The sequence below is a fragment of the Phyllostomus hastatus genome, unplaced genomic scaffold (genome assembly GCF_019186645.2).
Source record: "Phyllostomus hastatus isolate PE091 unplaced genomic scaffold, TTU_PhHast_1.1 phas_scaffold_385, whole genome shotgun sequence".
In the NCBI taxonomy this organism is placed as follows: Eukaryota; Metazoa; Chordata; class Mammalia; order Chiroptera; family Phyllostomidae; genus Phyllostomus; species Phyllostomus hastatus.
The window spans coordinates 11,943,405-12,087,583 of record NW_025334026.1 but is presented as its reverse complement, the minus strand read 5'-3'; the positions used below and the strand labels follow the sequence as shown (position 1 = coordinate 12,087,583).

The following is a 144,179-nucleotide window of genomic DNA, read 5'->3' as shown; positions in this document are numbered from 1 at the left end:
ATGTTTTTAAAATATATTTTATTGATTATGTTATTACAGTTGTCCCATTTCCCCCCTTCACTCCCCTCCACCCTGCATACCCTCTCCCACTCACATTCTGCCCATTTAATTCATGTCCATATATCATACTTATAAGTTTTTAGCTTCTACATTTCCCATACTATTCTTACCTGTCTATTTTCTACCTACCATCTATGCTACTTATTCTCTGTACCTTTTCCCCCTCTCTGCTCCTCCCACTCCCCTGTTGCTAACCCTCCATGTGATCTCCATTTCTGTGGTTCTGTTCCTGTTCTAGTTGTTTACTTAGTTTGTTTTTGTTTTAGGTGTGGTGGTTAATAATTGTGTGCTGGCTGTCATTTACTCTACTTGTTTTTTACCTTCTTTTTCTTAGAAGTCACTTTAGCATTTCATATAATAAGGGCTTGGCCCTGATGAACTGTTTGATCTTGACCTTATCTGGGAAGCACTTTATCTGCCCTTCCATTCTAAACCAAAGCTTTGCTGGGTAGAGCAATCTTGGATGTAGGTCCTTGCCTTTCATGACTTGGAATATTTCTTTCCAGCCCCTTCTTACCTACAAGGTCTCTTTTGAGAAATCAGCTGACAGTCTGATGGGAACTCCTTTGTAGGTAACTGTCTCCTTATCTAAATCTCTTGCTGCTTTTAAGATTCTCTTCTTATCTTTCATCTTGAGTAATGTAATTATGCTGTGCCTTGGTGTGTTCCTTCTTGGGTCCAACCTCTTTGGAACTCTCTGAGCTTCCTGGACTTCCTGGAAGTCTATTTCCTTTGTCAGATTGGGGAAGCTCTCCTTTATTATTTGTTCAAATAACTTTTCCACTTGTTCCTCTTCCACCTCTCTTTCTGGTACCCCTATAATTCAGATGCTGGGATGTTTAAAGATGTCCTGGAGGTTCCTAAGCCTCTCCTCATTGTTTTGAATTCTTGTTTCTTCCTTCTTTTCTGATTGGATATTTCTTTCTTCCTTCTGGTCCACTCCATTGATTTGAGTCCCAGTTTCCTTCCCATCACTCTTGGTTCTCTGTACATTTTCCTTTATTTCACTTAGCATAGCCTTCATTTTTTCATCTTATTTGCAGCCAAATTCCACCAATTCTGTGAGCATCCTGCTTACCAGTGTTTTGAACTGTGCATCTGATAGGTTGGCCATCTCTTTATTGCTTAGTTGTATTTTTTCTGGAGCTTTGATCTGTTCTTTTGTTTGGGCAATTTTTTTTTTGTCTTGACATGCCTGTTATGTAGTGAGAGGCAGAGCCTTAGGTGTTCACCAAGGGTGTCAACCCAGTTGCTGGGTTGTGATGCTGTGTCTGGGGGAGGAGTCGGAAAGGGAACAATGGTGCTTGCTTCGCTCTCTGCCAGATTTCAGTCACTTCTGCCACTTCCTCCAAGCAAACTGGCCCCTTCTGGTGCTGATTCCATGTGGGTGTGTTTGTGCAGGTTCTAGGACCCTGTGGGTCTCTCCAATGAACTCTCTCATGAGGCTGGGAGCCTCTCCTAGAACCTCAACCTCCACAGGTGTTTTCCATTGGTGTTTTGAGGCTTTATTTCCCCGCGCTGGGACCCTGGGTTGTGCAGTCTGTCTCACTCCCCAGTTTTGCCTGGTTTATCTGCGCGCAAAAGTGGGACCGCCTGGGGTCTACTAGCTGCCTTGAGCACTGCACCTCTCCACAATCCACCGCCTCACTGGGTCTGCCCATTGCTGCCTTGTGCACCCCGGGGTCCACCAGCTGCCACTTTGCCATCACCCCTCTCTGCTGGCCTCCCGACTCTGCCCTTCCTACTGGTCCGGATGAATGTGTCTACTTTAACTACTTTAAGTCTGACAACTCCTTGGTTGTCAGATTTCAGTACAGTTCAACATGCTGTCAGTACTGGTTGGTTTTTGTTTCTCAATATTTGTTGTCCTTATTTTGGTTGTAGGAGGAGGCACAGTGTGTCTACCTAATCCTCCATCTTGGCCGGAAGTCTCTGGGTTTTAATATTTTTTAAAAGATTTTATGTATTTATTTTTACAGAGAGGGGGAGGGAGGGAGGGAGAAAGAGAGGGAGAGAAGCATTGATCTATTGGCTGCCTCTCAAACACGCCCCAACCAGGGACAAGGCCTGCAACCCGGGCATGTGCCCTGAGGTAGTCAAACCGGCAACCTTTGTCTTTGTGGGGATGATGCTTAACCAGCTGAGCCACCATGTCAGTGCTAAAGTGCATGCATGTATGGTGTTTTAGTGTATTCACAGAATTGTGCAACTATCATCACAATCAACTTTAGAACATTTTTATCACCTCAGAAGGAAACCCCATACCCACTAGCAATGATTTCCTCCCAATCTCCACAACCCTAGGCAGCTGTGAATCCACTTTATGTCTCTATGGATTTACCTGTTCTGAACATTTCACATAAATGGCACCACACAATATGTGGTCCTTTGTGGCTGGCTTCTTTCACCTAGCATGTTTTCAAGCTTCATCCTTGTTGTGGCAGGTATCAGTATTTTTTTTCTTTTCATTGCTGAATAATATTTCATTGTGTGGATATACTACATTTTAAAAATCTATCTGTGAGGCCCTGACAAGTGTGACTCGGTTGGTGGGGCACAGTGCGACAAAACAGTAGGTCGCCGATTCAATTCCTAGTCAGGGCACATGCAGGGAACATGCCTGGGTTGTGAGTTAGGTCCCTGATTGGAAACATGTGAGAGACAACCAATTGATGTTTCTCTTTCACATGGATGTTTCTCTCCCTTTCTTTACCCTTCCTTTCCCTCTTCTAAAAATAAATAAATACAATCTAATTTAAAGGCCTATTTGTTAGCAGATGGACATTTGTGTTGTTTCATTTTTTTTGACTGCTATGAATATTGTCTTAGTCCATTTGGGCTGCTATAACAAAATGCTAGGTAGCACATAAACAGCAGAAGCTTATTTCACACAGTTCTGGGGGCTGGGAAGTCCAAGATCAAGGTGCTAGCAGGTTCTGTGTCTGGCGAGACCCACTTTCTCACTGAGGGCCATCTTTTCACTGAAACCTCCCATAACGGAAGTAGAGAGGGAGCATCGTAAGTGTCTTTGAAAAGGGCACTAATTCCATTTTGGAAGCTTCCACCTTCATGACCTGCTAACGGCCCCACCCATATTTCATGTTGGGGAATAGGTTTCGACATATGAATTTTGGAGGAGGATAAACATTCAGTTTTTTGCAAATATTTAACTATGAACATTCATATACAAATTATTGGATGGACATATGTTTTCATTTGTCTTGGGTACATAATTGCTGCATTATATGGTAATTCTATGTTTAACCGTTTGAGCAACTGTCAGATTACTTTCCAAAGTGGCTGCACCAGTGTACGTTCCTACTTTCAGTGTAAGAGGGCAGCAGTTTCTCCAAATCATTGTCAGTACATGTTATTGTCTATCTTTCTTATTTTAGCTACCCTCCTGGGTGTGAAATTATATTTCATTGTGAGTTTCTTGTGTGTGTGTGTGTGTGTGTGTGTATTTTAATTGTTGTTCAAGTACAGTTTTCTGCCTTTTACTCCCATCCCAGCCCACCCCCATCATTGTGGTTTTGATTTGCATTTCCCTGATAACTAATGATCATGACCATCTTTTCATGTGCTTATTGACCATTTATATCTTCTTTGGATCAATGACTATTTAAGTCCTTTGCTTATATTTTAATTGAGTTATCTATTTATTATTGAATTATAAGAGTTATTTATATATTCTAGGTACAAGTTTCTTATCAGATACATAGTTTGTAAAATTTTTCCTCCACTCTGTGGGTTGTCTTTTCATTTTCTTGATGATGTTTAAAAATATTTTAAAATATTTTTAGTGATGTCAAATTTATCTATTTTAACTATTGTTGCTTATGCTTTAGTTGTCATATCTAAGGAACCACTGACCATTCTGTTTTCTTCTAAGATTATTATGATTTTGCACTGGCTGGTGTGCCTCAATGTATTGGGTGCCAGCCTGCGAACCAAAGGGTCACCGGTTCGATTCCCAGTCAGGTCACAAGGCCACCAGTTGCAGGCTGGGTCCCTAGTGAAGGGCATGTGGGAGGCAACCACACATCGATGTTTTTCTCCTTCTCCCTTCCTCCCTTCCCCTCTCTCTAAAAATAAATAAATAAAATCTTTAAAAATAAGTAAAAAGATTATTATGATTTTATCTCTCACATTTAGGCTTTTCTCCCATTTTGAGTTAATTTTTGGATATGGTATAAAATATGGGTCTAATTTTATTCTTTTGCATGTATATATACAATTGTACCAGCTCCATTTGTTGAAAAGACTAACTTCTTTTCCCCACTGAAGGGTCTTGGCACCTTTGTTGAAGATTAACTGATCATAAAAGTGAGAGTTTATTTCTGGGCTCTCAAGACATACATATACATACACACTCATACATATACAAATATAAGACTTGTATATATGTCTATTCCCATGCCAGTACTGCACTCTCTTTATTACATAACTTTGTAGTAGTCTTGAAATCAGAAAATAGTAAGTTCTCCAACTTTGTTCTTTCATTAGGCTGTTATAGGTCCCTTACATTTCCGTATAAATTTAGGATCAGCTTTTCAATTTCTGTAAAAAACTAGTTTGGATTTTGATAGTAATTGCTTTGCCTCTATAAGTCAGCCTGAGGAGTATTGTCATCTTAACAAAATTAAGACTTCTGATCCAGGAACATGTGCTAACTTTATATTAGTTAAGGTTTTCCTTAGTTTACTTTTTTCTTTATTGTTCTTGAGAGAAAATTCTTGGACAGAGTTTTTTTTGGACAGACTTTTTTAATGCCACTTGTGGGGGGTTTTTTTTAAATTTCATTTATTTACTTTTAGAGAGAGAGGAAGGGAGGGAGAAAGGGAGAGAAATATCGATGTGTGATTGCCTCTCACATGGTTCCCACTGGGGACCTGGTCTGCAACCCAGGCATGTGCCCTGATTGGGGATTGAACCAAAGACCCTTTGGTTTGCTAATGCCACTTGTTTCTTAAATCTGAATTTTTGTTTTCTTCATAGATGTATACATATATATATATAAAATATAAAAAGAGTATAAAATGATATTTTATTTTGAAACTCCTCTTTATTTTATATTTGGCCTTAGTAGATTCTGAGAACATCCTCATGTTTAGTTATGGCTCTCTAGAGAGCTTGCTTTGCAATAATATTGCTACTGTAAATAACAATAGAACAGAATCGCTTGTGTCTGTGTGTGCATGTCTACTCTGACATCTTGCCAGGAAGAACTCCTTAACTTCTTTAAAGGATGTGTAATAGTCCTCAGTGTAAAATCTTACATTTAAAAAAAAATTTATTCCTAAATATTTTGTTCTTGCCCTGGCCAGTGTGGCTCACCTGGTTAGATCATTGTCCCTTAGATGGAAAGGTCTCCAGTTCCATTCCAGTTGGGGCATCTACAAGAAGGCAACCAATCAGTGTTTCCCTCTCACATTGATGTCTCTCTCTCATTCTCTCTCTGTCTTACCCTGTTCCCCTCTAAAATGCAATGAAAAAAAGTCCTCAGGTGGAGAATAAATAAATAAATATGTTATTCTTTTTGATGCTATAATATGTAGAATTGTTTTCTTAACTTCACTTTTGGAGTGAAATACAATTGATTTTTTTGTATATTGGTCTTGTATCCTGCAACGCTACTAAGCTCATTTATTAGCTCGTGTGTGTGTGTGTGTGTGTGTGTGTGTTTATGAGCTCCTTCGGATTTATACATACTCGATCATGTCAGTTGCAAGTAGAAGTAATTTAGTTCTTTCTTTCCAACCTGGATGACTTTCATTTCTTCTTCTTCCCTAATTGCCCTGGCTAGAATGTTTATTAACAGGTTAAACAGCAATAGCAAGAATGGATATCCTTGTCTTATTCCTGACTTTAGGGGAAAGATTTTAGTCTCTCACCATTAAGTATAATTTTAGACATAGGAGTTTTTGTAGATGCCTTTTATCAGGATGAAGTCATTGACACAGTTTTGGCACAGAGTAAGCTAAGCCATGAAGAATATTTGTGATCATCATCATCATCATTATCATCATCCACTTAATCATCTTCCTACATTTAGATATTTCTTGTATTTGACCATTATAAATAACTCAGCAATGAATATCTGTGCTGATTCCTACACCCTTTTAAAACCAAATAGTAGCCATGGCTGGTATAGCTTAGTGGATTGAGTGCGGGCCTGCAAACCAAAGGGTTGACAGTTTGATTCCCAGTCAAGGTACAAGCCTGGGTTGCAGGCCAGGTCCCAGTTGGGGGCACGTGAGGAGCAACCATACATTGATATTTCTCTCCCTCTCTTTCTCCTTTCCTTCCCCTCTTTCTAAAAAATAAATAAAATCTTTAAAAAAAAACAAATAGTATCTCACAATATATGTAAGTCAAGTCATTATGCTATACACCTTAAATATATATAGTGTCATATGTTAATTACACCTCAATAAAACTGGAAAAATAGTAGCCCCAAATCTGAAATACTATATCACATCAACTTCACTCATGAAATTTAAGAATGTGACAATTCTGCCAATCCCCAGCAGTAGTATCTCCAAATCGTCTCCATAACTGTGATAAGTTGAATTGTCTTGTCCCAAGAAAGCACTGAAGACCTAATCTCCAGTTCCTCAGATTGTGACCTTATTTGGAAATAGGGTCTTCACAGAGGTAATTAAGTTGAAATGATGTCATGAGGTGGGCCCTAATCCAATATGACTGATGCTTTTATAAAAGGAGGATATTTGGACAGAGACAGACACGCAGAGCTGTAAGACCATGTGCAGAGACATAGGACAATGCCACGAGAAAGCGAAGGAATGCCGAAGAGTGCTGGGAAACCACCAGAAGCTGGGGGAGAGGCCTGAGCAGATTCTCTTGCACCATGCTTGGGAAGAAGCAGCCCTGCTGACGTGCTGATCTTGGACTTCCAGCCTCTAAAACTGCAAGACAATAAATTTCTGACAATTTTAAGTCACCTAGTTCATGGTCCTTCATTATGCAGCCCTAGGAAATGAACACAATAACTAAAACAGGGAAAATGGAGAAATTAGGAGGTTCTTGGCAGTGTCTGTGGCTTGGGGTCTGTAAAGGAAACCTTACTTCCCGAGTTGGACTTCTGACACAGATGCATTCCTATCATGTGCACATCACCAGTTCTGCTCTGGGTTACAGATTAGCTGTTGTCAACTTTGCAGCCAGAGGCTGCCCGGAGCCTGGCATCTCCTCAGCCTCATATAATGTGCACATGTTGGGGCTGGACTTGGCTTGTGGAGCTAGAACATGTTAGGGCAGTTGTGAGAGAGCTATAGCTCTGGCACATACACACTCACTCTGAGCTCATTATTGTGATCATATTTGTGTGGAAAGAGAGATTTTAAATGCCTCATTTGTGCACACCTGCACCCATCAAACACAACAGTGCATGCACACTGTGTTCAGCACGGGGTGCGGGGCATCAAAGATGAACAAAGCCCATGCTTCTCTGCAGGAGCCAGTCTGGGGGTGGGGAGAGGCAAAGTGCTCAAGGGCAATCACAGTGTGGACAGGAGCAGTGAGAGTTCACACCTCCATAGTGCTCCCTCTGCCAGGCCCTGCTCTAAGCAAGTGAATATTAATTCATTTAAGGCACACCACAGAAAAGCCTTTGAGATGATACTACTACCTCCCTCTTGTAGCAAAGAAAAGTTGCCCAAGGTTATACAGCTAGTAATAGAAGAGTCAGGATTTGAACCTGGAGTGGGAACTCTTGGCTCTCACATCATTCATTCCCTCTAGAAAACTATCACAATAAAACGTATATGGTGCTCTGGCAGGAGATACAGTGACAATAAATATTACCCTGGCAAGAGGCAGAAAATTTTGCAGAAACAAAGAGGGGAATGAGAAACCAGAATGAACTGGGGACGTTTCCACAGGGGAGCCATTCCTGAGCTGACCCTTGAAAAGAGAATTCACTGGAATCCAACAGCACGAAGGTCATGTCAGGTTGTGTGCAAGCAGGCAGGCAGGAAGGGGCTCACTGTGTTCAGCTAGCACAGGCCTGACTGGTACAGCAGTGCTCTCCTAAAGTAGCAGGGGTGAAGAAAGATGGGGAACAGTTTTCTTAATCATTCTGTCCTCTCTGCTCATTTCAACTATAACTGAAATGATATTTCTTTCTTTAAGAAAATAAATTTTTAAAATTTAAATTTCAAGGAAAAGTGCTCACATTTAACACATTTAAAAGAAATATTATTTCGTGATTTCTAATCACATTGTTTCTCTGCTATTCCAACAACTTTTGAACTGACCCACAATGACATAAAAACTGCCATTTGCAGGCCAGACACTCCCAGGCTTGGGGCGGAGGGAACATGACAGGTGGCAGTGACTGGAGGAAGACTGTGGAAGACAGCAAGCATGGATTCTTGGCTAAACTGGAAGTTTCTAAAAATTTTCCATGAGGTGGCAGCAGTTCTTCAAGTAGTTGTGGAAAACATGATCTTGCTTGAAATTTTCCTTTCCTTTCCTTTTTTTTTTTTTTGCCACTAAAGAGATTACTTTCATACAGTTGAACTTTGCTCATTTTTAAAGAAAATCTATGCTTTAAAACAATCCCTCGATTTAGAAACAAAACTGTTTTCAAATGTCACTATTTTCTTGATGTTATTTGCTACCAAATAACACAACTGAGGTTCCTCTATCTGTCAAGGTCATTTCCACACAGCCTTATGAAGATGCAAAATTCAATTCCCACCACAGTGGCTGGAGAGCAGTATTTAATTTTAGCCCTGCCAAACAAAGTGAAGCAAGTGGTAAGTGATTTTGGCATCTGGAAGTGTTTCATGCTTCAAGGCCGATTGAGTATGTCCCTGACTTTCTACTCTCAGGCTGGCTGCCCTGTTAATTTCTATTTTCTCAGAAATTACACTGATCTCAATTTACACGGTGAGTAAAAAAAGAGTAAGAAAAGAATCAAGCTAGCTGAATGGCAGCAGAGAACAAAAAACTGAAATGGATGGGCCCTTACAGAAGAGAATTGTTTCAGGCTCTGAACAAAGGGGCAGATGGATTAGGCTGATCTGAGCCCTGGCTCCACCTCTTACCAGCTGGGCCCCTCACCTGATCTCTCGAAACCAGTTTTTTCAACCCTACGCATAATGACAATATCTATTTGCAGGACTGTAGAGTGCAAAGGGGAGAAGGTCCTTGAAAACACTTTTAAAACTCTTAAGTTTGGCTGGAGTTACAGCAAATACTTATCAGGGCACAAAAATGTTTTTACCCACAGGCTTTTCTTTTTTTCCTTTGCCTGTCTCCCCTACAAGAAAGACTTGTATGGAAGTGAAATCAAAGTTTGCATAGTCTTGTCAACCAATTTGTGGTTCTTTCTCAAGCCCAGCTGCACATCAGAGTCAGCAGGGAGCCCTCACCCCAGCAGAGGACAAGTGACACAGTCCCCCTGGGGTGGGGCGGATCTTGAAGCTGCCACATGGTAATCCCCTGACTGTCCTTAAAGGGACTCAGCCTTACTCTCAGTGGTCACGTGGTTTCCTTGCTGAGGACTCTGCCAGCTAAGAAGCTGAAGCTTTTGCTTAAATGAATCTGTTATCCAGCTTCTTCAAATTCCACCTAACAGATCCTCTGGGGTAGAAAGCTGGCCTGATCTCGCCAAGTTAAATGGGCATATTCTTATTCTGAGATTCGAGCAGCATAACTAGCCTCTTTGTAGAATTATTCAACACTGAAAGTAGGTATTTGTGGCCTTTAATTTGAGAGATCTCTAATATAATTATAAGGACACTTCTGGAATTAATGTCCAAATAGCCAAAGGCATTAGATGGCTACTCCAACATGTGATTTTAGCACCTTCCTTCTTTTCCTCTTCTATGTCTGTTCCGGATCTTCCCCCAAATAATGCTTAACTTCAGAGTTTTTTAGTAATACAAGCCTTTCTAATGAAAATGTTAGCAATTTTTGGCTAGTTTTAAGCCAAAGGCATTCATTATAAGGAATCTTTAAATGTGAATGTTCCAGAAATTTCCTTCATGCCATGTTATCAAGAATAATTCGGCGTAATATTACCTTTCTCTGGAAGATATCTGCCTATGTTTGAAATGAACTCATAATTTTTCAAAATAAGCCTGACATTAAAAAAACTATTCTGATCCTGGCTGGTATGGCTCAATTAATTGAATACTGGCCTATGAACGGAAAGACTGATGGTTGGATTCCCAGTCAGGGCACATATCCTGAGTTGTGGGCCAGATTCCCAGTTGGGGGCATGCAGGAGGCAACCAATTGATGTTTCTCTTTCTTTCTTTCTTTGTCCTTCCCTTCCCCTCTGTCTAAAAACAAATAAATAAAATATATTTTTTTAAATTATATTCACCTGGCTGGTGTAGCTCAGTGGATTGAGCACAGGCTTCGAACCAAAGTGTCGCAGGTTCGATTCCCAGTCAGGGCACATGCCTGGGTTGCAGGCCATGGCCCCCAGCAACTGCACATTTATGTTTCTCTCTCTCTCGCTCTCTCTCTCTTTCTCCCTTCCTTCCCTCTCTAAAATAAATAAATAAATAAATCTTTTTTTTAAATCTTAAAAAAAGTATTAAACAAATTATATTCAGTATTAATCCCAAAACAATTTTTAAAAGATTTTATTTATTTATTCAGAGAGAGGAGAAGGGAGGGAGAAACAGGGAGAGAAAAACCTATGTGAGAGAGAAATATTGCACATGCCCCGACCAGACACCAGGCCCACAACCCAGGCATGTGCCCTAACTGGGAATTGAACAAGCAACCTTTCAGTTTTCAGTACAACTCCCAACCACCTGAGCCACACCAGCCAGGACCGAAAACAATATTCATACATCTTTTCTTCCCAGGAGAAATAGCAGATGAAACAAGGCCTTGTTGTAAAATGTGGTCCTGACGTGTCTTGGTAGAAAACAAATGTGCATTGAATGTTCCCTCTTCAAAACAGAGACACTCTCTGTTCTGAAGCCTTAGAAACCAAGAAGAAGGGCAGCCCATGGTAGCAGCTTCTGGCCAAAAGCAAAACTCAGGCTGCTGGGGTATGTCTCTAGGGTATGTCTCTACTAGGGACACACATCCCCTGGGATGTGCCACACTGCATATCTGTGACACCTTTGTCGTATCACCCTAACCACATCGATGGCACATCCTAACTTCTGATCATATTCCATGCCTGCAAAGAGCTTGTGTTTGATGTTTGTCCTTACGCACAAAGCCATCTGCTGCTAGGTCTTACAAAGCCACAAAACATTCACCATCTTCTATAGACCAAGCACATTGTATTTTAACTGTGGTAAAATACACTTAACATAAAATGTCCCATTTTATCCATTTTTAAGTGTACAGTTCAGTAGTGTTATGTACATTCATATTGCTCTACAACCCACCTCCAGAATTCCTTTCATCTTGCAAACCTGAAACTCTATGTTCTTTAAACAACACCACCCCATTCCCTCAGCCCCTCAGCCTCTGGCAACCACTGTTCTATTTTCTGTCTCAGTGAATTTGACTGCTCTAAGTACTGCATATAAGGAGAACCATAACATTTGTCTTTTTGTGCAAACAAACATTTTTCACCAAAGTTGTATCATATCAAGTCCACAGAAAGCAGAAGGTCTGAAAACCTGAACCTTGTGAATAAGTATATAAAATGCACTCATCCACCCTCTCACACATACACACTTTGTACAGAACTGAGCTTGGGACAAAGTCCATCTGTGGGGGCCACTGAAAGCCTGTTTTGTGAAAATTCTGCTCCAGGTGTTCCACCTGGGTGAGCAGAAAACAAAAGTGTGTATGTGGCAACTGGGAAAGGTCAAGGGCTTTCAAACTGTACAAGAATGGACCTGCAGAGAGGGTTCTCAGGACGCAACCTGGAGCTGAAACCTGACATGAAAGCAGTTGCAAAAGAGAACAGCAACTACCTCAGAGATCAAACCAGGGCCAGGTGCACAGAGAGGCCTGGGGGCTCAGAGCTCTGGCCTGGGAATTTCACAAAAGACTCCGTCTGGTTCTGCAGGTTTGCCTTTGAGGATTTGTTCCTAAGCCTCCCAATGTTATCTGCACCTCCTGTGCCAAGTTGGCCCAGGGTCAAGGTAGGCTGGATCCAGGAGGAACTTGCAGCAAGCAGGTGCCCTGAGGACTGCGACAGGAAGCCCATTAGGAACAGCTTATTAATGCCTCCACACTGAAAACCACTGTGTTCTTATTTTACAAAGTGTTCTGGAAACTTTGCTCCCGGGTGGAAGGCAATAATGGCAGAGTGGAGCCCAGCATAGGCCTAAGGCCTGAATGTGCGGCACCGCCAGGAGGCATGGGGCCTCCACGCCAGCCTGCTGCTTCTCCCACGTTTCTTAAGTGCGGCAAGAGGAATGTGGGTGGGGGAGGGCCCTCACTGCAGCCTCAGGACTGCGTTTCTTCCCCTTCCCCTTTGCTTTTGTTACTATGCAATTTATTCAGAGAGTTCCATCTTCCCTTTTACACCTCCAAGGTTTGCAAGGAACTGGCTGTCAGTGCAGGGGCTGAGCACCCTGGGCGTGCACCAACAGGCCTCTCTGGGGCCTGGCAGGGATGCTCACCAGGGAGGTGCCTCCATTCTGAGCCCAGGGTCCTGAGAGCTCTCCTAAAGGCCTGCTGGGTGCTGCCTTTCCATAAGTCCTGAGCTCCTACCCTGTCCCACCTCCTGCCTTTCCTACACCTTGTTCCTTGAGGCCTCAGACTGCCTGTTCTCAGGCCTCAGAGGACTCCTGGCCCCACATCTCCTGGCATTTTCATAAGGGCTCCTGGGATCCCATGTAGTATTCTGAATGGCTCACGTGTTTGGAGAGACGACACTCTCAGGACATGAGTGGTGGCCATGGTGGCCTGGACTGGAACGGATATGTGGGTGTGTGGATGAGTGACGCCAAGATGCCCCATATCTCCTCCCCTCGCCTAGATAATCTGGCTGCTTTTTGCCACCATAATTCTCCCCACTGGCCCTAGGGAAGCTGAATGTTGGCTGGTACATGCTCCCTTCTCCTCTTCCCCTTCTCTCCTCTCCTCTCTCTCTTCTTTCCTCCTCCTCTCCTTCTCTCTCTCTCTCTCTCCCTCCCCTCTCTCTTTTCCTCTCTCTCTTTTTGGCAGTTATTAAAAAGTTAAATTTACCCTAAGACCCCACAATTCCACTGCCAGCTGTTTACCCAAAGAAGTGAAAACACGTGCACACAAAGACTTATACAAGAACACTCACAGCTGCTCCACACATAAACGCACCCCCCCAGCTGGCACAATCCGATATTTACCATGCTGAACAAACTGTGACAGCTCCATACAAAGGACTACCACTCAGGGGTAAAAGGGATATAAACAATAACAAGAATTAATCTCTAAAACATTAGGCTGAGGGGGTGAAATAAGCCTGACACAAAAGCTGCATACTGGATGATCCATTTGAGTGAAATTCTAGAGCAGGACAGGAAGCAGATGAGGAATTGCCAGGGCCCAGAGTCCAGGGGAGAGGCTCATGGGATGTGAAAGGGTGAGAGGAAACTTTCTAGAGTGATGGAATTGTTTTATATCTTGATTGTGGTGGGGGTAAATACTTGTCAAAACTCATTTAAACTAAACACTTACAAATAAATCATTTTATCCTGTGTAAAATAAAATACTTGAATAAAAGTTTTGTTATTGTTTTGAAGAGTAGTTTATACCAGCTTCCCTGAGTGGGTGGCACAATTTCACCTAGACAAAGAGGCTGGAATGACAGGCGTCCTGGCTCCTGCGCCCAGCACAGACTGCTTAGGTGGCACAGCAGGCCCATTGCGATCAGACCCAAGTCTCTTTCCAGCCCTGAGTTCTGACCTGCTCCTGGCCCTGAGCCCTGGCCCTCACAAACTCTTTGCCGTTCCCTCTGTGACTTGTGCATTGTGACACTTCTGTCTCTTTGACACACTCTTCTCTTTGACTTCAACACCCCCTACCCCACCTCCTTTGCTAGGAAAGTTCCATGCATCCTTCAAAACCTGACTCAAGTGTTCCTGACCGGGTTCTCCTTGTAATTGCCCTGGTCCTACCGTATGATAACCTATTTGCTGTCTTCCCACAAGTCTATAATCTCCTTGAGGCCAAGGACAGTGCCATATTTCTCTCTGCCTCCCCCACAGAACCTAGCACATCCCTAAACAAAGCAACAAAATGTTCCTTGAATGCCTGCTAAGCAATATGGTAGGTCAAAATAAATTTGCTAAAGAATCTCTCACTAAGAGATAGTCTCCCTAAGAAATAGATGTTTTCCTTCCCAACTTGCAGATGAGAAAAAATGTGATTCAGAGAGTTTGGGCAATGATGCTGAAGTTTTGTGCTTTTGTGTGTGTGTGTGTGTGTGTGTGTGTTTGGTAAGATTTTTATTTATTTATTTTTAGAGAGACAGGAAAGGAGGGAGAAAGAGAGGGAGAGACACATTGACACATTGTTGTGCCCTGACTGGGAATCAATTACCAGCAACCTTTTGGTTCAGGGACCAGCGCTCAACCCACTGAGCCGCATCAGCCAGGGCTGATTCTGAGGATCTTAAAGGAAGGACGTGGCTGACTTAGATCTAAGGTTTCAAAGCCTGTGTTCTACCTTCATTCACTCAGACAGCAAACACCAAATGTATGCTGTGAGCTAGGCACTGTCCTAGGCTCAGAGGGTGGGACAATGAATGAAGCTTAGTTGCTGTCTTCAGGGAGCTTATATAGGAGAAAAGCTCACAAGCAGTGGAAAATATATACTGGATGGAAACACGAATGAATGAAAAATGAATGAATGAATACAAGCTGCATTTCTTCTCCTCTGCTGTCTGCACCAGCATGCACTAGTATGTGCAGCGGGTACCTACCCTCTCTTTGCCTTCATACCCCTCCCCCCATGTCCTTTGCTAGGCAAGTTCCATGCATCCTTCATGCATCCTTCAAAGCCTCCCTCAAGTATCCCTCTTTTGGCTCTCATTTAAAAAGTTTCCCCCTTCACCCCAGAGGGACCAAATCCGCAGAACCTTAGTACACCCCATCTCAAAGGAGACAGCCAGCTATGGATCGAAGGGAATGGTTTAACAGTAGGCTTTCAGTCACAGCTGTGTTTGTATGTTATTTTATTTTCTAAAAGATTTTATCTATTTTTAGAGAGAGGGTAAAGGAGGGAGAAAGAGAAGGAGAGAAACATCTGACATGTGAGAGATACATTGGTCGGTTGCCTCTCACTCGCCCCCAACTGAGGGCATGGCCTGCAACCCAGGCATGTGCCCTGACTGGGAATCGAACCCGTGACCTTTCGGTTTGCAGGCCAGCACTCAATCCACTGAGCCACACCAGCCAAGGCTGTGTTCTGTATTTTAAAATACAAAAACCTGGTTGATTTGATTAACTAGGTTTAGGCAAGCACTGCTTGCATTTTTGCTAGAACTTGAGTTGGACTATGTGGCCACCATACATTTAAGGAGCCAAAATAATGTTCCATGTCAGTGTTTAAACTTAACGTCTCTGTTGGTGCCTAAAACACAGCTGGAATGTGGCAAATATCCAGATATTTGTTGTAAATAAATATTTACATACTTATTTACATACATAATGGACAAATAAATATTTGTCCATTTTGTTTTATTATTATTATTTTTAAATTTTATCACAAGTTGCCAACAGCCCTTTATTTTTTCTTTTCCACATCCTGTTCTGCAGTTCCTTGGCTCTTTGCGCCTGGATGCCGGAGAGCCAGGCATTGACGCCGGTCATGGGAAGACTGGCGAAGGCCTTGACGTTCTTCTCTTCTCCGATGACTCCGGCTTTCTCCTTCCACTGTGTCCAACCTGCCGTCCGCGGGCGCATGCGGCTCAGGGTGGCTGTGATGCGGCCCAACGCAAAATCTCACATTTCCTTAAAACATGATGAGATTTTTTTGTGATTATGTGTCACAATGTATTTAACGTGTGGCCCAGAGACGCCAAAAGGTCGGATGCCCCTGGAGGGGAATGACTGGTCCTGTCAGCTGGGCGGTTCACTGCAGTTGTGCCGCAGAACCGTCTCCCTATCCCCGGCGGAGGGCTTCCTGGGGAAGAGGGGACTTGGAGCGGGACCCCTTCAGTCAGCCAGCAGGGACTCGGCGGCTGGGCTTGCTCCACCTGCTCAGGTCCACAGAGAGCCCGAAGGTCCGGGCCACCTTTTTGCCGACGCCGGCCACCCTCAACTCCTCCCAGCTGGGCCCGGACACCTGGGGCTCACTGCCCAGTGGTGCCCCTCCGCGGGGCGGGGCGCGTCCCTGCGGGCCACACGGGTGCACACGCAGGGCAGGGTGAGGGGCGATGCCGCCGCTGTGCCTCCCAGACCGCGCGTCTGCCGCCCCGCCCAGCCCCCCTCAAACCATGCGGCAACGCCCCTGCCAGGCCTTGTGGAAGTGGGGCTTGGGGGTCGCGCCATTTTGGCTGGGCCCCGTGGCCGCTGCTCACTGGCCTTCTCTGAAGGAGAAGGGCCGCCAGAGAGTCGCTCTGTTTTCTGAAACTGCGAGAGAATGAAATTTCCTAGTCAGATTTTTAATAAAATCTTTAGTTTTCTATGTTTGTCTTCAATATGTCATGAAATAGATCAGAGATCATTTCACTTCACTTGAAAACAAAGTAAACCTTTTATTTGGGGACAAGTGTTACTTGTTTTCTGCTCCTCTTTTAAGACATTGGTAAAACAGTGCGCCAGCCCTGACTGGTGCGGCTCGGCGGCCTGGGCGTCCTCCCCACAGACCCAGGGCCATCGGGTCAGGAGTCAGGGGTCAGGGGTCAGGGCCTGTGCCTGGGGTGCAGGTTCAGTCCCCGGTTGGGGCTTGTGAGAGGCCACCGGTCAAGGTCTGTCTCACATCTTTTCTCTCTCTCTCTCTCCCTCCTTTCCCCCCTCTCTAAAAGTACATAAATAAAATCTCTTAAAAATTGTGCTCTGTGTTTTACTTCATGGTACTACCCAGAACAATGCAATTTAGAAATTAGCACCTATACTTTATTTTATGTTTTAATGAGAATCAAACCTATCATCAAAACATGATGAAACCAATTATTGCTACTTAAAACCACATGGATGAATCCCGTAACATAATATCGAATGAGAAAAAAGGATACAAAGAGTACATACACGCCATGATTTCATTGATATAAAGTTCAGAACAGGCAAATTGAATTTGTAGGAAAGGAATTTGGGGCAGTAGGATCAGCGGTGGAGGCAGTGACCTCGATGGGTGGGGGGTGGTTTCTGAGACGTCACTGTTCTTCATCTGGGTTCTGGGCCCAAGATGTGCTCGCTTTGAAAATTTATAAAACTGCTCAAAATTTGTGCTCTTGTCCGATTGCATTAACAGAATTAAAACTACATAAAACAAAAAATACTCCAACAAAAATAAAAAATGTGATGGAACCAAATTTCAACACATTTTCCACATTAAATAGTGGATTTTCATTCATTTGTGCTTTATCTTTTGTAAACCAACAAGTGGAGACAATAAAATAAAATTTATTTTCAGCTTTTAATTCTCCTTTATTAAATGAATGGTTTTCTATAACTTAGTCAACATTTTGGACCTGTTGTCTTTTAGGGTAATCTATAAGATTAACTGTATCTATTTTAATTGATCAATGTCTTGGAATTTTGCCCTATATAATTGTTTAAAATTGTTCTTACATTTTTATTTAATAAAAAAGCAAATACATCAAACTACCTAAGGGACAATATCTTAATTATTCACACCCCCAAAAAGATGTTGATACTTATGTGATGTAATAGAGGTACTAATGCTACAGTGCCACTCACATTATAATATGTAAATGTATAATGTTGTACATTTTAAACTTACACAATGTTGTATGTCAAATATATTTCAATAAAGTGAACAAATACCTTTTTAAAGAGATTTTATTTATTTATTTTTAGAGAGAGGGGAAGGGAAGGAGAAAGAGAGGGAGAAAAACATCAATGTGCTAGAGAAATATCGATTGGTTAATTGCCACTCACACACCCCCAGACAGGGACCTGGCCTGCAACCCAGGCATGTGCTCTGATTGGGAATCAAACCAGTTGCCCTTCAGTTTGCAAGTCGGCACTCAATCCAATGAGCCACACCTGCCAGGGCAACAAATACTTTTTTAAAATGAACAACTGCATAGACAGAGACAAAATTTCCCCATAGATCATTTTCTAGTTAGCAACTTCAGATTTATTATTTTGTTTGTTTTCTAAACAATGTCGGGGTGCTAAGTGTGACTAGGTGAACACACAGAATATTACTTTTGGAAAATGAGGTCCAGGGATGTTTTCAGAAATCCCAAATCAGTCAGTTCTGCAAGGGAAGAAGTTAGCACTATTCCAATATGTTCATTTGTAAACTCCTTCCTCTCATTTATTTTACTGTTTTTTTTTAATCTTTCTATTCTGAATATTGATATGATTAAAAATTAGGAGAGTTCTACCAAAATTCAAATTTCTGGCTTCTCTCAGTCAGAAAACCTGGTGACAAGGGACCTATGCTCCTGATTGGCAACAACTGGCCAATACTTACTCTGTTACACATCTGCCAGGAGACAGGCACTTGCACTGTCCCAGGGCTGAGGGTCAAAAAATGTGTGAGATGAGCCCTGGCTGGTGTGTTTCTCTCTTTATTTTTCTTCCTCTTTCTCCCTCCCTTTCCCTCTCTCTAAAAGTAAATAAATAAATAATCTTTAAAAAAATGTATGAGGTGAGATCTCTGTTATCAAGAAATTAAAATTGAAAAAGTCAAATAAGCCCTGGCTGGTGTGGTTCAGTTAATTGGGCATCATCATCGTGCAAAGTGAAAGGTCACTGGTATGATTCCCGGTGAATCTAAAATCTTTAAAAAAAAAAATTTAAAAAACCCCTCCTAAGTAATAGAAGACAGTCTCCTGAATACAGAAGACTATTGAATGACTCTATTTTCTGTGAAACTTTAAGAGAGATAGAGACTGTATTCTTTTTTAAAAAATATTTTATTTGCCTTGGCTGGCATAGCTCAGTGGATTGAGCGTGGGCTGCGAACCAAAGCATCGCAGGTTCGATTCCCAGTCAGGGCACATGCCTGGGTTGCAGGCCATGGCCTCCAGCAACCGCACATCAGTGTTTCTCTCTCTTTCTCCCTCCCTTCCCCCTCTAAAAATAAATACATAAAATATTTTATGTATTTATTTTTAGAGAGAGGGGAAGGGAAGAGGAAAGAGAGAGAGAAATATCAATGTGTGGTTGCCTCTTGTGCACCCCACTACTAGAGACCTGGCCCACAACCCAGGCATATGCCCTGACTGGGAATCAAACTGGCCACCCTTTGGTTCACAGGCCCATGCTCAATCCACTTACCTACACCAGCCAGGGCTAGAACTGTATTCTTAAAATGAGTGCACTTAAGTTCATTTTTAAAAATCCACTCCGTTGTCACAAACACAAAAAAAATTATTGTGTAAGGTGATGGATGTGTTAACTGACCTTACTGTGGTAATCGTTTTGTAATATATACATATGTCAAATCATTATGGTGTACACCTTAATCTTGCACAATGTTATATATCAAATATATCTCAATAAAGCTGAGAAAAAAATCCTATGACCAAAAAGATCCATTCTGTGTCATACAAAATAGTGAAGGAGGAAGCTCTAGGAGTTAGCTCTTCCTCCACTGAAGTAAACTTTAAACAGGTAAGAACAATTATAATCAACAATTTCAAAACTGTGGAAACTAACCAAACATGTATAACCACCAAGAGAGTGCTTGGGAGGGAGAGCCTGCTGATTTTTCATAACCAGTGTACACTAACCAGCTGTACTGCCCATTCCTCAGCCCCCACTGGGACTGTGAGGAGAGCAGCCTGTGCTCCAGGAGCGGCTGGGTTGGTGCCAGAGTGGTCAGTGGCAATCTTGTCTTTCAATATCTGGGCTTGTGAGAAGTTGTGGGTTGAGCATTTGGGTTGGTCTGGTGGTTTTCTAAGGGACTAGGGCAGACCATTGCCTTGGTTTTGCCCTCCTTAGGCAACAGCAGCTTCCCTGGAGGTATCTGTTGGAAAATGTATGGGACTAGAACCTTCTATTTTGGTGGAAAAGGTGGGAATTGTTCCAGGTTGCTGGCTGACTGCAGAGATAATAACATAGAAACCACATGTAATGAGGAATACATGCCTTAGGAAAATAGTTTGGAAAAGACACAAACTCTTTACAAGCAAAATCAGCAACCTCTAAGGAGTGACAGAATCAGATTTTCCACATTGTAATACTCAGAGCTTCTACATTATGATACTCAGAATGTCCCATTCTTTGTAAGAAATTACCAGGCATGCAAAGAAACAGGAAAGCATGGCTCATTCACAGGAAAAAAAGAATAATCATCCTTGAGGAAGCCAAGATATTGTAAATACTCATAAAAGATATTAAATCAACTATTTTAAATATGTACAATGAGCTAAAGGAAAATGTGGACAGAAAAAAACTAAAAGAAATCAGGAAAACAATGTAAACAAAATGAGAATATTAATACAGAGATAGAAATTATCAAAAGGAGCCAAATAGAAATACAATAACTGGAACGAAACATTTATTAGACGCATTTAATAGTAGCTTTGAACAGGAGGAAATGATCATTAAATTTGAAGATAAAGCAATTGGAAAAAATCAGCATGAGAAAAAAAAGAAAAAAGAATTAAAAAAAATGAGCAAAGCCTGAGGGACTGTGGGGCACTATCAAGAATAACAACAAAAACACAGGAATTTAGAAAGAAAAAAGAGATAAAGGGTCAGAAAAATATTTGAAGAAATAATGTCTGAAAACTTCCCGTATTTGAAAGAAGACAAAAATAAACACATCCAAGAAACTGAATGAATTCCAAGAAGGAAAAACTCAGTGAGGTCCCTACAAAGATGAATGATGGTAAAATTGCCAAACCCAAAGACAAACAGGGAATCTTGAAAGCAACAAGAGAAAAGCCTCTTACCAGTGGCCAGAGGCAGTAGGATGACATATCTAAAATCTTGAAAGAAAAAAATCTATCAACCAACAATTCTACATCCAGTAAAACTATCCTTCAAAAATAATGGAGAAACAAAGACATTTCCAGATAAACAAAAGTTGAGGGAGTTCATTACTAGTAAATCCACCCCACAAGAAATGCTAAAGGGAGCCCAGGCTAGTGCGGCTCAGTGGGCTGGGTGTCCTCCTGCCAAGTGAAAGTTGCTGGTTGGATTCCCAGTCAGAGCACATTCCTGGGTTTCAGGCCATGGATGTTTCTCTCTCACTCTCTCTCTCTTTCCCTTCCCCTCCCTCGAAAAATAAATAAATAAAACCTTAAAAGAGGATTGAAATCATACAAAATATCTTTACCGATCACAATGGAATTAAGCTAGAAATCAACTGCAGAACGAAACCTAGAAAATTCACAAATATATGAATATTAAACAACTATTTTTTTAAATCCTTTAGAATCACTGACATTTTCTCTTCAGTGAAAGGGTGTGTTTTCCCATCCCTGGTCAGAGCACATACAAGAACTGACCAATTAATGCATAAATAAGTGGAACAACAAATCAGTGATTTCTCTCTTCCTGAAATCAATTTTTTAAAAAACAGCATGTTTTCACTATTTAGGTCAATGATGCTGTCTGGCTTAGACAGCCTCCTCCTGGAGGAGGATTGGGGAGGCTAACTCCTGAGCAAGTCATGAACACTGAACTATAAAATCAGAATATCTGTTCACAATTTTTACTAAGAATCAGAATTGTCAGAGGTCCAACCCAAGTCGGCTTTTGTTCAAAGCTGTTCGACCAGGTGACTGAGACTGAAGCAGGATTCAGGAAGATCATGGGTCCTTTTTCCCACCTCCCTCACCCAATACCTAAGTACCCTCAGAAATACTCCTCCGGCCACTGTGATTCTGGGATTTCCTGGGACGCCCAGAACCATTGAGATCCCAGGCACCAAAGAAACAGATAAAAGGCAATAAGGAGGTGTTGGGAGCCTGCAGGGAAAGGCAAGGCTCCAGGAGCAGGGTGGAGAAAGACTTCAGCTCTGGGTGGAAAACAATGGCCTGGGGCTACCAAACAAGTGAAAAGCCTGAAGCTTAGGGAGTCCCAGAAGCCCTCTCAGCGTTGAAAGGGGCAACAGAAAATGATGCCCCACCCCCCACCACTACCTCCACCCTACCGCCCTGGGCTGGAGTGTGTAGACTACCTTGAAATAGAGCCTTAATGGGCCGCTGAAATGGAAAGCCCCAGACAGCCCTAGCATACCGAGGACTATGCTAGAGAAAAGTAAAGAAATCTTGCTATGGGAAGAATGTATGTGTACACATATGTCTCTCTTTATCTATCTCGGTGTGGAGGAGGCTTTTCTCACCACCAATTTTGTAACACCGAAGACATAAAGAAAAAATTGAGCCCTGACTGGTGTGACTCAGTGGACTGAATGCCAGCCTGCAAACCAAATATCTCCCAGTCAGGGCACGTGCCTCGGTTATTGGCCAGGTCCCCGAATGGGGGCTCCAGAGAGGCAACTGCATATTTCCCACATCCATGTTTCTCTCCCTCTCTTTCCCTTTCCTTTCTCCTCTCTCTAAAAATAAATAAATAAAATCTTTAGAAAAAAATTGATAACTTTGACCATGTGAAAACAAAACCAGTGTAACAATTACATAAAAAGATGTCACAGTCAAAAGGCAAAACAGGGACATATTTGTAACACACATAACAAAAGTTGTTTTTCTTTAATTTATAAAGCACTCATACAAGAGGATAAGGGAAAAACGCGTAGGATGTAATTGTGAAAATGCAAATGATATTGTTTGCAGAAACATAAATGCAAATGGCTAATAAAAATGTGAAAAGGCACCCAACTTTGTTCATAATTAATATGCATATAAAAACAGCGTAAAAATGCTACTTTCCACCAAAATTAACAGTGGTACAATTATTTTGGAGGGTAAATTGGCAATATGCATAAAAATTTTAGGTGCACAGATGTTTTGTGATAATTCTACTAAGAATCTGCTTTGAAAATATACTCATAAAAACATGCCAAGCAACAAACATAGCAAAAATAGAATAACGTGAATGTCCATCATTAGGGGACTGATGAGAATAACATGCATAGTATGAGCTCATTTCTATACATTTTTAAAGAATGAATGTATGCTCACTAAATGCATAATTTGTTTTTTTCTAAAAGGATGTCTTTGATCAGCAGTATTAGAAGGCTAAGAGAGTTCCTCTCATGTTACTTTATTTTTTAAATTCCATCCATTCTTTAATATTAATTGCAAATCTACCTCCTCCACGAAAAGTTCTTGCCTCATCTTCAACCTTCTCATACTATCCATTGCCGTTATACCTGAGTGTACTTTGTATTTCATTCATTTACTGTATCTGCCTGTAGTCTAAAAATAGACAAAGAATTCAGGAGAGGACACAGACAGACTTAGATTAGAATATGGATTTTGTCCTCTCTGTATCCTTGGCTAAGTTATTTAACCTTTTTGAACTTTTTTAGTATATGGGGGCCCTCTAAGCTACTTACCACAGGGCATTGTCAGTATGCAGTGAGGTGATCTAGTGTGTTGGGCACAGCATTTGGTACCGAAGGAATGTTCAATAAATGTTAGCCATTATTATACATTTCTGGAGGGCAGAGACTGTTTCTCAGCCTTTTCTGAATTTAATAGGTGCTCAGATTCTCTCCTGTTGCTCCTTACTTATTCATTACCCAGAGACTAGACTGAGTTCATTTGGGGTTGGAGAGCACAATTTGCTGGAATGGATGAAGTCAGTCAAAGGCCCCGGGTACAATGTACAACCTGGCCAGTCTGCTCCCTAGGTTCAGGGGGAAAGGGTGAGGATTATTGAACACTTTCCCACTGCTGGAAAAACAATTAAAGTACTTGGCACACTGATGGTGGGCTTATTTCACATTTGAACACCATCATTATTGACTTCTGTTTTCTCCTCTAATTCATTATTAAAACATTCCCTTTATTCTTAGATAAAAACTTTCCCAAGTGTATCTACCTTAATTATAATATACTCAAGGTCTTGAAGGGGGTTAAAAGGATTGCTATACTTCACCAGAAAAAGAGGGAAGGCTTGGTAATTAAGCAAAGGTTAAGAATTAATAAACCTATTGGAAATATCAAGGAGTACCCTTTGTAAAGTATATGATTGTCTAACCACTAATACAAAATAATGTTGAATGTAAACTGTAATAGAAAAACTTCAAAAATTAAAAAAAGAATCAAGAAACAGAACATTGGCTTGATACTAGAAATAAAAAGAGAACAATTTTTAAAGAAAAATTTTAAAATGAGCAAGATATTTATTTAGAAATGAAACAGGCATTTTGTTCATAAGATGTTTGTAAATAATGTTTTGAATGCTAACTTGTTATATATAATTAGTATATAATATTTAATTAAAAGTTTGTAAAAAATTTTTATTTGTATATCCTCTGATCCCCCATATCACTGAGTGAGTCAGAGAAAATACTATAGAAATTTTACTTTTTAAAAATTAAGCCCTGGCTGGTGTGGCTCAGCGGGTTGAATGCCTGCCTGCAACCTGAAAGGTCGAAGGTTCAATTCCCAATCAGGGCACACGCCTGGGTTGCTGGCCAGGTCCCCAGTTGCGGGCATGCAAGAGGCAACCAATTGATGTTTCTCTCTCACATCAATGTTTCTCTCCCTTGCTTTCTCCCTTCCTTTCCCTCTGTCTAAAAAATAAATAAAATCTTAAAAACAAACAAAAATATTAAGTTACACAACAATCACAGCAATACAAACGTAATAATAAATAGAATATAATGTTTGTCTAAATCTGGTTAACTCAACAAATAAAACTGTTTATTTCAACTGGTATTACATGAATATTAGGCTTACTGCAGATGGCAGATGTTTGCACCAGAGGCATAATAAGAGTTGGAAGGTCTATTTAGAACCTCTACATTATTAATTATTATAAATAAATTATAACTTGGATTTATTTTTCTTCACCTTTGGAAGAGGTTATTTATACAGGATTCTAAATATTATTTGATTATTAAGTTATCCAAACAAAAAACTATTTAAAAACAATGTTGTGTGATCAGTTAAAAAAGCATCCTCATAATAATCACCAAGGTGTTAACTCCTAGAGGACAGACACCATTTAGCAGCTAAAGATGTTACTGTGGCCCTACCCATACGATGGGAACTGGGCATGCAAGTCCTGAGTGGGGACACTGATCTCATAGATCAAACTGCTATATGTATTTTACATCCTATTCTCTATATATACTGTACTATGTATACTGTAAAGAAAAAACAAGAAATGGAACACAGAAGATACTGTGTCTGCATTAAGCAGTTATGTGGAAACTAAAAAGATCTCTGTTTAGTATTCATCAAAACACTGGATATGTTAAAAAATAATTGTGTCAAGAGTATCTCAACTTTTACTTACAATAGTCAAGTGTTGGAAACAGCCTAAATGCCCATCAGTAAGTGAGTGGATCAAAAAACTGTGGTACATTTACACAATGGAATACTACACAGCAGAGAGAAAGAAGGAACTCTTACCTTTCGTGACAGCATGGATGGAACTGGAGAGCATTATGTTAAGTGAAATAAGCCAGGCAGTGAAAGACAAATACCATATGATCTCACATGTAAGTGGAACCAAATCAACAAAACAAACAAATGAGCCAAAAAAAACAGAGACATGGAAATAAAGAACAAACTGACAGTGACCAGAGGGGAGGGGTTAGGGGGATAACAAGGAAAAGGAAAGGAAGAGTCAAATCAAGGAACACATACAAGGGATCCGTGGACAAGGACAATGCAGGGATTGTCTTTGGGAGCAGGGACTGGATGGGGCAAGGGAGAACAACGGGGTGGGGGGGTGGAGAATGGGGACAACTGTGACTGAATAACACCACCACCAACAAAAAGAGTATCTCAGCTTTTTCTAGGAATATGGTTTGGGGCAATTTAAAGTATGTGACAGTGACAAAAATATTATTCAGTTTAGATCTGAAAGGGCACCTTTGTTTTAAAATAAAGCTTTTATGTATTTTTAGAGATAGGGGAAAGGAGGAAGAAAAAGAGGGAGAGAAACATCAATCTGTAAGAGAAACACATCCATTGGTTATCTCTCCTACCCCAACTAGGGACTGGCCCACAATCCTGGCATGTGCCAGGACAACACCCAATCCAGTGAGACATGTTGTTCTGGGCCTGACCAGCATTTAGTCCTTTAAAAGAAGGACTAATTGATCTCAACAATGACCTTGACCAAGTGGTGTAATGTGGGTGGTCAGCATGGGTAGTCAGGGGTTCCTATCCTGGAGTTGGACACATGATAATGTGTCACTCCTGGCACCAACTATTAAAAACCCAAGGCCCTGACTGGTGTAGCCAAGTAGGGTGGGTGTTGTCTCAAAAATGAAAAGGCCACTGGTTCAGTTCCTGGTAAACCAATGGATGTTTCTCTTACACATTCATGTTTCCCTCCATCTCTTTCTCCCTGCCTTCCTCTCTCTCTAAGAAATAAGGAAATAAAATACTAAAAACCCCCATAAAACACCCAAGGAAGGGGTGATTATTCTTTTTGTAAATATTTTATTTTTTTTTATATTTAGAGAAGGGGAAGGAAAGGAGAGGGAGAGAGAAACATCAATGTGTGGTTGCCTCTCATGTACCCCACACTGAGGACCTGGCCTGCAACCCAGACACGTGCTCTGACTGGAAATTGAACCAGCGACTGTTTGATTCACAGGCCCGTGCTCAACCCACTGAGCTACACCAGCCAGGTAGGGGTGATTATTCTTCAGAACTTCTGAAGAGATTCAAATATCACCAGATTCCTTTTATTTAAAAATATATTTTTTTAAGCCCTGGCTGGCATAGCTCAGTGGATTGAGCGCGGGCTGTGAACCAAAGTGACGTAGGTTCGATTCCCAGTCAGGTCACATACCTGGGTTGCAGGCCACGGTCCCCAGAAACCGCACATTGATGTTTCTCTCTCTCTTTCTCCTTCCCTTCCCTCTCTAAAAATAAATAAATAAAATCTTTTAAAAAATATGTTTTTTACTTATTGATTTTAGAGATAGAGAAGAAGAGGGGTGAGAAAGAGAGAGAGAAAGAAAGATCAATTTGTTGTTCCACTTATTTATACATTCATTGGTTGCTTCTTGTATATGCCCAGATTGGAGATCAAATGGTCAGTCTTGGCATATTGAGAGGATGCTGTAATCAACTGAGCTACCCAGCCAGGGCCAGATCCCGTGTGTGTGTGTGTGTGTGTGTGTGTGTGTGTGTGTTTTAAAGAATTTATTTTACATTTTTTAAAGATTTATTTATCTATTTTTAGAGAGATGGGAAAGAAAGGAGAAAGAAAGTGAGGGAAACTTTTTAAATGTGTGGGTGCCTCTCACACGCCCCCTTACTGGGGACCTGGCCTGTAACCCAGGCATGTGCCCTGACTGGGAAATGTGTCCACGCATGTTTGCTTCACAGTATGGTACTCAATCCACTGAGCCACTCCAGCCAGGGCTAAAGATTTTATTTATTTATTCCTAGAAAGAGGGGGAGGAGGGGAGAAAGAGGGAGAGAAACATCAATGTCTGGTAGCCTCTTGCATGTCCCCAATAGGAGATTTGGCCTGCAACCCAGGCATATTGCTTGACTGGGAATTGAACTGGCAACGTTTTATTTTGCAGGCTGGCACTCAACCCATTGAGCCACAGCAGACAGGGCTCCAATGTGTTTTTTAAAAAAATATTACATATTTATTCGTTTTTAAAGAGAGGGGAAGGGAGGGAGAAAGAGAGCCCTGGTTGGTGTGGCCCAGTGGCTTGAGTGCCGGCTTGTGAACCAAGAGGTCCCTGATTTGATTCAAGTCAGGGCACATGCATGGGTTCCTGGCCAGGTCCCCAGTAGGGGACATGGGAGAGACAACCAGTCGATGTTTCTCTCTCCCATCCCCTCTCTCTGAAAATAAAACAAAATTTTAAAAAAGAGAGAGGGAGAGAGAAACATCAGTTGATGAAGAGTATTATGCTAAGTGAAATAAGTACGCTGAGAAAAAGGCTTGGCCTCCAGATGTTGTTGAAACCACATAGCGTTCCATACACTGTTCATTGTCCCAAAGGGCCAGCTTTCTTGTCTAGAGGCAATTCAAAGCCAGCTTAAGTTTTAGAAACTGCTTTAGGATTTAAGAGTTTTAGGAACTGCTTCAACATCAAGAAAGTTGGAGTTGTTCGTGAAAAAGCAGCAAAATTCCACTCTGAAGCATTAAGCAAATTCATAAAAGCAGGGCACTATCTCCCCCCCAAATTTTAAATGATGACAAGGGTAATCTTGCCCAAATAAACTTTTGTCTGACAACTCACTTTCTAACATCTTCCCATGCTTTGTCCAGCGTCTCCACGCTGTAGACGCTCCCTCCCATGAGTCACTTAGTAGCTGTCTCCGTTATCAGATCAACAGTCTGGGTATCGCAGAGCTGGTCTTCAAGTAACCTTTTTTTACTTAATAATGGCCCCAAAGCGCAAGAGTACTGATGCTACCAATTTGGATATGCCAAAAAGAAGCCGAAAAGTGCTTCCTTTAAGTGAAAAGGTGAAAATTCTTGACTTAATAAGGAAAGAAAAAAAATCCTATGCTGAGGTTGCTAAAATCTACAGTAAGAACGAATCTTCTATCCGTGAAATTGTGAAGAAGGAAAAAGAAATTCGTGCTAGTTTTGCTGTTGCACCTCAAACTGCCAAAGTTACTGCCACAGTGCGTGATAAATGCTTAGTTAAGATGGAAAAGGCATTAAGTTTGTGGGTGGAAGACATGAACAGAAAATGTGTTCCGGTTGACAGCACTGTGTTGCGCCAGAAAGCACTGAGCCTATACGAAGACTTCAGCAAGGGATCCTCTGAAAGGAGTGACACCAAGCCTTTTACTGCAAGTAAGGGATGGTTACACAGATTCAGGAGTAGGTTTGGACTGAGAAATGTAAACACTGCAGAGGCTGTGCCTGCTGTTGGAGAAGCTGCTGCCACATTTCCGGCAGAGTCGAAGTTGATTAAGGAGGAAGGTATGTATAGGAAAAAAACAGTGTATGTAGGGCTTGGTGTTATCTGGGGTTTTAGGTATCCACTGGGGGTGTTGAAAGGTATTTTCCCGCGGATAAGGGGGGACTGCTGCACATCAAGAGTGGCTGTTTGCAAAGTTTTCTTGCCAGATGCACAGGCTGGAAAAGGCGCTGCTGTGGTCGCCACCTACCGAGGAGGGGGAGGGGGAGGGGAAGGATGGCCGGCGTTGCTTGAATCCCCAGTGCGGAGAAAAATCACAAAATCAGTCAATCGCGCACTTTATATTAACGTATATAATCTCTGGGTCAAGTTTTTTAAACTTTTGACTTTAACTTAGGTTAACAGTAACGTTTCTGCATTTCCAAAATTCATGAGCTAATGACACTTGAGAAGCCAAAATAACCGGCGGGGGTGCGGTGGGTGGTGAATACTCTTGAGTAAAACTGCTTAGTCTGAGCAAAACCGGCTACAAATCAGGTTATCTGTCACCACTCCATGGCTTTTCCTCAACTTTATTTTTAAATGTCGAGTGCAGACGAGAGCAAAGCCGCAGGGGGTAAATAAAAACAGGAGTCCCACCTCTCCACCGTCCAAAGTCTGGGCAAAATGTTTCTTTTGAGGCAAGCTTACAAAACTAACGGGAGTTCTTTGTGTCCCAGAGGGTGGTGCAGGGCGGAGAAAATCCCCTGGAGGAGCAATGAGGCCGCCAGGCCGCCCTGGGGATCCCCGGCCTTTGCCATGTCCCAGTCTCGCAATTTGCAGGGAATCTCGGGTGCAAGAGTAAGTGCGAGTCTTCGGCGGCCGCTGAAGCTGGCTGGAGCTCCGCAAGGAACAGGCAGGAGCCACCACCGGTCTGGATTTTGGCCCCTGCTCCCCTCCCCCACCCGGGCCGCGGAACAGGCCCCAGGTGCAGCCATGTTCTCGATCCCACCACCCCGCGCCTCCATTGACAGTCCTTGCAGAGAGGGCCGGGCGCCGTGTTCTCGGCGTCCCCCGGCTCGGGGTTCGTCCGCGCGATGCTTTCTGGGAGTTGTAGTCCACCGCCCTCTCCATAGCGTTAGTGGATAGGAATCACGAACTACAACTCCCGCTGGGCGGCGTTGCGGATGCGCAAGCGCCGCGAGCCTTCGAGGGACAAAAGGAGGAGGGTGAGAGAGAGAAGCTCGGAGAGCAGAGAAAAGGGGCCACTGATCGCCCCCCCGCCTCCCCACACGCGCTCTCTAACCGTGGCCGCCCGCCTGCCGCGGTTATCCCGGCCCCTCTCTTGGTCCCTAGCGATTGGATATAGGCGCTAAGCGAGGCCCTGCCGGGGCGGCCATGCGGCGGTGACAGAAGCTCGGCTGAGACGCACGGGCCCTCGCCCTCTCACCTCCTGCCCGCTAGTCAGCTCGCCTCAGCCTGAGGCTGCTCCGTCGCCGCCACAGCTTGCGCACGGCTCACACTCGCTTTCCTTCAGCACCCCTACCCCGGCGCTGCCTGGAGGCGGCTGCACTCGGGTGAGTCCCTGGCTCCTCATCCCCCGTCCCCCGCCCCAGTTGCCATCGCGAGCAGAGTCTTTATTTGAGACTGCCCCTCCGGGGCCTGCACGGAGGGGAGTTTAGGGACTGTCGGCGGCCGAGTTGGGGTACCCCGGTTCCCCCAGCCCGGGCGGCTGGCGTTGGGGGTGGGGCAGGAACAGACGCGGTCGCGGGGGACAACAGTTGCACGCGCGCGCCTCGGTACTCATGGGGGAGGGGCGCGCGCGCCGGCGCCGTGTTGTGGTGGGGGGGGTCTCACGCGTGAGGCGAGCGCGCGAGCGAGCTTGCGGCTGCGCATGCCCGACTGCTGATTGGCCGGCTCGGATGGTGCGGGTGCGCGCCGCGGTGCCAGGCTCGAGCTGTGGGGTCGCGCTTAGCTTGGTGTCTCCGGGGCTAGTGCGCCCGGGCAGCAGACTCTCCGGATTGGCCGCCGGGCGGCGGGGGCGGGGTCCGCGCTTCGGTGCTTGGTAACTTCGGCCGAGGGGCTGGCAGGCTGGCCAGCGTCGCTCCGCCCTGTCCCTGTCTTTCCCTGCGTTCGTCCAGGTGGAAGCCGGAGTGGGCTTTGTCCCCGCCCGGCGGGCGCGCCTGCCCTGCTGGGCCGGTTTTGGTGGGGGAAATAAACACAATGACCGGAAGGAAAACCTCAGCCTTCAGGCCACGAATATAAGCCGTCTGTATTGGGCCAGCACCTAAGCGGGTTTCAGGGCGGGGAGGAAGACAAAAAAAAAAAACTGTCTTTGCCTTTCCTCCCCCATACATATTTGCTTATCCAGATTTTTCCTTTATTAAAGCGAGGTTTGTTTATTTATTTATTTTTTAGTTTTACGGTTTTGCGCTAATTTGCGGCTGAGAGTGTTCAGATGTCTGGTCCAGTTCAAGTAGTGCTCACTTCAGCGAATGTGGGGTCCGGTGCAGACTTCTCACCCTTTCTGCATTCAACTTTGCTGCAGACAATGGATTGATGGATGGGCCACAGTGCCTAAGAGTAGTCTCTGGGTGCTAAAGAGACAAAAGGGGAAGCTAGTTTGCAAATGAGAATGTACAGGAGACTGCCCTGAGGAGGCAGGGCTTGCATTACACTCCTTCCACCTAAAGCCTATCATTTGGGATGACTGACTGTCTACCACAGTAGACATCCCCCGATCCACGGTTTTGCTCCCCGCGGTTCCAGTCGAGGTCAGAAATGGAAAATTCCAGAAATAAACAATTCGTAAGTTTTAGATTTCTTTCGCTGTTCCGGTTAGAGTGATGAGGTCCTGCTCTGTCCCACCGGGATGTGAATCATTCCTTTGTCCAGTCTATATACACTCACACGCCATCAGCCGCTTGTCAACTCTTTTGGTATACAGTGCTGGTGTTCGACTAACACTTACTTTCCTTAATTATGGCCCCGAAGGGCAAGGATAGTGATGCTGGCAATTTGGATATGCCAAAAAGAAGGCGAAAAGTGCTTCCTTTAAGTGAAAAGGTGAAAATTCTTGAGTTAATAAGGAAAGAAAAAAAAACCCTATGCTGAGGTTGCTAAGATCTACAGTAAGAACGAATCTTCTATCCGTGAAATTGTGAAAAAGGAAAAAGAAATTCGTGCTAGTTTTGCTGTTGCACCTCAAACTGCCAACGTTACTGCCACAGTGCGTGATAAATGCTTAGTAAGATGGAAAAGGCATTAAGTTTGTGGGTGGAAGACATGAACAGAAAATGTGTCCCTGTTGACGGCAGCATGTTGCGCCAGAAAGCACTGATTCTGTATGAACATTTCAGCAAGGGATCCTCTGAAAGGAGTGACACCAAGCCATTTACTGCAAGTAAGGGGTGGTTACACAGATTCAGGAGTAGGTTTGGACTGAGAAATGTAAACACTGCAGAGGCTGTGCCTGCTGTTGGAGAAGCTGCTGCCACATTTCCGGCAGAGTCGAAGTTGATCAAGGAGGAAGGTATGTATGTATTAACAAAACATAGTACATACAAGGTTTGCTACTGTCTGCGGTTTCACGTATCCATTGGGGTCTTGGAATGTATACGCTGTGCATAAGGGGGGACTACTGTAAATGTTTTTGCTTTGTCCATTCTTAAGCTAGTGTAGTCTACTGCCTTGTGCTTTCCTTTAGCTTGCTTCTCAGTATCTTCGTTCACACCTGTAGGCTAGAATGACTTTTTCTGTTCTTCAGGCTCTTCTTGCTTATATGTCTTCAGTTTTTTAAAGGCTATATTGTTGGGTCAGAATTGGCTGTTCTTACATTATCCCAGTCAATTTGTCTGCCCCTTCTAGGAGGCCATCTTTTTTTCCTGTGTGCATGTGTTTGGTTCTGCCTTGTTTTCCTGAGTCTGACCTACTCACTAGGTATTAAACTCAAGGCTTTTCTGCCTGTGTCCTCCTCCTAGTCTACACTGTTCAAGTGCTTTAACAACAGCTAACATTTGAATACTTTTTATGTGTCTGGCATTGCTCTGAAGCCCTTACCATATGTTTTCTTATTTAATCTTTAAAGAACAATTTTGTAATTCCATTTTATAAATGAGGAACAAGCCTAGAGAAGCTGGGTAATTTACTCTTGATCACCCTGTCAAGTTAACTTTGACTCTAAGGTTTGAATCTAGGTCACCTGACTCTCAACCTGGAAGCCAGTGGTTCTCAAACTACTTTGAGCATCAGCATCCCCTGGAGGACTTGTTAAAACACAATTGCTAGGTCCCTCCCTGGGTGGGGCCAAGTAATTAGCATTTCTAACGAGTTCCTTGGTGGTGTTGATACTTTAGAACCTTTCACACTGGCAGATTAAGTTTTAAGTGAGGGAAATTTATAGATGGGTGCATTTCATTACTTTAAAAGTAGGTCTTAGCCCTGGCTGGCGTAGTTTAGTGGATTAAGCGCCGACTGTGAACCAAAGGGTCACAGGTTCCATTCCCAGTCAGGGCACATGCCTGGGTAGCAGTCCAGGTCCACAGTGGGGGCCATGGGAGAGGCAACCACACATTGATTTTTCTCTCTCTCTTCCTCCCTCCCTTCCCCTCTCTAAAAATAAATAAATAAAATCTAAAAAACAAAACAAAAAAACTAGATCTTGCCCAGACTGGTGTGTTTCAGTGGGTTGAGCATCAGCCCGCTAACTGAAAAGTTGTGGGTTCAATTTCCAGTGAGGGCACATGTGTGTCTTGAGGGCCAGCTCCCTAGTTGGGGGTGTGCAGGAGGCAGCTGATCCATGGTTCTCACACATCCATGTTTCTTTTCCTGTGTTTCTCCCTCCCTTTCCTTCTCTCTAGAAATGAATAAATAAAATCTTAACAACAACAACAACAACTAGATCTTAAAGAAACAAAAATAAGCTGAGCTGTTTATAACTTATTGAGAATTAAACATTTTTATTGCCAATGGTTACAAAATTAAGAGTTTAAAAAATAAAAAGTCTTCATTTTAAAAAACAGCCCAGGATATTTAAATACAGAATAAAATTAGGAATCTAACAATTCACGCTTACTCACTTAGTTAATTTATTCACAGCACAGGAATTTCTCTCTTTCCAGAGATGCCTAAAGCTCATCCCATCCCCACCTTGGAGTACAAAGCCTGGGCACTGGAACAGGTGGGGTCATAGGGCTAGAGCTTGGGACTGAGATAGCTTGGGCCAGGCTAAGGCTGGCAGAGCAGCTAGAGCTCCTGCCCCTCCTCCTTCAGCTGCTTAGACCTCCAAGGATTTGGCTTAGTTTTAAGAATATGACTATATGGTCTGGCATTAAAATATAGGCTTTGGGTTGTTTTCATTGTGGCACAAGTCTTGTTGAGAAAGATTTTTTTATATAGTGAGTTTCATAATAGGGAAAGCAATGTCAAATTAGGTAGGAGGAATGGGATTAGTTTACAATTAGGGTCTGCATTTTTGATGATTCTTAGCTTGGTGGTGTGTTCCAAAACATAAAATATAGAAGACAAGTTCCCTAACCCAGGCTGTTGTTATTATGTAAAGGAGCAGTAAATAAAACACTGAAAAACTGCTAAACACTTAACTTTTTGTCTGATTACTGGTGAGTAGCTCTTTACATTACATTTCATTTCAGTTCTACCATTGTTTTATTCTTTATTGAAAACGTGAGTTTTTGCCCTGGCTGGTGTAGCTGACTGGATTGAATGCAGGCCTGAGAACCACAGGGTGGCTGGTTTGATTCCCAGTTATGGCAGATTCCTAGGTTGCATGCCGGATCCCCTGCCCCTGGTAGGGGGCACATGAGAGGCAACCTCACATTGATGTTTCTCTGTGTCCCTTTCCCTCTCTCTAAAAATAAATAAATTTAATAACAAAGACAACAGAAGTTTCTAAATACTGCAGTCCTTTTCTTAACAGTTGTGGTTATAATTAATGTGAAATTGTCTTAACCTTTGGGTTCTGCCAATGCTGATCACGTAATTTTTATGTATGTCTAGGGGAAAGCATTGTTTTTGAAGAGTTTTTTGAGAAGTATTCTGAGAATGGTATTTCACTTTTCAAAAATGCGTTAGAGGCAATTTATTTGAAAGATAATTGTCAAGAATTTTATTAATATCAACCTACTAAAGATCATAACATTTTTCTTCAAAAGTTGTATATATTTATTTGGGTTAAGCTTATTCATTGTTACTAACTGAAAGAACATAAGAAATTCAGTTAATCAGTTCATTGTAATTGTGGAGTTGAAATTCATTGTATTCAGTGGGCTTAAAATGGCAGCAAAGCATTTGAAGAATAATATAAATATATCTTTAAAGATTTTATTTATTTATTTATTTTTAGAGAGAAGGGGAGGGAAGTAGAAAGAGGGAGAGAAACATCAATGTCTGAGTACCTCTCTCATGCCTCCTACTGGGGACCTGGCTTGCAACCCAGGCATGTGCCCTGACTGGGAATCCAACCAGTCACCTCTTGGTTCAGAGCCCGTGCTCAATCCACTGAGCTACACCAGCCATGGCTGAAGAATAATATTTGATTATTGGATTAACCAAAGTATAGCTGAGGCTACCTGCCTGGGGTGGTAACATTAACAGTTAGTATTCTAGAGGATGTATGTAGACTGGAAAAATTATGTGGATAAATCAGAAGTGCTGAGGTTATTATCTTGATATTCATTCTCCAGTTTTTCCTGTTTCTGCCTTCCCCATTTTTCTTCTGTTTTGTCCTTTACTGGAACGCTTATCACTGCAGGTGTTTTTTTTTTTATTTTTTCCTTTTTCCTCTCTGTTCCTTGTATTATTCCATGGTTGTTTCTGAAACTACTTACTACTCTGCTATTTCTCATGTTGGCCTAGTGGAAGAGTGAGAGAAAGTTTAATGTAGTCATGGATTGTCAAGAGTTGATGGAGGATTTAGTTGTAAGATTAAAACTATAGAGGACTTTTAAAGAATTGGTTTATTTAAAAAGTGTATAACTTGCGTGGCAAAATGAATTCATAACTGAGAGAGGGAATACCACTTAGTGAATATAGATGTAAGTCCTGAAGTCAGACTACCGGGATTCAAAGCCTGGTTCTTGCCGCTTCCTAGTGACGTTACCTTGGCAGTTCACTTTCCATCTTTGTGTCTTAGTTTCCCTCTTTTAAAGGTGGGGTGATGATAATAGAATCTGTTTCTCTTTCAGGGTTTTGAAGATAGAATGAGTTAAAGTGCTTAGGATGGTGTCTGGCATACAGTAAGCATTCAGTAAATACTAGCCATAAAAATACTGTTTAATACATTTGAGAAATTGAATTTCCTAAGGAAATGAAAATTTTGCAGTTTTGACTACAAAGTTAATCTCCAGAAACTCTGGAGAATATAAAGTCTGGGAGGACCAAGACTTGTTCATCCTGGGATTTTTCTCCTTGTGATTGTTATATTGTTTTTGTTTTTGTAATATGGCAAAGGAAATGATGTTTTTCCCTTAGCAAGTACTGTATATGATTATATTATAGTATAATTATAGAAGCAGAGAGTAGTGAAGAGGTCTTATTTAGGGTGGGTATCTGGTTAAAATGAGCCCTGGTTTGTAGACAGAACCTCTACATTTATTTCTTTTTCTTTATTTTACTTTTTAAAAGATTTTATTTATTTTAGTTTTATAGAGAGAGGAAGGTAGAGGGAGAGAAACATCAATGTGGACACCTCCCACATACCCCACACTGGGGGGACCCAGGTATGTGCCCTGACTGGGAATCGAACCAGTAACCCTTTGGTTTCTCAGGCTGGCACTCAATCCACTGAACTGTACCAGCCAGGGCTTTTTGTTTGTTTGTTTTAAGTTTATTTATTGTCTTTTTTCCCCATTATCATTTATCCCACTTATAGCCCGCTCCCCCCTGTAATTACCACACTGTTGTCCATGTCCATGAATCCTTTTTCCCTCCACCCCACCCTCATAGCTGTTATCTTACTCTCTAGGTATTTTGTTTGTTTGTTCAGTTTGTTCATCAGATTCCACATACAAGTGAATCATGCAGTATTTGTATTTCTCTGACTGGCTTAGTTCACTTAGCGTATGTACTCTAGGTCCATCCATGCTGTCACAAAGGGTAAAACTTTCTTTTTTTACAGCTGAGGAGTATGCCATTTGTAATGTATGTGTATAATGTATTGTAGAGACTAATGTCTACCTTGCAAATAGTGAACTTACAATTGAAATAGCTAGCCTCTGGAACTGGTTACATAGCAGATAGATGGCCCAGACTGGTGTGGCTTGGTTGGGCATTGTTCTGCAAAGTGAAAGGTTCCCATTTCAATTCCTGGTCAGGGCATATGCCTGGGTTGCAGTTTCGGTCCTTAGTGGGGTGCATTCAAGAGGCAACTGATCGATGTTTCTCTCTCTCATTGATGTTTCTCTCCCTCTCTTTCTCCCTCCATTCCCTTCTCTCTAAAAATAAAAAATAAAATCTTAAAAAAAAGGACAAATAGATAAATTCACCTATATTTTGTCTTCAACTCCTGTAAGTTTTGGAGGTAGTGCCTTATTTCCCAGTGGGGATGCTGAAATACAGTATTTGAGGTAGAAACTAGTAAAAGAATTGAAGGTAGTTGCGGTTTCATTGCTTTTACAGGGCAGTTAAAGGAGATAAGAAAAGCACTGTGGCTGGTGTGGTTCAGTGGATTGAGTGCCAGCCTGCAAAGCAAAGGGTCGCTGGTTCGATCCCCAATCAGGGCACATGTGTGGGTTTCAGGCCAGGACCCCAGTACAGGGTGTGTGAGAGGCACCCACACATTGGTGTTTCTCTCCCTCCCTTTCTCCTTCCCTTCCCCTCTCTCTAAAAAGAAATAAATAAAAAAAGCCTTAGCTATCTGATTTGTGGCCAAGACCCACTCACTTAAATGTTTTTACTAGAAATGGACAGTTTGATTGATGAAAGCTGAGAAAGAACTTTGTTTCTGCATTGTAATATTTTGATGAAGCTCTTACTGACTGCAACATAAATGTGAGTAGACTTTTGTGTAGATTGGGTTTGCAGAGCAAAAGTGATTTAAGAAAATGAGGTATTGAAGCCCTGGGTGTTGTAGTTCAGTGGATTGAGTGCCGGTCTGTGAACCAAAGGGTCCTTAGTTTGATTCCCAGTAAGGGCACATACTTAGGTTGTGCGCCAGGTCCCCAGTAGGGGCCTCGTGAGAGGCAGCCAGACATTGATGTTTCTCTTCCTCTCTTTCTCCCTCCCTTCTTCTGTCTCTAAAAATAAATAAATAAAAAATTTAAAAGAAAGAAAATGAAGTATTGAAGCTGAACTATAAAATTAACAAATGGTCTTGGCTCCAGACTTTACAACATTTAGGTTAAATTATTTTAGTTGTGACATGATAATTTGACAGGGGAGGATGACAGCAAGGTTATAGGGATGGGCAAAGTAGGTAAATTACCAGCCATCATTACCTGAAAGAGAAATCATGAGTAAGGATACAAAATAATAATAATAATAAGACAAATAATATAAATGAGTAATAAAATAAATACAGTAGAAGAATAAACTCACATACTCAGAATTATAACTCTATTTTTGCCCACCCCAGTGTATTTATACCCACTTTACACATGAAGAAAGAGCAGAGAAATTGACCGGAGTACTGGAATTTGTTTAAACTTGATTAAAGGGGTAAAAGATTTATTAGCTCCGTTTCTTCAACTTACTCTTTTTCTTCCTTATATTCCATTTTAACCATTTTTTAACATTTTAAATTTAATGGCATTAATTACATTCACATTGATAAAACTGTCATAGCTAGAGTTACCTGGGTGAAGCCCAAGATGGCTTGTCCACTTGGTACCTATATGAGGCCAGCGAGGGTGGTTCCTCTCATCTCCTTGAGGGTCTCCTCTGTGCCAAAATGATGGGCTGTTGAAGGGGAGATAACAGTGGCAGGGTGCCTTGCTGGGTGTTCAGGAAGGTGCCTATAGAGTTGGGTGCCCTAGCATGGAGAAGCTTCTCTCTTGGTGTTTCTGGATTGTTACATGTAAGGCTCACCTACCTGCTGCCCAGAGTGGTTGATCATTGGAATGAGTAGAGGGCCATCCATGTTCAGGGTGTATGATAACATTGGGATCCTGGAAAATTTTGAAAAGCAACCCAAAGAATTAAACAAGGGCCCCAGATAGCTTCAAGGCTGGAAGGGGAATGAATTGCAGCGTTGTATCTAAGAGAAGAAAATGGTTGGAAATCTGATGTTCACTGATAACCTACACAACTTTAACAGACACATCAGCAATCTCTACAAATACCTTAATGATGTGGAAAGTACCTGTAGAAGACAAAGGTGGGGACAGTGGAAGAGGCCTGGCTATCATCTAGGAGAAGGGAAACAGTACTTTTCCCTGTGAGGAAAGGGATTTGTATCCTCCTTGTAATAAAACGGTGCTTCTTTAGAATCTGTTACACACATACTCAATGCACCCAACATCACAGCTACATCTACAATTTTATCGTCCCAAATGGAAACTCTGTACGAATGCAGCAATAAATCTCCATTCCTCCCTCTCCCTCTAGTCCCTGGTAACCTCTTGTCTATTTTCTGTCTTTGTAAATTTGCCTGTTAGAGATGTTTCATGTAAGTGGAATCATACGTTATTTGTCATTTTGTGTCTGGCTTCATTAGTATATTGTTTTCAAGGTTCATTTGTATTGTTGCATATATTGGAACATCATTCCTTTTTATAACTAAATAAGGTTCCTTTGTATGATATACCACATTTTATTTATCCATTCCTCTGTTGATGGGCATTTTGGTTGTTTCTACTTTTTGGCTATTATGAATATTATATCTATGAACATTGGTGTACAAGTATATTTTCAATCCCTATTTTCAGGTTTTTTTGTGTATATATTTTAGGAGTGGAATTGCTAGGTCATTGTGTTTTTCTTAATGCTTTTCTTCAGGTGGAAGAATTTGGATGGATCTGAACAACTCTCAGTAGTATGTAAAATCTTTACATTTATTTCACTTAGCATAATGTTCTCAAGGCTCATCCATGTTGTAGGATTTGTCAGGATTTCCATTTTAATCCTCATTGTGATGTTTGAAGTTTTTCTTTTTATAGTACGACGTAGGAAACAATTTTTAAAAAGCACTCTGTAAAAGATAATGTAATTGTAGAAGCAGGGAGTAGTGAAGAACTGGTTGAAATGAGCCGTTGTTAGATAGCCTATGATTTCTGATTGTATAGGTCCCGTACATCAGAGGATTACTGTGTGTGTTTTGATTGCATTTACATACATGGGCCTTAGTAGTTTTATAGTAAATTAAAGTTTCCTTTATTTTACAAGGTTTTATTTATTTATTTTTTTAGAGAGACAGGAAAGGAGGGAGAGAGGGAGAGAAACACCAGTGTACAAGAGAAACATGGATCGGTTGCCTCTCGAGTGCCCCCTATTGGGGACCTGGCCTGCAGCCCAGGCACGTGCCCTGACTGGGAGTCCAACCAGTGGCCTTTTGGTTTGCAGGTTGACGCTTAATCCAGTGAGCCACAGCAGCCAGGGCTGTTATTAACTATATATAAAATGGAACATCTGAATAAAACACCAGCCTAATTTGTTTCCCTTTGGAAGGGGGACCTATTGAGCCTATGGATATATGCTCTTAGAAATGTGAATTAGCCCTGGCTGGTGTAGCTCCGTGGATTGAGCATGGGCCTGTGAACCAAAGGGTTGCTAATTTGATTCCCAGTCAGGGCACAAGCCTGGGTTGCAGGCCAGGTCCCCAGGGAGGGGCGCACAAGAGACAACCACACATTGATGTTTCTCTCCTTCTCTTTCTCCTCCTTCCCTTCCCCTCTCTCTAAAAAAAATAAGTAAAATCTTTAAAACAAGAAATGTGAATTAAAATGTTTTTCTGTGTAAACAGGAAGAAGGAAATTCTGGGAGTTACAAGTCCTAGTGTAGCTTCTGGTGAACTGATCGTATCCAAAATGTCATGTCCATTTCTGGACATTGTCTGGACAAAATAGGGAATATTTTGAGGCTGTTGCAGCTGTGAAATGTTTTGGAAATAATGTTCCAGGTAAAGCAAGTGGCAAACTGGCCGTGCGTAGTTTGGAGAAGAGGATTGTGAGGGGAGTGCAGTGTAGTACTGAAAGGCCTCTTGTAGAAGTTTCTCCTTATTATAAGGACTGATTTTAAACTAGTCCAATAATTGCAAATTATTACTTTAAAAGTAGCAAGCTCTCTACTGGAGGGCATGTCAAAAGTGGGAGTTGGTGTGAGAATTAAACAGTAATACCAGTAACGACTAGTAACATTTTTTGAGAGCTTACAATTAGTTTACTGTCGTGCTGCCTCCATTACTTCATTTAATGCTCATAGCAATCCTGTGTCCTAAAGTAGGCACTGTTAGGATTACTATTTTAAAGTTGAGGAAAATGAGGTTTTGAGATGCTGACTAATCCCAAAAAACCATAGCAAGGCATAGTTTTAATATAAATATAGGCAGTTGGATTCTGAGCTCTTAACTGCCATGTTATACTGGTTTCCAGTTCTGATATTGTTTATGTATAGATAATGATATTGACTAGATAAATTCAAGGAGCATTGTCTTTATGAATTTTAACTAAAAAAAGATTTTATTTCGTCTTAAGGAGAGGGGAATGAAGGGAGAAAGAGAGGGAGAGAAACATCCACGCGTGAGAAAAACAGATCTGTTGCTTCTTGCACATGCTGCAATCATGGACCAGGCCACAACTTGGGCATGTGACCTGACGGAGAATTGAACCAGCAGCCTTTGCTTTGTGGGATAACGCCCAAGCAACTGAAGCACACCAATGAGGGCTAATTTTAACTCTTAATAAACAAGATAGGTACAAGGTTGAAAATCGGGTAAAATTACCTGGGGTCAAATTATGACTTCTTTTTTCTTTTAACATAAAGATTTTTAAAATTTGTTTCTAGAGAGAGGGGAAGGGAAGGAGAAAGAGGGAGAGAAACATGAATGTGTGGTTGCCTCTCACACGCACCCTGCTAAGGACCTGGCCCACAACTCAGGCATGTGCCCTGACTGGGGATCAAAGTGGCAACCCTTCGATTTGCAGGTCACCACTCAGTCCACTGAGCCTCACCAGCCAGGGCGTGATTTCTGTGTTATAGCCTGTGATCTGATCTATTTTCCGAGATCAGACGAGATCGGGCTCTTTTGGGGTGGTATGACCATAGACAATCTAATCTGTTTGGTGGCACTGGGACTAAATTCTAGTGTTGGCATGGGGAGGATCAACCTGGAGCCTAGAATTTATTCTGGAATTCAGCATTTGTGTCCTGAGTGCTTATTGTGTGCAAGTCTTTGTGTTAGTGGTGGGATGAGAGGGATCTCCCCCCCTGGTTCCCCCCCAACTCGGCTTATAGTCAATAACAAATACTTTCCAAATTGAATGACCTAATTTACTGGTTGATGTATAGTCTGTTGAGTTTTATTTAATATCCTTTAGATCGTTTATACTTTTGGATGTATTTACCTGTATGAATTTCCAATCATTCCCTTCTTAAAATGCAAAACAAAAAAAAAAACCAAGACAAAAAATAGCTCATTTCTAGGGTTTGTTTTTTTTTTTAGCTAGAATTGTAATCAATAGTTTACTTTTTACTGTCCTTAGTTCTTCTCCCAGTTCTGATATTCAGAACACTTGTTGACAGCAGAAGCAGAAAAAGAAATAAGACAAAAGTAGAAGAAATTTTAATTTGCTTTCAAAATTAATGTGAAACACTTATTTTAAAAAGTTACTGATTTTAGAGAGAAAGAGGAAGGGGGAGGAGGGACAGAGAGAAAAAAAAAACAACACATTGCTTTGTTGTTCTACGTCTCTGTGCCTTCCTTGGTTGCTTCTTGTATGTCCCCTGACTGCATGTTGAACCTGCAACCCTGACATATCCTGATGAGGGTCGAACCACCTGAACTACACAGCCAGGGCTAATTTTGACACACTTTTAATCTCACAAAATACAGTTGACCCTTGTGTCACATGGAGGTTAGGGGTGTGTTGATATTGGCAGTTGAAAATCTGCTTATAACTTTCGACTCCCTACCAAAACTTAACTACAGATAGCCTACTGTTGAATGGAAGCGTTACTGATAACATAGTCAATTAACTCACATTTTGTTTGTTATATACTGTATTATTATAAAGTAAGCTAGAGAAAAGGAAATGTTAAGAAGATCATAAAGAAGATAACATACGTTTACAGTATTGTACGAATTTATTGAAAAAAAAATACGGCCCTGGCCAGTGTGGCTCAGTGGGTTGGGTGTTGTCCCACAAAACGAAAGGTCACTAGTTAAATTCCTGGTCAGGGCACATGCCTGGGTTGTAGGCCAGGTACCCGGTTTGGGGCATGTGGAGGCAGCCAACCGATCAGTGTTTCTTCCCTCACTTTTCAAAGTTTCTCTCCCTTTCTCCTTCCATTCCTCTTTCTCTAAAAATCAATAAATCTTTAAAAAGTTTTTTTGTATAAGTGGACTTGTGCACTTCAAACCCCGTGTTGCTAAAGGATCAACTGTAGTTTCAAGAACAAACAAAATTCCCCACACAGAAACCCCATTCAGTTTTGCTAAATGTCACTTTATAGCACAAGGGTCTAATCCAGGATTACATTTTCACCCAGTTGTCTTGTCTGATAATACTTCACTTTATAACAGTTCCTCAGTCTTTGAGTTTCATGCCCTTGACTTACTTGAAGACTATAGGGCAGTCATTTTATAAACTTGGGTTTGTCCAATGCATTTTGGTTAGGAATATCACAGTGTTCTCATTGTGTTCTGTTGGGTTGGACACGATGTTTGTCCTGGGACCGGTGTTAACTTTGATCACCTGGTTAAGATGGTGTGTGCCTTGTTTTCCTTTGTTGGTGAGTATTTTGTGTGGTGATACTTTGGGATAATGAAAATACCTTTTTCTAGAATCAAGGAATCTCTGAGGCTGGGTATTCTTTTTTTTTAATTTTTAGGATAATGTACAGACTTAACAATTCCATTATAGTTGTTGTCTAAGTCCTGAAATGGTGATGGTTTTCTGAGATTTGAATATGAAACTGTTAAGAATTAGATTAAATTTTACAGTGCGTGATGTGGTTTGAAGGAACATGGGGAATTAAGAACAGTCAGATCTGGATTAGATACTATTTAATAATTTTGTAGTCTTGGGCAATTTACACTGTATGTCCAATTTACCAAATGTTTTTGTGTGGGGAAAAAAGGTGTGCTTTGTAAATTGTGTCAGGTAGATGCCACTCTTATAAATAAACACACCAAATAAACACACCAAGATACTAAGTTAATTTCTTTGGTATCATTCAGAAGACAGATTAGTATGGTCAGTGACTTACCTTGAACACATTTTCTGAGGTAGCTACTAATTGGACATAATTAGAACAAATGGTAGTGTGTTGAAAAATTTACGACAATTGTAAATTCTGTGTCAAAATCTGAACCGATTATACTAAATGTATACTGACATTTTAGGGGTAAGTTTCCTCTTCTGAAAAACAGATTAGCTTTTGGTATGCAGTAATTATAGGTTGAACATGGAGTTATTTAAGTATGATTAATTTCAGAGGTAGAAAGACGACTCTTAAAAGATTGCCATAATGTAGTATTGCATGATAATATAGATAATATTAATGCGACTGAGTCTTATTTAGGATGAAGTCAGCTGATGCAAGTGTGAGACCCTTTTCATTTATTTTAGGCATCATCATAGGACAGTTTGTAACAATATAGATGATGAATTGTAACTTATTCTTAGTACTAATTTTGAAGAAATTATTTTATAAGTAGATTTTTTTTAAAAGTTTGAGATTTCACTTCCTTTAGAATTAGATGATACTTGAGGTTACATTATACTTCTCACTGAAGATGTTTCTCTTAGTGTATATACGAGTATTTAAGACTATGCTGGAGCCTGTAGTCATTAATTTTGTTGAAACTTTGTTTTACTAGCTTTTAATAAAATGAATTGGTAAATTTGAGTTTTACTTCATATACACAAAATAACCTGAGACTAGGTCTCAAACAGTGGACACAACTGGAAGACTGAAAAAACAAGGCAGAGATAGCTTGTTTTAAAATCTGGTCTAGAGAAAGACCATCCACAGCAGAGGAAAGTCACACTGCAGTTTTTGGAGTAAAGGTCAAAAACTTAAGTTTGGATGGAAGATTTTCCTGTTAAAAGTATCCTCCTCCCCGCCTTAAGCCTGTCAAATAATTATAGAATTGAATACCATTACTTTTCTTAAACTCTGTAGCCTTTGATGAGTAATATCCTAGTGATAGGTATTTTAGCTTATTTTAAAGATTTTCTCAGTTTTAGTTGATCCAAGTATCTGGAGTTTAGTGCTGATAGCTGTAGTACAAAACATTGAGTTAGGAAAAGTTACAGATTTTTGAAATCTTTGTTTTTTATTTTTACTTTTTAATTAAAAATGTTTTAATTACAGTTTACATTCAGTATTATTTTGTATTAGTTTCAGGTAGTTAAATGTTCATATGCTTTCAAAGTGTTCCAATATTTTCAGTACCCACCTGGTACCATACATAGTGATTTTTGCAATCTTGAAGTTTTTTTCATCATACTTTTGTAAATGTACATACAGGGTAGATTGTAAGGAAAAATAACATAATTTTAGCACTCTGCAAAAAATTGTGAAAATAAGTTTTTCTGAAGAAAATAAAATAATGGTCCTGGTGCCTTGGTCAATTCAGATTCATTTCCTTCTAGCTGAGGGTGAATCTGTAATCTTCAATTTTGTGTTACTAAGTCAAACTGTTATTATTATTATTTTTTTTATTTTTGTTTATTTATTTTTAGAGAGAGAGGAAGGGAGGGAGAAAGAGAGGGAGAGAAAACATCAGCGTGTGGTTGCTTCTCATGTGGCCCTCACTGGGGACCTGGCCTGTAACTCAGGCATGTGATTCCCTGACTGGGAATCAAACCAGCAACCCTTTTGTTCACAGCCTGCTCTCCATCCACTGAGCTACACCATCCAGTGCTCAAACTGTCATTTAAACCCAACTCTCACACTGTTTATCTGTTAAAGGAGAGAAGTTTGTCTGCTTGTGCCTGTCAGCAATGTTTTGTGCTGTAAGTTACATGTTCATTAGACAGTTGTTCTGTAACACATTCACATGTTTATCTTTGAGCCAAATCCTTTATTTTCTTTGTAGAACATGACTGATGTGGATATAAATCAGGTACTCCTCAACTCATCCATGATTTTTGTGTCATGAATAAAAAAGATTTTTTGTTTCAGTTTGTTTGCAATGAGGGACAGTTAATTTACTGCCTAATAAAGATTACCTAGTGTTACAGTCTAAGTACTATATAATTATTTACCTTGGGTTTTTTTTTTAACCTGTCTTTCGTTATTATTGTACGTGAAAGAGTTAATTTGGGATTTGGAGATATGGATTCTAGTCCTTTTTTTATAAAATTAACTGGGTGACCTTAGTAAGATAGCTAATCTTTCTAGGCTGGGCTTATTTATAAAATAATACAACAAAATGGTTGCACTAAAATATCTTACATTTTCTTCTTGATTAGATTATCCATTGTAAGTTTGAAATGGGAACATGTTTGTTGAGAACAACATAATAGCACAAGGAAGAAAAGGTATGAATGTAATAGAAAACCAGATCAGGGTTATGGTACCTTCCTCACTTACCAGTCTGACCTCTAACTTAATTTGAAGCAGATGTGTGTTGAAAATTTAGTAATATTTTAGAGATTGACATAATAAAAAATATTCAGAACAACACCACTTTTTTTTGTTAAGAATGTTTGTGTGAAAATCTTCAAGAGCTCTTTGGCTCACGTTAATTTTTGTTATTCTGCTGTTCAGTATTAACAGCAAGGATCAGTAAATTCAAGGCAGAAATATGGGCAAATGAAAAAATTATGTGCAATTAATGATTGGCATATATTTAGGTAGAACAGATCAGTAAGGACACAGTGAAGCCTAATCCCTGGAATGGATCTCCAACCAGAAACACAAGAAGGTTTTAAAGAGTGGCTGGAGTCTGTTTTGAGAAAGATAAAAGAAGGCCATGCAGGTATCTATGAAACAATAGCTGACAAGGATAAAAGGTAAGGAAATGAAACAGAGACAGGCCAAATAGTTCATTTTTGAAACTCATAAAGGAGGATTAAAATCAAATTAGGGACACAAAAGATAAAAACTCATAATGGAAGGATGAAGGAAATTGAAAGAAGACAACTCAGGTACCTGATGTAGTTTGTGTTCCTGGCGTGCTTTTCTCATGCCTTTCTCCACTGAGGGTCCTGTTTTGCCTTGTGAGTAGCTGCCTGTGTTCCTATTTCATGTGGTTCTTGCTACAGTAGGCTTGGTTATAGTAAGCTTGTGACACAAACTCCTAAAACTTTTGTGCAGAGAGTAGGAGGAAGATACAATAGTCTGTTGTGTCTGGGGTTACAGTACAGGTGTGCGGTCAACTTGAAGATGTTTGTGGCTGTTGCCTCTGTTTTTGGGCAGAAACCCATCTCATCTGCTCAAGTGAGGCAGGCCCTCAGGGAGGGAGTAGGGATAGGGTTAGCTGTGTGTAGTAGAGTCAGTGCAACCTTTAGACTGAATACTTAAAAATAAAAATAAAAATTCCCTTCTTTACCTGAGATGGCTTGAATTGAGAATTTGTAGCCTCATAACCTGGCTAATTCATACCTTGTTCTTGAGAATGAAGGCCATTATAAGGTGTGGTTCCTGGAGTTGGTGGAACTCAGAAGAATGTTATAAAATGATAAAGCCAAATGTTGGTAAAAATACCAAAAAGTTGATAAGGTAGAGAGGAATTTGGAGGGGTAATGTGAAAAGGCTAATATTAAAAAGAAAATGGGAACTCCGATATGAGAATTCAGTATTACCTTTGCCCTGTGGGCGTTTGCTAGTATCACCAAATTGACTTGAGGTTTGCAGACCTTGTGAGGTGAGAGGCTCAGGACAGGAATCAAAGTTCAGCCCTGCCTGGATGGCTCAGTTGGTTAGAGCATCATCCCAATAAGCCAAGGTTGTGGGTTTGATCCCTGGTCAGGGTACATACAAGAATCAACCAATGAATGAGTAAATGGAATAACAAATTGATGTTTCTCTCTCTCTAAAACAAACAAATAAATAAAAATAACATGTTCTGGTTAATGACAAAATAGCACACTATTTAAAAAAAGAAAAAAGAAAGAAATCAAAGTTGAAAACCTGCACAAAATTCAGGGGTTATATTGGAGACTCTTCTCATTAAGCTGGAGGTGCAAAAAAGACACCTGAGAAGTAAACCAGCTTATATCCCTATTTGCGCCGGTCTGGGTTAACATCTTCTTGGTAGTCCAAGGAGCCTGAAGCCTTGAACTGGGATTATGGTGATCCCAGGCAGGTAGTATTTCCAGTACCTGGAGGAAACTACCTTCATGGTGGGCCTCAAATTTAAAATAATTTATTAATGTAAAGTTGTCAGGATATAATCAGAAATACATGGGATCGAGTACCATGAGTATGAGCAAGAACCACCTGAAACAACAGAAATATACCTATAAAACTTGAGATTTTTAAGTTATTAGAGACTATGAAACAATTATCCCTATTATGTTTAAAGAAATTTGTCAAGCTAGAAATTCTTCAAGGAGTAGGAAATGATAAAATGTGACATAGCAACAAATAGAAATTCTAGAAATGGAAGTTATAAACGGAGTAAAAGTTCGGTAGGTGGTTTTAATAACAGAATAAACAGAGGTGAAGAATTAGTGACCTAGAAGATAAGTTAGAAGATAAGGTAGAGTTTAGTTCTGAGAGAAGACTGTACAAGAGGGAAAGAGATTTAAGGACTAACATGGAGGTAATCTGAGTCTCAGTAGGATAGGAGATAGAAAAGGGGGCGAGATAGTACCTGAAGAGTCAATCCTTGAGAATTTGCCACAACTGAATGTTAGTAATACTTAGTCAAGAAGCCCAGAGAATGACAGACATACTGGATAAAAAGAAATTTGTAACTAGACACACAATGAAACTAGAAAACCAAGACAAAGAAAACATCTTTAAAAACAAGGGTGGGGGAGTGGCGATTACCTTCAAAGTATACTATAGATGAGTTCTGAATAGCAACAGTGGAAGCCAAAGATAATGGAATAACCTCCGTGTGCTGAAAGAAACTACTTGTAACCGTGACTGGTGTGGCTCAGTGGCTTGGGCATTGTTTCCGCAGTCCAAAAGATACCCTGTCTGTTTGGTTCCTGATTAGGACACAAGCCTGCATTGTGGGCCAGGTCCCTGGTGGGGGGCTTCGTGTGAGAGGAAACCCGAGGCAACCTATTGATGTCTCTCTCCCTCTCTGCCTCCCTTCCCCTCTCTCTAAACATAATAAATAAAAATTTTTTTTGGTTTGTGAGATTTTTTAAAATTTTATTTTAATCATTGTTCAAGTACAGTTTTCTCCCTTTTACTCCCATTCCAGCCCACCCACCCATCCCTCCCCACCTCTGTCCCATTACCACCCTCCCCCTAGTTTTTGTCCATGTGTCCTTTAAATTTGTTCCTGTAAACCCTTCCCATTCTCCCCTGAAATTCCCTCCTCTCTCCCCTCTGGTCACTGTCAGCCTGTCCTCTATTTCAGTATCTTTGGTTATATTTTGCTTGTTTCTTTGTTTTGTTGTTTAGGTTCCTGTTAAAGGTGAGATCATATGGTATTTGTCTTTCACTGCCTGACTTACTTCGTTTAGCATAATGCTTTCCAGCTCCATCCATGTTGTTGCAAAGGGTATGAGCTCCTTCTTTCTTTTTGCTGCATAGAATTCCATTGTGTAAATGTACCAGTAGTTTTTTGATCCATTCATTTACTGATGGGCATGTAGGTTGCTTCCAGCACTTAGCTATTGTAAATTGTGCTGCTATGAACATTGGGGTGCAAAGGTTCTTTTGTATTGGTGTTTTAGGGTTCTTAGGATATAGTTCCAGCAGTGGAATTGCTGGGTCAAAAGGCAGATCCATTTTTAGTTTTCTGAGGAAGTTCCATACTGCTTTCCATAGTGGTTGTACCAGTCTGCAGTCCCACCAACAGTGCACTAGGGTCCCCTTTTCTCCACAACCTTTCCAACACTTGTTTGTTGCTTTGTTTATGATGGCCATTCTGACTGGATAGAATCTTAAAAGTAATTGTCAACCTAGATTTCTATTTCAATGAAAATATCTTTGAAAATAAGGGAAATTTTCGTAAATAACAGTTTGCCGTAAGAAAGAGCATTCTAAGGGATTTAACTTCAAGCAGAAGAAAAGTCTAAGATACAAGAGAGAATGAGCAAAGAATGACATAAATGTGGTTAAATGAAAAATTGAGACAAAAATATTGCATTTCCAAATACAGAATTAAAATAAACATAATAGAAGAGCTGAATAATTAAGAACCTGCATCTACATAATGATTACCAGAATTAAAAGAACAGACTGGAATAGAAAATTTTTGGCCATTTATGCAAATATGTAGTTATCAGACATTAGTTTAGGAATGGCTTACATGATGAGTCACCCAAGAAGAAATACAAAAACTATGAAAAGTGTTTCTGTAGTAAGCAGAGAAATTAAACAATTTTAGTGTAATGAGGTATTCATAGTGATTAGGTCATAGATCCAAAATATTAGTGAGACTGAATTTAGTATATATAAACTTTTCTGGTAGCTATTAAAAATTTTGGCATTATGTATGAAGATTTATAATGATGTTCATGCTATTTATTTCATATTTCAGTATTAAGAATTATAAAATGTGGAAATAAAAAAGCAAAAGCTAACTTACATATGAGGATGTTAAGAAAATGGTGTGGTTCCATTTTGGTGTCAGTTGATCATTGAGGGAAGGTCACTGCACCCGTTGTGGGTTAGGCTCTTAGGAATTTTATTAATTTATCCTAAGAATCTGTGTCTCTGATGTCTCACATGCATGTTAACCTTAGCTTATCACAAGACTGTATTTCTATGTTCCTTTTCTCAGTGAATCTACCTTACTACCCGCTTCCATATGGACACCCTTGTGCCAGTAATCTTTGGAGATTGGCAGTGAAGAATGCTCATGTGGAGTTTGGATGGACCTTTGTATACTGGCTCGTGTTCCCTTAAGTTCTCTTTTCCCTCGGTTAACTCATTCTTCTACTATAACTACCACCATGGTGGTTCAAGGGGGCATGAGAATTTATTCAACACAGATTAATCTCTATAGCAGTCCAAAAGTTTTTGTGATCATGAAAATGCTCTTTGTCTGTGAACTTCAATATAGTAACCACTAGGCACATGTGGCTGCTGAGCACTTGAAGCATACCAGTGCTTCTGAGGAACGGAATTTTAAATTCTATTTAATCTTAATTAATTTAAGTCTAAATAGCTACATGTGGCTATTGGCTACCATGTGGGATAGCACACACATAGAGGGACGCCCTTCCTGCTGGTCCTTGACTACTGATTTTGTGCCTTGGATGATTACCTTCTTCCTTATAAAGAGAGATCACCTTTTCTCCCCACACCACTCCTCTCCCAAGGCAGCATCAATCACAGTGGGGGAAGCAAGTACATTATGTTACAAATGCAGAAACCAAAGTTGTTTTCTTATCTAACTAACATTGGCTTCAACATGTGAATTGTCTCAGTTCAATTGTTCTTCCATTTCTGTTTAAAAAGATTTCAGGAGGTCAAGTCATCCTTTTTGTATTTAATGTTTTATGGAGTACATGATCATTTTGGTCATTTTCCCTTTTGTTCCAAAGAACTATAACTGGTGAAGTTCAGAGGTACAAATCATGCTTACTTGCATTACTTACGAGTGCAGAGCTAAATATCCCATTCTAGTTCCTTTAAATTTTTTGTTTCATGGTCTCTCACGGGAGAATAGTGACTAGATGTTTCTTTTTTGTCTATCCAACTCATTTGAACATGAGGACGCTCATGAAAGGTCAGGAACTTTCACAGTAAATGGCTGATTTAATCTTGCTTCTCTGTTCATAGAAAGGGAGCCTGGGTGCCACCCATTGGAGTTGCAGATTTTGTTAGTAGTCTGGTTAACCCACAACTGGCTTTCTTGGTGGCTGGTTCTGTGAGGACCAGTTCCTCATGCCTCAGAAGCTTACATCACTGGCCTGGTATGTCCTCTGGTGTTGGTTATCGCCACTGTGTGATGCAGTATTTTCTTTTTGGGAAAGGGCGAAGAGAGAGAGGCAGCAGTCAGTGAATGATGGGCATGGGGAAAATGTTTTATGAATAGTCTTGACTAAAGGGAAATAACAAATAATCTCTTGGGACTGGCAAAGAGCAGTTCAGCGAATTTGCTGTTGTGATCCAAACTCACCCATTTCTGCAGAGCAGAAAGCCCCCAAACAGAATGTGCTGTTTTCTGTCAAGCCTGAGTGAACTTGGTGACCTCAAGGTTCTTGCCTTTGAAGATGCTTCCTGAAAAGTTCTGCTAATGAGATAGGACCTCTCATTGCTTGTGGCACCCCTGTGGGACTATTGGTGTGGCAGCTGTCTCCTGTTTCTTAACATTAAGTGTGAATGACATCATATCAGATTTATGACATTTTAAAGTGAGAAGTGAACATAGGTGTAAAATTGCCCTAGTGTTATGTTCCGGCTCTGAGAGTGGATTTATGACCTTGATAAGTCACTGCATTTGTAAATTGAGAACACTTTTGTGGGAGAATTAAAAGGAAAATGAGATCATTAAGAAATACGAACTTTCAGAAATAATGACAGCATTCTAAGCCAACATTTTGATTATGGAACAGGAATATGCAGTTGTCCATTTTGACTGAGCTACATTTTAATATAAATTTATTTATCCAAGAGAAAAGAATTAGGGAAAACTTTTTCTGATTTAATTACTTTCTTGCTTGATGCTTTTCCTGATGCTGTCTCCATTCAGAATAGAGATCTTGTTTTGAGAAACAAAATTACCTCTATTTGTTCATAGATATGTGGTGATAAGTGTCAGTTGGTTTTATTACCATTTTTTATTAATCAACTTTTATTTCCTCAGTTATGTATACTTTATTATTTGTTGATGCCTAAATCTAGTCTAGCAGTTAATTTACATGGTAACAGATGGAAGATAGTTCATAGTTTTAATTTTTTTCAAGATTTAAAAAAATTATTTTTAGAGGCAAGTTTTTAGTAACAGTAGAACATCTTATTTTTAAAATATATTTTATTGATTATGCTATTACAGTTGTCCCATTTTCCCCCTTTAAACCCCTCTACCCTGCACACCACCTCCCACCCACATTCCCCCCCTTTAGTTCATGTCCATGTGTCATAAGTTTTTTAGCTTCTACATTTCCCATACTATTCTTACCTGTCTATTTTCTGTCTATCATCCGTGCTACTTATTCTCTGTACCTTTTCCCCCTCTCTGCTCCTCCCACTCCCCTGTTGATAATCCTCCATGTGATCTCCATTTCTGTGGTTCTCTTCCTGTTCTAGTTGTTTGCTTGGTTTGTATTTGTTTTTGTTTTAGGTGTGATTGTTAATAATTGTGAGTTTGCTGTCATTTTACTGTACATGTTTTTATCTTTTTCTTAGATAGGTCCCTTTAACATTTCATATAATAAGGGCTTGGTGATGATGAACTCCTTTAACTTGACCTTATCTGAGAAGCACTTTATCTGCCCTTCCATTCTAAATTAAAGCTTTGCTGGATAGAGCAATCTTAGATGTAGGTCCTTGCCTTCCATGACTTGGAGTACTTCTTTCCATCCCCTTCTTGCCTGTAAGGTCTCTTTTGAGAAATCAACTGACAGTCTGATGGGAACTCCTGTGTAGGTAACTGCCTCCTTGACTCTTGCTGCTTCTAGGATTCTGCCCTTCATTTTAATCTTGGGTAATGTAATTATGATGTGCCTTGGTATGTTCCTCCTTGGGTCCAACTTCTTTGGGACTCTCTGAGCTTCCTGCACTTCCTGGAAGTCTAATTCCTTTGCCAGACTGGGGAAGTTCTCCTTTATTATTTGTTCAAATATCTTTTCCACTTGTTGCTCTTCCTCTTCCCCTTCTGGTACCCCTATAATTTGGATGTTGGAAGATTTAAAGATGTCCTGGAGGTTCCTCAGCCTCTCCTCATTGTTTTTGAATTCTTGTTTCTTCATTCTTTTCTGATTGGATGTTTCTTTCTCCTTCTGGTCCACTCCATTGATTTGAGTCCCAGTTTCCTTCCCATCATTATTGGTTCCCTGTACATTTTCCTTTATTTCATGTAGCGTAGCCTTCATTTTTTTCATCTGATTTTTGACCAAATTAAACCAATTCTGTGAGCATCCTGATTACCAGTGTTTTGAAGTATGCATTTGATTGGTTTGCTATCCTTCAGCACTGAGTTACATTTTTTCTGGAGGTTTGATCTGTTCTTTTGTTTGGACCAGGGTTTTTTTCTTTTCTTTTTTCTTTTCTTTTCTTTTTTTTTTATTGTCTTGACACACCTGTTATGTAGTGAGGGGAAGAGCCTTAGGTATTCATCAGGGTGTGTCAACCCAGTTGCTGGGTTGTGATGCTGTATGTGGGGGAGGGGTCTAAGAGGGAACAGTGGCGCTTGCTCTACTCTCTGTTGAATTTTAGTCACTTTCCCCTCTTCCTGCAAGGAACCTGGGCCCTTCTGGTGCTGATTCTCGGGTGGGTGGGCTTGTTTACATTCTAGAACCCTGTGGGTCTCTCGAACGAACTCTCTTGTGAGGCTGGGAATCTGTCCTGGCACCTCAACCCACATCGGTGTTTTCAGTTGGTGTTTTGAGGTTTTATTCCCCTGACCTGGGACCCTTGGTTGTGCAGTCTGTCTCGCTCCCAGTTTCACCTGGTTTATCTGCACACTAACGTGGGACCACCCAGTCAGCCAGCCGCCTTGTGGTTCATGTTTCTCCACAATCCTCCGCCTTGCCTGCCAGGGTCCGCCAGCCTTGGCTTTGCTGGGAGCACTCTCCTCACCACTGCCCAACTCCTCCCCTCCTACCAGTCTGGATGAATGTGTCTACTTTAACTCCTTGGTTGTCGAGATTCCATACAGTTTAATTTTCTGTCAGTACAGGTTTTTGTTTTTTTTTTTTTAAATAATTGTTGTCCTTATTTTGGTTGTGCAAGGAGACACAGTGTGTCTACCTATGCCTCCATCTTGGCCGGAAGTCTAGTTCATCCTATTTAATAGTAGGGAAAAGATTTAGGTACTTTTTGGTTTTTATAGATTTTATTTATTTATTTTAGACAGAGGGGAAGGGAGGGAGAAGGAGAGGAAGAAAAACATCACTGTGTGGTTGCCTCTCCCTCGCTCCCTCCTGGTGACCTGGCCTGCAACCCAGGCATGTGCCCTGACTGGGAATACAACTGCCAACCTTTCGGTTTGCAGGTTGGCACTCAGTCCACTGAGCCACATCAGCCAGGGCTAGGTACGTTTTTAACCAAAATAATTTTCATATGTTCTCTGGGATATTGGGGCTTCAGTTAAGGAATACCAGATATTCAGTAAATTAATTATATACATAGATATGTTTTTAGAATTTGCGTTCAAACTTAGTCTTTAATTTTTTAGACATCCTTTCATTTGATTACTTGATCTCTAGCTAAAACTGGAATTAATTAAGCAAAATTAAGAGATAACTTAAAAAATATTTTATTTATTTATTTTTAGAGAGAGAGGAAGGGAGAAAGAGAGGGAGAGAAACATCAATGTGTGGTTGCCTCTCATGTGCCTCAAAATGGGGACCTGCCCAGCAACCCAGGCATGTGCCCTGACTGGGAATTGAACTAGTGACCCTGTGGTTCACAGGCCAGTGCTCAATCCACTGAGCTACTCCAGTCAGTGCAGAAAAAAATAACTTTTAGCAGGCATCTAATTTAGCACACTGATTGATGGGAAACAGTTTTTTAGCATGAGTGTTTTTAGAAATTTGCTTTGGATTTTGCCTTAAGAGTATTTTCATGTGACGTTTTTGCTTTCACATTTTGAGAAAATATTTGTAACAAAATTTATCATTTTAATCATTTTTAAATGTATAGTTCCTTGGCATTAGTGCATTCTCCTCGTTGTGTGACCATCACCCCTGTCTCTGGAACTTTTTCATCATCCAGATTAAAACTCTATGCATTAAACAATAAGTCCCCGTTATTCTCTCCCCTAAGTTTTTGGCAACTACCATTCTACTTTTTGTCTCTATGAATTTGGTGTCTTATGTGAGTGGAGTCATATAATATTTGTCCTTTTGTATCTGGCTTATTTTACTTAGAAAAATATTTTCTTATTATAGAATATTTTTAAGGTTCACATATAGCATATATGTCAGAATTTCATTTCGTGTTAATGTTGAATTCCATTGTGTATATATGTATGTATATGCATATGAGGTCTATCCAGAGAGTATACAGCCATGCAATATGAAACATAGAAACATATATTGAAGAAGATAAAAGAAACATTGTACATAGGACAATAATGCCTCAGTCCCCTTCAAAGTAGGCACCTTGGGCACCTCACACAGTTCTCAGAATACATCAGCTGCACCTTCATATTATCCTGAATCTCATCAAAGTTCTGAAATCGCTTCCTTTCAAAGGTGATTTTAGTTGTGGGAAAAGCCAGAAATCTCAGGGTGTCAAATCTTGGCTGTAGCGGAGCTAAGTCACATAGGTGATTTGGTGATTTGATGTTTGGCCAAAAAACTCTGCCTGAGGCGTGAGGCATGAGTGGGCTCAGTGTCACAATGAGGCTTGCCCATCACCAGTTGCCCATAGCTGTGGCCCTCTGAATCATCTGAATAGTTTTTGTGGAACAATGTTCAAGCTTGATGCAAAATTTGATGCAGATTCATTGCTCTACTTGCTCAGTCATCTTGATCAGCATGGGACTTTTAACTTTTGCTCTGTTTCCTACCTGGGCCAGTTCACCCCTCCTTAGGCAACCTGGTTGCCCCCTGCTCCTGGGAGGTCACCATACTGATGCCGAACTTAGTGGGGACACTTGATCGGCATAGCACACTATAGCCCCGAACTCCTGGACTCAAGCGGTCCTCCTGCCTCAGCCTCCCAATAGTGGGGACTACAGGCACGCACCACCATGCCCTGCTTTGCTCAGTCATTTTGAATGCGATGGCCACACAGTACACATGCTCACTCAATGGCATCTACTGCCCCCACTGATTAGTACAGTGAAGTCGTCATTGTTCATACATGTGTATTCCAGTCCACTCTCCTTGGCTGCCACTTTACATGGATGTTGCACAAACTGTTCTCATTATGTTAATAACAGCTGGGTATTTTCCAGACAAACCTCATACATCACATTTTGTTTATCCATTTATATGACAATGGACATTTGAGTTGTTCCCATCTTTTGGCTATTGTGAATAATTGTATGAACGTGGGTGCACAAATATTGTTTGAATCCTTGCTTTTAGTTCTTTTGGGTATACACCCAGAAGTGGGATTTCTGTATCATGGTAATTCTGTTTAATTTTTTTAGAAACTGCTATGGTTTTCTACAGTGGGTGCATCATTTTACATTCCTAACAGCAATGCACAGGGTTCCAATTTTTTCCACATTCTTGCCAACACTTGCTATTCAAAGATTATATGTTGTATTTTTATAGTGCTTGCAATTCAGCTGAGGCTTTTTGCTGATATCAAAGTATCAGAAAGTGTTTTTTAAAGAGAGCAATATGCTGTATTACAAAGAAATCTTAGATGACATTTGTCCTTCAACCCATTTCCTTTACTTTTTAAAAACTATTTTATTTTTAGAGAGGGTGAGGGAGGGAGAAAGAGAGGGACAGAAACATCAATGGGTTTTCTTTTGAATGTGCCCCTGCCAGGGCACCAAACCTGCAACCCAGTCACGTGCCCACGCTGGAATCGAACCGGCAACCTTTTGGTTTGCAGGACAGTGCCCAGTCAACTGAGCCACACAAATCTGGGCACCATTTCCTTTTTGGTAAGAAAGAAGAAATTATCTTCATGCAGCCACAGCTTACTATACGTACTGTTTCTATAATCATTGTGTGTATGGGAGAAAGGGAATTGTGCATGTGTTTCCTATGCTGATTTTTGATAAACTGTTGTAGGTTGTGAAGTGTATCACTTCTTCCTTCTACTTGGGAGAACTTTTAACTTGTTCTGGCATTTATTTGGGGGGATGATGCTGGCCTAATTTTATGGAAATAAAACTAAATGGATCCCTGGCTCCAGTGGATTGAGCGCTGGCCTGCCAATTGGTTACTGGTTCAGTTCCCAGTCAAGGTACATGCTTGGCTTGTGGGCCAGGTCCCTAGTTTGTGCGAGAGGCACCCACACACTGTTGTTTCTCTTCCTCTTTTTCTCTTTGCGTTCTCCTCTGTCTGGAAATAAATACATAGAATCTTAAAAGAAAAAAAACCTAAATGGAAAGTTATGAGATAGAGGCTCTAATTTATAGGATAGCTGTTGGTGGCAAATAATACTTGGTTTTTGAGCCGAATTTTTCTCTTAATGCAGTGTTAATTAAAGCACTCTGTGGGGGACCTCATACCTATAACGTTATGTTTAGCAGGACACTGAGGATTTCTAAACACTCACTTTCTTCTTCTCTTACACAGGGATCATGGCCCAAGTAGCAATGTCTGGCCTGCCGGTTGAGGATGAGGAGTCTTCGGAGAGCAGGATGGTGGTAACATTTCTCATGTCAGCTCTTGAGTCCATGGTGAGATGGCTTTACAGTTCTATCAAACATCCCATATTTGGATGGATATGGAATTGTGGATGAGATTGGTTTGTTCTTGTAAAACATGGTTTTCAGTTTACTAATAAGTAATATATTTTGCTTGAGTAATAGTATGGATTTAAGCCTTTCAAATCAAATTTTATTACCAAGTTTCAGAATATTCTTAACTTTTTAAAATGTTTAGTATTTTACATTTAATTTCAACTTTCATTTACCAAATATCTTAGGTAATCCATTGTTTTGCAAGTATTAACTTTATGTGTAATATTTCAGTTTCTCAGAATGAGTTGGTATATTATAGTGTGGTGCTGGTGTTTTATTATATCTGTATAAAGAACATTACTAGAATTTTGGGCCTTAAGAGCATATTTACTATTTTATATCTTTTACTTTGATGTGCTGTGCATTCATAATTTTCCTGACTCTGCTACCTGATTCTAAACATGTAGTGTGTTAGCTCTTAGCTCTTTCTTTTCAAAAGACCTGTATGAAACATAATTACAGCAAAATACTAGTATTACAATTTGCTTATCGTGTTTTTTAAATAGGTAGCTGGAAATCTTGTGTTTGATCTCATAGATTTTGTTTAAAAAGCATCAGACTTGGTTTCTTTTTTTCAAATCTTCACCTGAGGATATATATTTATTGATCTTTAGAGAGAGAGGAAGGTGAGGGGAGAGAAATAGACATTGACTTGAAAGAGAAACAGTGATGGCTTGTGTCCTGACCAGGGATTGATGCAACCTAGGTGTCTGCTCTAACCGGGGATTTAACCTGAAACCTTTTGGTGCTCGGGGACAACGCTCCAACCATCTGAGCCACCTGGCCAGGGCTAGGTTTTTTGACACATTGAAATGAAATATTCCATAGGAGGAAGCTGTGTACTCTCTGTGTTAAGTGTTGACTAGTATTAGATAGTGTTTAACCCCATAAATTGCAGTATGACATAGTTTGTAGACTCCTTTTTCTTTTCTCATTAGGAAAATTCTTTTTCTATCTAATAATTTAAAATGATCTCCTTAAAGAAAGAAAAATTTTAGAATGGTTAGTGGCTATTTACCATTATTTTCTGAAAATCACTTATTTCTTCCTTGTAATCATAAAAACTGCCAAAATTTGGGGATTAATGTTAAGTATTAATTTAGAGATTAAGTCTACTCTGTTGGTATCAAAATATTTTCTTCTGGTCTCTGCATAGAATTAACATAGGGTGGGTCACATAGGATCTGTTTTATTCCTTAGAATGTCTTTAGAGTTTTCTCATCTTTGTCGGTCACTTTATTATTCTCAGCTTTTATTTCCTCCTCACCAGCAGGAGTAAGAGTATCTCTCCTCATGTTCCCCTAGTTGTAGTTATGAAGTATAATTGTAGGTGTATAGGCTGGTTTCATCCTTCCCTTGGCCTGTAGGTTTCTTTGATCTAATCCTTGGACAGTGCATGAACCTTGCTTTGCTGTTTCGTAAATACTGCCTTTGGGTATGGGGCTGTCCAGCTGAGAGGGTGGACAGTGCAACAGAATGCACTGCTATTACAGGTGAGCAACCAAAGTGCATCTCATACAAATGCAGTGTAATGGAATTTTGGTATAGCATGGTTCTTCCTTCTGGGAACAACTTTTGGCTCACCTCTTGGTCGGAAGTTCTCTACTATGGCTTCATTATAGTTCAGAAGATTTCTGCATTGCAACAAGTATAACATTGTTTATTCTAGATTATGTTTTAAAGTAATATTTTGTAATTATGCAAGCACTTTCCATTTAAGAAATTAGAGGGTTGTTATACAAATCAAAGACAAATAGAGGAAAGCTGTAGTTTTCAACGAATGAGAATAGGCTGTTTGGGGAAAAAAATTTAGTCTTTATCATGTGTCAGGTTAAATTCTAGATGAGTAAAAATGAAAAATAGTTATACTAAGACAAATTTAAAAATCAGAAAAATGATGTAATTGTGTATTTAATTCTGTAAGCAGCTTTCTACGCCTGACATTGAGGATTTTTATGCATCAGTGGGGAAACACTACTAACAACAGTAAAATTAGCAAAGGATATGTTAATTGAGAAAAAAGTATCTAAAGTACAAAACTCTTATTTTAATACCAATCAGTGGCTTATTGACCATACTAATCACCCTCTTAAATGTTTCTTGGAAACTTGAACAATAATATTTGCTAGGTAGGGAATTGTTAGCTCTTTTAGAAGTGCAAGTGGGAGTATAAACTGAAAGAGCCTTCTTTCCCCTTTTTGTAGGTTTTGAGAACCTTAAAATTATTTCTTTTCAGCCCTGGCTGTTTACTAGGTTGAAACCTTGTCTTGTATACTGAAAGATTATGAGTTTGATCCCCAGTCAGGGCACATGCAGGAGGCAACTGATAGATGTTTCTCTCTCAATATCTCTCTCCCCCCTCCTTCCACTCCCTCTGTCTCCCTCTCTTCCCTGCTCCCCCTCTTTCCCTTCCCCTATCTCTTTGTAAAATCTATAAACATCCTCAGGTGAGGATAAAAAAGAAAGTATTTTCTTTATTTCTTTCCTCCCTTCTTCCTTTCCTTTCCCTCCCTTCATTTATTTATTTTTTGAGAGAGGGTATAGGAGGGAGAAAGAGAGGGAGAGAAACTTCAATGTGAGGTTGCCTCTCACGTACCTTGTACTGGGGGCCTGTTCTGCAACCCAGGCATGTGCCCTGACTGGGAGTCAACTGGCAAACCTTTGGTTCTCAGCCAGCACTCAGTCTACTGAACCACCCCAGGCAGGGCAGAAAGTATTTACTTTGATAGTCAAAGTTTCCATGTGTCAGTCTCTTCTGAGAAGGTCATTCAAGATACACATGAGTATTCTGTTCCCAGATTATTATATTTCAGTGTTGCTTTTAGGAGTGGTAATTAGGGTCATCATCATTTTCAATAAGGTTCGTATGAAATGAATTATTGTATATTCATAAAATGGAGTGTTATATTGTATACTCTTACTAAGATTTTGAAGAGTATTTAATCTCATGGGAATATACTTAGTAAAAACCATTCTTAGTAAAAGTATACACTGGAATGTGATTCCCGTTGTGTATACCTGTGGAGATACTTCTGGAGGCAGGATAATGTAATGCAGGGGTGTCCAAGCTTTTGGCATCTCTAGACCATACTGGAAGAAGAGTTTTCTTGGGCCACTCATTAAATACACAAACAGTAACGAAAACTGATGAGGAAAAAATGAGATTTAAGTACATTTACAATTTTGTGTCGGGCCACATTCATAGCCGTCATGGGCCCTATGCGGCCCGCAGGCCACGGGTAATGGATGTTATGCTGTGACTTCCAGACCCCTCTTTAGGACTGATGGCACTTATCACCCCAGCTACTGTGTGCGTTAGAGGATCCCTTGCCCAAGATCTCTCCACTTCTTTGGGGAGGGCCATTTCAGTTCCAGAGCGCTCCTGATGCAGGTGTGTCTGTGTTCAACTCCCTGTGACTCCTGCGCCCTTCACACTCCACAGGTGTTGTTACTGAGAGTGCTCTCCAGTAAGCCTGTATGTGTACCTGAGTCGGTTTCTTGTGAATTTGACTTTTATGAGATCTGTTTTCAGGGATCGCTGCCTTTTTTCTTATAAATTCTGTACTTTCTTCTTTTTAAAATCAGTGTTAAAAACTATTCAGAAAGAGCCCTGGTTTGTGTGGCTCAGTGGATTGAATGCTGCCTGGGAACCGAAGAGTTAAACTGTTTGAATTCCCAGTTAGGACACATGCCTGGGTTGTGGGCCAGGTCCCTGGTGGGGACAGTACATGAGAGGTAACCACACACTGATGTTTCTTTCTCTCTTTCTCCCTCCCTTCCCCTCTCTAAAAATAAATAAAATCTTTTTTTTCTTTTTTCTTTTTTTAAGAATTTATTTATTTATTTTTTAGAGAGGGAAGGAAGGGAGAGAGAGAGAGGACATCATTGTGTGGTTGCTGGGGGCCATGGCCTGCAACCCAGGCATGTGCCCTGACTGGGAATCGAACCTGCGATGCTTTGGTTCGCAGCCCCCACTCAATCCACCAAGCCACGTCAGCCAGGGCAATAAATAAAATCTTAAAAAAAAAGTATTCAAAAGAAAGTCACCTTAAAAAAATGGGGACTCTTTGGCTTTGTATATAACTTAAGGCCAAAAAGTAGAAAGTTTATTTGTTTCCAGGTCATGTATTAAGACAAGTTTAAATGATGAGATTTTTTTATTCATCCATCATAAATAGTACTTTTAAATTATATCTATATGTAACACTTCATTGTTTCTATTTCAGTGTAAAGAACTAGCCAAGTCCAAGGCAGAAGTGGCCTGCATCGCAGTGTATGAAACAGACGTGTTTGTTGTTGGAACTGAGAGAGGACGAGCTTTTGTCAACACCAGAAAGGATTTTCAGAAAGATTTTGTGAAATACTGTAAGTATTGTATTGTTAGCTTTTGTATTTCATAAACATTAAAGCTAAAGATTTAAGCATTAGCACATCATATTATATTCTAAAACAGAATGAGATGTATACTAAAAAAGCACTTTCTGAAATATCCATGGAGACATTGCAAAGTGCTCCAAATGAGCCCTGGCTGGTGTAGCTCAGTGGATTGAGCACTGGCTTGCGAACCGAAATGGCGCTGGTTCCATTCTCGGTCAGGGTACATGCCTGGTTGTGGGCCTGGTGCCCGGTTGGGGGCTCGGAAAAGGCAACTATATTCTCTCTCACATCCGTGTTTCTCTCCCTTGCTTTCTCCCTCCCTTCCTCTCTCTGAAAATAAATAAAATGTAAAAAAACCAAAATTCTCAAAATGAATCACTGACATGGTAACATACAAGGATAAATACCAAAGAGTTTAAGAAAATGGTAAATGTTCATTATACTGTGCTCCTTGCTTGGCCTTACTCTGAATCTGTGAAACACATGAAAGAGAGCATAAATTTTGAATTGATTGAAAGTTCTTGTTCAGATGAGCAGTTCTTTTCTTGATAAACAACGTGTTGAAAAAAGTCTATCTGTGCATTCATGATACTGTGTTAAACAGGTCTCCCCAACTCCCTCAGTGGAATGGACTTGACTGAGGGTTCATTGAGTTCTGCCAGTTGGGAGTCATGCAGTTGGCGAACTTACTTGGCACTGGCACCAGTGCAGCAGAGAAAGTCACTGTAGGGCATTACTACCTATTGCCTTTCACAGTATGACAGTTTTGTATCTGTGTTTAACCTAACACTGTTCATAGCTTTTATTGGGGTTTTATTTTTATTATTTTTTTTGAAGATTTAATTATTTTTAGAGAGATGGGGAGGAGAGGAGAAAGAGAGGGAGAAAAACATCAATGTGTAATTGCCTCTTGCAGGGCCTGTGCTCAATCCACTGAGCTATGTCAGCCTTGGCAAGCTTTTTAGTTTTATATTTTATCCTCATCCAAGGATATAGTTACTGATTTTAGAGAGAGAAGAAGGGAGTTGGCAGAGCAGAGAGAGAAAGAGAAAGATTGATCAGTTAACTTCCTGTGCATTCCCCAATTGGGGATCAAACCCATAACCTTTTTGGTGTACCAGACTATATTCCAAACAACTGAGCCACCTGCTGAGGGCTTTGCTTTTATTTTTAAAATTTCCCCTCTTCCCTTTCCTTTCTGTGTTTATATAATACATCATAAGTGTTAGAAAATTGGAAAAAATAATTGTACTGAAAGTCAGATAATAGGAAATGGGTACAGGCCTTTGTATATCATTAATTATTTTACAGGTGTTGAAGAAGAGGAAAAGGCTGCAGAGATGCATAAAATGAAATCTACAACCCAGGCAAATCGGATGAGTGTAGATGCTGTAGAGATTGAAACTCTCAGAAAAACCGTTGAGGACTATTTCTGCTTTTGCTATGGTAAGGTTATACACTTGAATTTTCTGAAAGATAGATTATGTGACTGAGTTTTCTAAAAGGTAGTTTAACATCATACAACACACTTTCACAAATTGAATGAATTGAATTAATCTGTAAATTTTGGGTGCTAACATTAGGAACAGCCTTATTTTTTATTTGCAGTATGAAGGAACCCAGAAACAAATATAGGATTAGAGCTGTTTGTTTTTTTCCTTAGAGCAGGTTTAGAGTCACAGCAAAATCAAGGGCAGGTCCATAGATCGCCCGAATACCACTTTCCCTCACACAGGCATAGCCTTTTGCCATCAGTGTCCTCAACCAGAGAACCTGCAGTGGCACATTGTAATCATCCAGAGGGAATTGTTTGTTTTTTACATGTATGCCAATTGCCTAGAAAAAAACCCCCTTTTGTTAATCCAATTATGTGGTAACCAAAGCCCTTTTAAGAAAAAAAAGTGGTCAGAGGGGGGTGATACAGGTTATGGTGTAAGGTTGTTCATAAAAGTGAACTCTGGGGGATGGAGTCCCAGCATCCATGGGCTCACTGCCTCGTACATACCAACAGCTTGACAGAATAGTCATTTGTAAACGTAGGTTTTGTTCATCTAATAGGTTTTCAATGAGAATATTAATCAAAAATTGCCTCTTGTGGTAGCAGTTTGATTTGTGAGGTTTCCATGTTCTGAGGCTGAATTGTAAGTGGAAAGATTGTGTTATACCAGAGTGGGACCATCATGAGGAAAGAGAATAGTGCAAGAAATCAACCATTGTTCCTATCTGTGTAGGTTTTATATAAGCATCTTATGTACTTGCTTTTCGGCCCTTTGGATTTGTTGCTGGTTTAGAACTTTGGCTAACATGGGACTAGGGCCCTATGATATTTCAAAGTAGTTTTGAAATTAGATGCCACAAGATAGCATGAATAGCATTTATTGAATCATGATAAACTGATGGTTTAGATTTTAATCTTAACGTTGAATGACGTTTATCTTCTTCCCACCTCACCTCACTCACCACTGTCTCTTACCCCAGGGAAAGCTTTAGGAAAATCAACAGTGGTGCCTGTTCCATATGAGAAGATGCTGCGAGATCAGTCGGCTGTGGTGGTGCAGGGGCTTCCAGAGGGAGTTGCCTTTAAACACCCTGAGAACTACGATCTTGCGACTCTGAAGTGGATTTTGGAGAACAAAGCAGGGATTTCATTTATCATTAAGAGGTAAAGTATTTTTGTCCCTTGCCCATCAATAGTCTATTTATATAAAATTGAATAATTCAGCTTATTTTATTATATTTAAAAACTCATGCTTAGTGTGCAAGTCATTTAAATTTATGCTCTCCAGTAATTTTGGTTTGTGTGTCTTAGAGTTGTTTTGTTTTCTTTCAATGCAGACCTTTCCTGGAGCCAAAGAAGCACCTAGGTAAGGGACTGCTTTGCCTGCGTGATAGCTGGTTGCGTTCCTGAATCCGTTGTGCCAAATTTAATGCGTTGTAATGATTTCTCTTACTTCCTCTGAGAATATGATTTAATATATTTTGGAGTGAGGCATTATGATACTTATATAAACCAATGAAAAGTCTTTGCGAGTAGAATAGTTTTCAGCTCTGCTACTTTGTTTATGATGTGTACTCAAAGTTTCATAGTTGCAATATGAATATGATTTAATTTCTTTAATATTTATTGCATAGGCATGGAATTATTAAGCACAAGAATGTGTGGGGAGGGGATACACAACTATGTGTAAGCATTAAAGGTTTTGAGTGCTGCTGGTCTAATGGAAAAGATGAAAACAATCCATAGTCACCCGAGCAAGGACGTGCTGCAGGAATGGCGAGAGAAAGTGCTGCAGAAGTTTGTTGGAGGAAGGATTCTGTCATAGTCCAGGAAGGCTTTCATGAAGAAGAGAGCATTAAGATGAGCCCTTAAAGAAATGAGGAGGAGTTGAACAGGATTTTCTTTGGGGAAGTCAGCCATTCCATTTGATGGGAAGAGTGATAGTTAGAAGACTGGGACTCCTTGGAGCAAGGTTCATTTGAGACTTTTCAAAATAAATAACCATTGCCATTGGCAACCTCTTAAACAATGTGAGGATAAAATGGAAGGATAATATATACACACCCAAACGTATTTTGTTTTCTGTTAAATAATCTTTATTTTGTTCTCATCATGATGACAAGATTAATTTTTAAAGGCTTTATTGAGGTATAATTGGCATGCCATATGATGTACCAATTTTAAATATATCATTCAGTGATTTTTGAAAGCTGTACAATTAAAAAATTAAAAAACAGAATTTTATAACCATTGCCACAGTCTAATTTTAGAATATTTCCATCATCCCCATCTGTTACTTCATGAATGTTATATAATTGAAACACACAGGTTGTATCCTTACAACATGTCACTTCGGGACGATGCTTCAACCAACTGAGCTACTGGCCAGGGCCTTGAAATTAGCTTTTTTCACTCAGCATAATTGATTTGAGACAACCTTGGCCCAGGATGGTTATGAATGCGGCCCAACACAAAATCATAAATTTACTTTAAACATTAAGAGATTTTTGTGTTCTTGTTAGTGTTTGTGTATTTAATGTTTGGCCCAAGATAGCTCTTCCTCTTCCATTGTGGCCTGGAGATGTCAAAAGGTTGGAACCCCTGGTCTAGGCTGTTGGGCATATCATTATTTTATTCCCTTTTTATTACTGAATATTAAGTATTCCATTGCATGAATATATCAGCCATTTACCCATTTATCATTGATAGACATTTAGATAGTTCCCACTTGGCTGTTATTAACATTAATACTATGACCATAATTAAGTTTTTATGTGTATGTATTTGATTGAATTTCTCTTGAATATATGTATACCTAGGAGTGGAAATTCTGGATCATAGTGCAATTTTTCATTTAACTGAGAAACTCCCAAACTGTTTTTCAAAGTGACCTTTCCATTTAATGTTCTTACTAGCATTGCTTGAGGGTTCAAGTTTCTCCACACTCCTTTTGTTTTTGCCATCTCAGTGAGTGTGAAAATGGTATTTTGCTGTGGTTTTGATTTGTGTAACCGTGATACTAAAGTTGAGTATCTTTTCGTATGCTTACTGGCCATTCAATGTATATATTCTTTGGAGAAATGACTAATCAGATCCTCTCCCCATGGGTTTTTTTTTTTGTTTGTTTTGTTTTTTGTTTTTTTAGATTTTATTTTCAGAGAGAGGAAGGAGGGAGAAAAAGGAGAGAAACTTTGATGTGTGAGAGATACATTGATTGGTTGCCTCTCACATTTCCCCAAGTGGAACCTGGCCCACAAGCCAAGCACCCCAGGCACATTTGCTGACAAGGAATTGTACCAGCAACCTTTCAGTTCACAGGCCAGCACTCAGTCCACTGAGCCACACTAACCAGGGCCCTTTCTACATGTTTCAATTGGGTTATTTGTATTTTTATTACTGAGTTATAAGAGTTCTTTATATATTCTTCCTATAAATATTTTCTCTAGGTCTACAAATTGCCTTTTCATTTGCTTGATAATGTTCTTGTAGGAACAAAAGTTTTAAATTTTTGTGAAGTTCATTTAACTATTTATTACTTTATTTTTGATGTAGTTATCCAAGAGACTGTTGCTGAACCCCAAGGTCCTGAAGATTTGTTAGGTTTTCTTCTGTTAAGTTTTATAACTTTAGTTCTTACATTTAGATATACTTTAAATTTTGAGATAATTTTTACACATGGTAAAGGTATAAATTCATACTCAGTTTGTGTCAGCAGAATTTGTTGAAAAGACGATTCTTTCCTCTAGAATTGCTTTGGCATCTTTGTTAAAATTTCGTTGACTTTGACTTTATTTCTGGGCTTTCTACATGGTGAATTATGTTGTGTGTGAACCAAGACAGTCCATTTGTTTGCAATGTGAATGCTTTTTATTTTTTAATTCTGTTAATGGGGCTAGAATATCCAATAGAACATTTCACCTTGTCCTAGATATTAGCTGGAAGGCTTCCAGGCTTCCGCCATTATGATGTAGTTGTTGTTTTTCTGTGCATGTCCTTTTTAAGACTGAGAAAGAAGATTTCTTTGTCATGTTTAAATTAAAATTCAGACTTTTTTTTCCCTTAAAGCTTTCTAGATTAAACTTAAGTCTGCTATTTGTATTTTGTCAAATCTTTATTTTAGAAACTTGCTTTCAAATGTTGTGGCCTGGGTATTAATCAATGACATTTTTTTTAGGTTTATTTATTTATTTTGTTTAGAGAGAGGGGAAGGGAGGGAGAAAGACAGAGAGAGGAACATCAATACATGGTTGCCTCGCGCGCCCCTATCTGGGGACTTGTCCTGCAGTCCGGGCGTGTGCTCTGACGTGGGATCAAACCCAAGAACTTCTGGTTTGCGGAACGACGCCCAACCCCCTGAGCCACACCAGTCAGAACTAACGAGTATTTCTGTAGGGTGTTTTCTAGTGAGTGGTCTCAATTGGTGGGTTTGTATTACTTGGCTTCTTTGCCATACCAGCTCTCAAAGTAATTGAAATGTTGTGATTGTGATGGGATTATATTTTTTGCTTCTAAAACATTTTAATAGCTTTATTGAGATTTATATCCAATGAACCCACATGTATTTAGAGTGTATACTTTGATGTTTTGGTACTGTGAAACCATCACTACAATCAAGACTGTGAATACACCTTTTACCCCAGAGTTTCCTCACACCCCTGGGTGATTCCTCCCTCTGGTCCTTCCGTCCCTCTTCCCTAGGCCACCACTGATCTGCTGTCACTCTAGATTGTTTGCATTTTCTAGATTATTTTGTGTAAATGGAGCCATATAGTATCTTTTTTGGTTTGACTTATTTGGAGACTTAATTCACGTTGTTTCATGTATCAGCAGTCCATATTTTTAAATTGCTGAGTGGTATTCCATTGTATTGGTACACTGCAATTTGTTCAGTCATTCACCTGTCCTTGAAAATTTGGTTTTTCATTACTTGGCTGTTACAAAGAATGTGCTATTCATATTTTGAGTGCAAGTCTTCATACGAATATATATTTTCATTCTTTTTGGTAAATACATAAAAATTGGAATGTCTAGATCATATGGTAGCTATACATTTAACTTTTTAAGAAACTGCTGGACAGCCCTGGCTGGTGTGACTGATTCAGTGGATTGAATGTTGGCCTGCGAACCAAAAGGTTGCCAGTTCAATTCCCAGTCAGGGCACATGCCTGGGTTGTAGGTCAGATCTCCGGGGCGGGGTGCACCAGAGGCACCCATACACTGATGTTTCCTTCTCTTTTTCCCTCTCTTCCCCTTTCTCTAAAAATAAATGAATAAAATCTTTTAAAAAAAAACTGCTGGACTGTTTTTACATGATGAGACTACATCTTCATCAGCATTTGGTGGGGGCAGCCCCTTCTTTCCTTCCTTTCCTCCTTCCCTCGTTCCTCCCTCCCTCCCTCCCTTCCTTCCTTTCTTCCCTCCTGTTCTTCCAGAACAAAATTCTTGATGCTGAAGTATACAATTCATTGGGTTTTAGTATATTCACAAGATGTACAACTATCACTGTTATATTATTTCAGAGCATTTTCATTACCCTAAAAAGAAACCATATACTTGTCAGCAGCCCCTGTTTTCCGAGTCCTCAGAACCAGCTCTACTCTTAATAGAAATTTTTATTGTTTATACATCAGTAGAGTCTTACTCTACATTCTAGAGTAATAGTACATTGCTGTGTTTGTTTCACTGACAAAAGTAAGAGTTTTTTCATTAAAGGGAGGGTGCTGTTGGTGAGGGGATAAAACTGGTCAGATCTTTGTCATCCCTAATTACCTTCCTTATAAGGGAACACAAAAGGCACTTTTATAAACTAGTGCAATACTCACTCTAGTATGACCCACAACTGTGAACTCCCTTCTCCCAGTTCATTCTATATTTAGGACCTTTGGGAGTATTAGTCATATTTCAAGTGTTGTAAGAACTTAAATCTCTTTTTTTGTATATATAGGTGGTCGTGTGATGGTAACAGATACTGAAAGGTCAATGCTATCTCCAGGTGGAAGGTAAAAAAATTAATTAGTACTAATTAACTTGTACACTTCACCAAGTTTTAGTTTTTAAATTACTGAGTTACTGGAATATTGAAAAGGCCTATGTCACACATGTTGAAGATTAATATGCAATTGAATCATTTGGGGGATCCTGTGAAGATGCAGTTTTTGACTTACTAGTTCCGCATGAAAGTAGTTCCTGGGTGAAAGTGATGTGATTGTCTGATGATCAGATTGTAGATAGAAAGTCCTTGTAGGTAAAGTGGAATTTGAAAGTTAATTTGCTACTCTGTATTGTTTTGTTAATACTCCCCCACCCCAAAAATGCTCAATTAGAATTAAAGTACTACATTCAGTCGACAGGTCATATTCAAGGAATAAATACGTAAATTCCAAAGCTGATTCAGTGTGCATTCAGCTTGGTCAGGTGAATGATTTGATGCTGAGATGCAGTGCATGTGAATGCTGTGTGAGTGGCCCTCACCGATGCAGAGCTTCCTTTCCCTTTCAGTTGTGGCTCCATCAAAGTGAAAACTGAACCGACGGAAGAGTCTGGTAAGTACTGGTGCTTTTAGAAGCAATTATGAAATTTAAGTAAGGAAGCCTTTTAATATAGTAGGTTATATTTGGACTCATTACTTATTATTTTGATGAGAAGTACAAATTTATTTCAATGGTGACATTATTTGTTAGTGTTAGCATATTATACGAAACTCAAAAGATAGTAATTTGTTTGATAAATGGTAGCTAGAGAAATTTGCTAATTACACTTTTGTGGACAGAATTTTTAAATAGTTTTTACTTTTCAGTTATACCGGAATAATGATATAAAATGCCAGCTAGGTTTTTTTTGTTGTTTTTTTACAAAAATTAATATACTACTCTCATTCTCCTTTTCCTTTTGCATACTCCCATTTTCTACTCTCCAAGGAAACTGTTGTTAACTCAAAGCTTTTTTTGCTATATTTGGTTCCTGATTGCTTATTTTTAAATGTTATGTTCATAATGTTATTTCACATAGAATTTTTAGATAGCTTTACTGAGAGATACTTTATATGCCAGGGAATTTATCCATCTTAAGTGTATAATTCATTGATGTTTAGTAGATATACAGTTTTGCAGTGGTCAGTACAGTCTAATTTTAGAACACTTCCATCACCCCAACTAGAAACCTAGTTCCCGTTTTGAGTCACTCTCTGTACCCAACACTGATTCAAGTTTAGTCGGCATTTAATACACATGGAATCAAAGAGTACATAATGTTTTACATTTTGCTTCTTTTACTTTGCATCATGTTTTGAGGCTCACCTTCAATAAACGTTATAGTGCATTTAAGTGGTTCATACCTGAATGTTTTTCCATTCTACTAATATGCTATCTTTTCTTTATCCAAATACCATTTGGTAGACATCTAAGTTTTTCCCACTTTTTGGTTGTTTTGAATACCACTGCTGTGAACATCCACTTATTTATCTTTGTTTGAAAATATGTCTTCTTTTCTTCTGAGTGAATGCCTAGGAGTGTTGCTGTGTCTCCGGCAATTCTATGCTTAACTTCAGCTACCGACAAACTTTTCCCAAGTGGCTGTACCATTTTTTGTCTTAACACAAGCGTATGAGGGTTTCTGTTTCTCCATATCTTGATCAGTAGTTGTTATCATCTGTCTTTTTTTTTTATTATAGCTGTCCTAGAGGGTTTCTTTTCTTTTTCTTTCTTCTTTTGCTTTTAAATAGACATTTTATGGCAGTGTTAGCAAGCTTGGCCAGAAAGTACAGAATGTTCCCATACACCTTCTACCTCCACACATGCACAGCCTCCCTTGCGATTAGCCTCCCACATCAGAGTGGTGCATTGTTCATATTGATGAACCTACCGTGATACATCATGATCTCAAAGTCCATAGTTTACATTAGGATTGTGTCTTGCACATTCTGTGGATTTTAACAAATGTATGATGACATGTATCCACTATTACAGTAACATACAGAGTAGTTTCACTGTCCAAAAGATTCTCTGTGCTCTGCCTTCTCGTTTCTGTCCCCTGACACCTGGCCATCATTGATCTTTTTAGTATGTCCAGGATGTCTTATGATTGTGGTTATAATTTGATTTTCCTAATGATTTTGAGTGTGTTTTTATATGCTTATTTGCCATTCATATATCATGTTTGATGAAATGTCTGTTTATCCCTGGTTGGTGTGGCTCAGTGGATTGAGTGGTGGCCTGCAAACTGAAAGGTTGCTGGTTTGATTCCAGGCCAGGTCCCTCTCTGCGGGCATGTGAGAGGCAACCAGTTGATGTATCTTTCACACGTCAAATGTTCTCTTCCTCTTTCTCCCTCCCTTCACATCTTTCTAAAAATAAATAAAATCTTTAAAAAAATCTATTTAAATCTTATCCTAATTTTAAATTGGATTGTTTGTTTTCTTGCCTTTTTTTAGAGTTATATGAGCTTTTTATATATTCTGCCTACAGATCTATTGTTAGAGATAAGGTTTCATACATACATTGTAGTCTGTGGCTTTTGTTTCTTCGTTTAAAACTTTATTTATATTTTATTGCATTTTTCCCCTTACCATTTAGTCCACTTATATTCCCCCTAAAATTTTTTTAAAAGATTTTATTTATTTATTTTTAGAGAGGGGAAGGGAGCAAGAAAGAAAATCAGTGTTAGATTGAAATGTTGATCGGTTGCCTCTCATATGTGCCCTGAATGGCGACTGAACCCTCAACTCAGGCATGTATCTTCACTGGGATTTGAAACTTGTGACCTTTCACTTTGTGGGATGATGCTTAACCCACTGAGCCACACTGGCCACAGGTTTTTCCTTCATTTTTTAATTGTTTTGTTTTGAAGCCTAAAAATGTCTATTTCGATGCAACCCCGTTTTCCAATTTTTTTTAATGGCTTGTGCTTCTGGTGTAATATTAGAAAAACTTTGCCCACCTAAGTCATAAAGATTTTTACGGTTATGTTTTCTTTTGAATTTTATAGTTTTAGCTATTATGTTTAGGCCTAAGATACATTTTAAATTAATTTTTGTACATGTGGTCAAGTAAGGGTCTAAATTCATCATTTTGTATGTAGGTATACTGTTGTCCCAGCACCATTTATTGAAAAGATATCCTTTCCTCATTAGATTGCCTTAGCACCTTTGTCAAAAGTCATGTGGCCAAAATTAGTTTCCTTTCTATTCCCTTGAACTTGAATATTTATTTTTATCCCAGTATCACATTGTACCACATTGTATTTTATGTAGTTCTAAAATTTGGTTTTGTTTCCTGTTAACATAAAGAAAATGAGGATATCATTATTATGTTTTTAACGTTTATTGATTTTAGAGAAGAGGGCGAGGGGAGAGAGAAACATTGATTGGTTGCCTCCCATTTGCTCCCTGATTGGAAATTGAACCTTCAGCCCTTTGGTGCCTGGGTTGATGCTCTAACCAACTGAGCCACCCTGGCCAGGGCAAGGATATAGAGAAATGAGGAGGGAGGAAGAGACAGAGAGAAACATCAATGTGGGAGAGAACCACCTATCAATTGCCTCACCATAGGTATGTGCCCTGACCACACATCAAACTGGTGACCCTTTGCTTTGCCAGATGATAGCCAACAAACTGAGCTGCATTGGTCTGGGCTGTACCATTTACTTTCAGTACTTTTCCTTTTTCCACTTCTACTATATAGTTACAATTATTTTTACTGTTCAGGTTCTGTCAGATCTCAGTGTGATCTGGAAACTTTTACTTAATATTTGCTTTCTTGCCATGTTTCGTTTCTAGAGGCATGAGTGATTTTGCTTATTTAAAGAGGACACAGCTCTTCATGACTTGATTACAATTATGTTACAATTTTTTTGTAATTCTGGTTTTATGATAAAACTAAGAATGAAAGCAACTTGAAGTAATGTATAACTTTAAAGGATCATTGTATGTTTTATCATCACCCTCTGTGATGGCAAAGAAAAATGGTATTTACAGTATTTTCTTTTTTAAAAAGAATTTATTTATGTATTTTCACAGAGATGAAAAGGGAGGGAGAAAGACTGGGACAGAACCATCAGTTGGTTGCCTCTCTCATGCCTCCAATTGGGGATCTGGCCCACAACCCAGGCATGTGCCCTGACAGTGAATCAAATTGGCAACCCTTCGGTTTGCCCACTGGCAGACAGTCCACTGAGCCACACCAGCCAGGGCTACAGTATTTTCTTATCAAAGGAATAATTAAAATATGTAACATGAACATAGGCTGTAGGTGGGGTGCAAACATTTTCATTATGTAAAAACTCATTTTCATGGCATTGCAAAGTAATGAGATTGTTGGTTTGACCTCTTGAAGAAGATGGGAGCTAGTTTATAATTGTATTGTACCTGAATTCTCTGTTGTAGAGTATGTCATTGTGGGGCTTTTACTGTGCCCTGAAATGAGTTAAAAAATCATCTTAGATGCAGTTAATTTTAGATTTAGGATTCATCTAGGAATACAAGGAAGATTTTAGAACTCTTAATTCATTTTCTTATTTTATTGAACAAATGGAAGTGTCATCTGGGCAGATTATGGAAAGGCAGTATAAATTCTTAACACGATTGGATGGACTATTATATATAATTGCAAATGCCACCTCATCATTATATTTAATAGTGAACTCTACTAGAAGCACTCCTTATAAGAAAGAAGCACATTTTTACCAGTTTTCTTACCAATGCTTTAGATATACCAACCAATGCAAATATGAAGTATAAATAAGTAGAAAGTGGAGGGCACCATTAACTTTCACAGGTGATATTATATTTATAGAACACAAAGAGAATCAATTAGACAGCTGATGAGCACAAAACATTCATAAGCTTATTTTTACTTAAGTATGCGTTAAAAATTCCTGATAAAATAATAACTTGGATTAAAAGCACTTGAAAACAATTTAATAATCTTTGGATGCTTTTTAAAAAATGATTTTATCCATTTTTTATTTTTAGAGAGAAGGGAAGGGAGGGAGAAAGAGGGAGAGAAACATCAAAGTATGGTTGCCTCTTGTGTGCCCCCCACTTGGGACCCGGCCCACAACCCAGGCATATGCCCTGACTGGGAACTGAACCAGCAACCTTTTGGTTCAGATGCCAGCTCTCAGTCCACTGAGCCACACCAGCCAGGGTGAAAACTATTTTCTTTAGTTGAAAATATTCTTTGCAAAGCTTCTCAAATCGCATGACACCAATGCAGTATTAAGTTCATCATAGGACTTGTATGATTATGGTTGAGTATCTTAGTCTGAAATGTGTACAGACACTCATTTGGTTTTGGGGTTTTTTTTTAGTGATTAGTTAGACTATTCAGATTTCACCACCTTGTTTATTTCTTGATGCTTGCTATTTGAGAGCATTACTTATTCCTGCAATCATATGAGGAAAACAAATTTTTTTTGAAAGTTCTTATGGTCTAGCTTCATTAGATTGCTCAGCAAAGGATATTCATTTATTTTTTAATTATTAAATTTTTAAAAAGTATTTTCTTCATATAGGTCGTATACATTTTTTTTTACTCATTTTTTAAAAAGATTTTATTTATTTATTTTTAGAAAGGGAAGGGAGGGAGAAAGAGAGAGAGAGAGAGAGAGAGAAACATCAGTGTGCGGTTGCTGGGGGCCATGACCTGCATCCCAGGCATGTGCCCTGACTGGGAATCAAACCTACGATGCTTTGGTTTGCAGCCCATGCTCAATCCACTGAGCTACGCCAGCCAGGGCTAAAAATAATTTATTTCAGTTACAGTTGACATTCAACGTTATATTGGTTTCAGGTATATAGCCTAGTGGTTAGACACTTAGATAACTGCTAAGGTGCTTCCCCCTATAAATAAGCCTAGGACACCCCCAATGCCATATCTAGTTATTAACAATATTATTGACTATGTTCCCTATGCTGTACTTTACACCCTTGTGACCATTTGGTAACTGCCCATTTGTACTTTTTAATCCCTTTACCATTTTCACCCTTTAAAAAAAATTCTTACCTGAGGATATGTTTATTGATTTGAGAGAGAGAGAAAGGGCGGATACGTTTATTGATTTGAGAGAGGAAGGGAGGGAGAGAGGAAGAGAAATAATGATTGGTTGCCTCCTGAACCGATTGGTTCAACTCACCCCAACTGACAGTTGAACCCATAACCCCGCAACTTGAGTATGTGACTTGACGAGTTGTTGAACCTGCAACTTTATAGTGTACCACATGACACTGTAGCCAACTGAGTCACCTGGCCAGGGCTTCACCCTATTTTCTCACAATACAGAGTGAGGCAAAAAGAGACTTACACTTGTGAACACACCTTTATTCTTGTGTTATTATTTATTAATTATTGTATTATTTTCCATATGAACAAATGTATACTTACTTTTGTCCCACCCTGTATATGAAGAATATATCTTTAATAAGAATTTATTAAAGAATTTGTTAAGAATGTTTCTTAAAAATTTTAATTGAGATCATACAAAGTATAAATGAAAAATAAGCACACCTGTAACCAAACACTCACATCAGCATACTGAACAGTAGTGATACGCCAAGAAGGCCCTCTCCTGTCCCCTTCTCATTGTTCTTCTCCCAAAGCCAACCACTTGGTTCTTTTTTTTAACCAGAGTTTTATGTGTTTTATTTTATTTTTTCTTCAGCTTTATTGAGATATAATTACCATTATTTCAGTTTTAATAACTAAGATTTCTTTTCCCTAATTTTGACTTTTCTGTATGTGGAATTATATAACATGATTGCTTTTATATCTGGCTACAAAAGTGCACTTCAACTTACCACCCCTCTGATTGTGAGCAAAGGATTCTACATAAAGGTGTGCTTTTGTACTCTTATTAACAAAGCAGTTTTTTAGGAGGAAGAAAATCAGTATATCTCATTATTAAAATGGATAAAAATTATGCCGTCTTTACTCTGAAATACTGAGTCGTTAAAACCTCATTGCCTGAGTTCTTGAAATACTTTTTATTTATTGTTCCTTGATTGGCAAGTGTACCTGTAATATATATTAGAATAAAGTACTCACAAGTAATTTTCAATGGCTGGTAAAAGTATTTTTAATAGTGAATGAATACAGAGTGTGACTAATTTTCTTTAATTCCAAAGACAAGAACTGTTAGAGAAAAATTAGCAGGAAAATATCCCAGAATATTAATAGTAGTTAAAATTTTGTCTAGGTTGGATTTGGGTTATTCCCCTCACCACCCCCTACTACCTCCAACTCCTGCTGCCTAGCATAGTTTTGTCTTTCAAAGTGTTTAAAATATGCATTACACTGCATTATTAGGAGGGCAGAAGAGATTTCCCTGTACCACTTAACTGAATGTCCTAAAGTATAATCATGTAATTTCATTTGCTCTTACAGGTATTTCCTTGGAAATGGCAGCTGTGACAGTGAAGGAAGAATCAGAAGATCCTGATTACTATCAGTATAACATTCAAGGTAATCCTATCTAATACAATTGTTCTTTCCAAAAATTATTACTGGTGAAAATTTAAATTGATCAATTGCCTGAGTTCTTGAAATGCTTCTTATTTATTGTTCCTTGATTGGCATGTGTACCTGTAATATATACTAGAATAAAATAGATTTAAAAAATTAGGCAGTACAATAAACTTAATTACAGGGGAAACATAGAAAAGCCATTACTATTCATGAAAGGTACAGTAAAAGCAGCACAACCTAGAATTCGGTTCCAGTTTCTGATATTTGCAAGGCATGAATGATCTTCTGAAACTTTAATAGTTATTTAAAAAAATTTTTTTTAAATTAATTTTAAGGAGCAGGAGAGAGGAATATTGATTTATTGTTCAACTTATTTATACATTTATTGGTCGATTCTTGTATGTGCTCTGACTGGGGATCAAACCTACAACCTTGGTGGATTGGGTGGATGCTCTAACCAACTGAGCTATTCAGGTTGGGTGTTGAAACTTTAATAGTTGTATTTGTGCAACAAATAACTGTGTAAACATTATCTTAAAAATCTGTAAAAGGTAAGACAGTAGTAAGCTATAGCTACTTTTTGTTACATGTCTTTTTACTTGATTATGAGGAAGGAATTAAAATTTATAATTTCACAATGAGTTTTGCTTTTAAGCCTTAATGGACTTTAGTTTGGAAGAATGTTTTCTAGATTTCATAGAAAGTTTAATTTTTTTGCATGTGTAAATTACATCAAAACATTTAAAGAGTAAAATCTGTTTAGTTTTTTTGTGTATGCCTATCAAACCATGGTCACTTCAATCAAGATAATGAAATGTCCATCACCTCCAAGCTTCCTTGTGTCCCTTTGTCAATTCGCTGCTCTCCCCAAGCAACCACTGATGTGTTTTCTATCATTTTAGATTAGTGTCCATGTTTTAGAAATTTATATAAATGGAATCATCACCAAGTATGTACTGTTTTTCCTGGAGGGTGGTGTGCTGTGAATTGCTTCATTCCATTCGATTATTTTGCAGTTCACCCATGGTGTTCCATATAGCAATAGCTAGTTCCATTTTCTTTCTGAGTATTATTCTATTGTATGGCTATACTGCAATTTGTTTTTCCCTTTGTTTATTGATGGACATTTAGTTGTTTCCAGTTTGGGCTGTTAGGAAATAAAGGTGCTGTCAACTTTTGTGTGCAAATTCTTGTGTGGAAATATGCCTTCCTTTCTCTTGAGTAGATTCCTAGAAATGGAATAGCTGGGACATATATGGTAGGTATTCAACTTTTTAAGAAACTGCCAAACTGCTTTGCACAGTGCATGAGTATACTGTTTTACATTTCCTTCAGCAGTGTATGCTAGTTCAAGTTGCTTCACATCCTTGTCAACATTATGTGGTCAGTCTTAATTCTGTATAGTCCTTTTAGTGAATATCTTATGATACCTCATTTTGGTTTTAATATGCATTTGCATAATATAGGATTAGTTCATTTAGAGAGCTAAGCCATTATCTGTTCTGGAATAGTATAAAAGTGTTATGAATTAATTTATTCTGGTTTGTAATCATGGGAATGAATACCTATATCCATATGTTAAACTGTTTTATGGTGGATTCCATGATTTCTATCTGTCAGTTTTGAACATTTTATTGCTTGTGAGATTAGGAATTGCATGGCTAAAAGCTTGAGATAAATGTGAAAGTTTTTAATTAAAAAGTTAAAATTTTGGAAGATATTTAGCCTTCATAGCAGTTGTTAGTACCTTAAAAACATGCATACATTTATTAAATACTGTTTAATATTCTTTTTTCAACAGATTGTTTAATTTTTTTAATAATAAGTTTACCTTTCTTTTTAATATTGTGTTTTTAACATTTGTGTTATGTCGACCAGGATTTTGAAAGCTTTTTTTTTCTGGTCCTCTTATGAAATTGGGAGTGCGATTTTAAGATGATGCCTGAATAATAAGAGTTGGAAAATCAGGTATTATGAGAGGAGAAAGATTGTCTATAATGATACAATCTTAACTGCAGTTGAAGAAGGTGGGAGCTAGACAACTAGTTTTTTTGTTTGTTTGTTTTGTTTTGCTTTAATCTAGCAAGCTGACAGATACAGTCCATGAAGTTTGGATATTTTTCCTAGTAATTGAATTTTGACAGTTCCTTGTGTATTCTGAGTAAAAGTCCTTTGCAGTGTGATTTGCATACTTAGGGTTTTTTTTTTCCTTGTATGGATTGTGCTTAAGTATCATAGCTAAGAAATCTTAGTCTGACCCAACATCATAGAGATTTTTTCTTCTAATCATAACAATTTGTATGGGTTTACACATAGGACTTGTCAGTTTAGACCTAGGTTTTGTACAGAGTGCAAGATAATGAGTATCCAGTTTCCCAGCATCCTCTGTTGGAAAGGCTGTTCTTTTTCCATTGCATTACCTTTACATCTCTGTCAGTTTCTTGAGTATATTCTGTTACATTGACCTCTGTGTCTATCCTTTTGCCAAAATTACGTTTTCTTGAAGTCATACTGTAAGAGTCCCTCAAAATTGTTCTTTTTCAAAATTATTTTGCCTATTTTAACTTTTTACCGTTTCATATGAATTTTAAAAATCAGCTGTTGATTGGTTAAAAAATCCGTCAGGGATTTTAATGACAGCTGTGCTGAATCTATAGAGTAACTTGGGTTAAATATCTTAATACAGAACCCTGTAGTTCATGAGCATGGCATGTATGTCTTAACCTGTTTAGCTGTGCCTTGATTTCTTTCATCAGTGCATTGTTTTCAGTATAGAGATCTTGTACATACTTTCTAAGATTTATATCTAAACAGTTAATGTTTTTTTGGTGTTAGTAAGTGGTACTGTTCTTTTACATTTCAGCTTCCAATTATTTATTGCTAACTACAATAGATTTTTTTACGTCCTGACCTTGTATCTTGTGACCTAGTTAAAATTCACTTACTCTAGCAACTTTTTGGTTCAATATTTTGGCTTTTCTAAATAGACATTGTTATTATTTTCCTTTTTTCCCCCCTCGTGTTAGTTTTACGGGCTTGGATCATCTAGTGTTGTGATGAATTCGAGTAGTGAGAGCAGATCATCCTATCTTGTCCACAGTTTTAGAACAAAATCTTTCAGTATGACAGCTGTGGGTATATGTTTTTGTGTTAGTTTGTGAAGAATTTTTATGGTGATTGGGTGCTTGTGAAAGGTTTTTATTGCAGCTATTGAGGTGATTACATGGTTTTTCTTATTTAGAATATTCAAATGAAAATTGGCATTAATTTTCATATATGGAATCAGCCAGGTATTCCTGGGATAAACCCTACTTGGTTAATTTTTATTTATTTCTTTATTTTTATGTTTCATCCTCACCCAAGGACATTTTTAAAATTGCTTTTAGAGAGGGAGGGAGGGAGGGAAGGAGGGAGACAGACTACAGTATCAATCAGCTGCCTTCTCGCGTGCCCTGCTCTAACCCACAACCTGGGTATGTGCCCTGACCTGGAATTGAACCTGCGACCTTTTGGTCCATAGGAGGACACTCGAACCAGTTGAGAGCCACACTGGCAAGACCCATACTTGGTTAACTTTTAAATTTCTTTTTATACTTACAAGACTGTTCAGTTTACGTATTTATTCTTGACTGATTCGGCGCATTATATCTTTTAAGGAATTTGTGTATTTTGTCTTGAAGCTTTTTTAATTTTAATGTTAGTAAGGGTTTATCCTGATCCCTCATTTTCAATTTTGTGATTTGTGCCTTTCATTTTTTTCTTGGTTGGTCTAGCTCAGGTTTATCAAAGCTTGACAGTGTAGATATTTAGATCATACAGTTAACTGTTGTTGATATTTGTTTATTTGTTGTATGCTATGTGTTGTATGATGTTCAGTAAACTCCGTGACCTCTAACGACTAGGTAGGTATCAGTAGCAACTTCCAAGTTACGAGAATTAAAAATGTGTCTAGACATTGCCATGTCCCTGGTGAACAGTATCATTCCCAAAACAGAACCACTGGTCCAGCTCTGGAGTTTTCTCAAAAAATATTTTTCCTCAGTGATCCAGCTTCTATTTTGGAGTTGTTTGCTCTTAATGTTTCTTTGTTTTCTGTTGCTTTAATTTTGTTTCTTAAGATAGAAGCTTAAATCGTTGATTTGAGATCTTTTCCAGTATAAGCATTTAATGCCGTAAACTACCCCCCGTAAGCATTCGTTTAGCAATACCTCATGAACTTTGATGTGTATTTTCATTCAATTCAAAATATTTTCTAATTTCTCTTGTGGTTTCCTCTTTGTCCTGTGGTTTATGTAGAAGTATGTAGTTTTAATTTATCTAAATTAAAACTTGTGGACTTTTCAGATATCTTTCTGTGAATGATTTTCAGTTTATTTTTATTGTGCTTAGAGAACATTCTTTGTGTAATTTCATTTAACTTTGTTAAGGTTGATTGATAAAGTGGTACAAACGTGCTCTATCCTTTCTCATATATCTGTGTCCCTGTTCTATAAATTGCAGTAGTGTAGAAATGCCCAGTTGCCTCTGTGGGTTTGTCTGTTTCTCCTCTCATTTCTGTCACTTGTGCTTCATGCGTTCTGAAGGTCTGTTGTTAGGTGTGATTCTCATAGAAGCTCCTTCTCTTGGGCTACTTTCCTGACCACCAACCCCTGTCCTGACTTGTAACAACCTAGATTAGTTCTGTCTGTTTTTGTATTTCATGTAAATAGAATCCTTCAGCAGGTTCTCTTTTTTTGTAAAACAGAATTTGTGAGACATATTGTTTGGTGTGCTCCATTTTTTGCATTGCTGTATTATATTTCTAAAATGCTTTTTAAAATGAAATGTTTAAAATCTACCAACAAATTGTACATCTGCCGAGGTTCACTGGAAATCTTTTGTTGTCCTCATCTCCCACATGGCATAACATGTTAAATATGTAATTGACATCCTTCTTTGAGGTCTCCCAGATTACCACTTTTTCCCTGTTCCTCTTGAGTTAACCTTAAGTTTTATTGAAATGAAGGTTGTCCTTCCTGATAAGGCTTTTATACTTTTACCTTGCATATAATCCCACAGAGGTGTCTGTGTGTGTATCTGTGTATATTTTGTGTATAGTATTTTCTCAGTTTTTAAGCTTCACATGAATGGTATCATACCATATATATTATTATGTATGTGTTCTTGTGTGTCATTCAGTATAAGTTTTGAAGATGTGTGTATTTTATCACATGTAGATTTAATACTGTCATTTTGGTAGTTATATTGTGATCATTTGTTCATTCTTCTACATAAGCACATTTATGTTTTGTTTGTTTTTTTCCCCAAAACTTTGGTATCCCCAAATAGGCTTGTAAATATTTCTGCATACATTTCAGTCTCCCTGTAAGATAGTGGTACTCAGACATGAGTGTTGGTAATATTCGATTTTCACAGTGATTGGTAGACACTACTAGCATTTTGAGTTTGAGGTTCAAATATGAATAAAATCAAAATTTCAAGTGATCAGAGATCATTTGAAATTTTAATGATCTGTGACAGTATGCTTTAAGAAATTAAAGTTCAGCAATATTAATTTGAGGCCAAAAAAGGAAGAGATAGGTATAAATAGTAAGATTACATAATATATATATAGTAATAAGTTACCAAGTTGTTAAAGCAGTCATTAATTTTGTATACCTAACAATGTAGCCTCAAAATAAAAAAATTGACATAATTATGACATATTTACAAATCCACAGTCATTGAGTACTTATAAATGATAAGTAAAATGTTTGAACTCTACAGTATATTCAGAACTCTATACCTAGCAAATCAATGTTTATTTACAAATCATGGATCTTTTGCAAAAATTGACTTTGTACTTGTTCACAGATAGCCTTTAAACATTCCCTGAACATAATGTAATTTATAACTTAGTAAAAACAGGTTATTTAAAATAGAAGTCCGGTATGTATAATGGGATACCTAAGAAATACGCTTTGATGTAACAAGGACCTCATGAAAAAGAATTTAACACAGAACAATATTGAAAATACCACATACCAAAACTTGTGAAAAAGCAGTTGAAGCAACATTTAGAAGTCTGTTACTACCCTTAGGTATCATTTAATTAATGTTTTTTGTATGTCTTTACCCAGGATCACATGGCTAGGAGGCCCTGAATGTGACATTTAAATTTGGGGCTCTTTCATTCAATGCTTTGCTCTTAGCTATGCTTCCAAATACAATTTTTGTATTTTCTACAAAGTTCTGTTCCTCTGTGATCTGTTCTTTGCTTATAATGTGTGGTTTTGTGCTTCTGTGAAATTCCTCATGCATTAGCAAACCAAAGGGTCTTAGGATATTTTCCAAATAAATAGTCAGAGATAGTGTGTATTTCATATTCATGTAACAGGTTTCATGTTAAGTAGCCATTGAAAACACTTTTCTTTCTCTTTTAAATGTTTCATTACTAATGTGCTGGAATAATAACATGCAAATGTACTATCATAATCTGTATAGCTCTTTGTGAAGGTTTAATTAACCCCAAATACTTTATATGTTAACAATTGGAAAGAACCATGTTAAATTATTAAAAAGTACGTATGAATCTGCAGGAAAGGGGCATTCTGAATTAACTGTTAGTTTGTCATGTTTCTATTTCAAAGGAGATTCAAGCTTACTGCTAGCTTAATGACATAACTTTAGAGATCCTAAGACAGGTATAACAACTTGATTCTGCATTTTTCTTCAGTAAGACAAAAGATTAAGCAAATATTTGTCAAGGAAGGAACAAATGCACACTGTAAAATAATCCTGCACTTATAATCTGTACGATGTAAAAGTTGCAGTTTGCTGTTATGAACCTTTTATTGTTGTTTTAAAAAACCCATATTCACCATTTTAGACATCATTCCTGTTCACTTCATGTCTAGTCATTTTCAAAAATTCTTCTGTCTATAAATTTATCTGAGCTCAATTTTTTCATTCACTGAGACTGTAAATTGACACCACTCATTTTGTCAGTCTTTTTTTTTTTTTTTTAATGTTGCCCTTTTTTGTTCAGGAAAAGGCTGTAGTATTCCATATCTTTCACCCAAATTTCTTTACTAAAGTGACCCAAAATACATTTTTGGGATTGCTTTTGAAGTATTATCTTTGTATTCCAAAGCAGGCCCTTCTGAAACTGATGATGTTGATGACAAACTCCCCCTTTCGAAGTCTTTGCAAGGTATATATAACTTTTCACTTCCATTTTCCCCCATACTGTTTTTATTCAATGTTTCTTTATATTGAACGGACTGTGTTTTAGTATTTATGTTCATATTATTACCTTTCTAAATGGAAAAGGAAAAAATGTATCGGCCTTTTTATTTTTTGAAAAACATAAATGAACTTCACAAGCAACAATTTTTCAAAACCAATTTTCCCTTTTGTGAATCTAGTAATGAATCTCGAAATGGGTACATGACACACTTTCATATTTAAGGTAAAGTACACATTTATAAATACCTTATATCAGAACAGTCAGAAGTAAGGTTTTTATTGTATAGCTAGTAATGTAAATATTGATAAGGACATGTTGATATTTAGCTTATTGAAAGATTGATCTCTTGTAAATCCCTGAGTTCGTTAATTGAATACTTTTTTGAGAATTTTTGTAGTGTTCCCTAACTTGATGACCATAGGCTCTTTGTGATGGCTTTTGCTTCTATCTATGCTGGCTTTGAGCACATTAGATTTATTTTCTTTAGCTTTGCTTTTTTAATGTAAGTGTAATTGCTTATTTCATATTTTGAAAGAACAAAGAGGACACAAAGAATCATTGTTTACACGCACTCTTGTAATAATTGTGAGGGTAGAACAAACAGCTTAAGTGTTGTTATTCTTTCCCCAGTCTGTCCTTTTTTAAGAATTGGTCTCTTGTCCATTACCTCCCGTTCCTTTGACCTCACTCACATCTTTGTTTTCTTCGATGTTAGAGTCAGAGAACCTAATGCTTCGTAAATCCAAATGTTGAAATTTTAAAAAAGAAGGAAGGTTCTCTGCGATGAGAAAATATATTGGAAAAAGTTCAAGGTTCAAGAATAATTCATTGATCTAGATTTATAGATTTGTGTTTTGAGCTCAGGTGAGTTTTCATAGTATGAAGTGGAAAAGAATCCCAAGATAATTATGGTATCATAAAGCTAGATATCGAAAACCAAAAATACTTGACCTTAGTATGACATTTCAAATTCAAAAACACTGAACACTGACTGACAGTTTTTGAAACTGATCAATGCTTTTTTAAAAATCAAGGTAAAATATATTCAGAACCTACGTCTCAGTGTTGTATGTTTAGTATAGCTTCTGAAATTAGTTGTCAATGGATGACAAAGTAAATGATTGATTTTTTTTTCCCTTTCCCCCATGGGATTTATTTTTTTACTCATAGGTAGTATATTTATACAGAAAGGCAGGGATCTTCAACCTTTTCCATGTTAGCAGCTCATATATTTAAGGCCAGAGGATGACTATTTGGGGGGCAGTTTGGGTACTTAATTCTAAGTGGCTCTCTAATGTTTTAGTTGACTATTTTCCTATTTATGAGTAAAGCTTCTGCGCTAGTAGGATGAGCCTGTTTACCTTGTGACTGCCTAACCTGATACATTGCTTTATGTTCCAGTTTTTAGAAGCAGGCAGATTATATTACCTGCATTAAAATGCTTTTGAGACTAAAGGTAGTATCTTAAATTTTAACTTACAAATTTCCTTTAAGTTCAACTTTGAATAAATAATGGGGATTGAGTTTCCATAGCTTCCACCATAGTAAAAATGGAAAGCAGGAAACATGTCACAGCAAAACCTGAACTTGTTTATCTAGACTTAGTAGAGCCTATGAGCAAAGAAAGAATTTACTGTGATTTGTGTTTTTTTTATGTGTGAGTCATTGGCAGATGAGCATGGTACATTGAAACTTAATTGTTCTATTTCTCAAATTCTAACATCTCTGAGTAATTATATTGTACAGTTATAGTAACTAACAGTAAATCCCCAAACCTACTTAGGTTTACACTATATATTTTATATTTTAAAATAATTTTTTTGAGTTTTCAAATAGAAGTGTTAAATGTTTTCTGAATTAGATCACATTATTTGAAATAACTACTGAGTTAAAGAATCAGTTTGTGTATGTCATATTATATATTTTAAATGGTTTGCGTTGTTACTTAGTTTCTTTTCTTTCAATGTAGGTTTTTATTGGTTTATTATATGTGGTTCATTTTCTTTTTAGGAAGCCATCATTCTTCAGAGGGTAATGAAGGAGCAGAAATGGAAGTACCAGCAGAAGGTTAGAAATAAAGGGACTTTTATTTTGCTGTAGTTGTATGATGTTTGTGTTCTATATTACAGAGAATACTATCCTTAAGACACCTTATTCGGAAATTAAAAGATGATTGTTTTGGTATACCTTCTTAGCCAACAGGTTTATTTTTTAGTCCTAAGATGTAATATACCTCTTTTACTATACTGACTAATAAAGCAAATGGGGACGAAAACTGAAGTGGTAAGCAAAACTCTTTCTGATGCAAAGTGCTGTCCCTTTTTTTCCTGATCATCTTGTGGCATATTAACACTTTTGAAAGAAAGAAAGTCTTCAGTAATTTAGAATTGTAATTATTACTGGCTCGGTTCCTATTTCAGTTTTAAACATACTGTTTAACGGTGTCAATTTTAAAAGTAGGATACTATATGCTACATAAGATAAATAAAAGAAAGTTTTCCTCTGTGCTTATTTTATACCCACAACTACCCCGTGAACCACATTCTCTATTTATCAGCCATCCTCCTTTACTCTCAGGGTTGAGTGAATATTTAGCTGTGGTACAGCTTTTTTAGTTCCTGGAATCTTGAGTTAAACTGTTAGGATGTAGAATGGCTTCCTATTTCTCAATGGTTTATATAGTTTAAAAAAAAAGTTTTTATAGATTGTTGCCAAGGAAAATGACTGGTAAATTAACAAAATCTTGTTTTAGAATTACTTCTCTCACAGACTAGTCATGTTGCACCTTATTTTTCTAGGTTAAAAATGAAGTCTGTTCTGTAACTTTATAGTCTGTATATTTGCTTTTTTTATTTTTAAAATCCATTACTTTGATCTTTTACCCTCTCTGAGTGGAGGGACTTCTTAATCTTTCCAAATTCAATTTTATAAGTAAGGTTTCTAACTGGAATACATTTCCTGCAGAAATAGTAATATGGTCATTTTAAACAGTATTTTAGATTTTTCAGTTTTTTTAGAAGATAGTGTACATGAAATTTTTTTTCTGTGTGGAGATAATTAAATACTTCTGATGTAACAAAATTTCTATTTTGAATAGGTGGTATTTGCCAGTGCATAATATACATGGAGCAGGTTTCATCAGGCACCATGGATTACTTCACAGTTTACAATTCTATAATTAGATATTAGGCTTTCACATACTTTTTGAGGAGATTTTTGTTGTTCTATGGCAGTGTTAATAGAGTTGAATCAAACCTGGGTTCTGGTCCTCGTTCCTTTACTAACCAATAAACAATCTTTGGCAAATCAATTAATCTCTGAACCTTTGCAAAATCAAAGAGTTGATAAAGATACTTTCTAGCTTCTAGCACTAACATTCTGATGTACATATATTTGTTTGGTGCAGTAACACAAATATTAATGAAATACTTAATTTTTTAAAGAATCTTGCATATAAAATTAGGGGATATAGTCCTATTTGCATTTTAATCGTCATTGTCTTAACCTAAAGGTCCCCACTGCAAACAACTGTGGTTTGATTTAACAATTAAATCACTCCTGGGATTTCTGAAAGCAGAGGAGAAATAGTAAAAACAGGAAAGAAAAAAATAAAGCCTTTATTTTCATTTTAGCGTTTTCTAGTTATACTAGGAAAATAATTGTGACTTTATTATAATCTCACTCCTCTAAAAATAGAAGTTTTTTGAGTCCATCAATGCAGGTAACTTGGTATTATCTAATACTTTTCCAGAAGTTCTCTACTTCTTGTTTTTTTATCCCTATTTCTAAGTAAAGAGGCTAGATATTTTAATAAATATGAGATGAAATAAAATGCCAGTAAAACTTTATAGTAGGCTGCTTTTGGAGTATCAGATCAATAAAATGTTGGAACATAGAAAGTGCTTTATAATGAATGTCATTTTAGAATTTTATTTTTTTCAAGATTCTACTCAACATGTCCCTTCAGAAACAAGTGAGGACCCTGAAGTTGAGGTGACAATTGAAGGTTAGTTATTGAAAAGCCTTGATTCCAAAAGTTTACTTCTGGTCATGAAAACACTTGTCACATTCACATTTCTAAGTATGCATTTCATTCATTCTTAAAGGAAACTTGTGATAAGAATTGACGCATATATGTGTATGTCTAACCAAAGCAGCCCACTTCCCAGCAGTGCACCCAGTGCTTTGGGAGTTTTAGACAACAAAAGTAAGCTGTGAAAATGAGCAGTGGACCAGGCTGTACCCTGTCATTGGGAATTGAGAATAAACAATGAAAACTATGACCAGACTGGATGCACATGAAGTCAAATTCTGTACTCTGTTATTGGGTTGTGCTAGCTCGATCTAATTAGTATCAGTAACCCCTGTTATCTCCTTGAGTAAAGTAGAGAAGAAAGTGTTGATAGGTTAGTCAATTTTTAAAGAGAGTTTTCTCCTAAAATACTATTAGAGGCTAACATATAACCTGTTCTTAAAAAGTGTTTTTGAATCAGTAGGTACAAATATATTCTAAACTGATCTTTATAGCCAAAGTTGCTTTAAACCTAGTTTTTCCTTCAAAGATAATGCATGAATGCAGATGAGCTAGTTCATCCTTAATTATTTAAAAATTCAGCTGATACAATTGTTAACAGTATCATCGTTCATATTTAATAGTGAAGTATGTAGTTTTTCCTTTCACATTGTCCCACACTACTCCCCTATAAATTTTTCTCCCTCAAAGTATGTCTTTCCTAAGGAAATATATTGAAACAAAACAACAAATTACACTATGTTATGTTTACATCTGCACTGTTCTCAAGTCCCTCTACTCACTTGATTGTGTATACATCTAAGAATAATTTGATACATACACATGTATATAGTTAGTTTTATAAAATACATGCTTTCAACATATACAACATTATAATGAACATTTAAAATACACATATATCACATTTCCCATAGGTTTTTTTCCCAAACATAACCACACATCTTGGTAGTTCATCTTTTTTTTTTTTTTAACTGTTGCATAGCTTTTCTCGGATTTATCTTTCTCTCTCTCTCTCTCTCTCTCTCTCTCTCTCTCTCTCTCTCTTTCTGTCTCTCTAATAACATGTCTTCTCCTGGTGTCACTTGGTTATTTATAGTATTTGGCTACTTAACAACTAACTACTTGAAATGTATGTCTTCATTGCTTCTAAAAAAGTATAAATATATTGGTAGCTTTCACCTAACATGAGATTTTCCTCATCCTTCAATCTCAAAATAATATATATATTTCTTTTATCACTAATCTAATTTTACTAACCTAAAAGCAGTTTTAAATTGTTTATAGTTTAGCATTAAAAAATTTAGTTTTTTTAATTTGTAAACCTCATTAACCATCAGAAAAGGAAATCTAACTTAAGATTTTATAAACATTATAAATACTGAAAATTTTGTCTTTTCCATTCAGATAGGGAAAATAGATTATATTAAAATTTATTAGGACAAAGATTTAAATAGGAAAATAACCAAGTTATTTTTTACCATATCTTAGAGCAGATAACAACTGTGTTAAAATTGTTTGGAAAGGAAACACATGCTTTTTATAGTATAAGACTTTTAAAGAGATATTAATGATAATCATGAACTAAATGGCTCATGAACCTGAAATGCGTCAATCTTCAATTTTACGTCTTTGGAAGGACTGATAAATCTTATTCTTTCAAACTAAAACATACTACAAAAAGCTTTATTATTCAAACTTGCCAACAAGTAGTAGAATTTTGCTATTTAGATGGCTTTTGTTAACAATACCAATGAAATTCCAGGTCTGTGTAAGTAATTACTTTACATAGTAGGTTTTTCTATGGCACATATGTATGTGAACAAACTATGTATCAACCTTAATTAAATTGCTACTGTATTTGCCATGTATAATGTGTATTTTGTACCAAAATTTTAGAGAAAAATAAGGATGCATATTATTATTATTTTTTTTAAAGATTTTATTTATTTATTTTTGGGGAGGGAAGGGATAGAGGGGGAGAGGGAGAGAGAGAGAGAGAGAGAGAGAGAGAGAGAGAGAGAGAGAGAGAGAGAGAAACACTAATGTGCGGTTGCTGGGGGTTATGGCCTGCAACCCAGGAATGTACCCTGGCTGGGAATCGAACCTGGGACACTTTGGTTCCCAGCCCGCGCTCAATCCATTGAGCTACGCCAGCCAGGGCTTGGATGCATATTATTCATAGGTACTACTAATTCTGTATCATATAAATGCTTTGAATTCTTTTATGTACGCTTATGCATTAAAAGTGTATGTCTAGAAAGCAATAACGATATCCATATGCGAAATAATACCCTAGAATATGATAATTGGTTTTGCTGAATTTATGGCGAACTTACAACAAAAGCAGTTTTGGCCAAGGATTCAACAAAATGAAATGAAGAGCAATATATTGTTATCCTCAGAGTAAGATAGATGATGCCAATTGTTATCCAGCTGATAAGATTGGGGATGCAGGGACTTTATTACCATCTGGGGAACAGTGCAACATTTCTCTTCATACACTTTAGGTAGGAGAAATTATGGGAAAATCCCTTGGAAAATGTCGAAACAGTTTTCATACACTGGAAGCTTTAACTAAAAGTTATTAAATATGCTAAAAAACATGGCAAGAGAGCTGCCAAGAGACACTTTGGACCTCCTCCCACAGAGAGTGTCATCAGGTTGTGGAGACAACAGGAAGAAAAGCTTCTTCAGATGCCAAGGCAGAAGAAGGCAATGCGAGGGAAACCTCCAAAACCTCCAAAGTGGCTGGAGGTGGGGAAGGAGGTGAAGACTTGGACTTTGGAGCAGCGTCAAACTGGGGTCTGTCTTTCAACCAAGATGGTACAAGAAGAAGGTGAAAGGATTGCACAAGAAAAAACATTGATGATTTCTCAGGGATGCCTAAATGGTTTTGCTGTGTATAAAGCCACCTAGACGGTTTTTTATCAGTACATCAAGGAAGGTAAAGTTTAAGTCTGTGATATTAACAAGGAAGGTCAAAGGAGAACTTGTGCATATTATGTTTAATAAATACTATTTATGTTTTCTGGAAAGACTGCACAATGGTAGGAACTCATTAAATATCTATAGTTAAGAAATTATCTTTTGGCATATCTTCGTAATAGAAAAAATATACAGGCACTGAAATTGTGATTTTTTTTGGTTTGTTTAATGTAAATGTTCCAGAAAAAGGTCCCTGTTATCATATGTTTAGTTGGGGAGCGGGGAGGAATTCCTGCCTTTCATGAATAAGGCAAGTTTAAAAGGAAAAGTGTATATAGAGAATGATGTTAGTTTTGTTCAGAAAAATACTGGAAGAAGAAGATAAATGAAGATCATTCCACATGCCTATGGATGACTTTTATTTTCTCCTGTTGTATCTTTCTGCATTTCCCAAAGAGTTTATAGAAAAGATTAAAAAAAGGACTTGGTTGTCTGAGTTTGTCAGGTTTTCCACACTACTTTAAGTTTTATATATTCATTTGAAATTATGTGGCGTTCCAAGGGGCTGACTGGCATTAATGCAGATGCATTATCTCTGCAGGATAACATTCCTTACCCAGTGCCGGTGGTGTGCTCTTCCATTTGTGGTGGTCCACCTATACTTAAATCAGGGTACACCTTTATAAGTTGTGTGACTTAGGTTTGAGAAGTAGCCCTTAGAATTATACATCTGCGCAAGCCTTAATTTCATAAGCACCATGAGTATGTTTTTGGGTAATATCAAATTGCTCTCCCATCTTTGACGGCCTTATCTTTGATGTGTGCTGAGAATGTCTTAGCTCAACCTTGTCTGAGATCTAGCTGTTATGAAACAAGCTAATATGGGAAGTTTTTTGCTTTCAAAGAGGTTTTCTAAGCATGCAGTTCTCCTTTAGGGCATTGTTTCCCAAACCTGAGCCATTCACATATGTTCGTTCTGCTGTGGCCCAACCTTACCCTCTTCATTACTTAGTTTTCCCTTTAAATTGATTTTATGCAGATTCATTTAAAAGTGAATTTTGTATCTTCCAAAGTAAAACTGTCTTTGAAATTTTTAAATTCCTTTCTTTCTCATATACATTTAAAAATATACATCAATATTTGAACAAAAGAATGCAGTTGAACATGCAGTTGGTTCACATCACCTCATACAGGACATGGACTACAATTCGGGCAGCACTGTTTTAGAGCTTCAGGAGTTGGATTACCTGTCATTCTCTGGTGGTATCCTTTTTTGTGAAATTCATGCTTAGGATGTAGGTAAATATTTGGTTGCTGCATATGATTAAGGCTTGCGTTTATTGAAATGCTCATTTAAACATTCTGCAAATGCCAAGCAACTTGTATGTATGGGAGAAGGACTGCACTAGACACCAAGGGTTTAGGAGTGAGTGAGGTAGGCAAGGTTCACTGGAGGGTGTTGAACAAGGGAGCAACAGGTTCTGTCCTTCACATTGGAGAAACAGAGCCGCTGTGTTGCAATAGTCTGAGAGCAGAGCATAGTGGAAGCCAGAAATCCAACTTGGGAGGCTGTTAGAATGATCTAGGGCAGATAACATGGTGCTTCAGAATAGGATGGTAGAATAGGATGGTACAAGGGGTTGGATTCTGGGTATGTTCTACAGATAGGGCTGATATGCTATGCTGTTTGTCATTGATTAATTATTGTGCTTATCTTTATATTTTTAAAGGTTTTATTCCTTTTTAGAGAGGGGTAGGGAGGGAGAAAGGGAGAAAAACAGTGGCATGAGAGAGACATCAATCACATGCCCTGGCCCACAACCCAGGAACATGTGCTGATGGGGAATCCACCAGGGACCTTTCAGTTTGCAGGACAACACCCAACCCACTGAGCTACACCAGTCAGAGCTCTGCTTATCTTGTAAATGTAACTGGGGAGTTCACAGAACCTGTAACCCAGTAGGTTAGCATGTGAAGATTTTGTGAGTGGAGTTATGACCTGGATGCATGGGTGAAAAATGCCAGTTATTAATTTGAAATGTGAAGGGTAATTAATGACTTTGAGTGATTTCAGAAGGGATACAGTGCGTAGTTGATTTTGATTTGTTTTTTTGTTTACTTTGAATGGGTAACAGTTTGTATGATAAAACAGTACCAATTTGGTTATGAAAATAAAAGTATCAGAAAAAGCTTCATATTCTGTTTATGCATTTACCGATGAGATTATATAACATATTTTAGCTCTGAAGTCTGTATTATCTCTAACTGTATTTATAAAGGTGATCCTAAAAGAAAAGGGTTTTTTTGTAGGTATGAATTTTGAGTTGGGGACCGTTGCTGCCATCTTTTGAGTCATGGAATCACTAGTGTCAGTACTGGTAGAATAACATTTCTGATTAACAGGTTTTGTACATTAAAAATATTTTGAAAGTTTTTTTAAGCCTTTAGTTTTGATGCTGTGAGTAGTTTGGGCTTAATTTTGAAGCATCCTGAAATATGTATCTTTTTACACAAAAGTGGTTGTTTATAAAATTGGAACACCATGATATTTAGAAATGGTGCTATCTCCTGGACCCAGGTATTAGAGGTAGAGTCTTGGAGTTTTCTTTATATTCTCTGCTACAGAGAATATAAAGAGAATTAATTTTGATTTTGCAGTCAATAAAAACGTTTCTCATCTTTTCTTATTATCAATTATAGGGCTGTTGTTTTTTTTCTAGCAGAGTGGAGAAAAAATGGAAGGTGTGGCTAAGTTCATAGCTATTGTGATTTAATTTTATGTTTTATTTATATGATTTAAATGAGTTACTCTTAATGTAATATGTGGTGTAATATTTTATCATTACAAATAATTAATCTGTTTGTATTCATTCACATATTAGAGAGTAAAATTCATTATCCCTTCAGAAAGGTGGTAACACTTTTTAATTTTTTATAATCTTTGTTAAAGATTTGAAATCATTGTTGTCTTATTAAAAAACACTCTCCCAGACTTGCCTTTTTTCTGTTTATGATCAATGAGGTTACTTTTATCAATGTATTTATACTGCTAAACCCTTTGTGTTCTAAACTAGGTTAGACTGAAGAAGTGAGGTCTTGACACTAAAGAAAAGCACTCTTGGCCTTTCACCTTGGCCTCTGTTTCAAACAGTGTAGATGATCATTGAGATTAATATAATCATTGCAGTTCTTCATTATCATCCTACGGCTATACTTTCTTTTTCATTTTATGTAATTTAATTAACCAGTTTAAATGATGATCTATAAATATTTTAGGCAACATTAGCCTATGGGGAAAATATTTCTGTTTTAAATCATTGTTCAGGGTTTGGGAAGAAATATTCATATTAAATATTTAAAATGCTTTGATAATATTTATAGATGAAACTAGTATATTTCCTTTTACCTTTTGGAAACTAGCATAAAAATACTCTTAGGGTTCTAAAAATCTGTTAGGAGGTTGGAAAAGAGGGTTTATTCTTTCAGCTTGTGTCCAGAATTGAAGGCTAAATGAGTGAATGATACCTAATGTTTTCCCAAATGTATCTACTTAGGTTTAAATCTAATTACTTAAATAATCTATTACAGGTCTTTCGACCATTTTTAATTCTTGTTGTAATTTAATAATTATAAACCCAGGTGACGTAGTCATGTTTTATTTTACTAGTAGTTGGTCCTTTTTCACTAGTTTTGTATCATGGATTTTTTTCTGTATTTGAACATGGTTTTCTACAGTGGTATTCAACACATGAAAGCTTTTATAGTTTTGTAAGTTGTCTTTATGATGTTTTCCTGTAATAGTGTCCCCCAAATTAGCATTTTTGCTTTTGCCAGCACATAAATTGGATCATAATGGCACTACATCTGGTATTGGTAACATTGGTACCTTTTCCTCCTATAGTCAGGTTTCCAGGATATCCGTGGGCATTATAGGAAGAACCCAAAGTCAGTGCACCCGAGCAACAATGTCTATACTCAGTGCTGTGATAGCAATGAGATGCACAATGTTTCAGTCTTTAGGCAGATTATTTTCTGGATTAATATGTACAGCGTATATAATAGTTACCATTACTCTACCAGGAGACATTGTATATTAGGCTGAACTTGGATTTCATGTTATCTGTTTGAGCATTTACCTGTTAGTTTAGTGGAACTAATCTCTGCTGCACTATCTAGTGATGTGACATGATTAAGTCGTATAACAAACATTCTCTGAGCTTGTTTCTTGACCTTTAAAGTGAAAATGAAAAGTATACTGATCTAAAAAGGTAGCTTATAGTTTAATGGTACCTTTTGTTATTGCTAGTATCTTTTACACAGTAATTATTTTCTATCCCATACTTAAAGTATAGATGTAAACTTATTATTTCAATAATTTACACATGGTATTTGAGCAGAACTGTTAGTAGTGTGCAGTGACATTTTCAGGGACTATATGATGATAGTGAGAACTTCTCTTATTTGAGCCAAATATCCTTAATTCTAGCATTAGATATGTTAAAGTATCATAGCGGTGTTGCGTTACAGACTTATCCATGAACAAATTAACATGAACTCCTGCTATAAGTGTTTTTGAAGTCTGTGTTCTTTGCCTAAATATGTGATTGCTCACTTCTACATAGGTTTTGTACTGACCAAATCAGTATTACCTGTTTCACAAATAATATAGCTATATTTCTTTAATTCTCTATATTCTGTGTTTAAGTGTTTGATATATAGTTGTTCATCCTCCCTTGTTTATGTGCTTGAATTTTATGTAAGTTTAACTAATTTTCCATTCAAGCTGTATTTTCTCTCCCCTTTCTGATATTTTTGTGTGATTGTAAGTAGCTGTCTCCATCAAAACCGTTTTTTTTAAAGACAAAATAAGAGTATAATTCTAGGCAGTTATCTCAGAGCAGTTAATGAGAGGAGAAATTTCCAGTGACAGTTCAAATTAAGCCAAGAAAAAAGGAAAAACAATGAAGAAGACAGGGGAAATGAGGTATATTCACTTGAGCACACCCCAGTAGAGTAGGGAAACTTCAAATGTAACTGGGAAAAATATGCTGAAAATGACAGTACAGGAATAATGATTTCAAGCTCCCCTTATCTTTTGAGTGTTGAGGATTTACCAAGTGATGGCTGTAATGCATTTAGTCTGTCCCCCCACTGATGACAGTTTTCTTTTCCAAGATGATGATTATTCTCCACCTACCAAGAGACCAAAGAGCAACGAGCCGCCCCAGCCGCCAGTCACCGAACCTGCCAATGCTGGAAAACGGAAAGTGAGGGAGTTCAACTTTGGTAAGTTCTTGATTAAGCACACGCCGTTTTTCTTTGATTCTGAACTTCTTGGTGTTACTGATAAAAGTTTCGACATTCTTGAGGGGCATGCTGTCCAATGTATTACTGTTTTATAATCTACTCTGAGGAAAACCATGGACAGTTTGAAGTCACTTTACATTGTTTAAACATAGTTTGGGCTTACCAGAGCATAAGACATTCCATTTGTGATGTTAATTACAGTTAGTAGACCTTAAATCAGTGTTCATGACTTAGTAATTTAATTATTTTTTCTTAGTTTTAAAACGTTTATTTTTTTAATTTTTTTATTCTTTCTTTCTTTTCTTTGTGTAACTGTCAGCAGCTCATCTAACCAAAAACACTACTGCCAATAGCCTTTTGAAGGGACTAAAGAAAACATTAGTGGCATATTGTGTTTGTGATGTCCATTTTGAGTAGATAGAACATGTAGGTTATTATACTTTTAAGGTAGTGTGTTAATGTTTTAACTTGTCATACAGTCTCATGTTCATAAAACCTAGACATGATTTAGAAACATCCCTGAATGACCGTCGAGACCTCACTCTTTTTTGCCTTCTCTTTGTAGTGTTTATTGTGTTGTATCGGTCTTTCTGCCCTCCTGCTTTTCAGAGGTTATAAGGCTAAAAGGAGGGACTTTGGTATGAAGTGTTTAAAAAATTAACTTTAAAACAGCCTCTTTTGAACAAATTCTAATAACCAAAAGGAAAAATTCTTACGAAAGCAATAAAATTATATAAATGAAGATAGATTATTAAAAAACGAGGATATGTTATATAGAAAACCGTTATTAGATGTTAGGTAGTTCTCAGAACTTATTAGTACCCCCCAAAGAGGTATTTCTTACTGAGATTTAACTTTCAATTTTCAGAGAAATGGAATGCTCGAATTACTGATCTACGCAAACAAGTCGAAGAGTTGTTTGAAAGAAAATATGGTAAGCTAAAGTAAAAATTTCTTGTAATATTTTGTTGATAAGCCTTTAAAATTTTTTAAAAATTTATTGATTTTAGAGAGTGGAAGGAAGAGAGAGAAACATGAATTTCTCATTTTACCTACTTATGCATTCATTGGTTGATTCCTGTATGTGCTCTGACCAGGGGTGGCACCTGCAACCTCAGTGTATCAGGACAGCACTGGAACCACCTGAGCTACCCAGCCAGGGCTTGTTCATAGGTTTTTAACAATGGAGTTACTGATCATCTAACGTGAGAACGTCCAGCTCTATTAGTAAACTGTGCTTTACTTTTACATATCTGTCCCTCAAAAGATTATTGGGTAGTGTGTGTCCAGATGTTACAGTATTTGTTTCTAGATTTCTACAAAGCTTAGAAAAAGTTTTTTCCCTTTAGGTATGAATAAGCATTTCTTTTAACATATTGTATGCGGGAAATGTATTTATATGTTTTACGTTGACTGGTAATAGAGTGCGCAATAAAAACTACCCACAAACAATGTGTTGAACTTTCAGTATGTATATTTGGGAGTTTGTTTATATGCAAGGTGGGAAAAGTAGATTTACAGTTGTGAGTATGTGAAAGAATTTATTCTTCTTTTAAGATTTTATGTATTTATTTATTTTTACATAGAGGAGCAGGGAGGGAGAAAGACAGGGAGAGAAACATTGGTGGTTGCCTCTTGCATGCCCCCAACTGGAGAGCTGCAACCCAGGTATGTGCCCTGAGTGGGAATAAAACTGGTAACCTCTGGGTTTGCAGGGCGACGTCCAACCCACTGAGCCACACCAGTCAGGGTCGAAGTTTATTCTTGTATTGTTTATTAATAATTGCATCGTTTTTCATACAAACAACTGTAAATCGACTTTGCCCCCCCCCCCCCCGATATGCTGCAAAGTCATGGTTCTTAGAGATTTAATTGAACATTACTTTCTTTTTTTTTTTTAAATATCCTCCTTCTTCTTCTTGTTCTTTTTATTTATTTATTTATTTATTTATTTATTTATTTATTTATTTATTTTTAGAGAGGGAAGGGGGGGAGAGAGAGAGGGAGAGAGAAATATCAATGTGCGGTTGCTGGGCGTTATGGCCTGCAACCCAGGAATGTACCCTGGCTGGGAATCGAACCTGGGACACTTGGGTTCTCAGCCCGTCCTCAATCCACTGAGGTACGCCAGCCAAGGCTGAAGATTACTTTCTTAAATAATAGTGTATCTTAATCTGTTATGTTAAATTTAGTATTCATGTAGATGTCCTTATTTTGTTTATGTTGATATGTAACTTACTTTAAATTAATCAGAAGTTAGTTTTGTTTTACTATTCTGTACTCTATGTAGTAATAAAAGAAACAAGGAGTTTGTCATCATCTGATGGTATATATCAAATGCTCACCTTAAAAATAGTGACAGCCACAACAGGTATAGCTCAGTGGGTTGAGCATTGTCCGGCAACCAAAAGGCTGTGGGTTCAATTCCCAGTCGGGGCACATGCCTAGGTTGGGAGTTCATCCCCTGTCCAGGCACAGAGACTTGTGACCCCCCAGTCTGGATGTGTACAATCCCCTGTCTGGGTGCATACAAAGGCAACCGATTTGTGCTTCTTTCACACCAATGTTTCTCCCTCTCCCTTCCTCTTTCTTTCTAAAAAAGCAAATGAGCCCTGGTGTGTCTCAGTGGATTGAGTGCTGGCCTGGGAACCAAAGGGTCGCTGGTCCAGTTCCCTGTTGGGGTACATGTCTGGGTTGTGGACCAGGTCGCCAGCCGGGGGCATGAGAGGCAGCCACACACTGATGTTTTTCTCCTTCCCTTCCCCTCTCTCTAAACATAAATAAATACATCTTTAAAAACTAAAAGATAAAAAAATAAAAAAGCAAATGAAAATGTCCTCATGTTAGGATGAAATGATAATAAGAAAAATAAATTAAAAATAATTATTATTTTCAAATACATGTTTTGTCGTGGTTTTTGTTGTTATTGGAGGATTCTTTGCTATCAACTGTAAGTAAAATCGTATAATATTGTGACTTAACTTAGAAATCTAATTTCTGTGGTCCTATTCTATATGACTAAATTTTTCTAAGTATTTAAACAATAAACCACATTGGCATTATTTACTTTAATGAACTTGAAATTAACATTTCTCTATTTATCGTGAATTAGAATTTGAGTAAATTTAATAATGAATTAAATAACGTATTTGTTAAAATTCTGAGCGTTTTTTTTATAAGGTTCTCTTAGTATTTATCTCCCTTTTCTTATTTATTTATTCATTCATTCATTCATTCATTTTAGAGAGAAAGGAAGGAAAAGGAGAAAGAGAGAGAGAAACATCAATTGGTTGCTTCTGCACATCCCCAGCTGGGGACTTGGCCCACAACCCAGGCATGTGCCCTGACTGGGGATCCATCTGAGGACCTTTCAGATTGTCCTCAATCCACGGAGCCACACCCTCTGGGGTTTATCTCACTTCTCCGTGGTCAGAGTGTTTTGCCAGTAATTTTAATTGGTCCACTTCAAAACAAATACTGGCCCTGACTGGTGTGGGTCAGTTGGTTCAGCATAGTACTGCAAAGTGAGAGGCCACTGGTTCAGTTCCTGGTACAAGCCTGGGTGGTCGGGGGCACGTGAGTAGCAACCAATGGCTGTTTCTCTCCCTCTTTGTTTTTCTCCCTTCCCCTTTCTCTAAAAATAAATAAATGAAATGTAAAAAAAAAAAAAAGGGTGAAAACTGAAAACATGTTCTACACAGGAAGCAGTATAACATGGTGATTGCCTTAGGGGAAGCTATTTGCATTGTTCAATGTGAATATGATTTTCAGGAGTAGCATATTAACAAAGATATTAAATATGTAATATGGTAGATTTGAAACTTTAGTACAGATATTAATATGTAGCAAATAGAGTTTTATGTAAAATACCAGCAAAAGAAAATTGAGCTGTTGTCATGGTAATTTCTGAGGGAGGAGAGGTGGAGTGGAATCCACAGGAGTCATGTTTGCTTGGGGCCTTTTGGGCAGGGTCAGGAGCATCTCCGCTGTTCTTTCAGCTACTAGAAAGCATTGTAGGCAACGGTGCTGTGTGAATTAAATGAGACGGAAGCCTTTGAAAGAAGAGTGAAATGTGTATGGTATGTGTCTGTAGTCATAGAAAACTTGGCATTGTTTTACCTAGTGACAAAAGGCTTACCTGTGGAAATTTTAATATGAACTATAAATGTGCCTGTATTATGCATGAACATACTAATACTTCTTAATTCCTTTTTATCACGAAAATTTCCAAACACAAATGAAAGTGAAGAATAAAGGCCCTCTAAATATTCATCACTCTAGTTCAACAGCCTTTAACATTTTACAGGATTTTCTTTTTCTCTTTTGTCCCATCTATCTCTTTTTCATGTAAGAATGTTTTAAAATTCCAGGGTCCCAAATATCATATCATTTCATCTCTCAAAAGTCTGTTTCAAAGAGGGAGTTGAGTGAGAGGAAGGCATTGTCTTAATCTCAGTTCTCTTCTCACACATAAAAACATATTTAATACTCAGTGATACTTAAATGTCTCCTATTCAGAAAAATTGACCCTTTATAGCTTAATAAAATGAAGATCTACTTATTATAGTCCGTTCTTTTTTAATTTAAGTATAGTTAGCATACATTATTATGTTAGTTTCAGGTGTATGGCATAATGCTTTGTTGACATTTATGTATTATATAAAGTGACTATCGCCATGATCAGTCTATTATCTGTCTGTCACCATACAAAGTTAGTATGATATTATTGAGTATATTTGATTCTTAACATTCCCCATGCTTTTCATTTTTGAAGCTCTTGTATTATTTTCCCCTTGGGTAAATAAATCTAGCAGAATTTTTAATTAAATATTCTGTTTCTGTTTTTTTTTTAATTTTTTTACACTCATGTTTTAAATGTTTCAAAAATACTCCTCTTTCATTCCATATTGTATTCATTACCTGAGATTAACTGACATGTTCTTCTGGGTTCATTTTTGGTTCAGATTTTAATAGAGAGTCTGACTATATCTACATTACTGTACAACATACTTTAGTTAATTGCAGATCCAGTTACATAGTCATCATTGGTATTCTTTTCCTTTTAGTTCTTCTGTACTATTTTCTGATTGAACTATAATAAGCAGAAGTAAATACAAAGTTCTATAAAAGTTACAGAGCAATAAATAGTCAACTGTTTTGTGCTTAATCCTTGTCATTTAATGGTTTTTCTCTTTCTCTTGTCATCCCTAAAGCTCAAGCTATAAAAGCCAAAGGTCCTGTGACGATCCCATACCCTCTTTTCCAGTCACATGTTGAAGATCTTTATGTAGAAGGACTTCCAGAAGGGATTCCTTTTAGAAGGCCGTCTACTTACGGAATTCCTCGCCTTGAGAGGATATTACTTGCAAAGGAAAGGATTCGTTTTGTGATTAAGAAGTAAGACTTCCTGGACTTTTATCTTTGTTCATGATTAGTGAGTTTTTTAAAATATTATTGACAGATATTCAGTCAGTAGGGCTAAATTTAAATTAAGTTTGAATTATTATATATTGTTTTAATTTCCATGTGTCGGGGTGTCTGTGTCAGTTATGACGGAGTTGGCTTTTGGAACATGAACACCTGTTACACCTAATTGCATACAACTGTCTTTTTCTTTAATAATTTCCTCCTAAATATACTAAAAAAAGTAGTAGTATAGTATTACTGTCTTGTTTTTAGGTCTCAATTTTTACAGCATATATGGAGATATATGTAACTTGTAAGATTGAAAATGAATGAAACAATACAAGCCCTGGCTTGCATGGCACAGTGGATTGAGCGCCATCTGTGGACTGAAAGGTCACTGGGTTCAGTTCCCAGTCAGGGCATATTCCTGGATTTCGAGATCCAGGTCCCCAGTTGGAGGCCTGTTAGAGGCAACCACAGGTCCATGTTTCTCTCCCTCTCTTTCTCCTTCCCTTTCCTTCTCTAAAAATAAATAAATAAAATCTGTAAATTTAAATCTATTTAAAAATAAATGAGGTAATACAAGTAAGAATGAGGAAGAACTAAGATAGTAGAATGCTCTAAATTGTTTAGCATTGACATAAAGGCTGTGACAAGGGTTATTTTTTTTTTTTAATAATTTAAAACATTTTATTTATTTATTTTTAGAGAGTGGGGGCAGGGAGGGTGAAAGAGAGAAACCTCTGTTTCCTCTCATTTACCCAAATGGGGGACTGAACGCACAGCCCACCTATGTGTCTTAAAGGAATCAAACTAGTGACCCTTTTTTTAAAATGACAGTGCCCAACTCCCTGAACCATACCAGTCAGGGCACAAGGAGCTTTTTTAAAAAAAATAAGTGCAGTGCCGGCTGGTATGGCTCAGTGGATTGAGTGCCGGCCTGCGAACCAAAGGGTCATGGGTTCTATTCCCAGTCAGGGCACATGCCTGGGTTGCGGGCCAGATCCCCAGTGGGGGGCGGTGCATGAGAGGCAACCAGACATTTATGTTTCTCTCCCTCTGTTTTTCTTTCTCCTTCCCCTCTGTCTGAAAATAAATAAATAAAAATTAAAAAACAAAAAAACAAAAAACCCTTGCAGTTCTGGCTGTGTAGCTTAGTGGATTGAGTGTGGGCTCCGAACCAATGGGTTACAGGTTCTATTCCCAGTCAGTGCACATGCCTGGGTTGCAGGCCAGGTCCCCAGTGGGGGCCACGTGAGAGGCAACCACACACTGATGTTTCTCTCTCTCTCTCTTTCTCTCTCCCTTCCCCTCTCTCCAAATAAAGAAAAAGAAAAAGAAAAAGAAAATTTTTTTTTAAAGATTATAATTTTTTAAAGTGTAGAATTGGATTTGGATGTATAAATGTTTCCATTTTAAAATGACAGCCACATCAAACATTTTTGTATTTTGTATTCTTTTATATTCTATTGAGATTACAGTAAAAGTTTTAAAAAACTAAGGGCATTTATCAACGGATTTCTGCAGTGCAAATACATGTACACTTCCCTTTACATCCATGAAACAAGTACTAGATATAGTTGTAAATGGAAACAATTAGAGAATACTTTTCTAGGAAATGATGAAATGTAATTGCTAAACTAAAATTTTCGATGAAATTGGGTTACAAGGGTTGTTAGTCTTGTAGATTGTAAAGAAGGTTCTGTCTGTGAGACACAAGAAAGAATATACTGAGTCATCTGGTGCCATTGGACTTGAAGTGAAAAGAGAGGGAAAATATAAAAAATGAGCCATCTCATAAAATTTCAGTGCCCTAAGGATAAGGGGAAAAAATCATTTGGGTCTAGAGAGTAAACTAGGTCATCCATAAAGAATGAAACCACACTGATGAAAAACCTACTTTAAGCAGGAAAGGATGTTGTACCGCTAATTAAGCAATTCTTTCCAAGTTCTAAGTCAAGCGATTTCAATCTGAAATTCCAGCGTAGCCAGCCAAACAAGTATAGAAAGCAAATAGAAAATTTTCAGCCTTGAACGGGAAAGACAGCAGTTCTGCAGAGGTAACAAAAACCCTTATTCAAATTAGCTTAGTACAGGGAGTTGCTTATCTCATGTAGCAAGGAGATCAGAGATAGGGTGATTGAAACTTGTGACATTTGGGGCTTTGCTCCTCCTCTTCTAGATTCTTCCTTTTTAAAAAATATTTTATTTATTTGTTTTTAGAGAGAGGAGAAGGGAGGGAGAATGAGGAGAGAAACATAGATGGGTTGCCTCTCACAACCCGACCCAGACATGTGCCTGGAGTGGCAGTTGAACCAGCGACCTTTCAGTTCACAGACTGGCGCTCAGTCCAGTGTGCCACACCCGCCAGGGCTTTCCTTCCTTGCTGTGATAGTTTCCTGAGGCTGGTCTTGAACTAGATGCAGTAGTCTAGGCCTCACAGCTAGATATGTCTCTGCAGGAGAGACAGTAGCCACCTATGTTTCTTTGAGAGCAAGGACACCTTGGGATGTGGCCTTAATTCTCTGGTTAGAATTGTGTCAAGTGCTTATTCCTGAAGCAGGCACAGGCATGGGAAAGATAGTGTCTTGATGGGTTTAGATCAAGCAGTACTCACCCCTACCCCCCAGGGAGTGGGTATGGGTTTACATCTCCTGAAAGGCATGGCTTTCACTTTAAGTTCTTCCATTTTGAATGAGTCTCTGAACCATGATCATATTATAACTGATTTTTTAAAAGCTTTCTGACATATCTTTTAGCTATTAACAATAACATGAATAACATTAGTAGGACAATAGTCATATCATTTGCAAAAGCTTCTGCTGCATTTCTCTAATAATGCTCTGGTACTGCTGAGTAAATGGGGAAGGTAACGACCACCTTGATGAATAGGAACAATCAAGCAAGCTCACCTGTCTGTATTGGTATTAAATAAAGAAATGTGTCTTTTTAAAAGATTTAGCTAAAGAGGAAAAGGGCCTGAGACATGCCTTAAATGATAGGTGAGCTATTCTCCACAGGGAGGAACTTGTTGCTAATAGATATTTTTCTTTCCAATAAATTATAGTTTAAGATTTATTAGTTTCTTAAAAAACGGAGCAAAATGGCTTGTTCTAAAACCCTCATCCTAGTCAAGAGCCATAAACAAGACCCCCCTCCCTACACATTGATACATTAAGTGTATTGTTTTAAGAATTCTTTTGTACTGTTACTTTATTAAATTATTTTTTTAACTTGACAGAAATTTGAAGTGGATTTTTAATAAGAAAATAAAGAAAATTTATAAATGAATTTATAGGTTTTGATTGTGTTTGCTAATCTTGTCAAACCATATAAAACTGTGTTTGGAAGTTTAAATGTTTATGCAAGCTTATCATAAGGTACTTGATGCTAGCATATTGAGCTTGAAGTCCTTTCAGTACACTCATTTATGGGAAACCATCTTCCACATTTGGAAAGGACTTTGTAAAGCCTTATGTCCTTTGTAAAGCACATAAACTATGTTGTTTATTTAGAAGGGTAATTCTATAGAGTTTAGCAAATGTTTTATTTCACTTACTAATATCAAATATTGTGTATATTATTGACTTAATCCTGTGTTAGTTTTCATCATTTTTGGGATTACTGTTAATATAGGTATGGTTATACCTGTTTTTGTCATCTCTTCCTCCATCTCCACCCCCAATTACTTTAGGCCATTACAACAAAATAGAGCGATATAGGATATGGAAGTTAAGATTGCAAAACTTATGTGATCTAAAAATTATGTTTTATGAGCTGTTTATTAGGGAAAATTCTCAAAAGCAAGCATATTGTCGTATTGTAGTATTGAAATGTATTTGCAAATTGTAGTATTGTAGTATTGTAGTATTGAAATGTATTTAGGATTTTTATAACCAATTTTTATGGTCTGTCCAGAAAGTATCGTATCATGTAATATGAAAAATAGAGGCATTTATTGAAGAAGATAGAAGAAACATTGTACATAGGGCAATGCTGCCTCAGTCCCCTTCAAAGTTAGCACCTTGGGACCTCACACAGTTCTCCCAGCATCTCTTCCACTGTGTAAACACTGCAAAGAAAACCTTTGTTGGAATTGCCATCAACTGCCCCTTCATATTTTCCTGAATCTCATTGATGATCTGAAATCATTTCCCTTTCAAAGGTGATTTTAGTTTTGGGAAAAGCCAGAAGTCACAGGGCACCAAATGTGTGCTGTAGGGGGTTCTGAATCACCTGGGCGATTTGAAGTTTCACCAAAAAACTCTTCATGAGATGTGATGCATGAGCAAGTGCATTGTGGTGATGAAGCTACCAATCACCAGTTTCCCATAGCTGCTGCCAATTATGTTTGCATCTCTCACTGACGAAGAACACTGAGATAATAGTAGTACTGTTTGGTCCGGAGGGACATACTCCTGATGGACAACACATTTCCAAGTTTTACAAAAGGGGGTTAACATGGTCTTGATCTTTCTGCAACTTTGCGGTGCCTTCTTCAGTGTGGAGAACCAGGTGACTTCCATTGGGACATTTCCAGATCTTAACTGTAGACCCATGATTCATCTCCAATTATGAGCCTCTTGAGGAAATCTGGTTCATTGGTAGTAGTTCGAATCAAGTTGTTAGCAACTGCGGTAAGATGTTCCTTTTGCTTGGTAGCAAAAGCCGTGGAACGAATTTCACCATGACATGTTTTATGCCAAGATCCTGCATCAAAATCTCAGACACAGTAGTTTTAGGAATCCCCAGATCAGCTTCTAGTTCTTGCACTTTCAGTCGTCGATCTTTGTTGATTGCAGCCCCCATACACATTCAACATTCTCAAGTGTTCTACTTATTGCAGGCGTTCCAGAACGTGGGTCACTTTCAACAGATCCTTGAACATCTTTGAAACGTTTGTGCCACACTTTTATTTGTGCTGCACTCACTGAATTGTCTTCAAAAGCCTTCTGAATCATCTGAATAGTTTCCACGGAGGAACGTTCAACCTTAATATAAAATTTGATAATGCAGATTTGCTCTGCTCGCTCAATCATTTTAAATGTGAGGGCCACACAGTACACATGCTCACTGAGCAGCATCTACTGCCCCCACTGACTTATACAGTGAAGTCATCATTATTCACAATGTGCATTCTAGTCCACTCTCCTTGGCTGCCAGTTTTATATTGATACCATGTGAATTGTTCTAATTACATTAATAATGGCTGGACTTTTCCTGGACAGACTTCGTGGATATGTTGCAGTAAGGTAATCTTAAATGACGTGTAAAATTAAAGGACCTCATTTAAAATTTTAGTAATTTGTCCTTTGGTTTTATAAAATGCCTTTGGTTTGCGTAATTTTTCTTTGAGGATGTAGGCTCTATGAAGCACCTTATGAAACGATGTGCAATTACCATTTAGCTTTATTATTCTGAGGAAATCTCAAGAAATTAGGATTTAATTGTACTCAGGACTCCAGATTGTCTCTTCTTTTTAAACTGGTCTTGACTGAATATTAAATAAGTACTAGTAGTTACTATTTTTGCTCAGTATTACTTTGTGAATATTTAGTACTTTTTCTCACCTTGCAGACATGAACTTCTGAATTCAACACGTGAAGACTTACAGCTTGATAAACCAGCTTCAGGAGGTAGGTCTCCAGTCTTGTAGTCAAATCAGAGCATTTTGTGTAGGAGATACACGATGTCAAAACATTGTCCAGTACTCTCTAGAAGAATAAACTCATTTTTAAGTTTAATAACCCATTGCAAATAAGTGCAAGTCTGCATCATATTTTTGGATAGACTAAAGAAGCATGTCTGGTGGACTTTTTTTTTCCCCCTAATCCTCACTCAAGGATGTGTTTATTGCTTAGAAAGAGAGAAGCATTGATGTGGGAGGGAAACATCAATCAGTTGCCTCCTATACTAGCCCCAACTGGAGATCAAACCCACAACGTAGGTAGGTGCCCTGACCAGACATCAAACCCGCAGACTTTTGGTGTACCGGACAATGCTCCAACCACCTGAGATACCCCGAGAAGACATATCTGTTCTACTTTTGAAATGCAAATGTTATCTGGCATAAAGTATTCAATAATTTATTGCCCAAGTGTACATTAGTAAATTGAATAATCATTCATTGTTATACCCAGATGATAAAAAAGATACACTGCTTAAAGCATATAGCCAATGGTATCATCATTTGTTTGTTAGATGTGTTTTGAAGGAAATACAGTTATGATGTGTTCTCTTGCTTGCTGTTGCTCTGGAGTGGAGTGGGGGTGCATATATAAAACAGAGTTTGAGCCCTGGCCAGATAGCTCATTTGGTTAGTGCATCATCCTCATACACCAAGGTTACAGGTTCAGTTCCTGGTCAGGGCACATAATGAACCAACCAGTGAACATATAAATAAGTGAACAACAAATTGATATTTCTCAAATCAATAGATAAAAATTAAAAAATACAGAATTTGCATCACTTAAGAGTTTGTAATGGAATGATTACTAGTAGTCTTAAATGTCTACATTTAAATTTATCATTGCAAAAAACTCCTGCCAGCTGTTCTTGAGTAAACTGAATTGTGATGTTTCCTACCTTTAATTATGACTCTTGAGAGTACCTATGTAGAATTACTCTTCAGTTATAAATTTCCATTTTGTCCATGTTTTATTTTTTCTTTTTCTATTCAGTGTCAGCACCGTTTTAACAAACATTCTGAAATCTTAGAAATAATTTTAGAACAGAAAAATACTGCTTATTTTAAAATTATAATACATTAATGCCATTAAATTGAGGAAATTTTTATATTTGTTATTCTTACAGTAAAGGAAGAATGGTATGCCAGAATCACTAAATTACGAAAGATGGTCGATCAGCTTTTCTGCAAAAAATTTGGTAAGTCTAATTTTTCATCAACTAAAGTATGATATAGAATAATTTTCCTAAATTTTGCTTTATGAAATACAATGAATATGACTCAGTTTCAGTTTTCCAGTTTTCTTCTGTTGTTTTCAGATACATGTTTATTATGAAAAGTTTTAAACCTGTATAAAAGAGAATAGTGTAACAAACCCCCAGATACTCTTTTTGTGTAATATATTTTAATACAGTATAGTTTAAGTTTATTCAGCATAGGGCATGCCACGGTTTTCAAATCATTTTGTCTTGGGATCTTTTAACAGTGTTTAGTTGCTTCTCCGGAATAAAGGAGACCTTCAGTGGCTGTGTATCACTGGAGTGCTGTATAGTACACCGGTGGCTGTCTGAAAATGTCACAGGACCACACTACAGTGGTTATCTTGTTTGTTGTGCTTGCTGTGCTTGCATTCCTAAACACTGAAAATATTTAGACTTTGTTTATCATAGCAACGTGTTTGGCAAAAATCACTTTCTTCCCTGCTTTATCCTTCTTAGCAGCATTCAGTGGAATTGTTCTTCATCTTATTTTTCTTTTTTAAAACTAATATAATGGGACAATTTCAAACTTTTTTGACTCTTAGTTTTTTCCTGTCTATTGGTTATCATTTTCATTCCTTTTTTTTTTTTAAGGTTTTATTTATTTATTTATTTATTTATTTATTTATTTATTTATTTATTTATTTTTAAAGAGAGGGGAAGAAACAGCAGTGTGTGGTTGCTTCTTGTGCACCCCCTACTTGGGACCTGACCCGCATCCCAGGCATGTACCCTGACTGGGAATTGAACTGGTGAGCCTTTGGTTCACAGGTTGGCACTCAATCCACTGAGCCATACCAGCCGGGACTCATTTTCATTCTTTTGATGGCACCTCCGTTTTGCTCACTCTTTAAATTTTGGGAGTGGTTCTCTATAGCTCAGTCCTGAGCCCTTCTGTTTTTCTTGTTATACTTTTTCCACAAGTAATCACACTTCATCTTGTATCTTTAAATTAATATATTGTCTGTATCCTGATGGCTTTCAAATTTAAGTCTCTAGTCCTAAAAACTTCCCTTACCACTAGACCTTTATATTCACCCACCTATGTGATACCTCTTCCGACTTCCCATGTTCTAAGTAGAGACCTTGATTCTCCCCACTGCAACGTGTTTGTTCCCCAGTCTTCCCAGTGGCACCTCACTCCACCCAGTTGTCCTAGCCAAATCCCCTAGGAGCTATTTATTCTTTATTTTTTATTTTCACAAGGCCTTCTGCTGACTCTATGTTTAAAACATACCTCAAATTCATACCGTTTTCTCCCTCACTGCTGTCTGTCACTGTAGTCAAAGCCAGTGCCACAAAGCAGCCAGATTTTAATCACATTAAAAACATAAAATGGTGCATGTCACTTCCCTGTTTGGTACTCATTGGCTTTTCTTTGTACTTGGAATAAACTCCACAGTCCCTGATCATGGCCATCCTGCCTTTCTTCTAATGTCACCTCATTCCCTATCCCACTTGCTCACTTCACACCAGCTATAAAGACCATCTACTTGTTCTCTGCTTTTTTCTCATACCTTTTTTGGAACTGTTGCACTTTTAGAGTTCTTATTTCTGGAATGCCCTTACCTCAGGTCTTTTTGTGCCTCTCCTTTTTATTTATGTCTCAATGTAAATGTGGCCACGCTGGAGAGGTCTTCATTGAGTACCCATCTAACATAAACTGCCATGCACACTATAACTCCTCACCTTTTTATCTTCCTCAAAATTCTAATGGTTGTCTATTTCTTTTCATTCTTTTTTTTTCCAGATTTTATTTATTTTAGAAAGAGGAGAAGGGAGGGGGAAAGAGAGGGAGAGAAACATCAATGTGTGGTTGCCTCCCACATGACCCCCACTGGGGGACCTGGCCTGCAACCCAGGCATGTACCCTGACTGGGAATCAAACTAGCGACCCCTTGGCTCACATCGTGCACTCAATCCACTGAGCTACACCAGCCAGGGCTTCCTCAGTCTCTTAACACAATAGATGTGACCACCCTAACTGATCTTGTCTGTCTGGTTTACTGCTAGAGCCCTGCTTGGTGCTTGGTCAGGTGCAGTGTCTTCTGAAGTTCTCGGAAATCACTGGGCCTTTCTGTCACATGGTATACGTTGTACCTCATTCAGTTTAACACTGACAGGACCAAAGTACAAAAGTGCCACAGCTATCATGGGCATGGAAAGTCTCTCGAGTGAGGATTCTTGTTTGTCCTATGGTTTCCAAGAGGAATGCTTGGCATTGGGTCTTAAAGTCTCAGTAAATCAGTTTTTAGGTGCAGCTCAAGTGGCAGCTACAAACTGAGGTCACTAATGTGTGGTGTTTGCAGAATCCATGTACTTACCTTATGGCTTATTGTATTCCCTGAGAATTTAACATATCAGGGAAGAAATTAGAATTTTAAGATTTTAATCTGTCAAAATCAGCTAATTGACAGTAAACAAAAAATCTTCACCACTTTAAAAGTAACTATTTCCAAGGAATTTAGTAAAATAAATCAGATGAAGAACATTGTTTATCATTAGAGATGCTACCATAGTGTCATTGTAATTCATGAGTAGGTGACATTTGATAATGAGTATCTGCATGAACAGTCTTAAACTTTGCCCTCACATTTTAGTTCTGGAAATGAGCCTGGTAAAAGAAGCAGCCAAGCCTAATGGCATCATTGCTTCTTGCCAAGCAAGCTTACTTTTATGCCATGGAAGGAAGAGGAGTCGATGAGTTCGCCTAGTTGGAGTATGGTCTGTAAGCACATACCTAGTTATGGGGCGTGTTCGATTCTTGGTTGGGCCTGTGCAGGGGGCAACAGTCTGTGCTTCTCTCTCACATCAGTGTTCCTCTTTTTCCCTAAAACCATTGGAAATAAAAAGGTTCTTGGGTAAGGATTAAATAAGTAACTAAATAGTTTAAAAAAGAAAGAAAAAGTGGCCAGGGGAAAAGTATTTTGGCATTGTATCAGAGATAAGAAAATAGGTAAGAGTTTATGTATTATCACGTCACAAACAACAAAAGCCTGGCTCTTTTTTGTTGGTAGTAATGGCCTTAACTGGGTCCAGGAGTCTAACGACTTTAGAGAGTGAGAAGGAAGCAAAAATGTTGCTTTCTTTAAATTAAGTCTCCTGGAAGAGGAAGACAAAATCTTAGATTCTCTGTAACTGTCAAACACAAACAGTTTTACGGTAAGTTCTCACTACAGCAGCAGCGTAACCAGTCATTCAGCACCTGTGAACACCTGTGTGTCAGGTGCTGCTAGCCCATCCGAGCAAAAGACAGTAGCCTCCCCCAGGAATCATTTATTAATAAATTAGGGAAAGATGCACATAGTAAGGCAACAATTAAATATTTGTTACATAAGGTGTTAAGTAGCCTGGGGAAAAAATGAAGAACAAGGGGACCCAGGGAGACAGGGTGACTGTTATCTTATAGAGAGGAGACCTCATTGATGAATCACCAATGCAGTGGACTATCCCCATTTTCTGAAACTTTTCCTCTTTCTCAACTCTAACAGCTGTTTTTTTGTTATTTAATAGAAAGTTTCTTAGAATTATGATGATATTCTTTTCTTGTTATATTGAACTGTAATTAATACTACTCCAAGATGGGTGTGTAAAAGCCTTTCCATATCAAAGAGATCCTGTATTTGAGCCCTTCAGATTTGGTCTAATGAAATAAAGGAAGAAAATCAGACAGAAGGCCTTTACATTTGAGAAGAAAGTCAATCTAAGAATCAAAGAAATGCAAATTAATTCTTCAGGGAGGCACTGATAAACCAACAGATTGTAGCATATTTAAATGTACCATGCAGAATATAAGGGAAGCTTATATATACTGATACTGTATAAATTGTTTGACTCTCTTATTTATTCACTTTAAAGATTTTGTTTATTTATTTTTAGAGAGAAGGAAAGGGAGGGAGAAAGAGAAGGAGAGAAACTTCACTTGGTTGCCTCTCTCACACCCCCAACTGGGGACGTGGTCTGCAACTTAGGCATGTGCCCTGACTGGGAATTGAACCCAGCACCCTTTCGCTTTGTGGGATGCTTAACCCACTGAACCACACTGGTCAGGCTGTTTGACTCTTTTATTAAAACTACATTTGAATGTGGTTTCAGAGCTGGGATCAGGATTTTCACTTTTACATCTTAAAATTTCAGTTCTACACCTGTTCAACAGAAAAATATACCCAATTTTAAATTCAGTGGCCATTAAGATTTTTCCACATTTGTTCATCTTTACCTCTTTGGGGTGTTGTATCGTTTTCCTTATTTAGTGTGCATCCCTGACAGTGTGGACATTCTCGTATGAACAAGCACCGTGTCATTTACTATCATACCACACAGGATTAGCTGTGTCTTTGTATCCACTCTCATCCAGCCCTTCACTGAGTTTCCTCATTCATCCAGAAAGTACCTTGGGAGAGTTTGTTTTTTTGAATGTAGATCTAAATAAGGTTTATATACTAACTTTGGTTGATATGTCTCTGTTCGTATAAACCAGTCTCTGCTTACTATTTTTATTTCCCATTCCATAAATTCTTTGCAGAGGGTTATTTCCTTATAAAATGGCACATTCATGATGTTTAAAGGGTAAAGAATATTAATCTCACAGTTGCAGGAGCTAATAAAAGGATTTTTACAGTCAAAACATTAAGTAACGAAAATCTCTCTTCGGATATTTGAAAACGTAGTATTTAAGTTACGTTCTTTATTGTGTCATAATTTTCTTTTGATAATCTTTCAAAGATATTGAAAAAAGTTTTATGAGGTCTTAGCGTTATTAAGATGGTCTTAGAATCAGGAAACATTAAATCCATCATAAGTCACCCTTGATCAGGGGCCATTTGCTGCATTGAGTCTGTTTTAGTACTTGTTGTATGTGTTTTCAGAGTGTACTTGACTTTTTAAAAAGTTGGCATGTACATTGCTTTGGATTATACTAAAATTTGATTTCAGGAGAAACTTAATCTCCTGAATTGCTTTTCTTTTGTAAAGCTGAAGCCTTGGGGAGCACTGAAGCCAAGGCTGTGCCTTACCAGAAATTTGAGGCACATCCTAATGATCTCTACGTTGAAGGACTACCAGAGAACATTCCTTTTAGAAGTCCCTCATGGTATGGAATTCCAAGGCTGGAAAAAATCATTCAAGTGGGCAATCGAATTAAGTTTGTTATTAAAAGGTAAGATTATAATCTACAGAAACAAATTTAATGCTGTCTGTAAGAAAAGATTGATTTCATGAAAATGGGCCTTTTGTTCCCCTCTCTGGTATTCAGAATTAAGGTTTTACATTTAGATTCATTTACTGAGCAAATGTTTATTTAGTATCAGGTACCAGATACACAAAATTGTTTTTGGAAGGCTTATTACAGAGATAAATGCAATAAAGCGTTACTAAGCACTTTGGGGGAGGAGGCGAGGGGTAGCATGTAGATTGGTCAGTTGTAATAGAGATTGGAGAAAAGGTGTTTCAGATAAAGGAAATAATATAAGTAGGGGCAGGGAGGTGTCAAACGTACTTTAATGTTTACTTGACTATACCAGTCTATGTAGAATGAGCGAGATGCCTTGTGGGCATGGCATGGTAGATTTCACGGTAGCCAAGTGGAGGGAAGGCCTTAGGTCTTATACGATCAGTAGATTATTAAATAATTTGGATTTGCATTTTAGAAATGCTATTTTGGCCTCAGTTTGAAGGACAGCAGAGTGGGCAGTTCAGGAGCAGGGAGGGAGTATGAACAGAAGGCCTGTCTTTACTGCAGAATGATGGTGGTGGGGGTAGACTCTGATACTTGGGCTTACTCTTTGGGGATTGTGCATTTGTGTATGTTTGTTGGACTAATTGTAGAAAGGAGTGGCAACTTTAGGATGGCACAGCTAGATAGTTCTAGTTGTATTGTGGTATACTTCATCTGAGGTTTAGAAAGAAGGTTGAACTGGTTGGGGGGAACATAACAGTTTTGTACATTTAAGCTTAAAATGCCTTTGAGGACACAAAGGTGGTCCCATGTGCATCTATTAAAATTGCTGTTTTCTAAATAATCTGTAGTCACCAGAATGATATTTTCCACTGCACAAGAAGGCAGAATGAACCATTTTGAAAATCATTAGCACTGCAGAGGTGGTTGGGGAAAGCCTTTAAGGCATTCTTAAATGCTCTGTTACTAATACCAAGTGAATTTTTACAGACCAGAACTTCTGACTCACAGTACTACTGAAGTTACTCAGCCAAGAACGAATACACCAGGTAAAATAATTGTGAATTCCTTTTTAAAAAACGTATTAGATAAGTTTTTTTAACATTATAAAAATATTTTATTTGTTTTCAGAGAAGAGGAGGGAGAAAGAGAGGGAGAAAAGCATCAATGTGTGGTTGCCTTTCACGCACCCTCTACTGGGGACCTGGCCTGCCACCCAGGCATGTGCCCTGACTGGGAATCGAACTGGAGACCCTTTGGTTTACAGGCACATTGATGCTTCTCTCCCGCTCTTTCTCCCTTCCTTCCTTCTCTGTCTAAAAATAAATAAATAAAATCTTAAAAAAAAACAAACACATTTTAAGTGATGAAATTCCTCTTCTTTCCCAGAAATACCTTTTGAGGAAGCTCAATAGCATGTCTTTGATGTATCAGTATGAACATAAGCAGTTTTGGAAAAGTTGAGCTTTGACTTTAGACCAGTGGTGTTCAGTAAGAATAAAAGGTGTGTCACGAATGCAAGCTACAGATATCATTTTAAGTTTTCTATACCCAAATCTATGTTCCAACATGTAATTATATGAAAAAAAGATTAAGAAATTTGCATTTTATTTTATATGTTTATATTTTATTTGAAGTGCCCATATGTATTTTACACTCTGTCTCATTTGAACTAGTCACGTTTCAAGTGCTCAGTCCCAAATGTGGCTGATGTATCAGACCATTCAGACCCTGTGGGTGTAGATCTGAATCTTTATTCACATAGACCCTGTTGTCTAAATGACAAACACTGTAATTCCAGCAGCTTCACTGATGTCCCTGCCCAGTAAAAAGAACCATGAAGCCTCAGTCTCAGTTGTGTTAATGGTTTTATATTCTTTATTTGAACCATAAATGTACTTTTATTTCTTTGACATCTTTTTGTTTACCATTATTGCTTAATGTCAGAAAAGTGACTGCAACTTTTACAACCTTGGGGACTTCTGTTGCTAAGAACCAGTGGTTATTTCTGAATTCATGCAGCTTATCATTCTTGTAAATGCTAAGGTGGGGTTATTTGTACTAAAATACTGATCCTTCAGCTCGGAGTGTACCTGAGGTAACTGGTAAAGGTCAACCAATATGCCAAATGGATTGCATAATTTTGTTTTATCATGGCGTGAGAAGTGATTGAGAGTACTGAACTAGGGAAGAAAAATTATCTTGTGCCAGGAATTCAGCAGGGGAGGAGGTATAATCAGTGTTTAATAATGAAGTTGATCATCAAAGTCAGCACAGCGGCCTCCTCAGCATGCTTATGATTTAGGCAAAGAAACAAAGTATTGGTGATGAATTGAAGATTAGAGACGACATAGACTTCCCTTGGTAATAAGAGAAGTAATGTAATACTCCCAAAGGTAGAGCTTTAATATGAATAAGGAAGAATATGATGAAAGTCTGTGTATGAACTTCATTTCTCAAGACCTCAAATTCAAGGCCACGATTAATGTGATTGATCACATTAGGGGCCAACTGCTTTTATTAGGGGCAGTTGTAATACAGATAGCAAGTGGAAAATGTTAAACATGTGTCATTGAAAGGATGTACAGGAACCATGGATGTTACTCCAAGGATTGAGCCGTGTCATTTTCAGTAGTACTTTATCTGCCGTCTTCTAGTATAGAGGATTTAAAGCCTATTATCAAAAGAAGAATCCTGATTCTCTAACATTCTCGAGTCATTGATGTTTGGCCTCCTGTTATTCATAGATTTTGGAAATAATTAATGGTTATCACTCTTCATTCCAACAAAACCTTAACTTGCTCTGCCAGTGAACCAGGCATTGGCATTTTGCTGGGCCAACTCAAGTCATAAGCTACGTGACAGAAGGATTTTCTTAGTCACTATTGTCATCAGCAATGTCTTTTTAATCCTTGGCATGGCCTGGAATTAGGTAACAGTTGTATGCTTAAATACACTGTGGGTACACTTTATCTTCAATCTGGTAAAAGATGTATGTCAGCTGTGAGAAAATTGTCTCACTAGACAAGTAATTGAGCTTCTAGCCAAGTAATTGTGCTTTGAATGCGAAGAATGGGGAGGTGTTACTTGGCTCTTGTGAGGAGTAGTTCAGAGATTGTTTTTATTTGAGTGGCAAATACCAGAGAAGGAAGTGAAGGATGCAGCAGAAGGGGGGGGCGACTGAGCAACAAATTAACAGAAGCTTTTTGCTGTGGGAAAGGAGAGGTTAGGCATCTTTATGGTAATAATTCAGATTTGATTTTTACCAAAGTTACTCTGGTTGAATGGTTGAGTTACCATGTTAAACCCTTGAGATGCTAGTATAGTAAAAGTAAAAGAAATGTTAAAAGATTTTCTGAGGCCACCAACTTTAGCAATATTTGCAGAACTTCCCCAACATCTTCCACTGCCTTTGTCAGCAAACAGTGGTAACTTTCACATTTAATGTGATTCTTGTACTGTCTGCTTTTTCTTGTGTTCTCTCCACCTCCTTTCCTTACCCAGTGCCCCTAGTCATCCCTCCATTGTCCCCCGAATCCATCTTCTTCATCAACTGTGCTAAATATGCCCTGATTATCTGTCCTAGTAAGTGGCATCCTAAATGTCTTTTATAATGGCTTATTTTTTTATCCATTTTTACATTACATTTAAAAAGGAACGGTTGTCTTACAAATAAGGGATAAGGAAATAAACTGGGTTGTAGATACGTGTAGTTTTGAGTGACAACTCTCTAACCTCTTTAACGTTTATTTCTACAATTTATTTCCATTTCTTTACCCTTTATTTCTTGCTGTGATTAGTGAAGTTTTGCTTTGTGTGGATTTCTAGGCACATACCTGTTCAATAAAACAAGGAATGCCAGTATAGAAAGTGAAGCTGTTGTGGTTGAACCTGGTATAGGAGGCCTGGAGCCTTGCACAGCTGGCCTTCTAGTCCCCACGGGATTCTCTGATGTGACTCCAAGGAGGAGTGTTTGAGAACCACTCATTTAGAGCACTCCTGTGAACAAGTTCTTTATTTACAGTGTGAACTTAAATTTGAATTCTATTTCCCTCAGTTCTTCTGATATTTGACAAGTATAGGAAATAATTCTCTTCCTTAAGACCCAAAGCTTTTAATCTTTAACAAACTAGAATTAAGAGCATCACTGGATTATACCCTAAAACTAATACAAAAACAGCTTCCAGTTTAATTTGTGTCAGAACCAGTAAGGAGCACTGTTAATTAGATTTATTTCTTCCTTCTAGTCAAAGAAGATTGGAATGTCAGAATTACTAAGCTACGAAAGCAAGTGGAAGAGATTTTTAATTTGAAATTTGGTAAGTAAAACTCAGTGATTATGTTATAATTTAAAAACAAATGAAAGGCAGTGTTCTGAATGAATTATAGCAGTTCAGGACTTAAAGAAGGATGGTCCCAGAAGCTGAGTTTTAGTTTATTTCTGCTACTAAATTCACTACTTAACCCAAAAGTTACTTTATTTCTCTTGGATTCACTTTTCTCATATGTCAAAATGGGAGAGAAGGGAGGAGGTGGGATAAATTTCAGTTCCACTGTCTGTGCTTTAAATCTGGCTGACATTGAATGGCAAATAGGTTTCACCCTTTGTTTCAACCTAGATTTGTTGACAGCAGTTTCCTGGAGTGCTGTCTTGAGGATTCTGAGGAGGCTCAGCAAGAGTGTTTCAGTTTATTGGGTGTGTCTGTCACGGAAAAGGAAGGAAGGAGTGAGAGTGATAGCAGTATTCCAATGGGAAGTCCATCCAGTCATTTTATTACTTGGTATTGATGATTTTGTCCTAGATCAGGAATCTGCCTCTGATCTGTAACTTAGGTTCTGCTTAGATGCATCATATGCAGCATATTTTTTTAAACAGCAAACTTGCACCTAGTTGACAACACAAAGGCTGGGTACATACATGTCATTTCAGTGTGGGATGGCTATAGTTCATTTCTGCCCAGAGCACAGAAATAATTTTGACTAATAATATAAACTGTCCTTTTGATTTGAAGTGTTAAAATGTTCATTCTAAAAGTACTTATTTTTTAGCCTTGTTCTTCAGTTTTGCACAATGTACTGAGCAAATGCTTTCATATTAAATAGATATTAATAGATTGTAGGGAACTTTTGCATAACACATTTGATAATATCCAGATGTTAACTGAATTGTGGTGAACGTTGTGCAATATGTACAAAGACTATATTGTTATACTGTATACCTGAAACTAATATAATGTTATATGTTGAATACACCTCAATAAAAAGATAAGTAAAAATTGCTGTCAGACAAAAATTAAAAAGTGTAAAATTTTACCTTCTGTAAGTTACATTTTTTTACAATTTCAGCTCAAGCTCTTGGACTCACAGAGGCAGTAAAAGTACCATACCCTGTGTTTGAATCAAATCCTGAGTTCCTTTATGTAGAAGGTTTGCCAGAGGGAATTCCCTTTCGAAGCCCTACCTGGTTTGGAATTCCACGACTTGAAAGGATTGTCCGTGGCAGTAATAAAATCAAGTTTGTTGTTAAAAAGTAAGTTCTTTTTGCCATTGTAGTCATCTTTGGAATTAAAATAATAGAATTTTATTTTTATTTAAATTATTTTCTAGCCGTATGTGACAGCTAAAGCTTTGGCATTCATGATGGAAAAGCATGTCTCTGAGCTATAATCCTGGACTTTTCTATTACCTTTGCAGCTCCTTTCACTTGTACTTGATTTTTCGTCATTAGTACAAGGAGAATTAGAACACCTGCCTCACAGTGGCGGTGTTCAAGTTGGTTAGAGACACTATGTCTCCTAGTGTTCCTAAATAGTTGAATGGAAGATGAAAATGCTGGCCCTGGCTGGTGTAGCTCAGTGGATTGAGCGCGGATTGGGAACCAAAGTGTCCCAGGTTCGATTCCCAGCCAGGGTACATTCCTGGGTTGCAGGCCATAACCCTCAGCAACCGCACATGTTTCTCTCCCTCTCCCTCTCTCTCCCTCCCTCCCTCTCTCTCTCTCTCTCTCTCTCTCTCTCTCTCTCTCTCTCTCTCTCTCCCTCTCCCTCTCTCTCTCTCCCTCTCTCTCTCTCTCTCTCTCTCTCTCTCTCTCTCTCTCTCTCTCTCTCTCTCTCTCTCTCCCTTCCCTCTCTGAAAATAAATAAATAAAATCTTTAAAAAAAAAAAAGAAAGAAAATGCTGATTAAACTTATGGACAACTGAATTTCTTTATTTACATGTCTCCAGAATTTCAGTAGCTGAAAAAACTATAGAGTTAATTTGTATTTCCATGAAAGAAGTTATTTGCTCTTCCTAAAATTATGTAGCAAATAGTTGTGGGAAAGAAAAGTGAGTTTTTTGGTCCAGAAATATAAGCATTATTGCTGCATTACAGAATGATCCTAGGATCTCCTTTATATAAAACATTGGTCATGATCATTTTTACTGGCTGTGAAGACCAATATTACACTGGTTACTGTAATGCTTCTTGGTTTTTTTCTCTAGACCTGAACTGGTTATTTCCTACTTGCCTCCTGGAATGGCTAGTAAAATAAACACTAAAGGTAAGAGATTGTATATGCTCTTTTTTATATACTTCAGTGCATTAAAACATTATTTTTCAACATTAACCAAATCACACTGAATCATTGGCCAATATTTTTAAGTCATTTACTTAATGGACCTTTTATTTTTTTCACACATTCATTGAAAATTTCATGTTTGCAATCCTCCTTCATTCATGTTTCCACAACTTTGTTGAGAGTCATGTGGAGGATTACACAACCAGTTTAATTCTTCAGGTTTCTTTGAAAAGAGCCAAACTGTATGAATTTTAATACTCTGTTCTTATAAAGCATCCCCTTCTGTTTTTTTTCCATTATAATATGCAAAGGTAATTGTGTGCTCACTTTATAGCCTTGCAGTCCCCAAAAAGACCACGAAGCCCTGGGAGTAATTCAAAAGTTCCGGAAATTGAGGTCACTGTGGAAGGTGAGGCCCCTGTGGCATGCTTCTGTGGATTTTCCAGTTTGCTCATTTCATCTGTTGATTTTTCAGATTACTGTGTGTTTTTATGCAGATGAGTTTTTACAAAAACTCGTTTAGATGTGAATAGGTGACCTGATTAAAGCTAAGTTCCTGAATGTTTCTGATTGACATTTTCAAAACAGTTACCATGATGTTCATTGAGAGTATATTGTAAACTGCTTCCAAGAAAATCCTTGAAATCCTTTTTTATCCTATTAAAATAGTAAGGATGCAAATGGGAAGGTGAGGGATTTTTTCTGATCTCCTTTTTTCCGTATACTTTTCAGGAAAGAAAGTTTAGGGATGGTTTAAACAGCAGTACCTTGTATTAAACTAGTTCCTTTTACTTCCTTATCTCCATTTCCACTGGGTCTGTGGGAGTCTTATCTTTTTAGGATCACAGTATTAAAGTACTTCGTACAATATTAAAGACAATCCTCAGCCTACTCTTACGTGTGCACATTTCCTTCTGTCTCTTCATTGACTCAGAAGAAAAGGAAAGCTTCATTAAGATAGTTCTTTGTTGTCACATAACCTCAAGTTTTGTACTGAGTTTTCATGTTGATACTAAGTGGCGCCTTAGTCCATCCTATTCAAAAATCCTTGTGCAGTTTATGGATATCATATGCCAGTTTAATCATTTCTGTTAAAAATTGCCAAGAATTAAATTTAAATGTACTCAATCCTTTCCTCCTTTTGAAAAGATCAGAGGGAGATTTCTGTTACACAAGTTTTCCCATGCTTTCCTGGAGGAACTCAAATACCAAGTATGGATAATAACTTGCTTATGGTGTTAGTTTTAGTAGAAAGACACAGATGGTGAGGAACTAGATAAACCTGGGACTGAAACCATATAGATTTTAACAATATGAACAATGTGATATTGCATAAGATGGTGATGGGAGCTTCATAGAAAAGATTACATTTAAATTAGGCTTTGCTGGAAGAGTAGAATATCTTCAGGCAGAAACTCAGGAATGCCATTCTCTAGAGAGCATAGCATGAGCAAAGGTATGATTAAGTATAGTAATACAACCTGATGACAAATAATCTCATATTTTAGGGAGCATAGTTTTGTGTTTTGTTCTGATTGTACTTGTTATCCTAGGAACTTTTAAGGTATCAATGCCAGAAGCGTCCTGGAACCAGTTGATTCTAGGGCCATAATAGTTGTCCTCTTGAAATGATTGGTCCATGCTATCTTCTTTTGATAGATTGATGAGTAGAGACATAGGAGTAATGGCCCAGAAGTGTCACTAGGTTTTGAGATTAGAGGTCACAAAGAGAGTGAAGGTCAGAAGGAAAGATGGGGTGGAATAACACATGCTTAAATTAAGAGGTAGGAAAGGACCCTGGCTGGTGTGGCTCAGTGGTTTGAGCACCAGCCTGCAAACCAAAAGGTCACTGGTTTGGTTCCCAGTCAGGACACATGCCTGGGTTGCGGGCCAGGTCCCCAGTAGGGGGCACTCGAGAGGCAACCACACATTGATGTTTCTTTCCCTCTCTTTCTCCCTCCCTTCCCCTCTCTCTAAAAATAAAACCTTTTTTTAAAAAAAGAGATAGAGCCCTGGCTGGCGTAGCTCAGTAGATTGAGTGCCTGCTGCGAACCAAAGTATCACAGGTTCAATTCCCAGCCAGGACACATGTCACATGTCTGGGTTGCAGGCCATGGACCCCAGCAACCGCACATTGATGTCTCTCTCCCTCTCTCTCTTTCTCTCTTTCTCTCTTTCTCTCTCTCTCTCTCTCTCTCTCTCTCTCTCTCCCTCTCTCTCTTCCTCTCTCCCTCCCTCCCCTCTCTAAAAATAAATAAATCAATCTTTTAAAAAAGAGAGATAGAAAAGATATTGCACAACATATAATATATTCTGTGATAGGAGTAAAGATGGCATAAGAAAACAGCATGTACCTCAGAAAAGGAGTGACTGCTGTCAAAGAACCCTGGTAGAGTTACAAACTATCTTATTTTGAAACATTGTGGACATTAAGCAACACATAAGACCTTCTATACGCCAATGACAACATGCAGTAAAAGTCAATACAACTTCTAAACTTTTTCCTTTTGACTAGTATAAAGTTACATTGCATACACACTGGATCCTGATCTCCAAAAAATTAATCTGTGAATGTTTCAAACAGCCATTTAATACACGCCATTTTTATAGGCACTGTTTGTAGATTGTTAGAATTAGCACATTTCCCAAAAATAGATTAATTCATAAATGTCAGTTCACACGCAAGGGAACTTCTGAAAGTTCCTCTTACATTTTTAAACTTTATCCATTGCACCTGTTTAAAGTAAAGCTTATTACCGAGTAAACTTGTTTATCAATTTGATGTTAGGAAACTAGAGAAGTGAAGATCGAATGTAATGAGTTAAAATAATTAGTCCTATAGAAGTAAGGTTATAATTTAGGATTGTATTCTATTATAACCAATAGTGATTTTACCAATAGGAAGATGCCTGCTTTTCTCACACACAGAAAATTCTGATGGTAGGTCTCCTTCAGTAGTTCAAAAACAGTTTGGCTTCGCTATTTCCTGTAGGCCACAGGTGGCAAACACAAGGCCCATGGGCTGAATCCAGCCCTCCACTGTGTTTTATCTGTCCTGGCACCTTGTTTCTATACAGTGGCAGCACCAAGCTCTTGCTCAACTGTTAAGGAGCAGTTACATTTATACAGTCCTAAAATGACATTCGGCCCTTTGAAGACAACCGCAAGGCTGATGTGGCCCCCAGTGAACGTGAGTTTGACACCCCTGCCGTAGGCAGGGTACATCAATGGTACAGGATGACTGACCCATAGAGCTTCAGTGATCGTGTTTGCGTTTGTGGCAAGACAGAGAGAGGCAGTGTATCCTCAGTCATGCCTGCAACCGTTGTCAGGGAAAGCAGGGCACTTTTCTAGAATACCCTAGCAGATTTTCACTTGAGTATTTTGGGTGACCAAGAATTTTAAAAAGAATTTAAAATACAATAAAGTGCAGTACTGAGACCAGTGTGTTTGGATTTGAATTGTAGGCACATAACTAAAATCTCTGTGTTTTAGTTAGTATATTTGTAAAATGGGGACAAAAATAGTACTTAACTCATGCTGTTTTTAAACTGATATATAATTCTCACATAAAGTTCACCATTTTAAAATACACAGTTGAGTAGTTTTTAGTATATTCATAAGGTTGTGCAACAACAGTAGTAATTCCAGAACATTTTTATCACCTGGGGGGGGAAATATACCAGTTGTAGTCACACCCCATTTCGCACCACTGCACTTTTTTTGTCTCTATGGTTATGTCTGTTTTGGACATTTCCTATAAATAGAATCATATAATAAGTGGTTCCTTGCAACTGGTTTCTTTCATTTTCCAGGTTCATCTGTGTTGTAGCATGGACCAGCATTCCATTCCTTTTTTCTCCCACTTTAAAAAAAAAAGCTGTGGTTAAATATATATGACATAAAATTTACCATTTTAACCATTTCTAAGTGTACAGTTCATTGGCATTACTACATTCCATTGATGATATTCACCTCCCACCTCCAGATCTTTTCCATCTGTCTTACTGAAACCACTTGTTAAACAGGAACTCCCCGTCCATTTCCCCTCTCACCCCAGCCCCTGATGACTACCTTTTGGCTCTTGGGAACAATGCTGCTATGAACTTAGAGGTACAGATAGCTGTTCAAGTGCCTCCTTTCAGTTCTCTTGGTTATGTATCCAGAGGTGAATTGCTGGGTCATGTGGTTATTCTGTGTTTAAATTTTTGAGGAACTGCCATCGTTTTCCACAGCAGTGGCATCATTTTACATTCCCATAAGCAGTGCATCAGGGTTTGAGTTTGCACATCCTCGCCACTATTTTATTTTCTGTGGTTTAGATAATATCCATCCTAATGGTATCCATTCCTTTTGATAGATGAATTATATTCCATTATGTGGATATACCACTTTTTGTTTATCTGTTATTTGATGGACATTTGGATTGTGTCCATATTTTGGCTATTATAAATAATGCAGCTGTGAATATGCATATACAAATTTTTGTGTGGACATATGTTTTTACCTCTACATCTATTTTTTAGGATTTGATAATTAAATGCAAATAAACATGTTAATTAAAACAATTTCTTATAGAACTACAGGTACAACATAGAGGACATCTCCATCATCCTAAAATCTTTCCCCCATGCTCCTTAGCTTTTCTTGCTTAGGTAACAAACCTATTCATTACACCAGACATTATGTTTCTAAATTAGAAAAAATACCATCTTAGTGTTAAATCCTTATTTTGTACACTTATACTTTCCTCTGTTTTTGGTGTCTGCTTTAAAAGAAAAGTTAATAGCTTTATTTTGCTTTACCCATGCCAGTAATAGAGGTGCTTATCTCACAGTAGCTTTCTAATGCTATAAATACACTCAGTTTAATTAAATAGGTTAAAAATACCACAAAATTGTTATTAGTACTTTAAAATGATTTTAGTTGTCTATAGCTGTCTCTGTGTCTGGGACCTTTTTGTCATTTTAGTGATAAGAAAGAGGTATTTTGGTTGTACCTCACTAATGTTGTTTTAAATAATGTATCATGCTTGTAAGTGAAATTTTTTATTGCTTTAAAAATCAAATTAATTAGGTATAATAAAACTTACTGACATTTGGTTCACAGGTCAGCACTGAGTCCACTGAGCCACACCAGCCAGAGCAAAATGTACCCATTTTAGTTATACCATTTGTGTTTTTTTAAATATTTGTTATAATCACTTAAATCAACCCTAAAATGTTTCCCCCTCATGCTCCTTAGCAGTCAGTCCCTTAAAATTCAGGCCACAGGCAACCATTGATCCACATTGTCACCACAGAATATTTCTGCTGTTCTAGAATTTCATGTAAAGGGACTACTGGCTATATCTTTTTGTATGATTGCCTTCTTTTGCTCAGCATAGTGTTACTAAATTTATACTTGTTGCCTATTACAGTATTTTTTTTTTTGTCAGTTACTACTCCATGTGTGGGATCTCCACATTTTGCTTATACTTTGTCAGTGAACATTTGGGTTTATTTTTAGTCTTATTCTAATAAGGATGCTGTGAATATTTGCATACCAAATATGATACATGCTTTCCTTCTCTTGAGTAGATTTTTAAGAGTGGAATTGCTGGGTTTTTGTCTTTCTAAGAAACTGCCCAGCAGTTTACCAAGGTGGTTTTATTATTTTACACTCCTGCCAGGAGTGTATGGGTATTCCAGTTGCTTGCTGCATATCCTCGCAGTACTCAGTATTTTCAGTCTCTTTAATTTAATTATTCTAGTGTGTGCATAGTGTTGTTTCACAGAAGTATAAACCAAAGGCCAATTTATTGATTTAGAATATGAACTGGATATTTTACTCAACTCAGTTCTGTCAGCTGATCATAAATTTCTTCCTGTCTTGCCCTGTTGTTGCTTCAAGAGCATGGAGTTTAAGCATAGATGTTAGTCAGATGACCTTGGTAGCCTGATACAGAATTATGATAATAGAATATACTGATTTCTTCTGTATTGTTATATCTGCATGGTAAACCAGGTTGATGGAGACAAGTGGTCCAGAAACACCTTGCTGTCATCATTGTACTGTCTAAGGAAGCTGTGGTTTTTATTCAGGAGTTTTGAGATACTTTGAGACTAGAATGTTGAATCTTGACATCTCATTGGGAACAACAGATAAATTTCAACTTCATCCTCCATTCCCATCAGACATTTCTGATACTCTTGAGGATTCTGAGTCTATATCCAGGTTAAATAAGGAAGATTGGGGTGGCTCTATGTGTGCTGTGTATGCCATCCATTCCCTAGATCTAGAAAGTGATTGATGAAAGTATTGTAAGTGTTTCAGGGAGATAGTATGTAGTGGTAAAGGCTGAGGAGCTAGACTCTGAAGGTTGGTATCCCAACTCCACCACTTACCACTAATGGAATTGACCACATGACCACCATGGCTCTGTTTCTCTATAGGTAAAGTGGAGATGCCTGTGAAAACTAAATTAGTTTCTACATGTGATATTCCTTGTACAGTGACTGTTACGTACTTTTAGCCATTCGTGTTGTTGCTGCAGAAATTCTTCTTTAAGCAAAAAGTCATTATGTGAAGATAACCATAGGAAGTAGGTAACTCAATAGAATGGCAATTCAGATAAAAGCCTGGAGACTATACACACATTTCTGCAAATTGGAAAAATCAGAGTTGCAGGATGTATCTTTAGAAAGAATGTTGGTTATTTTCCAAAGAAATACGAAGAAATTTAATTTTTCCCCCATTATTTGGGCTCTTTTATTTATTTTTTAAATTATATTTTATTGATTACAGTATTACAGTTGTCCTGATTTTCCCCCTTTTAACTCCGTCCACCTAGCATCTCCCCCTCTCTCATGCAATCTCCATGCCATTGTTCATGTCCATGGGTCATGGGTATAAGTTTTTTGGCTACTTCATTTCCTACACTGTAATTTACACCCCCAGGGCTATTCTGTAACTACTGATTTGTACTTCTTAATCCCCTCACCTCTTCACCCATTCCCCTACAGCCCCTTCCCATCTGCCAACCATCAAACTGCTGTCTATATCCATGATTCTGTCTCTGTTGTTCTTGTTTGGTTTGTTTTTTATCAATTTTTGATAGATTTGTATTTTTTGCCATTTTATTGTTCATAGTTTTGATCTTTCCTTTTTTAAGTAAGTCCCTTTAACTTTTCATATAATAATGTTTTGGTGATGCTGAACTCCTTTAGTTTTTTCTTGTCTGGGAATCTTTTTATCTGCCCTTCCATTCTAAATGATAGCTTTGCTGGATAAAGTAATCTTGGTTGTAGGTTCCTGCTTTTTGTCACTTTGAATATTTCTTGCCAATCCCTTCTAGCCTGCAAAGTTTCTTTTGAGAAATCAGCTGACAGTCTTATGGGAGTCCCCTTGTAGGTAACTAACTGCTTTTCTCTTGCTGCTTTTAAGATTCTCTATCTTTAACCTTTGGTATTTTAATTATGATGTGTCTTGGAGTGGACCTTTTTGCATCCATCCAGTTTGGGACTCTCTGTGCTTCCTGGACCTGCATGTCTGTTTCCTTCACCAAATTAGGGAAGTTTTCTTTCACTATTTTTTCAAATTGATTTCCAATTTCTTGCTCTTTTCTCTTCTCCTTGTTGCCCCCTTATGGTATAAACATCAGTCCTCTTGAACTTGTCCCAGAGGCTGCTTTTTGGATTCTTTTTTCTTCTTGTTGTTCTGATTGGTTGCTGCTTGCTTCTTTATGTTCCAGATCATTGATTTGAGTCTTTCCTTGTAAGTTGTTCTTTCTTTCAATCAGTGTATCCTTCATTTCTGACTAGAACTTTTTTATACTGCTGAGGTCCTCACTAAGTTCCTTGAGCATCCGTATAACCAGTGTTTTGAACTCTGCACCTGATAGATTGCTTATCTCCATTTCATTTAGTTCTTTTTCTGGAGTTTTGATCTGTTCTTTCATTTGGGTCATGTTTCTTTGCCTCCTTGTTTTGGGAGCCTCCTTATGTTTGTTTCTGTATATTAGGTAGATGAGCTACTATGACTTTCTGTCTTGGTAGTGTGGCCTAATGTAGTAGGTGCCTTATAGGGACCAGTGGCACAGGTTCCTCTTATACCCAAGCTGGATACTCAAGATGCAGCCGTCATGTGGGCCGAGTACACCCTTCTCTTTTAGTTGAGCCTTGGTTGCTGTTGTCAGATCAATGGGAAGGATTTACCGAGGCCAGTCAGCTGCAAGGATTGCCTGTGACTACTGACCACCAACCTTTACCCTCCATGGAGGATCAGCTGTGCAGGGGCAGGGTGGTGGTGCTCCAGCATGGAATGTAGCTGTCTACTGGGTGCACTGGCCCTGGGGTTTCCCAAGTGGTGCAGGCTGAGGTCAGCCCCCACCAGCATTTTGGCCAGGGCCACCCTACCTGAGCTATAAAGCATTCTGAGATGGCTGCTACTTGTGTGGGGCTTGGAGATTCCCAGGCAAACCAAGCTGTGAATCAGTTCCGTGCCTGGGGTTCACTGAGGCCAGCTATTGCTTATTTGATAGATTGTAGGAGTCATAAAGCATGAGGCAAGACCAACCATTCAAATGGAAAAGCAGCTCAGGTGGGCCCGTAAGTTGGGTGGGGCAGTCTCTGGGGACCTCTAAGGACAGTCTTAGCCAGGTTGGTGGAGTCTCAGGTATGGCACCCACATGCCAGCTCTGTGGGGGGAGGCCTTAGAAAAGGGACAATGGCCTCTTCTCACCTTGTTTCCAGACACCTCAGTTTCTCCCTTTCTGCCACTGGTGCCTTTCAAGGTGCTGCAGCTCAGAAGGAGTTAGTCTTAAGTCAGTGAATCTGTGTATGAGTTCTTTAAGGGGAACTGCTTGGGACTCCAGAAGTTTCTTACACCAATTCAATCCCTGCTGGCTTTTGCAGCCAGAAGTTGTGGGGACTTACCTTCCTGGCACTGGAAACCCTGTGCTGGGGGACTGGGTGTGGGGCTGGGACTGTTTACTCCTAAGATATTCCTCCTGAATTTTTATTAACCACATGTGGGTGTGGGACCAGCCCATTTCACATCTCTGCCCCTCCTATCAGTCTGGATGGATTTGGTTTCTTTAATTCCGTAGTTGTTAGACTTCCATGCAACTCATTTCTGATGGTTTTGAGTGATGGTGGTTCTGTGTTTTAGTTATAATTTTGATGTGACTGTGTGAAGAGGGGAGCTGTGTCTGTCTATGCCGCCGCTTTGACCAAAAGTCTGTGTTTTTGTTTGTTTGTTTTTTTCATTGTTAGCTTCAGATTAAGATAAGCTTATTTTTTAAGCATTAGATGACCCCACATAAAGAAGAGTTAGGGCCTAGGGTTTATAAGGATCACTGAAACTAACATTCATTTTCATTTAATGGAAAACAACTGATTGTTTTTCTAAGTTGTACTAAGAATTCAAAGGAAAGGTTCACACTGGAGATAATGTAATTGCACCTAACATTGTCCTTGTGTTCAAGGGTTGAAAGGAAAACATATAAGTAAACATAGGCAACCAAAAATTACATGGCCCCGAGGGGCATGATGAAGCGTTAAGTGAACTGAATAAACCTTAGGTGAGTCAGAAAGCTGATTCTGATTTGGGGAAGAATGCCTGATTGTAGGGACTGGAGTAGGAAAATGGGTGGGAGTCTGTGGAACTAGCAGCAGAACCCATTGTCATTGCAGAGTGCTTATGTACTATTTGAATCTAACTTTGTTTCCCAGCACAGGCTAGGCTTCAGTAGACACGATTAAATGTGTGTTGATTATGTTTTGTTTTGTTTTGTTTTGTTTTTAATTCTTCTTTAGGCCCTAATAACAACAACCCTCAGACCTCAGCTGTTCGAACCCCTACTCAGACTAATGGTTCTAATGTTCCCTTTAAGCCCCGAGGGAGAGAGTTTTCCTTTGGTAAATATGCACTTTATTTACTTTGTCATTTGAAATAAAAAAGGAATTCATAAAAATATTTTACTAATTATTTTGTAAGCAGTATATATTAGCCCTTACTCAAAGAGTCAGATTGCTGGAGTTCAAAGCTGGTGCCAGTACTGTATAATTTTGTGACCCTGGGCAAGCTGCTTAACTTTTCTGTGCCTTGGTTTCCTTATTTGTAAATGGAGATAACATTACTTTCTACTTCGTAGGGTTATTATGAGGATTATAAATACTAAATCATGTACAGAGTAGAACTATACCTAGCACTTAGTAGATACAACATTGTTTTTTGGGAGGTTTGAAGGTTTTATTTGTTTTTTATTATTTGCTTTAGCATATGTCATTTATTAGTAGCCAGCATATTAAGTCATAGAATCGAACAGTTAAATAATGTGTCACTATATTAGAATAGTTGTCAAGCCATGACTGTTTTAAAAGTCTATGTATTTTCTTATTTTGTATTTAAAATAAACCCCTGGCCATGGAAAGTATATTGACCAATATATATTCTAGGAATATTCAATATTGCTCAATATTACTAACAAATTAACTATCTTGATTTTTTACATACAGAGGCCTGGAATGCCAAAATCACAGACCTAAAACAAAAAGTTGAAAACCTTTTCAATGAAAAATGTGGTAAGTTTATTTTCAAACACTTTTATTAAAATATAAGGCAGTTTTTTAAAATAGAAGAATATGAGCTAAATAAAATATCCAACAGTTAAGTTATGCTGTTATTGGAAGTGTGGGCATATTTCATAATTTCTCCCACTTTTCTGAGCATCAAGAAATTTTTTACAAATTAAAATGAATATGCTTTTTAAAAAATGTCATTTTGCTTGCCATGAAATGTAATTTAAAATGCATTTTTTTAAAAGCTTTCTTTCTTCTTTTTTTTTTTAGTTGTAAATGTGAGAAATGTTATGTGTGTGTTTTGTAGGTGAAGCTCTTGGCCTTAAACAAGCTGTGAAAGTGCCATTTGCATTATTTGAGTCTTTCCCAGAAGACTTTTATGTCGAAGGCTTACCTGAGGGTGTGCCATTTCGAAGACCATCTACTTTTGGCATTCCAAGGCTGGAGAAGATACTCAGAAACAAAGCAAAAATTAAGTTCATTATTAAAAAGTAAGGAAGTAAGGCAGCATGAGATTGGCCGTGAGTTGGCACTGTTCGACACTGGGCAGCGGACACACAGACACACCTGTGTGCTAGGGCCATGCCAGCCCTGGCGTCAGAAAGCTCTTTGAGCTTTACTCTTGTCTGTGATAGAAATTTTTCATAATGGTTAGAAGAGGGAAGGGAGGGCTCTCTCTAGCTTACCAGAAGGATAACAACTTCATTTTGTTAAATCTACCCACAGTTGTATTTTTTAATTGTTTGATGCTACTGGAATTTAACAAGTGGTTCCAGTTCTATAAAACCCTTTTATTTCTCCAACTTATACAATACTTTTAATTTCTCTCTTATTTGCTTGGAGATCTATGAATTGAAAGAGTTAAAACAATTAAAACTACAATTGAAACAGATGGAAATCGTTAGAATTAGGAAATACATATTGATGCCCAAGAATTTGAAATTAATTGAAATGAATTTTTAGGCTTTGTTCATTAGTGCTTACTTTTAAGTCACCCAGAGATGCTGTCAAATAATCAAAGCTGACATTGGAAGCATACTGGCCACTTTTTGTACTTGTGTTCAGGTCTATAGAGGTGTGGCCTCTGCTTCTGCTTCCTCAGAAGAAAAACTTTTGCTCAAGTTTTCTCAACCTGTCTTATGTTTCCAGGGTACCTGCATACAGGGCACTTCCTGTTTCCATTCTCAGCTTTAACACTGAATCTTTCCAGGAGATCTTAAAATCATGGGAAGAAACAGCGGTTTAAATTAGATAGGGCTGGGTGGATGTTATAATCACTATTACAATTAGTGCTTTTGTATGTGTTCCTCGAGATAACCTTGCTTTTCTGTTCTTAAATTACTAAGAACCTAGAGTATATTTACAGAGAATTACTGGTTTTAAAATCTTTTACTTGTTTAATTTTTAATGTTTTACCATTGGAATATTAGCATACATGTTTTCTTCTCTTGTTTTTAGGCCTGAAATGTTTGAGACGGCAATTAAGGAGAGTACCTCCTCCTCTAAGAGCCCTCCCAGTAAGTAAGCTCTTGGTGTAGGAAAGATGCTATTAGAAATTTATTCTGCGGCAGTGGTTAAAAATTGTTTAAAGACCATAAATGAGCTAAAATCAGGAAAGATCATTCAAACTTGGGGTTGCGATTAGTTTAGGGGTTTTAGTTCTTCAGTAAATGAGAATCTCTATGTGTCTGCTATACTGAGCATCACACAGAAGAGAAAAGTAGAAAGCCTTTCAGGAAGCTTATTATCGCCAAATGACAAAACATTCTGTGAAAATTAACAAACCTTGAACAAAAGTTTGGGTTAAAATACCATTTTGTGTAGTCTGAATTGTAAACACATTATTGAGAATATTTAATTCTTCATTACATAAATATTTATATAAATATTTAATATTTCATATATGTTATAATTTTAACTTTCTTATTTTAAGGAAAAATAAATTCATCGCCCAATGTTAATACTACTGCATCAGGTGTTGAAGATCTTAACATCATTCAGGTGACAATTCCAGGTATGAATTCTCTGCCTTTATCATAGTTTGTGGGGTGTTTTCCTCTTCTGTTTTTTCACTTTCAGCGTATGGATTGCTGACATTTGCCTTACTCGTTCAGAGATGCTGAGTACATGGCTCATTGTTGTGTTCCCCTTCCCACCCCTCAGAAGTTAACCAGATACACCCCCTTGTCAGTTTATTGCTAATCCACCTTGGGCGGTTCATTGGACGTGGCATGAACTAAAAACCTGCTGACCACCCAGACACCTAGTGTCTTGTTTTTAAAAACCTATAAAGTTCTTTGTAACAGGAATAAAATTGTAGCATTTTCAGTTTGGTGTTATTGTTAAATCATTTCGTTAAATCATTACAATCTTAATTAGTTTAAAATACTTAAATGTTCCAAAAACATAAAGTGAGTTACACAGGGAGCATAAAATGTACTTAGAATTAAAATGGCATTGCTTAATTATTATGAGTTTTCTCTTAACTTTTTTTTAGATGATGATAATGAAAGACTGTCAAAAGTTGAAAAAGCTAGACAGCTAAGAGAACAAGTTAATGACCTCTTCAGTCGTAAATTTGGTAAGTTTTTCATTTGCATAGTACAGTTTTCAATAAGCAAGGAAATTTTGTTTCAATAAGATTTTTAAAAAAGATTTTATTTATTTTTAGACAGAAGGGAAAGGCAGGAGAGAGAGAGAGGGAAACATCAGTGTGTGGTTGCCTCTCACCCACCCCCAGCTGGTGACCTTGGCCTACAACCCAGGCATGTACCCTGGAAACCTTTTGGTTCGTAGCCTGGTGCTCAGTCCACTGAGTCCCACCAAATAGGGCTGTTTCAATAAGATCTTAACAGCAGATTATTCTCAGATAGTCGTAATATTATTTAAAAGGAAATAAAGTTATGAAACAAGTATTTTGGTTTTGCTGCAGTTATTTAGTAAGAATGCATTGTTTAGTAAGACTGCATTAATTGTTTTGTATCAATACTATTAATAATGGTTAGTATCAAAGTGAATAAAATTAAGGTTTACACGTAAGGTTGTTTGAAGTGTTCAAAGACCTTAGTTAATAGTAGAGACAGTCTTTAAAGTAAATGTTGGTCATATGTTTTGTAAACATTAACCTATGCTTTTATGCTGTTTGTCTCATTATAGGTGAAGCTATTGGTATGGGTTTCCCTGTGAAAGTTCCCTACAGGAAAATCACAATTAACCCTGGCTGTGTGGTGGTTGATGGTATGCCTCCTGGAGTATCATTCAAAGCCCCCAGTTACCTGGAAATCAGCTCCATGAGAAGGATTCTAGATTCAGCTGAGTTCATTAAGTTCACAGTCATTAGGTAAGTGAGAGAGTCCCCTGCTTGCTCGTAACAATGAATGCAGGTCATGAGACTGTCATCTTCCCAAATGTAGTCATACATAGTAATAAAGTCAAGTTTACCATGTAATAAACAAATAAAGTACTTTAGTTATTACAGTATTAGATTTCCCTTCCCTGAGCTGACTCTAATTTTCTGGGTTTTAAGGCAGGAGGGTAGCAAACCATGGCCTGTGGACCAGATCCAGCCTGCCTTCTGTCTTTATAACATCTTATTCAGACATAGTCACATCTGTTTGTTTACATATTGTCTACGATTGCTTTCATGCTATAGTGGTAAAATTGAGTCTTTGGGACAGAGACAGTATGGTCTATAAATCCTAAAATACTTACTATCTGGCCTTTACAGAAAACTGTTGCCAGCTTTTGTCTTAGGCATTTCAGAGGTCCAGTCCCAAGTCAGCCAAATCCCTTCAGTTTTCTTGACTGGACAATTAAAGATTGTACTTGTTCCCTTTGAGAGTATCAGCTCCTTATCCTCAGAGTAGGAATGGTGAGTACGCCTCCAACAGTATTACGAGAATCTTATCATTAATATGTGTGGATCATAATCAGTGTACAACAAATCCACCACTTCTCTTCTGTCCACCTACTCAGAAGTCCTAAGGTGTCTTCACTCTTCTCTTGCAACTCACAAAAACCTAGCCATCACTAAGTCTACCCCAGTCAGTTCATTGTCAAGTTCCCCCTGTCTCTAGTTTAAATGGCTTAGGACTAGCCCTCAAATAGCTAAATGTACTACCCTCCCAAGGCTTTTTCTCATTCATTCATCTTCTCCCAAAACCCTTGCCCTAAAATTCCCATATTTCTGGCCCACATAAGCAATGTTTATTTTCTGGGCCATGCCCCAGGGGTCTGGGAAACCACCTTCTTCCATTAGGCCATTTCACTAGAATTAGTCTTTTCCCTTTTCTTTGTTTGTTTTTCCACCATCTTTAGTGTAACATTTTCATATTAGGGCATAGATATAGATATAGATATAGATATAGATATAGATAGATGGATTAAATAGTATATAAGATGAAGCCCTGGCCAGTGTGGCTTGGATGAAGCCAAGTCCCATAAACTGAAAGGTTGTGGGTTCATTCCCTGGTCGGTGCACATACCAGAGGCAGCTGATAGATGTTTCTCTCTCACATTGTTGTTTCTCTCCCCCCTCTCTCCTTCCCTTGCCCTCTCTAAAATCAATAAACTTATCTTCAGGTGGAGATTTTTGAAAAAGGATGTAAGATTAAAAAGTAGTGGACAGCATTTCTCATTCTAGCATATAAGTGTCATGGTTTAAAAATTAGTTGTATAGCCCTGGCTGATATAGCTCAGTGGATTGAACCGTGGGCCTGTGAACCAAGGGGTTGCCAGTTCGATTCCCAGTCAGGGTACATGCTGGGGTTGCAGGCCAAGTCCCGAGTGGGGGACGCACAGGAGGCAACCACTCATTGATGTTCCTCTCCCTCTCTTTCCCCCTTCCCTTCTCTCTAAAAATAAATACGTAAAATATTTTTTTAAAAAATTAGTTGTATAAATTGAATATACCTGTAAATTCCTGTAGATTAAAAATAAACAGTTGCACAATTTCTTTCTTTCTTTAGACCATTTCCAGGACTTGTGATTAATAACCGTGAGTATTTCATAAACTCTTTTTCTTTTTTGGAATATGAATGTGTGTGGCTGTGTGCCCACAGACTTAGCTCACAAGATTTTACTATACCTATAGCAGTAACCATGCAAAGTCATTGTTAATTTAGCCCTTACAGTTAAAGCACTAGTCATACATAAAGCACATGTAATATTGGGTGAGTTGCTTAACTTTTTAAAATCTCAGTTTACTCATTTATAAAATGGTAATAATATTAGTACCCATTTGGGGAATTTTAGGACATTTTAAATGACTCACTATATGTCAAGCATCTAAAATGGGCCAGCAGTCTCCTGCCAGTGTTTGTAAATAAAGTTTTATTAAAACACTGCCACGCCAGTTTGCTTACAGCAGGGTTCACAGAAGTTGCAACGGAGACTACGTGACCTACAAAACCTAAAATACTTACTAACTGGCTTTTTATGAAAAAGTTTGTTGACCCCCAACCCAGAACAATGCTTAGCCTCTTATAGTATGTCCTCAGGAAGTACGATTTGTTATTGTTATCACTACTGTTAATTACATCTATTATTGTTACGTAATTACTGTGCTGGAGTAAATAGATTTTTTGTTTATTATTTATCTTTATTTTATTTCAATTGTTCAAGTAGAGTTTTCTGCCTTTTACCCCCATCCCAGCCCACCCCCCCAGCCCTCCCCACCTCCCTCTTGTTTTCACAACCCCCCCCCCATTTTTGTTTTTTGTCCATGTGTCCTTCATACTTGTTCCTGCAAACCCTTCCCCTTTCCCCCTGAAATTCCCTCCCTTCTCCCCTCCGGTCATTATCAGTCTGTTTTCTCTTTCAGTGTCTTTGGTTATATTTTGCTTGTTTGTTTGTTTTGTTGATTAGGTTCCTGTTAAAGATGGAATAAATAGATCTTTTTAATGTGATTTAGCTTGCTTCTGTTAATATTAAGCACAGTGTCTGATAGACATTTGCATTAACACATTAAATGTTCTTTCATTTCTATGGTGTCCGTGTCGTTTTAAGCAGTATTTTTAGCAAAACTTAATTGTGCTCACATTTTATGTTCTGTTAATTTTTTATTAAAATTTTTATAATTGAGAATGATCCTTTTCTACCTTTGGCATTCCAGTCTTTTTCCAGTTAGTGTAATTATTCTAATTCTTTAAAGTCGGTCTACATTTGCCCTAGCTAGTGTGACTCGGTTGGGCATCATCCGGTGAGCCAAAGGCTCTCAGGCTCGGTCCCCAGTCAGGGCTCATGCAGGGCGCAGCGATTCTGTGTCTCTTTTGCATTGATGTCTCTCTCCCTCCTCCCCCGCTGCCTTCCTTTCCCTCTCTCTGAAATCAATAAGCATGTCCTTGGGTGAGGAGTAAATAAATACATAAATACATAAATAAAATTTGTCTACATTCAGTTCTGTAGTTTGTTCACTGGGAAAGTGTAATGTAAGCCGCTTCAGTTTCGTGTTCCGGAGTCATCAGTGGCCATTGAGAGACAGAACTTGGCCTGTCTCCCAGTTGTCGATCTGTCCCCCTGACCTGAGAGGTGTGCTGGCATTGCACCTGTCCCCTGCCATTCCCTCTGCTTCACACAGTTGACCCTGGCCTCTGGCCTTCACGCTTCAGGATCATGGATTTGGTTACCTCTCTTCTACCTCCAAGTTTTGAGTTTGATTTATCGTAAAACTTACTCATTTGCTTATACCCCGAATCCATGAGTTCTTTTTTAATACATTTTGTTTTTGGTATATGCTCTATCATGGCCAAGTATGTTAGTCTCTGGTAATGTCCATATGAAAGAGAGATATATCTTGCTTCATAGATTTTTAAGTCATCTTTGTAACACTCAGCTTTAATCATGCCAGGGACTTCGTTATTTAAAGAAATCCCATTGTAATTTTTTCTATACTTTTTTATTAATCCTAATTCCCTTCTAATTTTTACTTTCAAAGAATATTGTAATTTTTTTAACCCTCTTTATGTTTAAAATGTTCAGTTTTGTTCTCATTATTGTGCAGGTCTATAGTAGAATTTTGTGGTAATTACTATGAATTAGTTATTTGGTGGGAACTACCAGAACTCTTAAAGTTTGTTCCCTTCTTGTCATAAGGAAAATAGTATCTGTTATGGCAAAATTGGAGCATCAAAATAAAGAATGTATGTAAAAACGCTTTTCAAATGTAATTTCGAATGTAACAGTATGCCATTGCATTATTAAATGAATTTGCTTTATTTTCAGAGTTGGTTGATCAGAGTGAGTCAGAAGGCCCAGTGATACAAGGTAAATGAAGGAGGATAAAACAGGACTGTCCTTCTTTTCTCAGTAAAATAGGTCAGATAAAACTGTGTGGCTTCACATACTGACGTTCATCTGACTTGGCAGAGTCAGTCCGCAGCGCACGCGTGTGTGCACGCTTGGACTTGGCATCTGTGACTCCTGTGGTTGAAAGCCCGGAGAAGCTCAGCTCGTAGGTCCTCACTGAGAACTGTGGGCTGTGTCCCACTTGATCCCACAGTCCCAGGGTGGGTACAAGGTCAGGCACCCTGAGATCATTGGCGTAGAATGTAGCTTTTCAGTGAGAAGGTCTTTTTTAACTTTATTCTTCATGCCATTTGTTTATACTGGTAGTTGAAAGCCAAATTGTGTCGGGTGGAAATGGATGTACTATGGTTTTTAAATTCCTAGTAAATAAATATTTCCTTAGAAATAAATTCACAGAAATAAATACTGTGATTCATTGAAAGTAAGGAAAGGCTTTTATTAAAAAGGTACTCACAGCAGCAAGGGGGATGATAAAAAAGGAACTTTTTACTCTCATGTTAGAGCTGAGTTGATTAGGATTGTTATTTAAGACTTCAGTTAGGTAAGCTAGCTTGCTTACCACATTTCAGAAGAGGGGAGTTTTGAAAGTCTAGTTGAGTAATTGTGCTTATCCCGCGAGTCTGTGGCTGTTGTTTTCATCGTAGACTTGTGACTTATGTACACGGTTTGAAGAGCTTTCTCTTGTTTTCCTCCCTCTGTTCTCTTTAAATAATTGAAAGCAACTTTTGAGCAGTGTTAAGTGAATCTTGATGTGTTTCCTTTCAGAATCAGCTGAGCCGAGCCAGTTGGAGGTTCCTGCAACAGAAGGTAAAAAAGGGTGGTCTGGTTGTCAAAAAAGTTGCTTAAGACTTTCATTAGGACAAAGGATTAAATGTGTTTTTACAGCTCTTGAACTAGAACTGTGGTGGTTTTGTTCTTTTGTTTCTGGGTGAATCGAATTTGTCATTTTATGACCAGAAACATTGTGTTCAGAAATGACCCATGAGTTCTTGGGTCCATTTCCCTCACGTGACTGAACGAATTCCAAAACCGTGGAATGACTGCTGCATGGCGTAGACAGTGAGGACCCTTTACATACATACATACGGAATTGAGATGTATGTTACTTTGAAAACAGAAGTAGCAAAATTTAGGACTTAGAGCTAAAGAAACATTGTCTCTGAAAATATTATCATTTTTTAGTATCTTGTTGTTCCTGTTAAATCATGTTAGTAAATAGTTTGGTATGGGTTTGTAATTGAGCAGATTTGCGTTAATAGTGCAATTAAAGAATTGTCTTTTGTTTTTCTTGATAGAAATAAAGGAGACTGATGGAAACTCTCAGATTAAGCAAGAGCCAGACCCTACGTGGTAGACCTCTTCCCTCCTAGGGTAACTCAGCTTCTATGTCCGGGATGCCGTGCTGTGTCCGTGCAAACCCACCTGCTTCTGTACACACTGATGCGTTCTCCCTGCTTCAGCTGTAACAGGGCCTCACCTTCAGGGCTTGTGTGGTCCGAGTGTAAGCCCCATGGGGTTGTTTTTAGCTACAAGATTCAAGCAGAGTTTTACTTTGATCAATGTGTCTTATTATTCAAAGATATAAGTACACTTTTGCCTTAAAAGGAAAATATTTTAATTGACAGGGTAAATTTTGTCCTCACATTAGAATTCACTGAGTCAGTCAGTATCACTACACTGACTTGTCCACTAATCATAAGTTACAAGCCTGATCCTGTTATTTGGACTTCTTAAACGTGGCCAGGTTAGTACCAGGACGGGCAGCCCAACACCAGGAATCAGCAAAACTTGGTTCTCCCACTGGTTGAACCTCACATAAGGCTGCGCTGTTGGGTGTCTAGGACTAGGTGGCAGTTAGCAGGTTACGGCCTGACAGGCCTGGTCTCGATCCGATGGTGCTTTTTGTTCAATACGGGGACCCTTTGTTGTGGAGTTCACCTTGCACTGTCCGTATGTGGGTTTAGTGCTACATTGTGGTGTTTGTGAACATTAAATTCCTATAATTAGATTAACCTCTTTTCTTGTTTGTTTTCTCTCCTGTTTCAGCTTAAAGTATCAATGGGTGAGAAGAGCTTTTTGGACCTGTTACTGCCCCAAGCTGTGTAATATACTTGTATAACAGAAATACCTTCTATACAAACCTTTTTTTCTACTTTTAGATAGAAATGTCTACTTTTTCAGCAGTTCTGTGAATTGAATTAAAGAGCAGAGTGACTGTAGATTTGGAATGGCTGGTTTACTTTGGAATGTATTATAAGGATCTTACAGCAATGCTGGAAAAACGACAGGGAAAATGACAGGGATGAATCTCACCAGATTTTTTTACGGATTCAGCAGAGCCTTCAGCCATGGTGTTTATTTTCCAATCAAGTGAAGATCTATCTCCTACTGGAACATCTCAGCTTCTGCAGTGAAGAAAACACTTGAGATAGTTTAGTTCTTTAGATTTTCTATTTGAAAAATCATTTAAATGATCCTTTTGTTCACAGCTCTCCTTAATGACTGAGTGAACAGTTAGTATCTGTATATTTGACTAAATCTTTTCCTAAGCTATCTATCATGGTTCATACATTTTTTTTATCATAATTAAAAGAAAACCACCACCTGGATTACCTAATAGGCAGTAAGAGGTCAGTATCTCAGCGTGTGGCTTAGCGATGGAATACAAAGGACCTCCCTACATTTACATTTCATCCAGATAAAATGCATGGTGTACCAGAGGTTGGAGACCAGGTTTGAGCAAGCTAAATGACACTAAAGCCTCATATCGTGGAACCTGTTGTTGTGTGGGTTTTTTTGGAACTCTGTTCCCATTTGGATCAATCTCAAGGGTTTTCATTGCCTTCATTATTTTATAATTCTACTTGTGATATTGAGGCTCCAGTGTGGGGAGTGAGGGGGTCATAAGCTAATTATGCACCCGCTGATATTCTGCGCCATTTGTAGGAGAATCTTACATGTGTTGAGATTTCACAGACAATAAGAGTTGTAAAATACCAGCTATACGAAAAGCTAGAGTATGTGATGGCATAGCGTGTTCATTAGCTTTATCACAATATTCATAATGGAGAATTATATTACATGGTAGCAGAAATAGGCATTTTTATGTGTTGCTTATATTTTACCTCAAATTAAAATGTAGATATAGGGTAATAAATAAAATTCATCCATGCCTTTCACACACTAATTTATTTCTTTCTAAAGTGTTTTCATGATTTTGTCTGGGGAAACTTGTGGGTGGGTCGGTAGTAGGTGGAATGCAAAATGAGGGTTAGGTTGGCACTGTTCAGAGGCTCGTGTCCTCATAAGTACACCATTGTTTGTGGTGTTTCTGAGACCACTGTGCATCTAGTTAGAGCGGAGGCTGGGTACCCCAGCCTTTTATCTGTGTACACCAACTGCTTGCCCCTGAAGTATGATGTGGCCGAACCCCTCCCAGACAGCGTTAGCTCCTCCCATGTGAAAATCCCACTGGTTCTGGGTATTTTTTGTTCTCTCAGCAGAGCCTTCTGCCTCTGCTGTACCCTATAATCTGTGCTCAGGGAAACTAATTTATCCTTAGTCCACCAACTGAAATGAGGAGGAGGTGGCTTCTATCTACAGCAGGATCTCCCAGGCCCTTCAGAGTGCTCTAAGAAGGTACAGACAGTGTGCTGCCCTCACCCACACCTCTCGGCTCAGCTGCTAGAGAACCGTCCCTCCAGAGGTGGCTTCTGAAGGGAGTTCAGCTCCTATACATAACTTCATTTTTTTTTTTAACTAGAATATTGTGGAATCACAGACATACCAAAGAGATTTGTTTTCCTATCCAGTATAAAAGTCTATTGAGCACTGACTGGTGTGGCTCAGTGGGTTGAGAATCGTCTCACAAACCCAAATGGTCACCAGGCTGATTCCTGGGCAGGGCACTGGCCTGGGTTGTGGGCCAGGTACCCGGTTGGGGGTGAGTGAGAGGAACCGATTGATGTTTCTCTTGCACATCAGTGTTTCCCTCTCTCCCTTCCGTCCCCTCTCTCAAAATACAGCGCCTTAAAATTTTTTAAAAACCTGTATGTGCATACACATTTTTTGTTTTTATATATTGTTAGTATTTTTAAAAGTCTGTTACGTGTGCAGGAACAAGTATAAAGGACGCATGGACAAAAACTAGGAGGGGTGGAAATGGGAGGGAGATGGGGAGGGCTGCGGGGGTGAGCTGGGCTGGGGTAAAAGGCAGAAAACTACTTGAACAATTAGAAGTTAAAAGAAAAAGCATTGGACGTTCTGCAGATAAAGGGTTTCTAGATCCAAGATTTTTTTGAAAAGTCTATTGTGTCTACACATTTTACACACACACACACACACACACACACACACACACACAGAGTTAGCATTTTTTAAGAAAATGTTCTCATATCTACCAAGTAGACCAGTTTCTGTACTCTGGATAAACAGCACAGAATCAGTGCTATGTCTTCCTCATAACTTTATAATGGTTTAAGGAACACTCTCTTGTCCCATTATGTCTCTTCCCTAAACAAAAGAGGCTTAATTCCT

General features: G+C 38.3%; 1 protein-coding gene across 9 annotated transcripts; it reads left to right on the top strand.

Annotated features, from left to right (window-relative positions):
- The first annotated feature begins 28,883 nt into the window (after window positions 1–28,883).
- On the top strand, window positions 28,884–142,822 carry LOC123806256 (general transcription factor II-I). Of its 9 annotated transcripts, none has more exons than XM_045819281.1 (35): window positions 28,884–29,150; window positions 58,698–58,801; window positions 63,091–63,229; window positions 64,553–64,687; window positions 65,720–65,903; window positions 66,077–66,105; window positions 70,684–70,738; window positions 71,238–71,281; window positions 78,116–78,193; window positions 85,332–85,388; window positions 87,435–87,491; window positions 89,368–89,430; window positions 97,558–97,668; window positions 98,558–98,623; window positions 102,903–103,086; window positions 108,673–108,731; window positions 109,909–109,980; window positions 115,015–115,198; window positions 116,207–116,265; window positions 119,464–119,535; window positions 120,563–120,746; window positions 121,700–121,758; window positions 122,111–122,185; window positions 131,574–131,675; window positions 132,276–132,341; window positions 132,646–132,829; window positions 133,797–133,855; window positions 134,272–134,352; window positions 134,836–134,919; window positions 135,495–135,678; window positions 137,306–137,334; window positions 139,560–139,601; window positions 140,409–140,450; window positions 140,939–141,014; window positions 141,690–142,822. In XM_045819281.1, exons 1-34 carry the CDS (start codon window positions 28,904–28,906, stop codon window positions 140,995–140,997), a joined length of 3,249 nt encoding a protein of 1,082 aa, XP_045675237.1. In that variant the 5' UTR covers window positions 28,884–28,903; the 3' UTR covers window positions 140,998–141,014; window positions 141,690–142,822. The 9 variants fall into 9 exon arrangements, with proteins under 9 accessions (XP_045675237.1, XP_045675236.1, XP_045675240.1 ...); XM_045819280.1 differs by having other exon boundaries at window positions 28,885–29,150; window positions 85,329–85,388; XM_045819287.1 differs by lacking the exon at window positions 28,884–29,150 and adding an exon at window positions 30,291–30,644 and having other exon boundaries at window positions 85,329–85,388.
- Window positions 142,823–144,179: the final 1,357 nt, after the last annotated feature.

Bases quoted from the DNA above. Each gene is read 5' to 3' on its own strand.
- LOC123806256 (XM_045819280.1), top strand. From the start codon at position 28,904: ATGAACAGAAAATGTGTTCCGGTTGACAGCACTGTGTTGCGCCAGAAA. The intron at 103,087-108,672 runs GTAAGACTTCCT...CTCACCTTGCAG, and splicing joins ATTCGTTTTGTGATTAAGAA to ACATGAACTTCTGAATTCAA. The intron at 139,602-140,408 runs GTAAATGAAGGA...GTTTCCTTTCAG, and splicing joins AGAAGGCCCAGTGATACAAG to AATCAGCTGAGCCGAGCCAG.